The sequence below is a fragment of the Musa acuminata genome, chromosome BXJ1-3 (assembly GCF_036884655.1).
Source record: "Musa acuminata AAA Group cultivar baxijiao chromosome BXJ1-3, Cavendish_Baxijiao_AAA, whole genome shotgun sequence".
NCBI classification, from domain to species: Eukaryota; Viridiplantae; Streptophyta; class Magnoliopsida; order Zingiberales; family Musaceae; genus Musa; species Musa acuminata.
In genome coordinates this window covers 35461606-35586654 of record NC_088329.1, presented here as the reverse complement: position 1 = coordinate 35586654, position 125049 = coordinate 35461606, and the positions used below count along the sequence as shown (strand labels likewise).

Genomic DNA, 125049 nt, shown 5'->3' with positions numbered 1-125049 from the left:
ATAAAAAATCTGATTTGACTAGGGTAAATATTTGCATGACACAAAACAAGATGTTTCAAATATTGAAAATTATGCTTTTGTAACAACTCAAAAGAGTCTAATTTGTGACATTTAAAATATGGATACCTTAATATTAAGAGTTTAAGATTATTAAATTAAAAAAAAATAATTTTTAGATTACGTAAAATTAATACACTTGATATATACGAAGAATATATTTACGACAAATAACATAAAAAATCATTTGGTTGAAGTTAATATTTTTTATTGTTTAATGATAATTATAGTCACATGAGTTCAATATATTTTGAAATCTAAAATATTTGATAATTTTTAAAAATTCAAGATATTTGTAGAAAGACAAAATAGTAGATATAAAGCCACTTCAAACATATAGAGATAGTGAATTTTTATCTAATAAGTTTAATTTTTTTTATGAAAAAAATAGTATTTATAGAGAATTGATAGCACCTTATACACCGGAGCAAAATAATATAGCTAAACATAAGAATCAAATTATCGTTGAAATAACAAGAAATTTGCTTAAAGGAAAATACATTCTAAATCAGTTTTGCGTAGAAGCAATTGTAATAGTAGTTTATTTGTTAAATATTTTACCAACAAAGACTATTATGAATCAAACTCATTTTGAGGCTTGGTATGGTACGAAACAAAGTGTAAAGTATATAAGAATTTTTGGTTGTATTGCTTATGCTTTGGTAAATTCACAAACCAATACAAGCTTAATGAAAAATCTAAAAAATACATCTTAATTAGTTATTCCTTACAATCCAAAGTATATTGGTTATTCTAGCAGAACTAAACACTCTACAAAATCAAGTGACAGATCCTGCTCCAATGAGTTCATCATCAACCTCACGTAATAGTAGTTCAAATTCTAATTCCTCATATGAAACCCCTTCAGAAAAATTCAGATCACTAACAGAAATTTATGACTCAACATTTGCTTTGTTTATTTTAGATCCTATAACTTTTGAAAAAATAGTTGAAAAAGAGGAATATCGAAAAGCAATGAAAGAGAAAATCAAGTCAATCGAGAAGAATGATACTTAGGAGCTAATAGATCTACTGAAAGAAAAGAAAGCTATTGGATTAAAATGAGTGTTAAAAATAAAGTTTAATGTAGATGGAAGTATCCAAAAGTATAAGGTTTGAATTGTAGCAAAAGGATATTCATAGCAGCAAGGTATTGATTTTGAAGATACTTTTTTTCCATTTGCTAGATTCAAAACCGAGAGAGCTTTCTTGGCTTTAGCTACTCACTTGAGTTGTCATGTTTATCAATTTGATATGAAATCTATATTTTTAAATAAAAATTTATATGAATAGATTTTTGTTACTCAATCGGAAGGTTTTTTTGGTTAAAGGATCAAAAGAAAAGGTGTATAAGCTAATGAAAGTTTTTTATAGGCTCAAACAAGCTCCGAGGGTATGGTATAGTAAAATTAATTATTATTTTCATCAAAATAGATTTAAAAGGAACAATAATGAACCTACTTTTTATCTAAAGAAGAAATGTAAATATAATCACCTTTGTATTGATTATATTATATATATGGGTTTATCTAACTCAGTAGAATTTAAAAAATACATGATGAATAAGTTTGAAATGTTAGATTTAGGTTTACTATATTATTTTATTGGGTTGGAAGTGAAGCAAGGATCAGATAAATTTTTTATTTCATAAAGAAAGTATGCAATGGATCTACTCAAAAAAATCTAACATGATTAATTACAAAGTTGCGGCAACACTAAATGAGAAATTGAAACTTGAAAATGATATATGTTTGACAAATGCAAGATACTATAGAAGTTTGGTTAAAGATTTGATTTATCTAACTCATACTCGATATTACCATATTTGTTGGTGTAGTATCCAGGTTTATGTATAGCCTAAGCAAACATCACATCGGAGTTGTTAAAAGAATTCTACGTTATATTGCTCGAACTATATATTATGGTATTTGGTATTCTTATAATTTTAAATATAGATTATTTGGTTTCACTAATAGTGATTGGACAAGAGCTTTAGATGATAGAAAGAGTACTTTAAGCAATATTTTTAGTCTCGGATCAGGAGCTATATCTTGAAGTTCAAAAAAGCAAACAACAAATGCGTTATCGATATTGGAAGCAGAATATATAGCCGTAATATCAGCAACTTGTTAAGCAATATAGCTTAGAAGACTTCTTGAAGATCTTCATAAAAAACAAAAAGAAGCAATGAAAATATTTTGTGACAACAAAACCACAGTTGCAATGATGAAGAATCCAACATTTTATGGAAGAATGAAACATATAGAGATACTCTATTATTTAATCTAGGATCTTGTAGCAAGTGGAGTCATAGCAATAAAGTATTATGGAACACATAAACAAGTAACGAATATCCTCAACAAGTCATTTTCAGTTCAGAAACATATTTATTTCATGTCTCAAATTGGTGTATGTAACTATGAATCAAGGGGGAGTGTTGAGAATTGATTCACGATAATTATCTAGGCAATTGTAGTTACCATGTTCTAAATAGTGGCTGATGATCTAAAAGTTATATAGTAGTTTCTACACCTAACTTAATCATGGGTAACATGATAGAGTAAGATAGTTACCTCTAGGTCCTATAAATAAGACAATAGTTCATGAAGTAAGATAGTGTATACTTGAAAATATCTTATAAGGATTCTATGTCTTATCTTTATTTAAATATTCTATCGATTTTTTTGATTGAAATTTTTTTACATTATATCATAATATTCTATTTTTTTATATATTTTTGCTAATCCATCCCAACAGATTCTCCTTCCGGTCTTTGGACAACGAACAAGCATAGCTTGGTCACAGCAGCAAGAAACTTGTTCATGAGATCTTTCATCGAGAAATGCACCATGAAAGGAACCAGTGCACTGAACACATGGGATAGATAGGACTGTTCTTATACGATTCTTATGCTGCACAAAGCTAGTAAATCAAGGCCACGGGTAGCACCAGTTTATGCCTAGAACAGCTACTGGGACACAGGTTAAGGACCACACTACTCAAAGAATCCATATTTTAACTCTACTGGGAACTCTAGAGAATAGAATGGTTAGACAAGTAGTAAGCTTGGTGGGGAATCTAATCAATGGTGACGTGATTGAAGTGAACAAGAAAGAGCTTGCTTGATTGTAATCTAACTTGCTTTCTATGCTTGATTTGTCATGTTAAGATAACACTCGAGTCATAATTCTAATTATCAGAAAAGATAGCCCCAAACAAAAAACAAACCTACATTGGTCATTACAAACTCCACCTGACCATGATGACATTCTAATGTTGTTGTCATGTTAGGTCAATTCAGAAACAAGAGAGCCTAGAGAGTGAGGTGTGCATCCTCTCTATATGTATCCCACACTGCAAGGAGAGCCTCCCATGGTCTTCTTTCTCTAACTGGGACTTGGGGTACTTAGAGAGAGAGAGAGAGAGAGGAGTTGAATTGTTTCACTTGCAGAAACTGTGGCTGCAGGGAGCATCCAAAGGGATCGCATTGATCCCTTGAGACACGTTTTCTTCATTGACAGTAATCGGATCATGCGATCTTTTTGGATACCTCCTCCGGCCACTTTTACTATCCGCCCATCCTTCACTGGACTTCCCTCTTTCCATGGAGAAATCCCTGCGTAGGTAGGTTCGAGCAGGCTGCTGACTGCCTGAGAGTAAGATTGCTTCTGAGGAATCTCTGCATGCCTTCCTATTCTTTCTGCTACTGATTAAACGGTCTTTTTCCTCTGGTACTTGCCATCATGTGTATTTTTCTTTCTTGTGCATCAGATACCCTAAGAGAAGTCATCTCCAGAGGAAGTCGATAGGGAGAACATGCATCATCAATTATAAGTGTTTGTTTCACTCATGCTTCAACAGGTTCTCTCAGCATTTACTGGAAGAAGAAGAAGAACTTGATGCACTGCATGATGGCCCTGCAAAAAGTTTTTGGATTACTGTCGAAGGTCACAAGTACTTGTTCTAAGTTTCTTGCTACTTACATGATTCTACACAACAAGTATATTGATGTGTTGAGAGCTGATACATAATTAGTTGAGGACTTTGATGAAGAAAAGTTCCACAATTTTTTTTGTTGATTTGTTCATAATTATTTTCCTCTGTTAATACACAAGGATTCATTTCAAAAGAATCAATAAGAAGAAGAAGAAGAAGAAGAAGACACTTAATTCTTTTTTATGAGCTCTATATTATGGCAGATTATATATGTATATGATGATAAGCATTAAAACCTTCAAACATAGAATAATCTACTTATTTTGAGAATGGTATATTTCTTAGTTACAGAACTGGAGCAGACTCTTAAAAAGATCCCAAGATTTCTTCAACAATTACATACCACATGAAATGTTGATCCTGATCACCATCACTTTTGCAACATGAACTTTCATGAAGAACATCTGGCTGCCTTCTTTTTCAACGAGGAAAACAGATCATTATCATGCCTGGTGTGATTTTATCCAAAAGGGAGAAAGGAGAAGAAAAAGGGAAAGAATGTCACCATTCATTGAGAAATTGGGGTGACAAGTTTGGGTTCCACTGATCATTCATTGTGAACTCAATATTTTTCTGTCATGCACAAAAATTATGACTTGAATTCATGGCAATTTCATTTCCTGTTATGAAAGAAAAAGGGATGATCTGAGTGCTAAGAGTTGCTTCAACATCAAGGATATGAGTTAGAAACCAAGAATCAAACATGCTTCTCTTTGGGGTGATCTCAAAAGAGCCACTCAGTTCTGGATGCCATCAAACAAAGAAGCTTAAACCTGGTCTTGTTACAGAGAAAGCCTATTTGTAATGGAAAGAGGAGAGGGATGCATATCATTATATAGTTATTGCATTTGGTCTAATCAATGTCTGATTCATATACCACATATTAGTCAATAAGAACTTTCAGCATGATTATACAACATATGTTGATGACATCCTTGTCAAGAGTATCAATACAACCAAACCCACAAGAAACCTTCTGCACATGAATCCCAACAAATGTGCACTGGCATGACCAGAAAACACTTTTAGATTTTCTGCTGGGAGTGGCAATGAATTGAATTTTGAGAAAATCTAAGTCATTTCAGAAACTACCTCGATAAAAAAAGTCGAGTATATATGGACGATAACAAGACTCGGAGAACATCTATAGTTATATAGTCGATATATTATTAGGATGCTAAATGACAATAATACTGTAATTCTGAGCTAAAATAGCTTCCTCATCTGTATTACTGAGAAAATCTGAGCTTCTTTACATTGAGAAGCCACATACATAAGATAGAGACGATTTCCCAGTGTACTGCTATTGTTTTCTGTATAGACTATGGACGCAACTTTGTAGTGCTCCTTTCACCTCTACCACAATGAACAGCTAATTGGGGAAGAAACATGTTCAGAAGTACCACGACCCAGGCTATAATGTACCATGGAGACGATTAAGCTCTTCCGACGGGAGAAAGAGGGGGATGATTTGGTACATAGCTAGCATGATCACCTTGGGCTCTAAGAGGTCTCCCTGACTGACCACAGACATCATGTTCCCGGAAGCTTTTTGGTTCTGCTGAATAATTGTCAGGTTTCCTGCCATGATGGATTGCTATGCAGATTGCAAAAGCCTGAAGCAGAGAAATGGAAGATAGATAATCAACAGCATACCGCCCGTCTCCGAAAGAAACCATGCTGAAGGCATGTCTTTTTTCTTGAGATCCACCCTAGAAGAAGAGGTTAATTATTAGCATTATCTACATCAACACCAATGCTACAAGAAAAACAACAGAGAGTATGTTTGGAAAGAGGAACAAATGACTGGCCAAGTGGATATACCTGAATGAATAGCTCAAATCTGTAAGTACGGTCTGTAGTTTGACGATCTTGGAATGAACCAGAGGTGCACTCTTGGAGCTTGTCGCTAAGAATGGTTAGCTTGCAACCCTCATCCCAACCACCACAATCACAAGCTCCTCCTGATCTCCATCTTTCTATCAGAGGTGAGGGCTCACCATCGGTTGACAATCCATGAACACCACTCGGAAGTATGACAGATACACCAGATCGATCTACAGCAACATCATGCCGATCGGTCTGCAAACGTTTCTCTTCGTTCGGAGCACTTCTGAATTCACTGCAGCGCAAATCACCAACATTTGTACTTTTTGGCATTTCCAGTGGTAGATTAACGACGACGGCAGCCAGCTCGCTCTTAATTGGATTGTCAACAGGTTTGTGAGATGTTGGTGTGGATTCAGCACCGAACAGATTAAACTCTCTCACGACATGAGAATTGTCATACTGGTAGCTCCTCAACTTGCAAAGTGAAACCCTCAGCTGGCCAACAACATTGGAGGTCAGCTGATGCTTCTTGCCCTTACTTACAGGGTTGCTCCAGAACATGCTTTTCTTCTTAGAGTCTTTAATGGAGAATAACTTATATATGCACTCAAGGCCATCATCATTGCTGACACTTGTCATTGTCGTCGTCGCTGCCAGTACCTCACTGTCGCAAGACGAGATTATAAACGAAGGATATCCATTTTCCCAAGCAAGTTGAAGAAATGCTTGCTTCACTGATGCCATATGCTTTTCATCCTGATGTATTCCTTTGCATGTAGAATCAACACTTGTTTTTGATGGCTTGTGCAATCCATGGAATGCTTTGACGGTTCTACTTAGTTCACAGGAATGGCGACCCGGTAAGGCTGCAGCTATCCCAGTCAAACGAAGATTGTTCTTTGGCTTAAATAGAGGATCAAGTATCCTCCTCAGTGGGCTTTGCCGGCTTTTGTTATTTCTGGTTGCTTGATCTCCCTGTGAATTATATAGATAAGAAATTGTCTCGAATTGTTCTTCAGATGAACCCTCCTTCAAACTACAACTTCTGCTCATTCGGCTTAAACCAACACTAGTTGGATGGTCAGATGATTTCTTTTTCTTTCCTGTCACAGCCATAGCTTTTGCCCCAGATTTTCTGGATTCTTGGATTGTGTTAACTTCAAGTTTCTTGCAAGGATCTCTAGGAAATAATTTATCGGTTGGTCCTGAACTTTCCGACGGAAGAGTGCAGGATATATCAGGTTCATCTTTCAGAATTGTCCGTGGGAGAGGACATGAATGCGGAACATGAGGATACTGTCGGATGATCTCAACATCTTCAGCTAAACTGCCTGAATAATTGTTGCCATTCCTCTCATCCAGCCAGCCATCACTAGTTAACGGGGAATCAGAATTAAGACATCCACCGTCCACACTCTGTCGAAGATAATCCCATCTTACTCTCCGATCCAGGGATAACCATGGCATATCATCGGCTATGGGTAGGCTATGAGGGTAGTCCTGTGGCATTTCTGCTTTCATCAAGCTACTGTTTTGGTCCTCCACCACTTTTGTTGCAGGAGAGTCATCAATCTTATATCCTGAAGGCGAAGTTGCAGAATGCAGAGCTACGCATACTTCACTTGAAATGGCTTGTGAATCCAAATTTTTATTGCCATCTGTACCAAGTTTGTGGTCAACGATTAAACAAAAATCTGCATCGGAATGTCTCTCATGCTGGACAGGAAACTTAGAAGAAGAAGAAGAAGAAGAAGAGGTTCTTGAACCACAAAAGCCATTTGTATGTGCAGAGCTTTCTTTCTCAGACATCTTAATTGAACTGTCCAGAACAGGTGGTTTCTTACGATGAAACGCTGAAGGAGATTTCTTCCCTCGAGAACTAGACATGGTTCTACAAGATTGGTTTGAAGAACCAAATGTAGAAAATGTCGATGACATGGTGCTACTTGATGCAGAGTCTCCACCACCCACATCGGTGACACTTCTTTGGTGGTATGCCCATCTCTCGAGAAGCCCCCAATCCAGTACTCCAAAGTTCAGTGCCTTTTCATGAATATTATCTCCATTTTCTTTGCGCTGAAGATAATAAGGTACATTCGACATGTTCTTAATTGGTCCTTCGATCCCGGTCGCATTCCTACTACGCCATGGCTTTCGACAATTCCCCAAAGGTGATACACCCGAGTTCTTGTTCACCTCATGCCGAAGCCTTTCGGTTTTAAGGGTTCCAACCTTCTCTAACACATGAGCATTCTTGGTTTCACTCGAGGGGAGACCTTTCTCCTTGGATGATTTTGAGGAACGGTGCTGAAGTGATCTCATCTTCTCACTCTGATTGAATCCCATTTCTATCATAGTTCTTTCATTGTTCTTGACTGCAGCTAGCTTCCTAGTATGACGCAACAGAAGTGGTAGCAATTGATGACTCTCACAACAAGACAGTGTACTCGGTTCTCATGAGTTCATGTCTTCATGTTGAGGGAGAAAGAAACTTCGCATTCAATCTCTTTCGGTATGACAAATGCAAAATGCTGCATACACGTAAGAAAGATCAGCGTCCATAAGTTGCTCAAGTAGTGATAATAACTACAAGAAAGAGTACTACAATCAGAAAGTGAGGCATGATTTTGACATGATTCAGTAGCAAAAAGGGAAATTTGAGACAAAATTGCTTGTCATCACAGTGGTGTTGATTCTTAAAAACTGATCTAATTCAAGACTAGAGAACATGAGTTCCTTTCTTTCACAAATCACTATCAAATGCTTCATTTCGTTCACAAACCAAAGATGCCATGAGGAGACGCAGCAGTAAAAAATGAAAGCTGATGAAAGGAACAGGGTGTCTCCACCGCCGATGGTCGATGAACTCTATGTTCGATCGGCAAGCTCGGGAGCACAAGACCGCAACTTTCTTATTTCTATGAACAATCCAAAGGTGCTCGAACTGTTACCACCAAAAAATTGCTTTGATTTGAGTGGCTACCGCCCATCGGAGAAAGAAAGAAAGAAAGATACACCAGCAACAGAAACTACAGCACCATCCTCCCCAGACCTGCTCATCGTACCTAATTCAATCTGGATATCAAACTTGACAGAGCCAGATCAATTTCCCTACACGAGAGCCACGAATGAAAGAACGACGGCAAATCGCAGGGGAAAGCATCGTCTCAGAGATCACCATGTGCGAGTAAGCAAGCTAGAGACCGACGACCAGACATGAGCAACCATTACGAGAACATAGAATGGGGGCTGGGGGGCGTACCAGCAAGAAGAAGAAGAAGAATTGCCGAAGTAGATCTGCCTTGCCCCGTCTCCTGGGTCACATGGAAGAGTGTAGCTGGCATCAAGGTAGCCTTGGTAGTAAAGTAAGAGACTTACCACCGCAGGTGCAAGACCAAACGAGAGAGAGAAGCGGGGCGGGGAACCCGCGATCGCGGAGGGAATTAGGGAGGGGAAGCGGCTGGTGGTGGCGGTGGGCAAGAAAAGACGTGCGGCCCGTCATGCGACCGCGCCTCGTCGTCCTCCATCTTCTATGCGGCCGTCGAGTGCGTACCCCGTTGCGGTCAATCCGTGGTGGGTTCGGTAAGCAAAGGGGAATTGCCAATGATTGCTTCGATCACAATGAAGCACGAATGATTGCTCCCGTCCTCTGCAAGTAATCGCTGTAGGCTTTATCTTCTTTAGCGACAAATCTCGATAGGACCACTCCATGCAAAGCGCTGAACAAAGAGGCAGCTTTGATAAATGGTCGCTCAAAAGGCCGTGCAGCGGTAATCTTTAGTTCAAAGCAAAGCAAGAAGCCAAAACAAAGCTTTGGTCTGTGGATAGGCGACGATGCCGCAGCGCTAGCTTGCAATCATCCACATCGCTCCCGCCTACAAAGAATCCAAGGATCAAAAGGGCGGTGGGATGTGCGATCACAAGTGGGTATGAGCTCGATCTTGTCGAGATATAACTTATGTGATATGGAGAGTACGTTCCAATGTAATCTCTCGAGATGACAAGTCACTATTATAAGGTGTTGGTGTCATCTAAGCGTCTAGTTTGACTTTGGGTTAATTTTGACTTGACATTATTGGTGTACACAAGATTTATATATACAAAATTATTAATGAAATGACATTATTGTTGTGGCCTCGATGGAGCTCACATGCACTCATGCATTTATGCCACGTCAATGGGAGACATGGTTGGCCATCTCGCTATCACTATGCGATCAACACCAGTATATTAATGTACATCGATGAGGTTATTTTGGTACTGACACTCTACAAACCGAATTAAAGAATGATGTTTCAGTTATTTGCGAAAAATAATATGAATAATTTTTTTTAGTCGTTGAGGTCAACTACATGAATTTTTTTTTATTATCGAGTTCAATTGTTCTCGATAAGAAGTTCACGTAAGAAATATGATATCATCCTATCTCATCAGTCTTATATTCAATTTATGATATCGACTTAGCATCCAACATCAAGGTCCATTTAGTTCTTGATCTCAAACATTAGAGGGACATTTGTTGAAAATGTTCCAAATAAGTAGTTACAAAACTAATCATCAAACCTATCATCTCCCTTTACTAAACTCGTGATAACTTGAAAGATGGCCTCTGATCCGAATCCATGACATGTCGGACAATCGTTTTAGTTAACCGTTCTTAATTCTCAGGCCCATTGGGGCCCACTGCCCATCCAACGACCTATCGGACTTGGCGCAATTATTGAATGGAATTTAGGCCCACGGCGCCTTTTACATTTCCCACCTCCGACGATGTCGTTATTCTATTGCCCCTCCCTCACCAGTCGATTCTTGCATATATATATATATATATACATATATATGCGAGTGGGAGTTACCCTAGGCAGAGGAGGCGAGCGCGTACTGCTCACGCGTTGGAGCCGAGGCGAGCGCCCGGAGAAGAAGGGGAAGGACGATGTCTTGGCAGACGTACGTTGACGACCATTTGTTGTGCGACATCGATGGCCAGTGTCTCACGGCCGCCGCCATCGTCGGCCACGATGGCAGCGTCTGGGCCCAGAGCGACGCCTTCCCTCAGGTATCCTTCCTTTCGCTTCTCTTAGTAGCCTCGCTTGATTCTCCTGCCCGTCGTTCTAGTTAGATTCGATCGGATCGTGTTGTGATCTTTGGATCTGGCCGATGATGATTGGAGCCGGAGATCTATCTTTGGGTCCTTTTTCTGTGGTCGGTGGTGAAAGTGACTGGGGAGGGGTTTTCTCTATCTGATCGAGGACTGTTGGTTCGTCGTAGATTCGATCCCCTTGGGTTGTGATTTTCCTGTCGACGAAGAATTTGACTTCATGGATGTTGGTAAGTGTCCGATCATGCTTTTTAACTAATCCATTGCTTGTCGGAGCAACGGGAACTTTGCTGGGAGGGATTGGATGGCAGATCAAATCATGTGACTTTCTTACATCGCATTAAATTTCAGGTGTTAGTTTCTGCAGGGATTACCAACGGTGATTCGAGAGGGAATCTAATTCCGGATTTCATGCTCAAGTGACATTAGTTGTTGCATTCGTTACTGTAAGATATTAAGCTTCGGCTCTTAGAGGTCAATACAATTTCGAAACGTGAGCAATTTTGGTTCTTTTATTTTAATTACAAAACGATGTAGACGGAGTTGTCAAGGGTTCTTTATCCTCTAAGACCGTTGAGCTCAGCCTCTATTGTAGGATCATTAAATGTTTGTGGTGGCGATAATTATTGTTATAGGATCATTGCAAATAAACTTATTGTGAACTTCCCTAATATGAGTGGGAGAGATTATAACACTCCAAATAGTTTCACATTGGATGTGGAAAGTGAATTGAGTTGGCTTATAAGAGCTAGATGAGTTTTACTAGAGACCATATGATTCTAGACTATCAAGTTAATGAGTTAGTTGTCTCATCAAACGGTATCATGACAAATGGTATTAGAACACACTTAGTATTAATCATGTTGAGGAACCCAAATAGGAAAGAGCTAGATACATGTGGATATGGCCAAAGAGACATCACTATGTGAAACCACCAATATGTTGACCCTCAAGTTGCACTGAGGTTTGATTCTAAGATATGTCGGGTCTTGACGATGATGTGAAGCCCTAAGTGATGAAATATTGCAATACCTCAACTTTAGTTTGAATTGAATTGGTCTACGAGAACTAAATGAGTCTTCTACTATTAGCTTTGATTTGAGTCTTCTACTATTATCATCCTAATGGGTCAGTTATCTCATTGGGTCACATCATAACAACTAAGATAGAACAAGGTTAGTTTCTCATCATTTTACAAAGGGATATGATGTCGTCAGTTAATCCAAAGGCATTCTCATCATATAGTGGTTTTGAAGAACTTTTATTATTTATAATTTTATATAGCTTAGAGTATAAATTTATCAAGTGAGCTTGCTAATTTCTTAAGTTAGTCAATGAGTAACTGTTAAATTATGTTTATGAAGTATAATGATCAAGATATCATGTGTACATTATGCAGATATACATTTGATACCCATACATCTGTTGATATGTGGCATGAATATGTTTGCCTTTGTGTCAATGAATATGGACATTTACTTGTGGATGACATGAAAATAAAAAAGAAAAGTGTGTTACTTTATTTGCTTTTTTTTTATTTCAAGGCTTTTTTTCTCTCCGATTGTCAGTGCAAATATTCAATATAATGCACTATCTGATCGTTCCGAGGATTCTTTCTATATCTTTTATTTATTCAGTCAATAGCTTTATTCTTATTAACTGTGCAGTGCAAGCCTGAAGAGATTGCTGCAATTATGAAAGACTTCGATGAACCTGGGTCTCTTGCTCCAACTGGTTTATACCTTGGTGGGACGAAGTACATGGTCATCCAAGGGGAACCAGGAGCTGTTATTCGAGGGAAGAAGGTCAGAATTCTACATCCCATTTATGGACTAGACTAAATTCGTGCAATTTTTAGTATGGATTCAGAATTTCAAGTGCATGAAATTTCAACTTTGTTACAAAGAATGTCTCATTCATGGTACTCACTTGATTTTTCAAGTGATTAATGTTCAGTAATATACTTGTAACACTTAACAAATTGTTTAATGATTTCAGTAATTTATGTGGTAGTTTCTCCATAGATGACTTGTCAACTTGTTTTGAGAAGGGTCAATACATAAATACTGGTTTTGTCAGTAGTGCTCAACTTTAAATTTTCTAAAGGTTAAGGTGTGAGGTAAGGTTTATTCTATCTAACCTGATAGATTAGGGATCCAGTAAATGGAAACAGCTTCTCTGTAACTAAGGCGGCTATGTGCATTGATTTTCTCTAGGCCTCATATTGATGGGACTCCCTGCATTATGTTGTTCTTTCCTATACCAAATAATTGAGACATTACAACATCTTGTTGTTGTTGTTATAAAATAATATAATGAAGATAAAAATAAATTAAACATGGGAAACAATGAACTATAGAGCGCATACAATTTGATAACTCAGATTTTCTTTATGAACATCGAGAATGTTGTTTGTTTTATAAACCTTTTGATATTATAGCAATCAATCATCAGTCTTTTATGGCAAAATTTTGTGTTAAAATGCATTGTAAATGGCTTTGTGGGTTTATTCAGTCTGCTGGTTAGATCATCTCAATGCATTGTGAAAAAAACTATATTGAGAATGTTTGATTCCCATTTGGCTATCTATCAGCTTGTTTCTTACTAACTGATGTGTTGACAAAACACGATAATTGCCTGTGTTGTCATTGCCTATGCTCATCGTCCAGAGTCTGTTTTGCATTATTTATTGAAAAATTGGCTATATGAATGTTGCAGTGGCATATTTAAAATAAAAGAACACACACATACATGTTCCCAGTGGAGTACATAATTAAGAAACGCAATCTGATACTTTTTGGTAAATAATGTCTTCAGCCGCAATTTCTGCTGACCGTTGACTTGTTTTAAATATTTAGGGTTCTGGCGGTGTCACCATCAAGAAAACCAATCTGGCTTTGATCATTGGCATATATAATGAGCCCATGACGCCTGGTCAATGCAATATGGTAGTGGAGAGGCTTGGCGACTATCTCTTTGATCAGGGCTTTTGAACATGGCCATGGAGCCGCGATCCTTTTCTGCCGGTCGTGTCTTTGGTGTTAAATCCTTGGATGGACTTTATGGAGTCTATTTCTGCCAGTCGTGTCGTTGGTGTTAAACCCTTGAATCTACCTGAACTTGCAATGAGCGTGAGGAATAACGAGCTTGTGGTCTATTTTGGGCGTTTTGTTTCAAAATCTGGTTGTTATTTGTACCTGTTTGTGTAAACTACTACGTTGAGAGACCTCTCTTCTGTAACATTTATCATGCTTGTCGTCTTTCTCTTCAGCATGCTTGTTGTGTGTTGCTTTCCGTTGCATGTCTATAGAAACATAGAATGTACTTTTGGGGTTGGATAGTGTCTGGTATACTGATCAAAACCATCTGCTATAGCACATATCATATTTGATAAGGTTATCACAGTGTGGTAATTATTGTTCTTCCTCTTCTTTTCAGCCTAGTTGACATTGGCATCACCCAACTGTTCTCGAGGAAGAACCAGTGGAAGACATGAGGCAGGAACAAGGCGTTTGGGGCTTTGCAACCATGTCCTCTTACATGTGCCTTTGTGGGTCATGCCTCCATTCCTGCAGCGAATGCCTGGACTTTGCAAGCTGTAAAACATTTCTTCAACCCATGAGAAGCTCTCTCAAGTAACTATTTTCTTTCATTCTTGTTTATAGTGATAGAAATGAATAGCGAGCAAATATGTATATATATATACATATGTGTGTGTGTGCGCGACTGTGTCACTGTAGTGTAGATTAGTGGTGCCGAGTTTGGAGGGAAATTTTGAATGTTCATCTCATCAGGTAAGCTTGTCCCACTTGTCCTCCTTTTTTAAGATTGGATCCATTAGGTCATGACATTATTGTATTCATGACCCCTATTCTAAAACCCTGCGTGAACTAATAATATTAATTTCCTAGGATAGCGTTAGCCTTGACCTTGCTGAACTCCTCAAAACAGTAATCGGACACTCATAGTACTTCAACCGTGATAGACCAGGGAACAAGAACTGGTGCACTATCATATCAATGCTTCATAGGAGCAACGAATTAAATCAACCAGGCACCGGGTGTTGGTGCATGCATATTGAAAACCTGAGCTGGAGTAGTGCAGAATTAATGGATGAGAGTTAGAAAAGGACAAGGACGATAATCCTACGTACCTACAAGCATCAACTTCGTAGATTGTTTCACGCTGAAGTGACACCATTAACGTGATGCTTCATGCCGATCGAGCAATGTGATCGTGTGGTTCAGTCCGTTCTGCTGTCACCTCGTTCGAGAAGGAAGACGAGGAGCGGCATGCAGCAGCGATGCACTCGATCGGTGGAGTGGAGCAAGGACACGGGCTGCTGTGCCAGTCGAGAGATAGGGTCGTGGAGGAAGCTGTGGTGACGGAGGAGAGCAGCGGAAGTGGCCAAAGGGCGAGGGGTCAAGAGGACGGTGGCAATAGGAACTCCAGTTGGAGTCGTGAGGCAAGGTGATGCAAGCTACGGGCCCTGTGATTGGAAGGCGACAGTGCACGCAGCGTAGGGAGAGACTGAGAGCACCGAGGAAAGTCCACATGGTGTTTTGTGTGCACACACTCCCAAACTCTCTCATCAATCATAGCAAAACCTAATGATTGCTGAAAAGGAAACATGAAGGAGGGAGTGGAAAGTTTTCAGGTCAGCAACCTGCTGCTCATCTGCTGACCCTCTCAGACCTCCCACATGACTTGTTTCATCTCATCTTTGAAAACCATGCCCACCCTTCAATCTTGTGGAGTTCTTTTCCTTTACCTTATGATAAGTTGTCTATGTGAGCTTTTTTTCTTAACTCCTCATCCATTGGCTTCAGAAGCCAGTGGAGCTTCAGAAGTTGTCTATGTCTTGCTTTCTTGGATTGATCACACTCTTCGGGTACTTATGCCCATCTTGGGTTCCATAAACTTTGTGTGTTTTCTTCTTCTTGTGAAACAAAACTTTATTGCAGTATTGATCTGAGTGGTTACAGATGTTTTGGCCAAAGTACATCAGATGATCCTTTTCCTTTTGTGTTTCGCTATGGGTATGAGTGAATGGTTGAGCAACCTTTGGTGTCTCTTTGTTTCTTTTAACCCAAGGATAAGCTGCAGAAAAGAGGCACATGCAAACCAGTCCAACAAAGTCCAGTAGATAAAGAGGTTGAAGATGATTAACTTGGAAGGAAACAATGCATCTCCTGAGGAAGATGAGATTTGTCAAGAATTTACATGGAAACCACACTATGCTTCTCTCTCCACCAGTGCTGTGAACACAACAGCAAAAGAAATGATCCAGAGAAAGAAGTACAGATCTCTCTATGTTCCTCTTGTTCTAATAATCTTATGACTCTGTTCCTGCATTACCACTTCCTTGGCAAGTAGAACTCTTCCTCTGCCTCCCTCCTCAACTCGGTGGACTTGTCGATTTTCCCAACGACAGCACTCCTAAAGTTGAAGTCCTCCTGAGCTCGAGAACAGGGCCTCTGGAATCCGACTCCGCTAAGAGCAGCCATGGACTCCACCGTCGCTTCGCTCAGAGGCAGCCTCTTCCTCGTCCCGGCCGGATCCGGCCGCTGCTTCGGGGCGCTCTGAGACCTCAACTTCGCCTCGAATGACTCCGTGCTCGCCATGTAGTTGGGGCAGCTCGGCACGTTCGAGAAGCGACGGAGAACTCCGTCCTCGTCGCACACGCTCTTCGCCCCAGTGACTGGCCAGTTGCTGCATGAACTTGCGCAGCGAGGGGTGCTCTGCGCGGTTGCAGATTGTCGGCATTTCTCGAAGGCGAGGCACCAGTCGTAGTCTTGGAAGTCCCGGCAGTCGGGGACGGAGATCCTCGCCGGAATCTGGCATGGGAGAGGAGACGAGATGGAGCTCCAGTGCAAGTCTTCGGCGGGGTCTAAGACAGATGGAGTAGTTCGTCGGGAAGACCTCGACCTCGGGCGGCCGGTGTCGACCTCGACAATCTTCGGGCTCCGGTCGAAGCTGTTCGAGACATTATCGAGGCACGCGGAGAGCCTTCTACTGTGGAACGACGACGTGTTCTCACTCCGCGTATCATCGAACCTTTCCTGCGACCAAAGCAAACAGATAGCGAACCGAGCAACACAGCATTAAATGGCGCAGCAGCCTGTGTTGGAAGCATACCAACGATCGCCGATGGCGGAATTCTAGCTGAAACCTTCGGTCATGTGGAAGAAGATTTCGAGATCTCTGAGCTCGGATGGTGGCCTGAGCTCTGATGAGGGCCTGCATACTACGAAGAGTAGCTGTGGCTTGCTTGCGTACCAGATAGCCTCTAACTAAAGCTTGTAGCTTCACTAGTGCTTTGAGAGCTCGGAGGGCTTTCTTTGCCTACAAAATCGCAAACCAGAAGGGATTAAATCTCGTCCTGGAAGAACAGGATGATGTCATTGATTAGGATCAGAAAATATGGGACGTTTAGCAAGAACAAGGCGAGCATGAAGCACGCAGAGGGAACCAAGGTGAGCTGGTTTCAGTACCAAGTATCCCCTGAATGATGTCTGGATCTTGACCGCCGCCATGTACCGCTCGCGGCAGCTGTCGAGAGCGGCACCCGTCCCCCTGGTCGTCAGCCGCACGACCGCGACCGCAGCCTGCGCCGCCGCCACCGCTGCGTCGGCGGCCGCAGCTGTGGCAGCGGCGACGGCGATGGCGTGCTTGCTCTGCTCCTTGTCGCTCTCAGCGTAGAAGGACCTGAACCACGCGGCCTCCACCGCCGCGGCCGTCGAAGCATTCTGACCGAGCACCACCTCCCCGGCGTCCCTGGCTGGCTTCCCGAAGCTCCACCTTTTCTTCTCCCTCCTGTCCTCGCCACCGCTGTAGCGGGAGTACTCCTTGGGATCCTTGCTCTCCTTCTTCCCACCCCACAGGCTCCGCAGCCACCGCGTCGCCCGGCCCATTTCTCGGACTGTAGCAACAAAGCCAAGTGATTTGAAGGTCCTACAAGGAGCACAGCAGCTCAAGAGAAGTGGATGTGAGTGCGGTGGTCTCACACACCCTAAAAGAACAAGAGAGCAGGGAATCTCACAGTGAGGAGGTAAAAGCTAAAAAAGAGGCAATACAATGATTAAAGAAGCGCTTCGAACAACACAAGGGGAAACCGAAGGAAGAAGAATTCGGCCAAAAAAGATGGAAAGATGGGATCTTTTCAAAAGGAAAACTCTGTCAAACCCTCGTGAAGAACAGCATTACAAGACAAAAGTACGTCGCAGGGTGACCCAAAGGATAAGGAAGCCTTCCCCACCACCACCCCGCTGCCATTAAACTAATCGCAGCTCCACGTAAAACCCATAACCTATGCCCATTACACAAAAAAAAAGCAGCGCACAGAGAGAGAGAGAGAGAGAGAGAGAGATGAACGGAGTCCAGATTCAAAAGTGGAAGACCAAGGAAGGGCTTGGCTTGTGCACATAAGCTCATCTGGGAGTTCAAAAAAGGGGCGCAGGAAGAGGAACCGGCGATCCAAATATTCTCTCCCCCTGCAAAAGTTGGGCAGAAACGACGCGGAGGGAGGGATCGAATAAAGCAAAGGACCGGCGATCTTAAACGCGGCGCAGGATCGGATTTTTCCTCACCCTACTCACCCGGAGGATTCAGAAAAGGACACCAGGAAGAAGAGATCACCCCCACCACCCACGCCTCTCCATATCGAAACTACGTAACCAGTAGCCCCACTTGGTCACGCAACGCAGGGGTTGAGGAAGAGAAGACGCGGCCTTTCCTCCACCAAATCCCTCACACAAGTACAGATCGTCGCACGTCAAAAGATAGCCAACCGACCCGACCCCGTCTCCTCTGGTCCAGTTTTATTCACCAGAAGAGGAAGAGAAAGAGAAGAAAAGGAGAGATTTTGAACCGAGATCTAAAGTGGCGACTCCCACCGCTGCACCTCTCTCTCTCTCTCTCTCTCTCTGTGAGTTCCACTTGACCGCTGACAGTGCAGTTATTAGTCCTGCGCTTCGCTTCATGACGAGCGTAGTCCCTCCCTCTGTCATTCCATCCATACTCTGCCACTGTTCACAAGGTCTCAGCTTTTTTGCTCTTCCTAGCATCAGGAACTGCTCCCAAAGGACAACACCTTAATTCCTAAAGACGGAGGGAAAAGAGACCACCGGTCATTCCTCTCATCTTCCAAGAAGATCGTATATGGACGTCATCATATAAAAAATATATATGAAACAGAGCAGAGCAGAGCAGTGGAATGAGCTCCATCACCCTCCCACCATTGCCCAGCAATTGAAACAGCTGCTGTAAAAGCCCACCAAAAAGATTTCTTTTTTTTTTTAACCTGAAAACTCTCTTACTCATCGACAAAAATCATTTAATTCGTACAAAATTGACCTGATTATTATATTATATTATTCTATTTAATTAGATAAAATATATTATAAATCTTATTAGATTTGATTATAATTATTGATAAAAAAAATTAATTATGATATGATTCCTTAATAAGTGATTAAACCATCGCCTTAATTTATCTGCTTTAGTCTATATAAAAGTACATAACTTTATAGGGATAAAATAATATATATTAAGATTATATATTTATTTTTAATCTCTCTCGTTCTCTATTTCATAACTTATAATTATCCTATGAAGGATAAAAAGAGGGGAGAAGACGAGTCGGATCTTACCACGATGCATGCACTCGTAGATCAAATAAATATTTTTTAATAAAATTAAAATATATGCATCATGAATTTGATCTTCTTTATTTGATTTCGATTTCTGATATTAAAGTTTTTATATAACAATAGCATAATTATGATTTTTATTCTCACAATTGGTATCATAATCATATTTTGAAATCAAATACTTTTGATTATAAAGTATGTCAGATCTATTTTATTTAGATATGTTTATTAGTATCCTTCGATTATGAAAGATTATTATACGGTTTTGATTGTATGATACTTAAACAATTTGTGTGAATTATCAATCTACTTTTATATCTCATCTTTCCTATTGCTTGCTTGTGAGCGATGTGAGATTTCTCATGTTTAATTAATGGACTATCATTAATAGTCTATTATTAGCGAATGCATTGTTGAGATTGGTGGCCTCCATGGTCATTAGCTTAGTCGCGGACCGTATACAATTGTTATTATATATGGTAGAAGCACAATGAGGTGCAACAAATGCCTGTGTGTAGTAGTAGCCTTACAACGACCAACCTATCTTGGTCGTAGGTGACTACAATAGTGTCGTTACCTACGGTGACTACAACAATACCACTACAATGACGTTTGCTAGTCGCAACCAACATCGAATGGACACTAACAAATAATATTTAGAATTAATTATAGTCTAAAACTAACAAATTAGAATATTTAAAGATAAATTTAAATTTACTAACAAATCATTAGCTAATATCTTACTAAAAAATATTAAATTTTAGTATAATAGTATTTAAAATTTTAAAATTATTTCATCAACATGGTTGACAAAATTGTACCCTAAAAACATTAGATATGCATGAATATGGTTGAGTCTTTTCTTATATAATTTATTATTAATTTTATTTCCATTTAGTTTGGCTCATTTAAAATTTACTATAATAAAGCTAAAGATAAGTAAATCTTAAATGAATTGACTAGTATATGTGTTTAGAAAGAATTAAGATTAAAATAAAAAAATTCATAATATTATATATACTATTCAAAGAGTGTATAATAATTAAAAAAAATTATAGTGTAAATCACTTGAGTTTATAAATATTATATAAACTCATAAAAGAAAAAAAAAATCTTTATACTAAAGTGCTATTAACAATACAAGTCCCTAATATATGTTTCCAATCAAACATTATATAAATCCTTTTCTAATACTTGGTGGATTAATTTTGACACTTCAATTTATATTTTTAATAATAAAAATTTATTTTAATATGAAAACTAGACAAATATGAAATATTTATCATTATAAAAAATATTTTAAAGTAAAAAAGATAATAATTGGTACTTATCATGATGGATCTTAAGTGTATACATTTTTTTAATTCTTAAAATTTAAATTCTTATCTAGAATTATTTCTTATTTGGTGATAGTAAGCTCATCATAATTTAATGAAATTTAGTTTTTGAATCTGTGTATATATATGATGATATGCATACAATTAATATGAATCTTGAATTCGTAATAATCCTATAATAAAATATTAGAATGAAATATAATTTTATATAATTTTTTGACATTATATATAAAAATAAAAATATTAAAAAAACTTGTTGATATTAATTTTTTTTAAATAACTATAATATAATTATGATTTTTATGTTTATACTAACATGATACTCTCTCTCTCTCTCTCTCTCTCTCTCTCTCTCTCTTCCTTTACGTCGTCTCCTCTCCTCACAATAACAAAGATGCTGTTCCATTATTACGACCATTACACCACCTTAAAGATGTCTTGTCGGTGTTCTATCCTTCACAATAAATATGCTCCGGCTCATTCTTCCTTCTTCATCATGAAACCTCCGTCATCGTCTCCCTCCTATGCTGTCCATTTTCTCTTCATCTCTTCATTGCCATATTAATTTTTCATATAATAATAAGACATTTTTTAGTGATAACAGCTTTAAATATAATCACATAATATAAAAAATGCTTCAATAAAAACCTTAAATGGAGTTAATTTTTTTACCAATATATATATATATATATGAACATATTTGTAGTTTAAAATATTAATGAGATTGTATAATAAAAATATATTTAAATTTGAAATTATTACACTTTATTTTAAAAAAAAAACAATATAATGGCATTGAAGGCCAAAGTGAAAATATCTTTTTTCTTTATTTGTGATATCCCAACTACTCCTCTGAAAATGATTCTATTTTGAAGTAGTTTTAACATAAATTTAGCAACAAAGCCAATATTGAATCTAAAATCTTAATTATAAGAAAACAAAAAAGGTATCCAATTTCTAGGTTTTCAAGGAATATGTACCAAAGTTAAAAGTTTTAGAGGTAGAATTAAAAATCATTGACTTTAAATAAAGGTTTTATGTTGAAGGAAATTAAGATAAAGGGGGGATTTTTTTTTCTTCTTTTTATTAATTTTAGAAATAGAGATAAATCAAAGCTTATGGTAACAAAAGATTCCAAGAGAATCCGAATTCAAATCATGAGTGAGGACAATTGAGTCATTTTAGTACTTCTTTCTTATAGGTCGGATGATGAATAGTAACGAGGACTAAACCATTTTGAGTTCGAGTTCGAGACAATGACATCAATTTGTGACATGGAATCCGTCAAAACTTCATGATTCATAAATCTAACATCAGTAGTTGTTGGGGGTATTAATTAAAGTATATTTGTTGTGGCGTATTAATAATGATTGACGAGACACAAAAAAAACAGATTGAAATTGTTTACATCATTAAAAAAAGAAGAAAAAAAAATTAATATTAATTTCTCTATTTTCGAAAAATACTTTTAAATTATTATTTTAAATTTTTTATTCACGTAGTAAACAAAATAAAATCTTTAATGAAAGAATAGTTTGTAATGGGCTGATACGGCACACGGGCGGCCCATTACGCTGAATCACGTAATGGTTACAGTCGGTTTGAAAAGCTCCACACTTTTGGGACACTAAATACCAAATGTGAGTTACCAGGCTTTCCTTTCTTGTAGAGAGAGAGAGAGAGAGAGAGAGAGAGAGAGAGAGAGAGTCAATTCTGGAGCTCCTCACAGAATCCCTAGGGGGCATCTTTTGGTTCTTTCCATGCGCTCTGTCACATCTTTGACCAAGAAAGAATGAGACATGGCATCCACAATCTCTGGTTCAGTGAGCTCATAGGAAGAGAATACATTGGAGCACACAAGTCATTGGCATTGTAGGCCTGTGTGCCCATTAGGGTTTCATTCTACTGCTGCATTTGCATTTCCCATAGCATCAGCAAGAAGAGTTCCAGGTCACAAAAACCTAGCTCACATAAAGCTGGACAAACATGCATCACCATATGCTAAGAGACCATCAAGGTTTTAACATTCTAAGAACAACTCTTCTTTTTTACCACCACAATGGAACAAGAAGCCAGAATCTACACTAAAATACTCCAGTTGTACATGATGCCTCTTATCCACCCTGACAAATGCCTCCAAGATTAGGCGCGCCTCATCGGGGATTAAAAAACAAGAGGCGCATCCAACTTCAGCTTCGGGACCAGTCAGAATAAGTAGGCTCCACTAGATCTAAGAGAATCTAACAACATGTCACAAAATCCAGAAGCTAGAAGAACAAAGCCATATTTGGGATTACTCCCCACTGACCATACAAACTACAGTGACTTGCCGAAGCTGAAGGTTCAGTTGAAGCACAGGCTTGTTCCAGATCCCTTCCTTTATGTACACCGCCGAATTGCTGAGTTGGCAACTAAGGATCCATTTGTGCTATCCATGAAGAATCTTGTCTGTGGCCTACACGGTGGGAATTTTGTGCACGAAACCGCATTGCCATGAACATAACTTGGTGCATAGAAGGGGTTGAATATAGAGGAAATAGTGTCGATGCTAGTATTGTCTCCATAATCGGCAGTGCTAAATGAATCTCTGGTGCTCTCGGTGGTGAATGATGAATCGTCGGAACTTGTGAAAAGATGCCAATCGCTAGATGTAGCATCAGAAAATTCCATGCTCGACGTATCTGGATATGTTCCATCCGGCAGGCTGTTTCTACTTGAAGGCCTTGAGATGTGATCAGCAGCTTGGTCCGTGGTATCTTCACCATGTTCCTTTCCCATATGATTTCTAGGGTTCACCAAATTTTCTGAGGCATGTAAGCTTCCATCTTGTCTTTGTTGCCCATGTTTTGAAGATTTCTGGCTCTTGACCACACTCCGCCTTGCAAAAGTTGGAGGATGTGATAATTTTTTCTCGGTATGAGCTTGAGGGGGCCGTGGAAAAGATCTGAGGATTACATGATACAGCAAGTTAAAATGTGTTAACCAAACATTGTACCAAAGTAGACTGACCTACCTCGCGTAGAAAAGCATGTATGCACCTTCCGACATCACTTGATTTGGTGGTACTGCTTGCACCTATTTGAAACGTGATAAGATCAGAAAAGTTCCTCAAACTGATTATAGAAACTAATCTAAAATGCTTGCATCCATATAGTTGAATAAGCAAGGAATTCATAGAATTATTTTTAATAATTGTCAATCAAACTCAATTAACCAGCTTAAGATACACAATTGATGGAATCATCCATGCTAACATGTCCCATCTTAACCTCTGCCTCCCAATCTCCAACTGGCCCTAGTCAAAACAGTGCATTCCTTGCTCTAAGAAAGCTCTGTTAAGATCTGATACCAGTCTCACTTTAGGTATTTCAAGGTACATCAAAATGAGAGTGAAAATGTGAAATAGGATTAGAGTAAATCTGCATGTTAAATTATGGCACATATCATTGCCTTGACTCATACTTGGATTCACAAATTTACCATTTTCTTGAAGGCTCCTTAGTGAAGATTAACACAATTTTTTGGATATTTTAGTTATGATGATTGATGATTCTCAGATTACTATGTATCTTCATTGACCAATATGATACTGGTATAGTTGTTATTTTTTTCCTTTACATTTATAGCTTTTCCTATGACTAACTTGTCTAAGAAGCCCTAATCCTGTATTGCAACAGGAAACCTGTTCCTTTCCTATGATTAACTTGTCTAATAAGCCCTAATTCTGTATAGCAACTGGAATCCTGTTTCAGTGCGCTCTGACATGACATACAGAAACTGCCGGTTTTTAGAAGAGATGGGAACATGAACTATTTATGGCAACCAAGTAAGCTATAATGTCTGTCAACCGATAAAGCAACGATAAACCAAAATTTAGGTCCATCTAGAAAGGCACTTTTTAAGCTAATCAATCAGCAAATACATGAAACACGTTATATGAAATGAGCATAACCTGCAATAGAAAAGGCAGGTGAACTTCAGCGGAATAGACACTCAGATGAAATAGACAGGCATCATCAAGCAAATGACATAGGAATATTTAAAATGGGTGACCAAAATCCAAAAACTTAATCTTTTAGGAAATGGCCCAATTTATATTAAGTTCAAATATCCTCTCTCATGTGCAAGCCAGATTAGGCTTGATGCATGAACCAAAGTCAAGTGCATCATGCAAGTCAATTAAGAAGGACATTGCACAAGCATCAATTAAACACCACATGAAATAAAGAGAGGCAGATACGAGTTTCAAACTCATGACATGCCTTAGTACCATGATAAATGTTTCAATCTAAACTTAAGCTGGCTTGCATTTGAGGGGAATGTCAATGCTTATACAAATATTCAGGGAATGCTAATGCTTATAAAAATATTGAATCCATTCCTAACAACTTCAAGTTACGGAATCATTAGTCACCAGGTCAAAAATATTTATTATAGTATGAAAACAGATTCTGAGTTCGAATCCTATAACTATCCTCCTTTTTCCATGTGATTTTTATTCAATATTTGTGTAACACCCCTCAATCTACTTGGTTTGCACCATGCAATTTCACAGATCAAACCTAAACCAACTAATACATGAGAGAGAGGATATTATACTTGCAAAAATATTGAGGGGATGTTAACAAAGTTGTTAAACTCGCAACGCTGTAGGATCATGCAATCTTATGGCCCAGATCGGGCTTGGCAAGTCGGGTTGGTCATCGAAACTTAAAAATGGTGGAATCAGCCCGACTTGTGAGTTGACTCGGTAAGATCGGTCGATTCGGCCAAGCCAACTCGAGCTTAGCAAGTCAACTTAGTTGACTTTATATAAAAGAAAGTAAAAAGAACGCACCTTGAAGCAGTGTGCCATCCTTGGAGCATAGGAGCAACAGAGCCCTAGACCTTGTTGCTGCCTGCAACAAGAGGATGCTGCCTTACTGGCTGTTCAAAGATGTGTGATCCTTGCAGTGTAAGAGTGACGAGAAGACAGACCTAGACTACTTCTGCCATTCACGACGAGACGGTACCAGCATTGCCGACCATTCAACATGGCTGCTCGAGTGGTTGTTACTTCCTCTCTACCCACAGGTGCTATTTCTCCACCTTCCCTCTCCTTACCGTCTCTTTGTGTCTCCTCTTATTTCTTCTCCTCCTCTCTATTCTTCTATCCTCCCTTTCATGTTCTCTCCTCTCCTCCTGTCTTCTCCTCCCATCTCTCCTCTCTTCTCTGTTGGCTGGACAATCACTAAGTACAGTTGTTTGCTAGATAAACATGCAAAACTTGAACAATTTAACATTAAGTTCAGTTTCATGGAATAAAAATATAAGAATATATAAGAATTACTAAATCTTAATAAAAAACTATTTATAAATTTCTTTAAGTGTATGTATCTTAATATTTTTTTTATTTGTAGGATCTTACGCTCCTAAGGTCAGATTCTACGATCTGACTTTGTAACCCCTCGATGATCCTAAGTAGGAATACGAGCCTGACAATCTTGAATGTTAATGCTTGAATTATATTGGAACCTTTCCTAACACTAATATTGCTAGAAATCCAATTCATGCAGCATTTGATAAGACAAATAACAACTCCCAAAATCCAGCATCTAGTGATCAGTGGACTCTAGTTACCTCAGAATCATCAATTCTGAACCATGTTCCTTCCAGATCTTTAACATATGAAATATAATGCCCTGAAAATGATGCATTCAGTGTATCCACGTGCACAACAACCGCATACAACAGGTAAAGGGGAGGGTTGTCAGCAGTCCCAGTCACAAAAGGAATCATGTCCAGCATCTCAGGGAAGGTAACACACTTATTGATTTTGCCATACTTCCCTGTCTATTAAGCAAAGCAACAACAGCTCTGTAAGAAAGAGAATCAAATTAATGTGCATTAACTACATAGAAAAAGGTTAATATCAGTGACAAGAATACTGTTAGAAATGTGTGTCATGCAACAAGTAATGCATATGGATACTAAAAACTAACATGCAATATCCATATAGAAATCCTTTTGTGCATGAATATTTAATATAAATAAAATATCCTACAAAAGAAGTAATTAATAGAATGTAAAGTTCACAGTTTAATGTTTCACATGAAATTAAATTCTAGGGTCATCTGAAAGAAACCATTTTAAAGCTTAAACAAGTCCACCTAGTCAATTTGTTACCTGGAACCTCTTCAAAACTATAGTTAGTATGTTGGGGACCTCATGTAAACTCAACTGCTTCCTGGCTTTAACATATGCCAAACACCTATTTTTCAAATTCAAAGATAGAATCAGCAGTGACAAACAACTAATGGAATCAGATAGGCAAATTTGGAGTATTGATTGAACCTTCCACATCTGTACATATTCTCCCCATCTAAATCCTCCGGAGCAGTAAATTGTGTGAGAGCATCTTCCAGTGATTCAACCCGGCCATGTATCTCCAGTGTAAGATCCATAATGCTCTCATATATTTCAGACTCAAGATGACATCTTAGGCACTTGACCTTGGTACAATTAGGTACACTAGTTAGTATCAAATATCCTTTACAATTAAGAGTAAGAAGATCGTGCTAAGCAAGCAAAATGATTTTGCAGCAAAGTCAAAGTCAGTCACCTTTGATTTGAGGCGACCACCAAATATCTGTTGTATAAGTGTTGTATCTTGCAACCTTGGATCAACTTCCTTCTCACCACCCAGTCCTTCAAGGCACACAGATTGCATGGACATAACTAGAAGCCTGGTTGTTTTGTATCAAGATGCATCAGTAACAGGATGACTTTAGAAACTAGTTGTTATGAATTGTGAAGAGATGAAACTGAATAGAATACAAAAAGAGGTGCCATCAGCCTGGAAAGCATAATCCTGTACCCAATCTGATTCAGGCCCCAAAAAACTGGCCTCAGGCAGTCATTTCCTGCTATTAAGTTAGCTAACTGGATTCCTTGATATGTATTTAGCTCAGGCTAGGGATTATTTTGAAGTTATTAAAATAAATGATCGCTACTCGGGATAGCTTGGCTCAAAGATTAAGCCATCTGCAGGCTGGGAACAGATCAGCATCCTCGAACAGATCAGGCAAGAATTATTATCACTTCTTAAGGATGAAGGTCCACATCTTACCCAGAGTATTGCACCCCTATTCTAAAGTAACTAATATGAAAGGAATTTGTAAAGTAACAAATTAAGAACCAAATGAGTGCCATGTTTATGTGGTACACCTGAGAAATTCATGTGCATCTTCTTGGTTTCCACCACCCATGCGACACCCAATATTTCTCATGTTCAAAAGGATCTTACTGGCAGACAAAGGACCACCTCCTTCCTTCAACATTGAAACATGTTGCTCGAGTTCACACATGAGGCACCACTCCTTGACACAACCTAAAAATGCAGAATAATTTAGCAGAAGACATCCAGATAAAATGACAAAACCTCTCATAATATTTGCTCATAAGAGCAAAGACGAGTCAGAATTACAGGTTCTTGAATGTGATCTCTGAAGTAGGTAGACCATGAGAGGTTTGGTGCCAGTCAGACATTGCAAAACAGCATTAGCATAGCAACTGCAATAAATACAAAGCTATAAAAGTTAGAGATACTTTAGAGAAGGATCCTAAAAGAGAACAAGTAATTCATTAAGGTGCATTATGATTTTGGGATAGACTAGACTAGGTAAAGAAGCTGTTGGGTTCACACTGTCGATGTAGTGTCTTCAAAAACCACATATACAAATTGATACATTTAAATAAAACACAAACCCATTACTTCTTTTTCTCCTCTTAGTAGGTGTCACTCACTTAAATTGTTATCTCAAACACATGAACTACAATAGATCAGACACAATTTACACAGTTCACCAAGTTGCTACATTGATGCTCCTTACCCTTGCAAGGCATGTTCTCATGTCCTCGAGTGTATTAAATGCCACAGGCTGAACAAATTTAAAAATGCATGTATGTAGCAACCTAGAGATCCATGATCACTACTCCACAAGTAATGCATGCTATCACAAATTGTCCTTTAAAACATAAAACTCACCTATAAACCACAAAATTATGCTTTCATTAATTATAGAATCCTTTAGTTGAACAATTGACAGGGACATATATCATATGCATACATACAGTGATCAGATGTCATGATGATATATAACATTTGCCGAACAGGCAACCTAAACTCGGACAAGCTATAGAATCAAACAAGGATACAATTTGAAATAATTAACTATAAATCCTGGTGAAAATGCAAACACTGATTTCCATGAGTTGTCGTTGACAGCATGGACCATTAGATGAATAACCAAGGAATTCAATGATTTCAGTGTTCAAACAGCCATAAACAAATCAATGTTTTCGCTATGAGATATCCATTCCAACAAGAGGGTTTACTCCTATGTGCTCTGGGAGGAATCTCAGAAACAGCCTCTATAAGGCTATATACCACATATATTACCCCTCCCCAGACACCGTATTGATAAAAGCCTCACACACCGAGCTCGTCCTTTTTATATTCATTCCAATAGACAGTCCAACTACAGGAACACTCCATTAAAATACCAGGAACAGTAGCAATAGCATAGAAAATCAAATCAAAATTGAGATCAGCTGGATTAGGCTTTTGAACCAAGGGATCAGGACTTTAGCAAAATGAATACCAAACCAATAACATTAAAGCACGAAAAAAAGGAACACAAAAAATTCAAGAAAATAAGAAAATAAAAAGACACAAAAAGCAAGTAATGCAAAAAAAAAGATCTATTTCCAATTAGATCAGTTGCGGCTAGCTCCAAAGTAATATATAAACCATGTAAATAAATACTGATCAGGAAAAACATGTAGCAATAACAATCTGAAATGATGTTGCTTTAAAATTTTAAAATCTAAACAGATCTCCACACCCTTGAAATAGGTTTTACAGATAACCACATTCCATCAAAAGAAACTTAAGGTTTCTTTGGCTACAAAAAATTGTTCAGCTAAAGGGGACTAAGTTAACATAATCACCAAGAAAAACAACAATTATTGCATAAAAAATTTGAGAAAAACAATGATTTCATGGCTAATACGATGAATACTTTAAGTGTAGGAAGCAAAGAGTATGCATTCCTTACATGGCATGATTTCCTCTTATTTTCTTAATTTACTCTAAAAAAAATGATATTTTTTGTATACCATAAGAATTTAAGCTGTCAGATGACAAAATCAATCTGTACAAAACTTACAAGGGTAACCTTGCTTCTTAGCAAGCCACAAAAGCAATCCCTCATAATATGAATACAGAATAATGAAATATGTCACAACCTCATTTTCATAAATGGTAGGCCTACTACAAATAAACATTCAACTTACTAAGCCATACCTATTTCCACAATTAAGAAGCCCCCTAGGAGATATCCGCCACTCTTCACATTGGAAAAACTTAACAAGATCTTCGTAAGGAAATAACATTTGACAAACCTGGAATTGCAGAACATGAAAAGCAGAGATCTATTTGTTAAATGTAATACATGGTTTCAAGTCTAGAAAATAGACCTTGTTCTTCTTATTGTCATTCAACAATAAAATAAGATTCCGTTTGAGCGCTTTTGGATTCTTCTTTGAGCTTGTCATCATCCCTTCAATGCTTGCATTCCCACTGAGGCCCCGTATGTGGATGTTTGAGGATGTATTCTTTTGTCGGATTCCTGCACAAGGTTTATGAAATAAGAAGAAAAAGCAAAAGCAGAACAGGAGCATAAAATGGAAAAGTGTACAAGTCTAATAAAGTTTCACAACAAGTTCTCTTAGCCTACCAGATCCACTTTCCTTGTCACAAATTTTTCCTAAACTTTGAGAGTGGTACCCTCTCGACATGTTCTCCGCTAACTTCTGTGACGAGGAAGCTGTGTACCCAAGAGTGTAGGGGGGTTTCCTGTACATTATGCTTTCTTTGGCTGAATAGTGTTCAGCAGGGTAACTGACATGAAATTTTTCATTAGAAGAAGAAAAACCAGACTCAGAACAATCTGCTTTCTCTGGACTGATATTTGCACCATTTTGGCATTCACTTATCACATGTTTATCCGAATGTAACCGAGATGATGTTGCAGTGGAACCACTTTGTTCCAGTCCCTTTCTTGTTTCGGCAGCTGATTTATTGTGCTGGACCATCGGACTTCTGGCATTAGATGAGATGTTGGTCTCTTGATTCATATGGATTTGACAGGGCGAAGCAGTAGAGTTTCGATTTGCTAACTGAAACCATTGGTACACACGCACATCAGTAAGACAGTGAAACCAAAAGTAGAAATTAATCTTGCCCACTATGAGTACATACGATACAAACTCACACCTTAGATCCTTTAGGAGCATCCTCTGAAGAAATCTCAGTAAAATGGTTGGTCAACAAGGCTTGAGCACAAGCATCATGGTCATGGTCTTGATCAAATGCACATGCAGTGTGATCATCGCCATAAGATTTATCTTTTTTTGATTTATTAACAACACCCATTCCTGATGACTTCCTTCCAGTCTCTGAATCTTCAGATGTGTCAGTGCTAACAAAGGAAGGATCATCCATGTCATTTTGAATATTGTAATGCAGGGGCTCTTCAATACCATTGCAAAGGTAAGATGATTTTGAGTTATTCAAGATAGGCTTGTGCCGAACTGTATCTTTAAGAGGTAGGCCAGCCAAAACATCCAAGGAACTATCATGCCATTGTTGACATTCATGCTTATGCCCCTGCCTCCAGTGAATTATTTGGCACTTTCCAGAACTGAAAACAGGATATGCCAAAATAATATAAGCTACTTATTAGAATCCATTAATATGGCAGGATTAATTAAAGCATAAAAGACAACAAATACAAGCAAGTGTATCCATGATCAGCTTTAGAGAAGAAAGTACCATTTTATTTACATGATAATATTAATTTTGCTTTCCATGTGAAGTCAACAAATAACTGCGAGGAGTATATTAATTTTTACTACATGTCTATTACAGATACATACTTCGTAGTGTTTGTGTACACTATTCAACCACAAAATTTCTTAAGACCGTCTCAATAAATTAACCTTTAAATTTGCACCCAAATGATACCTAATGCATGAAAAGCCAACCTATTCCAGAATTAGCCAATCTTATTCAATTTTTGACTAAATTTTTAGCCATGTTGTCATATCTATATTGGAATCATGGTAATGAAACAAAATTGAACTAGAACTGGTATAATTCACCTAGGGTGGGCTAGGATTGGCAGATATTGTCCAATATGGCTAATCTTATTCTTTGAGAAGTGAAAAAAAAAAAAGGAAAAAGGGATTAGAGGAAGGGGAGAGAAAGAGAAGAGGAAAGAATTTATAACAATAGGGGCCTGTAGGAAAAGTTTACCACCACGGACCATCAGCAATGGAGCAATTCTTAACAGCTGGGTCACAATGGGAAACAAAAAACACATTTTCTGGATCAATCTTTACTAAATGAATTTCATAATCCAATATAATATGTTTATTAAGTATTCCCGATGGTTGTAGCCTTTTTCGCATGTTAAATCAACAAGCTAGAAAATCAACTAAATCAAAGGAAATCTTCAGTGCATACCTTAACAGCTTTTCATGAAGCAAAATGTTCTTAATTCAGCAAATAATATATAGATGAACAGAAACATAAGAAAAAAGTATCGGAGATTATCAATGAGAACAACACAAGAAATCCATGAAATGTTATATTATTTGTACCAGTATCTGACCGACTTGCATCTGGAGCAGCGTGTTGTAGCAGGGGCAAAGCATCTAGTGCATTCATGAAAGCCAGTTCTTGAAGATGGCAAAACTTGAAGGACACTGGCAGATGCCATTGCTTCTACTTGGAAAGCTTCTTCAGCAGCAAGCTGAGCAAGTATACTTATCCTAGCCTTCTTCTTAGCCGCCTCGTTCCATCTCCCAAGTAAGATATAAGTGAAAAGTGGAATCAAGACCAGGAAAATGAAAAGTGCAGGTATGTCAGCTTCCCTTGGCTGAAGCATGTCCCCACCAACACACTCATGTCCAATTTCAACATGTGCTACTTAGGCAGATTCATGTGAATTGATCTAACCATATGTTTCATCTTTATTTCAATAGAAGATAATAGAGTTCGCCTTTCTCTGAAAGAGATATGTTTATAAAGCATAAATTTGGTGCCCTAAATTGCTCCAAGGTGAGAATACATTTCAAGACACCAAAAGGCCTACAGTTCCTGCATTCACTGTGACTTCTGTCAACAAAAAATAAGCAAACTTTTTTTTTTTTCATTCTAAAGAAGAAACAAGTTGTGTTTACAAATTTAACTCAGCTAATTTAACCAGAAAGATCAGGTCCAGTGGAAAATTCCCTTTGAAAATAAAGGCAAGGAGAACTGAGGGGACATATAAGAAACAATGTAAGTCAGAAAGACAAGACCTGAATGTGGCAAAGCAGCATTATGAGATCTCGTTGGAGAGGCATTTTTTCTGTAAGATTTCAAGACAAAGCGTCATGCATCTTAACTTGAAAATATGCACAAACAAAAGAGACAAAGCAACCTTAAAGATCCTATCTTCAAGCTTTTGAACCAAGAAACAAAGAAACAGTGCAGTGCAGATATTAAAAATCAATATTCAAGAAGAGTACACGATCAGATCACGAATAACACCTCAAGTTAATGAAAACAAGAGGTATCACAAAAAGCAAAGCCCTTCATAAGCCCTATTCTCTAATGAAATTTCCTCAGAAAAAATATATCGAGAATGAAACCCTAATACTCACTCCACCTCGACCAAAATCTTCCCTAGCAGTCAAAACGCAAGATATCGAGAAAGAGACACAATGGCATCAATCATGATTCAGAACAACAAACCTGGAGGGAGGGAAGCAAGGAATATTTAAAGGAAAGGGCCATTTGCACCTCACCAAGATCCCTGTTTTACAGTCTCTAGCAGAAATGAATCAAATCAAAGACCGACTACCGACAATCTCACATAAAATCTAGTACTTTTGACGCCTCTTGAGCAAGGAAACCCCACCTCAGCATGCCTGCACTTTTGGCAATTTCTCCACAAAATGCACACAGCATCCAGCATTCCAGGCCATTCATGAGAAAAAATGTCTCCTTTATCACAACTCGAGTAAGGGGAGCGTCACAAAAAGGAAAAGAAGAAAAAAAATAAACCAAAAAAGTTAAGGAGATGGACGCATCGATGAAAAAAGAACCCAAAAACCTGGCATTTTTAACAGATTGCAGTCCAATGGAGAGAAAAATGGCATTAACTGGAAAATGAGGCATCTTTCCCCCTTACCTCTGAGGGAAAACAAATCTGGGGCATCCTCCCAGGATTCACCCAATGTCTCATGTGATAGTCATACTTAAAACATCTCAAAGAGACGCTTTTCCTCCAAGCTGGTTCTGCGGCTCACTGGCTAAGCAGTACCCTTCACAGTCTCTCTCTCTCTCTCTCTCTCTCTCTTCTCTCTCTCTCTCGATCTGGCTAGCTGTTTTACCCACTAGCATCAAATAGCATATGAAAAGAAACAAAAAGGCAATAATATATTGGAAATCTCCAACACACCCTCTCCCCCTCGCTCGGCTTTTTACACGCATCCATGGCTTTCCTTCCGTGCCCTCTTCGATGAATCAGTACTAAAACAAGGTATAGGAAGCAAGGAAAGACGATTTATGTATCCCTCAGTCAGCGTAGACAAAGACAAATACATTTTAATGAATGATGCAAGAATGTAGAAAGAATGGTGTTTTTGTTCGGACGCGAAGAAGCAAACAATAATCCTCAGTTGCAACTCTTGTAAGGTTCCAAAAACATCCTTGTTGGATCCCTTTTTCATATTATGATGAGCACGCGAGATCTAATTGTCCTACTTGTTTTATGTGCATCAATTCGATCCATATATTAATCAACAGCGACATGCACCAACTTTTTTTTATTATGCGTGTTATTGCTCCAACCTCGAAATTGCCGTGGCACTGTATTTTTCAGAAAAGAGTACTCACAGGAAGGGATTATAATATACTCTTACCACTTCGCTTTTCCCTGTAAGCTCGTGTATTGAATGGATGGGTGTTACGTGGTGATCCTCTTAAACCATATGGGGTTACCATTATTTGTTGTTTCTTAGCTTCTTGATTCCTTATGCACTGACTATTTTTAATGGTTGATGTATCAGATGCAAGATGCTAATCTGGGAACATAGCCATCCATGGTTCCGTAATGCATATATGTACATGACAATTTATTGCTGGATTGTATTCTTCCTCACTGCATGTATGTACTATGTATAGTACATACAATGTACCGTACATAGTACATTGAAACTTCCGATCTCATGACTGCATCACTAGCAACAACAGAAGCTCCCACAAGCATCAAGCTGCAGTTGCAAAACCACTGCTCAGATTCATTACGAAAGCTGCCTACATAGCAAAAATTATGACACCGCAAGCCAACTAGTTTGGTGATTCGCATCAGCTCCGGCTGGCAAAATCCATGACGAATGCCACAACCTCAACAATCCTGCATTGCCAAACAACAGGAAATCAAGTATTGGGAAAACTAAGGCACTAAGAGTCACTTTAGCCTTGTGGTTATACAATGGTAAATACCACAATGAATCAAAGAATGCAATTAACGAATGCGCACGAATTATAAAGATTACTACCTGATTTTATATTTTCTAACTAAAGCAATAGCCTTTGAATTACATTAGATAAGAGTCAACTAATGCATATTCTATTAGCCTTTCAATTCTATGCACCATCTTTCCCACCATCCATACAAGTGTCACCTTCACATGTATACAGGAAACCAACTAAAAATGAAAGAACCATCAAACCAACAGACAAAAGGAGAAAAAAAAAAAAAAAAGGAAAAACAAATGGATCGGAAAGAAATTTCTTAGGGCAAATCATCATCATTACAGCCATGTCAGTCCTTGGGTAGGCATCCTTGCTCGAGCGTCAGCTAATGACACCGACATGGCAAGAATCATTTGCTCTTCAAAGTTCTCGGGAGCGAAATGTCCCGGAGTCATGATAGCACCACTTGGGAATGGAACCACTGCAGTCCGTGGATCTACCATAACATCTGAACCAGCGTAGCTGGTCCCTGCCTCAGACATGTCGGACCAATGATCAGTCGAACACTCACCAAGCTCCTCCCTCAGTACTTCCCTTCCGCTATCTGGTGGTATCTCATTCCAGTAACTTGAAGGATTATTCTGCATAAACCTCATGTTTCCTAAACTGCCTGATTGATGAAGCATGTCCAACATTGAGGTGGCACTACTTGATATATTAGCACTAGACTCCACATAAATATGCTGGTGCTCATTTAGAGCTGAAGCTGCACAAGCTAACCCACTATAGGGTGACACTTCTGGAGGAGCAATTCCATGGGAACTGTAACATTCTTCTGAAAAGGATGGTCCTGGGAAAAAACTTCCGAGATAGACTGGATATCCTTGATGACCATGCTCCTGATCAAAGTGAAATGTCAAATTAGATATTGGGTTCTGAAAAAAAATATAAACAATGAGAAATATATTCTACTTTCTCCTATCTAAACATGAATAATGAAAATTATATTGTGATACCTTTATATTTAACTTAATCCAAACAGTGTCTAATGATGCAAACAGATGATGTTTTTTATAATATCTCTAAGAAAACATCAAAAATAGCACAGTAGTTGTTAACATATAAAGAACACCACATGAACACTCACTAATGCATAGGCATGCACCTAAGCATGCAGAAATTAGGTTTCTAAAATGGCAGCCTAGTGCACAAAGCTCATTTCCCTCTGGCATCACAGTGTATTACATTCCCACAACCTTAACCATGCATGATGAGAGGCAGTTTTGAAAAATTGACCCCATAATGTCTGGGTTGCAGTTGATAAGCTCTGCACCAAGGCAGTGGTTGAGATTTCTAAGGCAGCCTATGTTCCTATGGTCAAACGAGTCAAGATACATTGGATCTGGACAGTAAAGGGACTTTGTGAGTGATTCAATTGGAAAACAGCAAAACACAAAAGAGCAGATATTGGACAGGAAGCCAGAACCTCTAGAGAAACAAGGATAAAAACAAATGGAAAATCAGAGCACATTGATATTTAAGACCTGTCCACAGCCAAACTTTGCTATAATTTAAAAAATAATCAAGAATATAATCCACTTATTCCTGTTTAAAAATCATCTCTGACACAAAATATAGATGACAATTTACTCCTGGACCATGACATCTTGTGATCCTAAAGGTACATCCATTCTTCCTCATGTGAGCCATGTTGATGTGTTGAACCTCCCCAAAGTTCCTTTTAATATTTTTTACCACCCCAATGTAAATCCAGGACTATTTTTTTATATCCTCCTCTGTGACTTTTTTATCTTCCTCTTTCTCTTTCTCCTTCTATTTCTCTGCTTTCAAAGAACAACTGTGCCCTTAAAACCTAAACCCTGCATCTAATCCATGCTGTTGCCTTGCGTTTGGGCATAAGGTATAGCCATGTTTGTTCAGGTCATGCAATTCAGACAGGAATATCTCAATATAAATCGTGCTCTTCAGCTTTCCTTCCAGACTGAAAAGAAAAATAGTTGAATAATAATGAACAGGAACAAATAGAAAATAGAGAAACTAGAAAGAAACAAAAGAGAAAGTGATACAAATTGAGGAAAAGGCAACTCATAAGACAGGCAGCCAATTTAGACAATTTAAAGATACATCTGATATTGCAGTCAAGATTTCCTCTTTAGCACATATCAGCTGGACATCAAATACAACATAAACCAAGGTTTGCCGTACCGTGATATACTGCTCGGTACAAGTGGTAAATACTGGTCTAACATGGGACTGGTATAAGTGATACATCGGTATGACCTCATCTACCATGTGCTGGTATGCTCGGTACAGTTCGGTAAGTACCATACCAATAACTAGCCGGTACACCGGTGTGGACCGATAAGACGAACCATGACCTAAACCAATCCAAATAGTATCTAGCAGCCTCTTTTAGTTGGATTTCTATCCAAATGTAATTTTAAATACAAACTTGACCTTCTTTAATAGAAAAATGGACTATGATGAAAATCCTATAAAATTACCTAACTCAGGGAAGAAACTACTACAATCAATGATTAACATAAAATATATTGTATTCAATCAATACTAGCTAGACTACCCAGACTCATTCAGAAAAGCATGACTTCTGACACATACATAATGCAGTGTCAAGTGCAAGAATATATAACTGATCTCCCATTTTAGAGCGGAACTCCAAAGCCTTAGTTTCATCATTTCAGTTCCACACCCATCCATGAGCTAGATCAAGTGGTTGTGCTATTAACATGCCACGACATCTGCTCAGAACTCTCCTCTCAGCTTGTTGCTTTTTTATAAGCACCATTTGATGCGGAATTGTCTAGCTTCAAAATCAATAATCCACATGTTATTGCACAGGAATCTCTATTTCCATAGCCACTGTGCTGAACCTTTCAACCATATATATAAATATAAATATATATATATATATATATATGTGTGTGTGTGTGTGTGTGTGTGTGTGTGTGTGTGTGTGTATATGTATGTAAGTATATATATATATGTTCGTATATATGTATGTACGTATATATGTATGTACATATATATGAATGTACGTATGTATGTATGTATATGTATATGTATATATATGCATATATATATATATATATTTATTTATTTATTTATATTTATATTTATGTGTGTGTGTGTGTTTTCTCCAGATGAAAAAAAATCACCAGCCACTTATGCCTGATAGATTTTCATGATCATCAAAAGAAACAATTTTAAAGGAACAAACTACTGATTAAACAACAAAGTAGAATTCCTTCTTTCAACTACCCTGTAGAAAATCTAAGGAATCCTCTTTGGTTGGACTCCTATACAAACACGAAGGGATATAAACATTGTGCAAAACATAATGGACCCTCTCTGACAGATATTACAAAGCACAAAGAAAAGTCACGAAATGAAGTAATGCCTAAATAGTATACAAAACTAGAGCAAACATATTGCATAAACAAAAGATAGACTGGATAACTAAGATTCCCTCAACTCAATCGAAGTGATAATTTTGACTTCATCAATATGGACCGATCAATTGATGCAGGGGTCAAACTACAACTCTTCGTTGCTCATGTAACATCCAAACTTGATCAAATCCAATAACCTTTAGCAATGTGTAAATTTGTAACAGCAGGAAGAACCGTAATTTCCTGATTCTCATAAATTGAGAAAATAGATGGCTCATCCAAAAATAATTATTTTGGCACATGAAGGTTCAAAATTGAATAATTGAAAGTCTGGAACAACTTTTTTAAAAGAATCTTATGTCCTATCTAATACACAAAAAACCTCAAGATTTCAATAAGATTGAATGTTAAAGAAGACTAAATTTGTCCTTATTGCATAAGTTTTCGCCTAGTATATATTGCACAGACGATGAGAATTGGCACACACTAGCTTGGATAACCTATTAATAGTAACTTCTCTAAGACAAGTAAAATCCATGCCTCACTGAGGTTATTAAATAGCACCATCAAGACAACAGGACTCCTCCCAGTAGTTTCCCTGTCTCAAATGAGCTGAGTCTCAGTCAGTTCAACCAAATGGGAAATCCTGATGCTTATGTGCTCTTACATGGTCTAAGACTCTAAAACAACAGGCAACTTCAAGCTGTTAAGTGATTTTGCAGATTCTGTCTTTTGCACCCACCTGACTGCCTAGAACACAAGGCTCATACTAAGAGGGGCAAATACGACTGGGCAAAGGAAAGTGTATCCTAATAGAACAGTAACTACCTTTGACAATAGCAGCATAGTGAAAGCATGATGAAGTAAAATAAACGAAAACAAAGCAAACAGAAAATAGAATCACATGAATAAAATGTATGACTGACCATACATTTTTAACTAGCCTCATCCTGGAAAGCATTATTACATCATGTATTGAGAGAGATTGGTGTTATCTTAAAGTATGACTAGGACTAAGTTCAGATAGAACAATAACATATCTTACAGCAAAGAGAAGAAGATTAGTCTCCTTTCCGTTATTCCTCAAATCATCAATAATATATTTGGTGAACTTTGTTTAAGTGTATTGAAAAAATCAACAAATTAGAGTGTCAATCCATTCTTAGAAAATTTGGGCATGAATATCAGTACAGGGTCCTAAGCTTCATATTGGCATTACTATTCAATATAAAATGCTAATTGTATTTAGACGAATAATACAAGCTTGCTGCAATTCCAGCTCTAAATGATCCAAGTCACAGATTGTTGTCTATATATATATACATACATACATACATACATATATATATATGTATATATATATATATATATGTGTATATATATATATATATATGTGTATATATATATATATATATGTATATATATATATATATATGTATATATATATATATATATATGTATATATATATATATATATATGTATATATATATATATATATATGTATATATATATATATATATATATATATATATATAGAACCAGCATCTACATTTTGTGTCATTATTAGAGGCAATATCATTTCTATGATCAAAAGCGCCATATCACAATATCAAAGAGAAAGCAGTCTCATGAAACTAGCAATAATAGACTCTAAAAAAAAACTTCAAAACCAAGCAGCATGATGAAAATAAAATTGAGGGCATAATATAATGATTTAAAACATTAAATTGATAAGTTACTGAACATGTTATGAATGAACACTGTTTCAAATTGCATGAAACTTACCTCGTAATTCAAGGATAAACAATTAAGAATAATTTAAGAAAAGCCACAAATTTTGTGTAATATTACTCCCAGTATTAACTCATTTGGATCAAGTTACTGCAATTTAACTTTAACTAGTAACCTATATTACCTGAATAGAAAGCCAGATAGCTTCCATGACCATAATGTCATCAAGATCACGGTCAAAATTGTCAGCTCTGCATCGTACAAAGTTCCAAATAAAGATAAGATGACAAATGAAGGAGAACATGCCAACCATAAGATACAAATGCCTCCTTAGCTGCATGCCCATCGTGTGTGGTTAACAGTTATGAAAATTAAAGATAGGAAAAAGAATTTTTAGTTTTGTGTACCCATTGGACTTAAGATCAAAAATTGCACTTTTTAGTTTTGTAGCTTGCCATTGATCATAAAAAATTAAATTATATGCTCTTAGGTAAGGCCACAAGCAGTTTTTGGAATGACCAGAGCTTGAAACCAAATGGGTCAAACCTTCCAAAAAGGAGTGCTTAGAAGGTTCTCCAACGGGGCGGATGGTGATAGGTGTTGAATTATGTTGGGGTATCACAATCTCCTCCTGTCAAATACCCAATGTCCTTATCACATACACATACATTATGTAGAAGTCCATCAAGATCTATTTTAGGTGATGTGGAATTCGGGAGATGACATAGCTCACCACACCACCGAGACCATCCATGGTGCGTATACCCATTGGATTGAAGATTCACCGGGAAGAATAATCAGTCCCAATGTGCAAACATATCATAAACAATTTTTTCTCTTATATTTGTCATAACTCAATCCAAAGTCACATGGGCCAAACTCCAAAATGGAGTACTCAAATGTTACCCCTTGGGGGAGACTATTGATCTGTTATATTATTGTAAGATTCCATAAGAGTTTACAACAATTTCATAAGATGGACTGAGATGAAATACATTTGATCAAGTTGAATGTGAACTAGATTAAAAAACATGAACGAGATATGGCAAATAGTATAACTTTATAAGCATATAAATTTGGAATGCCTGAGACAATAAAAGAAAACAAGCATTCAGAATTTTATATTGCCAATAAAAAAAGATAACAAGGCAACAAGCTAAGATATGGCTACTGTTGACATCATGCACCAGATTCAACAGTTCAAAAGCTCAATCTATATGCTTTAATTACTTGAGATATGTTTGTAAGCATTTAATGACCAATTCAGAACCTCAAGTCAACCAAGTAAGTCTATGAGCAAGGGTAGGCAGCAATCAAGAATCCGATTTACCCATTATTAAGAAACAAAATCAAAATCCAGCATTTGAATGTTCTCTCACTAAGAAATACTTTCACAATGTAATAGAAGTCCCAGAACAAAGAAGTTACCAACTCAGAGACCAGGCAAAAGAAAGAAAATTTTAAATGATAATTAGTGGAAGGTTTCCTAAGCATATATACTACGAGCTAGTTAACAGAAGCAGTAAACTTCAAACACTCAAGTACCGAGAGAGTTGATAAAAAGATCAAACCATATCACCTTCATAAAAGTGGTTAGAAATCTATGTTTTCCAATAGGATGAATCACTGGCCATACCAGAACAGAATTACTAAATTAGTAGAAAAAGCTGAAACAAGTGAGTGCACTTTGTACCTGTTCTGTCTACAGTGTGAAGGCAGCATGCCTGCCGGCACCGAGCACGAAGCTTGAGATGAAACAAAATCATTTATTTGTGTTGTGCATCTCAGAGACGGAACTGTCGAGTTTTCAATACAACATGAAGAAACATAGACCTACTTTAGCAATCAATATAAAAGAAGTTTAATGATCAAAAAACAAGAATATGTAGTGGAAAGAGGATCTGAAAGCGACGTGCTACCTATGTCACAATACTCCACTTCTGCGTCATTCATTATTCTACTCGGAGAACTTATATCCTTTCTTTTCTTCAGCCTTTCTGCTTCATCCTGAATTTCTTGTTGTTGCATCCTTATTTGTGCTTCAATGAACTTCTGCTCTTCCTGCTCTTAAGCAGAATTATTTAGAGACAACTCGAACATCATTGACAAGCAAATGTACACTCACAAATCAAGAAAGAAGGCAGGAAAAGTTGAGCAAACTAGAAAAAACTTACAACTTCTTCCAATCCCTTCTCTTCTTTTGTCTTCACACCACGGTACTCAACAGCATAATTTAAAGTTTTGCAAAAGGGGCACCTATCAGGTTAAGCAGTAAACCTTGCATGATCCAAATTATGATGCAGCAAAAATAAAACAGAAAAGGATACTCTGTAGGGCGAGTTGCATGAGGTGGTTTCATCTGAAGGAAACACTCTGCAAGAAGCATCAAATTTTAAGTTAAAATAAAATTAAACAAAAAAGGAATATGGATACAGACAACATGGATAAAAAGGATTGAACCAAAAAGCTTTTCAACATCAGAGAGAAATTTGCATTACCCGTGCATATGCCTTTCATGCAACACCTCGATCGATTAAGACTCGGATAATTCTACAATAATACAACAAAAAAGGGAAAATCAAGTGAACTACATCAAGAATTGCTCTAAATGCAATCAATCAGGATTGAAACGTCAGAAAAAGCAAAGGTCGAATACGAACTAGAAAACAAATGGGACACTCTTCAAGATCGAGAGCGCATTCATCGCCTCCAGGGTAGCACGGCGCCAACTTGGACTCCAGAATGAGCTTCCTCAGTTTCTTTTCATCAATGTCGCGGTGGTGGTACAATCCCTGCGGCCTTGTGTACTTCTCGTCCACCACCTGCCTCCTCCTCCCTATCTTATTCCCCATCAACCTCACTTCCTACGGCAAGAAAGAACGCAAGAAATCACCAAAAACCAGCTATTCCCAACCTTTGTTCCTCAGTCTCTCAACGTCTTCCGATCAAAGAAGTAAAAACGATAAAAAAAAACGTCAACAAAACAAGAGACCTAATTCCCTCCCATTTCACTTCAATTAAGACCGACAAAAACAACCGATAAACCGAACCCTAATTCGCCATTCCAGATCGAGGCAAGGACCACCGCCGACCCTCCTTCCCAGTCCCAAGATCGAAACCTACATCGATATCCCGCCAAAACCGGACCAAGAAAGCGAATGCGATAAGCAGAGCCCAACAAAAACCCTAGATCCCATTCTTCCCCGTCAAGAAGCGGGGATCGGGAAGAGACGAAGCAGGAGGAACGGCGCTCGACTTCTCTCCACCGCCGATCCCGTCGCCCGTCTTGCCGCAGCCCAAGCTTCTCTTCCGTCGCTTCTTCCGCGGATCTCGAGACGGACGGAGCGGAGGAGAGAGAGGGTGGGGGAAGATCTCCGGTTCGCGCGCACGAAGCTTCGGAAGCACGACAAGGATCGGGAGGAAGGAAACGAGGGTGGCTTGTGCGTGCGAGAGACAGCGGCTCGGTCTGTCGCAGCGATCAAAGCCCGTCGTCTTTACTCTCTGGCTATGGTGAGGCAGCATGGGATCCTCTCCAATTTCGTAACCCAGAGCTCATAAAGACATCCCCATCGTTCGCCCTCGATCTCTCAACAACAAAATCTCAACCCTCTGTTAATGATGAACCACAATAGAAAGTTGGAGAGGATCCCAATCCTGGAATGCAGTAGACCGAGTGTGATCGTCCCAATACTTTTGTATTAATTAAAGGATTGTGAGAGTTTGGTTGTACGTCCCCTATTTTGTCGACCTCGGAACACAAGTGTCATGTTCTACACGGAAGGGTACAAAATGAAATAGTTTTTAAAAAGGACGAAGAAATTTATAGTTTTTCCAAGTTAATAATGAAAAATAATAATTATTCCCTGTGTTTTTAGTTGAAATCGATGATTTATTATTATTATTATTATTATGTAAAAGAAAAGATTTAGATAAGAATTTTACAGAAGAAACACTTAAAATCCTAAACAGTTCGTCGAAAAGCAGGTTCATTGATCTAACGGTCCACGTTCTTCCGTAACGAGCGCGCGATTTCCGAGGTCTGATCCGAGCGATTCATTTTGAGCGGGGGGTCGTAGACCGCCCCAGGAATCCTGCAGGGACGAGTTCCAGGTTCTCGCAGTTGCAGATCTCGATCATGAACCCATCGGGATCGTTAAAGAACAGCTGGTCGATCGGCGACCCTTCTTCCTCGTTGATGGTCCTCCTCAGGTACTTCACGCCCAGATCCTTCAGCCTCTGCTCCATCGCCCCCATGTCCTCGCACTACCAACGCAGCATGCGAAGAGAAGCTAGCAAAGAGCGGCGAAAGGAAGAAAAAGACGACGGCGATGATGAGCAGGGCCAGACCTGAAAAGAGATGTGGTTGTCCATCGGATCGAGACGGTCAAGGGACGCATCGGGGAGGTCACCTCCGTCCTCCTCCTGCACCAGGTGAATTCCCACGCCGTAATTGAACAGCCTGATGGTTCACGCACATGCCTACTATTCACCGGTCAAGGCGGAGGAGGTGGAGCAGGTAGGGGATTTCGATACCATGCGCCGTTGAAGTCGAGGGTGGGAGGGCGACCGGTGGGGACGAAGCCAAGCACGGTGGTGTAGAACTCGACGGAGGCTTCCACCGATCTGCAGAGCCTGGAGACGTGATTGAGCGCCATGAGAGGCATTGGCCGATTAGTACTGCTGTCATGGTTCTGGGGCCTGTCCTCTTCCTTCTCTTTGTGCAGCTGTTGCGGCTCTTCTTTTCCTTGCGAAGTCTCCATGTCCGCGGCGGCGTCCTTCTTCTTTGTGGCTATGTATGTGACGATGGTGACGAGAACACGTAAGACATTTGAAGATAACGTTAGATAGACACGTGGATCGTCTGCATGAGTCTCAGCTAGTTCTGATACGGACAGCTGGGTCGGTGGCTTCCCTGTGTCATGGGTTTACGCGGGCGCGAGTGAATCGGATGGGATGGGATGCGATGGGTTTGGTTAGTCAAATCGAGATACGACTCGAGAAATTGACATTGACCCGACGATCATTGCCGTTGCAAAACCAATTCACAGGCATCGATTGCTATTTTAAGACACCATTTTCGATCATGAATGATAACGAGACAAAAATAAACAAGTCTTAACCTTGTTGTTATAAATATATATAAATATAAACCATTTTGGTTTTAGACTCTGTTTTAGTATATTTTTATATATTTATTATGTGATAAGAAAATAATAATTTTAGACATAAGACCAACACTTCGATAATCACGTGATCAACGCCTCGATGTTACATGATCGATACCTCAGTGCTATGCGATTAGCATTTCGTTGATGCATCTCAATATTTCAACTGCATATGATCGATATAATCTTGTTATTGAAATATTACTAAACGTATCATAGTTATCGTACATCATACAAATTTAGCGTAGCATGCTCCATCAGGAGACACGTGTGATCATCCCTAACATTAATATTTGTTGATGAGTAAAATGATAAAAAAATATCATATTATAAAAATGCCCCTCACACAATATTTCTTTAGGCATTCAATTCTAATACTCTTAATATGTGTATTGAATAGACACATGCCCTCAATATAGTTTTAATATAAATTAGATGTCTTTCAATATAATTCAAAGTCAAATAAATAATAGCAAAAAATTGAATGCCAATATCATATTAGAGTATATTTTTATCAATTAAAATAATTAATATTTATATTTTAAGGATAATCAACTTATGCAAAAAAAAAAAAAAAAAGTATTTAGGAACGTCATCCCAATTGGAATCTTGGCCATGATTAATATAAATATAAGTAATATCAATTCATGAGATATCCGAGAAATTATTCGTTTTGAGCATAGTTTTATTTTTTCAGGGTTTATGAGTCTTACATACGCTTTTGAGGATAAAAGTGACTTGACGAACTTATAAGCCGTTAATTCATATAATGCTGATCTAATAAGTTAATATTTGATCGTCATTTATGGTGACCTATAAGCTCGTTATGAATTATCTATGTCCTACCTCTAAAAAATTATCTTTAAGGGTAAAAATAATTCGATGAACTTAAAAACTCTTGTTTCCCTTATGAGAACACCGATAAAAACATTTAATCCACGTTAATTGAGGAATCGGAGAATCAAAGGACTCATAAATTTACTAGGAACCAATAATAACAATATTAAATGGCAAACTCATTCCTATTGATATCTCCGTAGAAAAGAAAATTTACTGGGAATTAAATTGATGTTTATTGGCAGCAACAGAAGCTAAAAAAAGTGAGAACGTGCCCAAATTACTACCTATCACCAAAAAAGAAGCGGTAAAGTATTACCACTCGGAGGAAACATAGAACGGTCCATCGAGAGGACGACCCAAATGTAGCATCAGACAACGTTGATGAGGAAAGTCAACGAACAACGTGGCTCACTTCTTGCTCGCGGCTCCCATCGAAGGCTAAGGTGGCAAAGGCCACCAACGGCCCCCCATCGCGTTTGCTGCAACCCTTCTAAAATCGAGCCGGCGTTGTCGTCGGAAGCGGTCAAAGCGCCTGTGCCAAAATAGACACAATCATCCACGCCGCTCCCTCACCTGTAACGAAATGGTGCGCACGAACCCTAAGCCAAGCATAGAGAATACGAATACAAATGGATCATATCGCATGACGAAGGCTTCCCAACCTGCAATTGTTCCACGATTTGCTAATATCGGAGCAATTAACAGCCAACACAACAGAAAAATAATAATAATAATAATAATAATAATAATCCATTTTACCTTTTCTTTATTTTATTTTTCCTTATTTTTATTTTACATTGATCGGAACTAAAAAAAGGGGTGAGAAAACATAAGAAACATAAGCCCACCACCACACCTCATTTCTCTCTTTCTTCCTTGACCGACCTCGTTCGGCTTCGTTCTGCTCCCATGTCTCTCTCCGTCACCATTTTGTTGCCGGAGATGTGAGCGGGCCAGGACACATGGGATGTGCAATGGTGGTGGCCGCGGCTCTGATGCCGATGCAATAGGAGGAGGAGGAAGAGGAGGAGGAGGAGCGGAGGCAGCGGGAACATAATGTACAAGAAGGAGAAGGAGCAGCAGAAGCAGCAGCACAACATTAAGGCTTGGGAGTCGGCCGTCCGCAAAGCGCAGCAACTGCATTCACATCAGTCAGGCAGCCGCCGACGCGTCTGCCAGATCTCCCCCATGTCCGTCGCGCCCGCCGACGACAACTTCGAAGCCAGCTCCCCGCGAGGGAGCGATGGCAACTCGGCGGCAGAGGAGGACGGCAAGGTGTGCCACGCGGAACGCCTTTTCCCTGGTGGCGACTCGTACACCGGTCAGTGGTCCGGCGGCGTCCCGCATGGCACCGGCAAGTACGTGTGGACGGATGGGTGCATTTACGAGGGCGAGTGGCGGCGGGGCAAGACCACCGGCCGCGGCAAGTTCTCGTGGCCCTCCGGTGCCACCTACGAGGGCGAGTTCAAGGCCGGGTTCATGGACGGCTTCGGCACCTACACTGGTGCCTCCGGCGATACCTACCGTGGAAGCTGGTCCATGAACCTGAAGCACGGCCACGGCAAGAAGTTCTATGCTAACGGCGACTATTACGACGGGGAGTGGCGCTCCGGCCTGCAGGATGGCCATGGCCGCTACGTCTGGAGCAACAGCGCTGAGTACGTCGGGCAGTGGCGCGCTGGGGTAATCCATGGCCGAGGATCCCTCATCTGGGCCAATGGCAATCGGTACGATGGTGGGTGGGACAATGGATCTCCGAGGGGCAATGGTAACTTCCGATGGCCCGACGGCAGCCTCTATGTCGGGGTGTGGACTAAGGAAAATGCAGGGATCCAACAAAAGGGGGTGTACTACCCATCACCCTCTGCGAGCTCCCCCACTGCCCGAGACCCACAGGAGGCTTTTACAGCTGACCTTCGGGGGTGCAAGATCTCGCCAGGGGACACTCTGTCGATACTTCCCTCTCAGAAGACCCTCAATTGGTCCGGCACGGAGGTGTCACGTGGTTCGGTCGATAATGCTGATCCTGGTTTGCCACCCAGACGGCTGAATGGTAGGACAAATACCATCATTGGATCTAGTGACATTTTGGGAGGAGAGAGGTGGTCCGACCGGATCGGCATTTGTAAGTCCAATGGCGATATCAGTTTTGACATTGTCGATCGAGGTTCAGCGGCATCACGAGGTGACGCAGACGTGAAATTATCGTTGAATCCACGTTGGCCACCTCCAAGGGCTGCGAAGAGGCAAGGGGAAACCATCACAAAAGGGCACAAGAATTATGAACTAATGCTCAATCTCCAGCTTGGGATCAGGTAATGTTTTTCTGTGTAGCTTTATTAGCATTTGGTGGAAATTTTACGATGACAGTGATGTTATAGTTGGTATTGTCAAAGGCATGAAGACCTGGAAAACACAGATCTTAGTGACACATCTGAGGAAAACCATGCTAGAATTCTGCAACAAGAGAAGTTGAATTGTGATCCCATCCCAATCAGCTTTAAAATACTTCAAACTGTGTCCTTCCACTTCACTAATTTGTTGTCTAGCTTTCTTTGCAACCATTTCTTCATGGAGATTCTTGGTAGACATTGATTGTCGTTTTCGATAAAAGGAGCAATAAGACTCTATATGTAGTTAATACTCCAAAGAATGCTATTCTTCTATGTCCTCTGTTTTTGCCAATTGATTTATTTGAATGGGATGATCAATTGGATCTTTTAGATTTTAGATAATTAGTGATAAGTTCTGCTGTTTCATATTATCAATATTAAGACTGTTGCAGAAAAAATAAATTAATAATGAGCTGTGTCCGTGAAAACAAAGGAAATGTTTATGGTGAACTTGCTAGAAGATGGCATATATGGAAGAATCATTAGGGCTTTATGTTCATGCAATTCTTGATCAAGGAGATTTCAGGACAGTGTGTTAACTACTCGTTTGTTTATTGGATAAACTCTTAGAATTAATAAATTGATTTATATTGTTATTTTGTTATTATTCTCCAGCATTTAATGGTCAACAATCTAATGTTTGCTGTGGCATAGACATGCGGTTGGAAAACAAGGTCCATCTCATGTTGAGCTGAAATCATCGGCCTTTGACCCCAAAGAAAAGGTGTGGACAAAGTTCCCTCCTGAAGGATCAAAACATACACCTCCACACCAATCCTGTGAATTCAGATGGAAAGATTACTGCCCTTTGGTGTTCAGGTGAGCTCATGACATAATACTTCGTTCGTATTTTATTTATATATATATAAATATCAGCTGACAATTTATATTATTTGACAAGTTCAACATGATAATATATTCTACTTAAATTGAGCGTTCAGGACACTTCGCAGGCTGTTTAAGGTTGATGCAGCTGATTATATGATTTCTCTTTGTGGCAATGATGCTCTACGAGAACTATCATCTCCTGGAAAGAGTGGAAGCTTCTTTTACCTGACCAATGATGACAGATACATGATCAAGACAATGAAGAAGTCTGAAGTAAAAGTTAGCACCCGTTCCCTTGGGATTTATATTATTTAACATTCTTCTGATCTATCCCACTCAAAATATATCTTTCAACATTCTTTTCCTGATCTACCCCATACATTATGTATTGTTCCACAGGTCCTTCTGAGGATGCTTCCAGCCTATTATAACCATGTCCGTGCATTTGAGAACACTTTGGTGACCAAATTTTTTGGTCTTCACTGTGTGAAGGTAACTGGAGCTTCACAGAAGAAGGTCAGAACGTGGGTCTCAGTAACATCCATAATTTGACTGGAAGATTTGTTTTGGTGACATATAAATTCTTTGCATTTTTCTGTAACAATTAATCAGGTCCGTTTCGTTATAATGGGAAACTTGTTCCGCTCTGAGTACTCTATTCATAGGCGCTTTGACCTAAAAGGGTCTTCCCATGGTCGTATGACTAGGAAACCAGAGTCAGAGATTGATGAATATACTACTTTAAAAGATCTTGATCTTAATTTTATATTTCGACTGCAACAGTCTTGGTTTCAAGAGTTCCAAAGGTATTGTTATTATTTACTCCCGCAGCAATTTTGTTTCTGGGTCCTAGATATTTGATTTCTTCTTATGAGGAAAATAGAAGTCATATATGTGCTTTCTACAGGCAAGTTGACAAGGATTCTGAGTTTCTTGAGCAGGAGAGGATCATGGATTATAGTCTTCTAGTCGGTGTTCATTTTAGAAGTTCCAGAGAGATGCCTTTACCTGAAGGTTCATTTCAATGTTCTCTTTTATTTTCATATCTGTGCCATTCTTAAGATGCGTATCTTTTGGTTAAAGGTGGTGATGCTGACATCCAAAGAGAATCAACATTGAGGCTTTCTAGAGACATGGATCAGTTTCTTGGTGATCAAAACAGGTATAAACATGATAACTAGAATACCTGTATGTTATTTATTAATTTTGCTTTTTGGATGCATTTTACTTACCATACAAGTAGAAAATCTTTTGATGAAATCACACAAAATTAGATGTTACAGAGTTTCAAAATAATATAAGTGTTCAAATCCATCAGTAAAATGCTTATCTTCTTATCTATTATGTCAGTGCTAGGCATGCTGCTTCTATATGCTTCTTTCTCTTGATCCATAACATTTTAAAGGTGACTTGAGTACTTTCCATTTGCTGTTTTACACTTTTTTTCCTGCAAGATCCTGACAATGAATTAATAGATTGTCCTTGGTAACTGAAAGTTAATGACGACAGAAAAGGGAGAAGATACTCCTTTCCAACTAGCACGTTAGCTTCCCTCCTGGTATGAATATTAACATTACATATGCTTTGTCATGATGTTAATGCAAAAATATGTGGTAAATATGGCTCCCCACTTGGACTGATATCACTCATCCTAATGGATGTGTGTGTGCTATGTTCTTTCTTGATACACATCATTCTCACTATGAAGCATCTGTATCTCTACAACGTCAAGTCATTTTCGGAAAATCTGGGCCTTGAGTTTTTGTTTCTTATATTTGATGCTGCAGGCAGGCAAAGATTCGAATAGGTCTGAATACACCAGCTAGGGCTGAACTGACAGTCAGGAAGAGTGAGAGTGACTCTCAGCTCATTGGAGAACCTACAGGGGAGTTCTATGATGTAATCTTGTTTTTTGGCATCATAGACATATTGCAAGACTACGATATAAGCAAAAAGCTAGAGCATGCATACAAGTCTATTCAACATGATCCGACCTCGATATCGGCTGTAGATCCGAAACAGTACTCAAAACGCTTCCGTGATTTCATATACAGAGCTTTTACCGAAGACGCCTAAAGAAAAGTTTGTCCTGGAAGCACCATCAGAGTTCCAGGTTCGGTTGACCTTCAGAATGCATTGAAGAATCTGGTCAGGCTGCAACTGGGTGTTTAGATTTTGGCATTTGTGTACATTGTTTCAGTGCCCACCACCAAAAGTTGCTGCTTCAGCCATCATCGAGCCTCTGGATCTCCTTGTTGCTGCTAGGATCTCGACCGAACTCAAAAGAAAAGAAATTTGATTCTCCCAAAGAACATTTGAATAGGACCTTACAATCCTCTAAAATTTCTTTCTATAGGTAGTACTGCTAATGTCCTAATTCAGGTACAGAGAGAAATTTGTAACAATGAGCGTGCAAGCCCGATTTAGAGTTGTAAATTATTTACGAGTAACGTGTATCAGATATTCTTTTTCTTCTGTAAAAATTATGATTTCCACTGAGGAGCAAGAACAGATTTGAGATTCTTACATGTAAACAAATGTGGTGAAAGCGATGCTCATGTTGAGGTGAGGTCCTGTGACAAAGAATGATACTGCTCAGGAGTTGGATGGCACGTAATGTGATGGTATGTTGGAATGAGATAATTAGTGATACTGCTCTCATTAACTATTCATCGCAGTATAATTTGCCAGATCTTATCGAACATACAATTAGATTCACAAAGGTAGCACATTTGGTAATCGTAGATGACATGAAGCACTTATTGAGTAACGTCAACAGACATCGGCAGTGCTCAAATACGTCACATTCCAACTAATGAAAGCAGCGCATCCCGGTAATTACCACGCGTGTTCTTCACGATCTTGTCTTCGAGCTTAGCCTTGTATTGCTTCTCGTAGACTGCTTTGATCTCTTCCATATCCACATCCGATCGAGATACGACCACTCTCGTAAGAGCGTCTTTCGCGTTCTTATCTGCTACTTCTCCGAAAGCCTTGTCGATTACCTGAATTCACGAGACATGATCCGATCATGCTTCGCTCTTTGGCAATGAGGCCTGCGAGATAACTGTCGTGATCTCTCACCTTGCTGAAATAGCTAGCGGATGATCCCAAGCATCGAACGGTTTCTCCCAAGCATGATTCATCAGCGAAGTCCTGCTCGATGAGAAGTTACATAGCAAGATGGACCGCAGATACTTGAGGTTTTGAGCAACAGTGTACCTGCTCGATCGATTTCCCGTATATTCCACTGTAGTGTCTGAAGGTTTCTTTGAGATGTGTTTTGCTTCTCGTGGTCAGTATCCTAATGACCTCGTAATCCTCTACGGGGTCCTTTGTGCCGGCATTCTTGATTGCATGTCCGAGCGCCTTGGCCTCAGATTTGGCGATATCTTCGTCCACTCGAGATCCTTCGTACCTGTATGCGCTTACCAGTCCGACCAGCAACTGCGAGCGAGTACATGGATTGCGTTGATCGGTAGATCTTCATGATCCAAATCGTGTCGGAATTAGAAGAGGTAGGACAGAAAAGGAATAGCAGTGTTCTTACGCTGCAGTAGTTTTCCTTGACGCGGTAGGCAACATCTTCCTCTATGGAATGGTGGAAGAGAGCATGGTAGGCCTTCCTTGCTCCGAGCAGCTCGTCCGATGAGCGAGTGCAGGCGATCTCAACTATGATGTTGAATGGATGGGCCTTGTGGAGCACATGGTGGATCCAACGTGCGTCTCTTTCCCATGGATGCATTGCCCATAGCACCGTTACGTTCTGCAAAGATCGGCACCTCAGTTGCCATTCGAAGAATTAAGCTTGTAGATGAAGATTTGTTCCCAAGGCCAACTCTTATCAAGCTGAATTAGATGTGCAGATGATAGATTTCAGGTCATGGCAGAACATTCAAGCTGGCTTTCGAAAAGAAAGAAGAGTTTGGACTATTTGACCATTTTGATGATCGATAAGCACATCATAATTGATGGAGATGTTCGCAAGAAACCATCAGATTCATATCATCATTTTCCGGTCACGAGTTACCCAAAAACAGAGAGAAGAGTCTTTAAGATCATGACAGTAAACTGATGGATTAAGAGAATTGCTAATCTCTTCTCTTCTTCAGTCAACTATTCTCATCGCAGGTGACGTTTGACTTTGGGGAGAGAAAAAGGCCAAATTAACTAAAATCTTCGACAATATCGAAGCCAAAAATCAAACGCCGACAAAAGTGGAATTGGAAGAGAGTCAATTAATTCCATGAGATCCTAAGAATTGTAGCTTTGCAGGAAGTAAATCTTAAACAACACTTCTCTTCCCTTCAAATCACTGATATGATCAGTTCTAATACTAAACTCTTAGCAGATTCAACGCTACGAAACAAACTCAAAGCAACAGACGACATGCAACGACGGATGGAGGAAAGATGGAGCAGAAAGTCTACCTTAAAGCGTGCAAATTCGACCTTCAGGCTGCGAACGAAATCATCCTCGCAGCGCTCGAAGCTGCCGTGTGGCTTGAAGAAGGGAGAAGAGCTCCTGAAGCCTCGCCGCTTCTCCGGCTGCTTGCGCCATTTCGTGATCACCGTCAGCAACGAGCTCTCATCAACACCAAGGCCTTCACAGTCGATTCTGCGTCGTTAGCAATTCTACACCGATTAAATCGAGCGTGCACAGCAAACCGACCTGAGAAAGCACTGGTGAGGGCCTCATGCTCTTCGGCCATGGTGGCTCAGCCTCGGCTCCTGTCTCAAAACGGATGGTGAGGGGAAAGGAAACCGCTGCCGGTGTATTATATGCCTCGGTTGCGCATCAGATGGTAACGGTTGTTTTGCTGTGATGCGGCACGGGAGATGTGACAGACACAAAGTAGGGAGAGTCGGTCGTAGGAGGAGGTGAGCTGTCGTTGAATGCATGGCCTGTGACGGCATGCCTTTTTCTACTCGTGCACCGCGAGGGTTAGATATTTTGATTAGATATGTCAATGGAGACCTAATCCGACATGTTAGATTCTCTCTCTCTCTCTCTCTCTCTCTCTCTCTCTCTATATATATATATATATATATATATAAGAATTTAGTGAACAAATATACAGAGTTTATGTTTTTTTTTCATGATTTACCGTATTATTTTACGACATGATGTGAGAGTAGGTTGGATCTGAAAAATAGAATGATGAGAAATAGATCTAATATATTATTCAATAATTTTTATATAATAAATACTTATAGATTAATTTTTTATATCGGATAAAGACGTCATCAATACCTCAACACCACATCACGTAGCTAACACTTTATTACGGTATGGTTAACACTACAATATTACATGGTCGACACCTCAAAATTATATGATCAACATCTTAATATTACATGATCGATATCTCATAATGTGACTAGTACATAGTCGATATGTCGACGTGAAACCAAATTAATCATGTGTTATTTTATCTCGAATTTGGCATATCATAATCATAACCAAATTTAGGAGAAACTTAGTTTTAAGCACTGCCGAAGTTGAAGAAGTATGATGTAGGTATAAATAGACTAACATAGATGAGGGATCTGAATTGGCTCCAGATAAACATCTAACTCAAATAATCAAATTCTGACTTAGTAATATCCATATATAGTTTATTAAAATAAAAATATAATTTAATCCATTAAAATGTTTAAATGTTTAAGTATGATGTTTTGGTTCTATACTGGTCGAAAAATGCATATCATATTTAACCTTAGCTCTGATAAGAGATTTCATGTAAGTTTTTAAGTGATAGGATTTGTATTATGACCCTCTAATAATATGTTAGCTTCATTCTTATTATAATGCAACAATTTACTAGTGAAACATAAGGTTTTATTAGCCCAGCCAACTACATAAGATAAGGCAATGACATGTTGGTACCACATATTTTCAGTACGAGTTCAACGTGAAACAATCATTGACTCGGTAGGATCTTTCTTGCACAGCTCGATAGCTACGAAATACCAACAGATATGGTATGTTTTGGAACCCGAACATTTCATTGCTGATACCACACGTCAAGTCAGAATCGTACCGAGAAATCATTTTACTTGTCCCGTTCCAAGAGCTCGGGACGGTGCCGTCGGACGCTACCGAGAAATCATTTTACTTGTCCCGTTCCGAGAGCTCGGGACGGTGCCGTCGGACGCGGCTTCGCACTCTCCATGACGACAACCGGTCAGAGGCATCATCCCATCTCTCGAGGGTCGACGGTCACATCGAATCGACGTGCTACCAACCCTCGTGCAATAGTATAAAGCCCCGGGCCAATCTCCAACCAACGGAGGTAATAAAAGAATTCTACCCACTACTGGCTTGAGAAGCCAAAGTCGGGAACTACCCGACGAAGATCATTTTTGTATAGAAGCGTCACCACCTATGGCTCGACACTAATCAGTACTCCTTCCCGAGGGCACGACCATCTCGTCATCCAGCTCATTCCGTAGAAAGCTCCCGACATCAGCCCGCGGACCTAACTGTGCTGACTCATCAGCTACAATATATTTATTCGTTAACATCAACCACTTATATATCATAGATGAATAGACAAAAAATAATCTTTTTTTTTCTTGGGATTGTCTGTTATATTCGGATCTTTGTTTATATGTTCATTATCCTTTTCTCCCATATATGGAACCTAATTGGGTGTTTCGTATGCTTTTGTTATCCTTTCATTTTCAATGAAGATTTTTTTTTTTTTTTGACTCAAGTAGAATAAGTGAAAATAAATAAAGACAACAAGAAAAAACCGGACAAATAGTACACATTGACCAGACATCACAGTTGATCTTTCTCAGTCAAGCTTTAATTGGGTCCCCTTTGTGTTCAAAAACTGGTGTTCAATTATTAGAAATAATAGTCTATGCCACAAGGAAAAGATCTGCAGTGGAGGCAGCTCACATGCATCCCTCAACCACATCAATTATTTCTTTCACACCTAAGCAGCAATCACTTCTGATATTTTGCAGATATTAGCTGTGGCACAGATCAATTTAATGTCCAACCTTGACTTGTTGTTGATTTGTGTGAATCTTGAACATAGCCTTACTGCATTAGAAGAACTTACCACTAATTAAACGCTTGTGAACTGACATTTCAACCACTTGATAGACCAATCAGATGAGCACAGTTCTTCATATAGGATCCCCTGTGAGCTGCAATGTCAGACCTTCAATTCTTAATGTCTATCATTTGATGTATTTAAAGTTCACAGTATTGTTTGGTTGTGCAAATTGGATCAACAGATATTGCAATCATATTGGAGCAGTAGAAAGTAGTAGGCTTACAACTTTGCAGAACTTCTTGTCAGATGGTTTCAGATGTGATGGGGTTGATTTAAGTGGTTGAAAGGCAGGTAGAATAGTCACAGGCTTTACAAGTTGTTGGCTCCTTCACCTGCAGTTGGGAACCTCCATCACACTCAAACATAGTAAAAGGTATTCCAAAACCCAATAAAGGTTTACTAATGCATGCCTAATGTTGTCCATTGGTGCCCTTCTTTGTAACAGTATCCATGTGAAAGCCATTTTCTTGCATCTTTGAAGGTACATTGGAACACTTCCCACACACACAACATATTGTCATCATCTCCCATCACCTTGATAGTCCTTACAGGGTTTCCAGTAGCTTTGACTACCTGTTAATTTAAGATGATAAAAATGCAAAAAAAAAAAAAGATGACAAGATGATCTAGCAGCTTTTCTGTCATAGCAAAAGTTTGACTGACTGTTCATTTAAGATAATGAAATGCATAGCAGCTTTTGTTTTCATGTTTTTGGACCAAATTTATGCTTACCATAAAAACTTAAAAAGATCAAAAGCAAATTTACAATCAATAAATCTCAAATAATAGAAAATATTAAAATATTAAAATCGATGATAAATCTGAAGTTAAACTAGCTAGTATTAACATATATCAAATTAATAAGTAATAAATTTGAATTAGACTAGTCAAGATTAATATACATCAAATTGGATTTCGAGGCAAAACCAAGGTGTTACTCTTACTTTAGACCTTATTAATATGAAACTATTCTCAGTGCTCCTTCAGTCTCTCTAGAATATTTTCTTAACAAAAATGAAATAAGAAAAGAACCCACATAATTTTAGAGAGCAAGAAAAAAGAAGACACCAAAAAGTTCGTGATGGATTTGGACTAAGGCCGACATGCACCCTTAGGCTCCTACCCAACTATTTGAGAAAGCCCGATTAGCTGTGATATGTTCCCCCAGTGGAAATCAAGACACTTTGTGGTGTTCTTGATTCAATAACTCTTAATCAAGATCTTGTATTTTTCTTCTTTCTTCTCCCCTTTCTACTTCATGACTCAGTGCTAATTAGTTGACCTCTTTGTTTCTTAGCTCAGTGTATAGATTTGCAGTGGTATTAACAGTTCAGTTGAGGTGACATCAAGAAATTGACTCTTGAGTTCCATCTCAAGGTTTACCATGTTGAACTTAGGCCAAGAAGATACATAACTTGGCAAACAGTAATCTACATTTAGAACTATATATACATACATATATACATATATATATATATATATATATATACATATATATATATATATATATATATATATATATATATATACATATATATTTATATACACATAATATTATTAGCGCAATTATCAGTTGAGCCCATCATCAAAATTTAGGAGTCCCCCTCTCAAAGTACAAGTTACTATTTAATAATGAAATTTTAGAATATGGATTTAGTACTATTTAAGATTATTTAATATTTAAAACTATTTCTAGGATTCAAAAACATATTATCTAAAAGCCAAAAGATATAAATGTTATATTGTCAACTTAATTAATGATTAGGAGGTGCAGACATTGCAGCAAGTGGAAGTGATTCCTCTTCTGACAATCTCTACAACATATGTCAGTGCATAAATATTAAGGTAGTTTTTAATAATCTACAAATTAGATTCAGTAGGAAACACTTTTTCTACTTATGACGTCAGTGGTTTCAATAACAATTTGGCACACAGATTACAACAATAATTTAGTGAAAGCATAAAAGTGTTCTACGTAACTCCCACATACAACAATCATCCTAGCAAACTATGGTGCTCAATTTGATAAGCTTCAAATGTCAATGACTATGGAGAGGAGGAGCATATTTTTCCTTTCTTTATATAACTAACAGTGATATTATCCAAAATATATACTTGTGGTATGATACAACCATGCAAATCAACAGTCAAAAAGAGAAGGAGACTAAGATCAGTGAAGTCATTAAACCTACATATCAACAAGCCAAGTGTATCCTCAAGTTCCATGAGAACCACTAATATAACATTAAATGGTAAGCAAAATGGCATGCCTAAGAACATTGATTACACTGTTCAATGTGTCAATATCTACTATGATGCAACTTAATGCTATCAGTTACCTTGCCAAAAAGCTATGTGCATACCACAAAGATGCACAGTATTGCACCATCATCCACTTTGATTCATACAGAAACATTTATATCTATACTAAATGAAGACATGTTGACACAACTTGCATCAAATTATCTTTGACACAACTGTTTGTTGTTTCTGCTTTAAATCGTTCATACCTCCTCTTACTCGTTCCTTTTGACAGTCACCTCGTAGTAATATGATAGATTTCCAAGTCCGGGCTGAGACCACTGTGGACGCATTAGGGGTGGTTGAGATTTCCAAGTCCAGTAGCCATTAAAGGAAAGATACATAGCGGCAAGCTTAAAAGTTAGAGGAGTAATATCGTCGAGCACTTCATCAACTTTCGCCCATGCAGGCCGCAGCACTTGTGCGTTGGCTTAGCCTTTTGTTCCCATGAGGACCCCATGCATTGAATCACACACCCAAAAGTTTGTGCTCTTAAATGCCGAACATGAAGCCCGTTCGCCATTTCCGAGCCCATGCTACCACTCACTACGACTACGTTGCTTCCACTCTACCCTTGTTTCGATTGTCTCCTTGCTTTTACCCCTTGCATGCTTCTGCGAACTATTCTTTTCAACCTTCCATGTATGTCTGTACTTATATCGACAGTCCCTACAGAGGCACCAGCGGCTGCAGCTCCTGATGTGATGTAAAAGGGATGGGGATAAGTAAGTAATAGGGGTGTTTGGTGTGATGCCTTTGTGACTTCGTGACTCCACCCATGGGTTCTCTTCCCCACTTGTTTTGCTTAGGGTTCACAGCTGTGCAATTTAATCCCTCGCAACTGTTTTTTCGGCATCTGATTCTGATCTCATCGTTATAAATCCCGCGCTCATCCCTTTCTCCTCCTCGCATGCAGTGAACCTCTTCCCTTAACCTTTGCACGCTTGCTCGTTCTCAGATTCTTCCATGGTCTTCGCCATGGCCGCCCCTGACTGTGACCTCCTGTTCACGGCCTCGGCCTTGGTCTTGTCGTTCCTTGTGCTGGTTATGCTTGGGTGTAACAGGAGAGGCAAAGCGCTGAGACTACCCCCCGGCCCGCCGGGTTGGCCACTGGTCGGCAACCTCTTCCAAGTGGCGTTTGCGGGCAAGCCGATGATCCATCTCGTCCGCGACCTCCGCCTCCGGTACGGGCCCATCTTCACTCTCCGCATGGGCGCGCGCACCCTCATCGTGGTTACCAGCCCGGAGCTCGCCCACGAGGCTCTCATCGAGAAGGGGCAGCTCTTCGCTTCGCGCCCTGCGGAGACCACCATCCGCTCTGTCTTCAGTTGCAACAAGTTTACCGTCAACTCGGCCGTCTACGGCCCCGAGTGGCGCTCACTCCGCCGCAACATGGTTTCCGGTATGCTGAGCGCCTCCCGTCTCCGCGAGTTTCGCCCGGCCCGCACGTCCGCCATGGACCGCTTCATCGAACGCCTAAGCGCCGAGGCGGAGGCGAATGGAGGGGCCGTGTGGGTCCTCCGCAACGCCCGCTTCGCCGTCTTCGCCATCCTTCTCTCCATGACCTTCGGAGTCCAGCTAGACGAGGATTCCATCGTGCGCATCGACGAGATGATGAAGCGGGTGCTGCTCACCATCAGCCCCAGGATGGACGACTACCTCCCTTTCCTCCGCCCCTTGTACGCCAAGCACCAGAAGAAGGTCCTCGAGATCAGGAAGGAGCAGGTCGAGGCCGTCGTCGCCCTCATCAACCGGCGTCGGGCCATCTTAAAGGACCCAAGCCTCGAGCCCAACGCCGCTCCCTTCTCCTATCTGGACTCCCTTCTCGACCTCAAAGTCGAAGGCCGCGACTCGGCGCCCACCGAAACGCAGCTGGTCACCCTGTGCTCGGAGTTCATCAACGGTGGGACGGACACCACCTCCACCGCCATCGAGTGGGCCATGGCTCGCATCATCGACGACCCGAACATCCAGGCCAATCTTTACGAGGAGATCGTTGCGGAGGTCGGCGACCGGCCGGTCAACGACCGTGACATCGAAAAGATGCCCTACCTGCAGGCCTTCGTGAAGGAGCTACTGAGGAAGCACCCGCCAACGTACTTCTCGCTGACCCATGCGGCGGTGGAGCCAGCGAAGCTTGGCGGGTACGACATCCCGCCGGACGCCAACCTGGAGCTGTTTCTGCCGACGATCGCTGAGGACCCCAGGCTGTGGTCGAGCCCGCTGGAGTTCAACCCGGACCGCTTCATAACGGGCGGGGAGACGGCGGACATCACCGGCTCGGCAGGGATAAGGATGATACCGTTCGGGGCGGGGAGGAGGATATGCCCGGGGCTGGCGATGGGGACGACACACATTAGCCTGATGGTGGCGAGGATGGTGCAGGCGTTCGAGTGGCAGCTGCACCCATCGGAGCCCAAGTTGGACTTCATGGACAAGGTCGAGTTCACCGTCGTCATGAACCGTCGGCTCCTCGCCTTCGTCGAACCACGTAAGTGAACAAGTGATCACGCGGTTTCGAGAAGCGTCCGAGTGCAGCGAGTCTTTAGTGCGCTTTACTTGCTCATCATATATCGACGAGCTAATCGTATATTAATTAAGCAAACTCTACTTCCTGGTTTGGGCGTGTACATTTGAAGCTTTTGCATGGGTGTTATGAATGCGCGTCTAAGTGTTAGAAGGAAAGCATTACTTCCATCAATGCAAGGTTCCTTTAGTTACCGTACTAACTACTTTATCGATCTCCTCTTTAATGCATAAGCATTAATAAGGAAAAATTAATTGCTACATCTCTCATGGTTAAATAACGATCGACGTCGAGATCGGTGTACTACTGGTATTGATCGACTAATAAAGAATTAAGGATAAAGATCGGATCGACCAACTAGTTTCGAACCTGTGTTTTACAAATCGGATCGGATCTCATGAAATCTTGATACAAAAAGTCGAAATCAATGAAAACGCGAATAATTCCATTAACCCAAGTGATCGAAATGCGAAATGATCCAAAGAATCTAAGAGATCTCAATCTCAGAGGGATGTGATCTGATTCTCGGCTTGCTTTCTTGGTGTCTTCATCACTAATACTCAAAATTTCTACTGATTATTGGATGAGTTGATTAGGCACCAAAATGCCAAGATTTTGCTATAGGGGGTTCGGAAATTTTGTAACGTCAGATTAAACTTGAGTAACCACAAGAACTAATATGGTAACAAGTAACAAAGACAATATTTCTGCAAACATAAGAAAATGAAAAAGGAGAAAAAAAAACTATAAATGGATCCCAATTTAATCTCCATCGAAATAAATTAAAGAAAAAAGTGAGGATCCGCTTTAGATACAATTAAATTATTCCAACTCCAACTAACACCATCATGTCTGCCCAATCCCAGCATCCATTTCTATAGAGAGACGAAGGAGAAACAGAGACTGAGAAAGGAACGGACCAGATGGAGAGAGGGATGAGGAAGAGGAGGAGAGAGAGCTACGCACCTCGATCGAGATTGATTCGATTGGAGAAGTCCACCGCCTAAGTTGTGGCGGCAAAGGCATGGGCGCTGCTTCCGCCAGCGGTCATCATGGCCTTGAACTCCTCGAAGCTGACGAGGCCATCGCCGTCGCGGTCGACGCCGTCGATCATGCGGCGGCACTGGGCGAGGGAGGCGCCCTCGCCGATCCCGCCGAGGATGTGGGCGAGCTCGTCCGCCGAGATGGAGCCGCTGCGGTCAAGGTCGAAGACGGCGAAGGCGAGGCGGAGGTCCTCCTCGAGCGCCGCGGGAGCAGTGTTGAGGTCGACGAACTCGGCGAAGGAGATGAATCCGTCGCCGTCAACATCGGCCTCGCGCATCATGCGGCCGAGCTCCTCCTCGGAGGGCGGCTGGCCGCTGAGAATCTCGAGGACAGCGGCGAGCTCCGCCGACGAGATCTTGCCGTCGCCATTGGCATCGAATTTGTTGAAGACTCGCTCCAAGTCGCCGGGGTCAGCAGCCGGGGGGGCAGCGGGGCGGGGGGCCTCCGAGTGGGAGTGGCCGGTCGGACGCTTGGACCGGTGGCAGCGGAAAAGGGATCGGATCTTACCCATGGCGAGAGATCGAGAGGAAGGGCGGGACCAAAACGAACCAGAGAGACTTTCCTTATACTCTCGGATTGGATCCTGAGGAAAGGAAGGAGAGAATGAATCGGCGAAGTCTATATATAGAGAGTGATGGAAACGGCGGTGGAAGGATAACTATCCGATTGCAGGGAGAACTCGGAGAGCCTGCGAGGTGGGAGAAGATGACGGGTTCCGTTTTGATTTGGGCCATGATTCAAGGAGGTATAAATAATGACCCGCGGGACGTCACGAGCAGTGATGGCGAGGGCGAGCCGGTAGGCGTAATTTAGAACGGAATCTGTTATTAAGTGAAGGAGGTTGGTTGCCGACGTAACGTCCTCGATGGTTTCTTGTAATTGGCGACTTAGGACACGCGTAGGAAACGAGGTTTGTCGGATTCCGTATCGGTACGAGTGATGTCGGTTACCGACTCGGTCGAGTACAAATACAGTCGAGTAGAATATATAACGTGTTAACATTATTAGAATAATTTCTAATTAGTTTTGGATAAGTTAGATGACTGTGCGTGAGTAGCAAGAACTTAATCCCTATGCCTCGTTGTCGGAGGAGAGTTGGGGTCGGACCTGACCGCGGCGGCATAGGAAGAGTCGATTTTGGTTGCAGAATCATCTGTTTGATTTTAGAAACATGGCTTTTTGTTTTATAAAATCAAAAATCGAAACGGTAATCGAACTACTTAGGGTCGGTTTCGATTCCGGTTCGAACCATTAATTTTTTTATTTATTTATTTTTAAATTAAATAAAAATAAAAATATATATTTTAAAAAAAACTAATATAATAAATAATTTTATTATGAAATGAATTTAAATTCATTATTTTAAAATAATTAAAAAATATTTTTCTAAAAAATATAAAAATAATTTATAATTTTATTTTTGAAATTAAAAAAAGATGTATATCTTTAATGAGTGTAATAAAAAAAATAAAATTTTAAAATTTTTAATCAAACTAAACTAAACTTTAAAGTTTTAACACTATACGATATATCATATTGGTATTTTATTTTTAATCATATTTAATTAGCTTAAAATCGGAATCATCGATTTAGAATTAAAATCAAACTACCCAAAGTTTGTTTTAATTTGGTTTGGAACCGACGAGTGGTCGAGCCAATTCGAACCCAATTAGGAACAAAACTAATTTGGGGGTAAACCTCAAACTAATAATCTCTATCTCAATTTTAACGGATGTCTTTTGATCTAGAAAAGCTTTGTGAAAGATTAGAGTTTAATCTCCTCTTCTTCGAGATTAGACTTTTCAGGTAATTTAAAAAAAATAATATTTTTTTTAGCGACATTGTCCCTTTCATTAAGAAATTTAAATTTTCTTATGAAAATCCAATTTGAGTTAAATTGGTTTAGCATTTATTTTCTTTTTAAATGAAGTTAAATAGGTTAAGTATTATCATATTTTGAAATAAAATTATTATAATTTATAGTATTTTTAAAAATATATTAATTTTAATTAAAAAATTTTTGACTATTGAGGATGTTGAAGAAGACGATACTAGAATGATGACGAAAATGAGGGGACATAGGGGACGAGTTATGGATGTAGTGAATAAAAGAAGATGGAGTAAAACATTTTGTTGGCAAATGAGTGGCAACAAAAGAGTGAAATAAGATATTTTGATAATAAAAAAGTATTAGAAAAGAGGGGAGGGGCTTTTGTTACCTTCGTAAGACATCGTTATTACTTAATAGCGATGAGGCGAGGGACGAAAAATAAAATATGGAGATCAAAATGATCCGAAAGTAAAGAGATATGGTGTCTATTAATAACATAAGAGGAAATAAGATGAAAGTCTTAGAATGAAAAATAAAACAATAAAGGAAGGATGATGGGAGCAACAACGAGGGGCATAAAGGTAATATTATTAAAAAAAAGGATCAATATGTGCGAAAAAGTAAAAACTTGGATTCTCAACTGAATCGATTATTTGGCCATATATCCGAATTGATTCGTCTACGGGGCTCTCAACCTGACCGTATCCGACCCGTTTAGAATTGGGTCAGATATGGATCGAGCTTAATCCTTTCTCGTTCAGACCCGTCGACATGTCTCTCTGAAACCAGAAAATTCCCATAGTGTTCGAAGACTAGAAATTTGGGCAACCATTCACTTGACGCCGCTGCCATGTGATGTGGGGTGCCAAATCCATTAGAACCGTGGCCGCTCATCTTACTAACTACACCACTAGCTTGCTTCGAATCTGCGCCCTTTCATCTCTCCGTTGCGATGGCTTTCAAGCTCTCGTCTCAGCTTCCTTTGCCCTTTCAGAAATCTCACAAGGGTTCTCAAAGATGGCCGATTCCTCATCCAATCCCATCAACCAATCTCGCAGGTTGTGGTTGTTCCATTCTTCCTTCGGGTGTCACTTCTTTGAGCCGTCGCAGTGGTGGGAGGGGCGTCGTTCATGCAGTGAAGGAGGAAGAGACGCTTCCCTCGGCCCTAGCTGAAGCAGATGTCTCCAAAACACCCTCCTCTTCTTCCAAGGTTGTTCTCGTCATCGGTGGGACTGGTGGAGTAGGTACGCGGTCTGATTTCCTTACCTTATCATAGCAATTCTAATTATTGTTGGAGCAAGGGATTTAGTTAGATGACGACCAACATGGATACCATCTCGGGTTTGAGAGTCTTTGTTATTTGCATTCTATAGTATTTGGAAGATTCATATATGAAAGTTTAATCGGGGACGTTAACATTAATATAGTTTTCTGATTGATATGCTTTCTTTCGCTTGTAGCAAAGCTGATTAGTGAGTCAAGATTGCTTGATTCGATCAACGTTTTTAATGTTGAAAGAGTTTTAGAGATCCTTTGTCGGGGATTATTCTCTTTGAAGACTGTAGTAGCCAAATATGATGTGTCTTTATGGCCACTAAATTATACTTATTGGATATCAAATCCTGCAAAAATTCACTGAAATGGATATTTCAACTGTAGTGAAAGATATCTTGGAGAATCAAGTCTTTACTGTATTGAAAGATTCTCGGTATGATGTAAATTCGTTGCACAGATAACAGAACTCATACCAATAGGATAACCAAGTCTTTGAATCATGAACTGATCTTAACTATTTACTGATAGAAATTCTTTTCCTTGATAAGATATCTGAATGGTTAGCGGGGCCTTTGACATGAATTTATTGGCTATTGAGTTAAACTCGGTTTAATGCTTTATTGGCTTCTTATCAATGATAGACCTTTTATTGCAACCTTTTACACACATCTCAAGGATGAAGTATGATCTGACAATGTATCTTTTAAAAACATCGAAAGACATAATCATATTAACATTCTTCTGGTTCTTATTACTAAAAGATTTGTATAATGGACTTTGAATGGTTTAAGCACTAGTATATCTCGGAAAAGGGAGCCTGGTCCACTTTTTTGAACCATGAAGAAACTCTTCTTGGACTTCTTTGCATAATTGGTGCATGATTTCCATATATCTGTATCTTGTTGAGAGTTTCTGTGACAATTTAAATTGATGAGAATGACAATGCTAACAATGCTACAACAGACCTTTAATTGATGTTGCCTTTAAGATCATTATTTGGAAATGCTAGAAGCAGTTTATATTATTCCTTCTCATTTTGTACATGATTGGAATTTCCTTATAATTTACTACCTCTGTTTTTGAGGTTTATAATGATTTTCAGGAAAAGGAAATCTAGTTCATCATCTGATACAGCAAACACTTAAAATCTGTTCAGCTATATGGGTGGAACACACTTGACTTAGAGTAGTGGAAACTATAAATTTCTACTCCATACTTCATCTGCAGTTTCCACACACTTACTTCAGTGTGTATTTAAAACACTTAGCAATGGAAAGCCATTGCAGGGAAATTGTCTCTTCTAGGGCTAATGTTAATCTTGAGGTACAACCAAATCAAGTCTTGGCATTCTCAGTGCTTTACAATTGATTAATTGCAATAATTTGCATGCAGGACAGTTAATTGTAGCATCCCTCCTCAGTAGAAACATAAAATCACGCCTACTTCTTAGAGATCCTTCAAAAGCAATATCTTTGTTCGGTATACAAGATGAGAACATTATCGAGGTACTGGGGTCATTTTCTCCACTTAACTTGTTCTTTTATCTAAGCTCGTTTCTTAGCTTTTCTTTTCTTTTTCATTTTTTCCTGCTGGTATAATGTGGAATGGGTGACTGCAACAGGTACATAAAGGTGATACAAGAAATCCAAGTGACTTAGATTCAACCATTTTCGAGGTCTGTTTCAGTTTTCTTTAAGATTCTAGGTTTTGAAGATTCATTTAAAAAGGAACTTCTATTTATCATACTTAAAATCAAATTATAGGACTCTTGTTTCATAGGGAGTGACGCATGTTATTTGCTGCACTGGGACTACAGCTTTCCCTTCTAAGCGTTGGGATGGAGACAACACTCCTGAACGAGTTGGTAGGAACTATGCCTGTCTGCATCCCACATTTTCATTTGAGACATAGACTTTTGCTTCAGAGATTTTACTGATTTACGCCGATTGCATTAGTTTACTGATGAAAGAAACTTTCGACTTATAAGGCTGTACAGGTAAAATAATATGTTAATGCAAAATTCTGCTAGCAGTGGATTGTTTTCAAGATACAAATGGGAGGATTATTGGGTATGAATTCGACAAAGAAATTCTTTTGACATACACTAAAAGTAAAAAAATTTAACTAAGATTTCCGATTTGGGACCTGGAGCAAGCAAACATGAAAGTCTTCTTAGATGTCAGTGCATCTAGCAAAAACACCTTGGGTGATGAAGTCTAATTGTTTCATAATTGTCTTGTTTAGTATAAGAAATGTTCTTTAACTTTGCAAGACCAAATATCTTTCTACAAACTAAGCTGTGCTTACGTTAAAATGTTGCTTCATTTGAAGATTGGGAGGGAATACGGAATCTTGTTTTGGCACTTCCTCCCACTATTGAGAGGCTCGTTCTTGTGTCATCAGTTGGTGTTACAAAGTACAATGAGTTACCATGGAGGTATGCATTTCTATTTAATAGTTAGGAAAGAACATTTGATAATTCTTGAAATCAATAAATTAAATATGTGTGGAATACATTAATATATTGGATAAGGACAGTTTCTATCATCTTCAGGAAAGTTCTCTTAAACACCATTAAATAGTTGGGAAAGAACATTTGATAATTCTTGAAATCAATAAATCAAATATATGTGGAATACATTAATATATTGGATAAGGACAGTTTCTATTATCTTCAGGAAAGTTCTCTTAAACACCCGTGATGCTAGCTATTTTATCTATTTTAAGTCTGTGCAACTGCTGACCTCCTTTTTGACAACAATTTGTAACCAAATGAAGTGAAAACTGATTGCTTCTACCTGCCAACCCAAGTATATAAACTCAGATGATTTTCAGGGATATGATGAGATGAATCAGTAAGATAAGGCAAAAATGATACCTCCATTTGATCCTCCTTGCTGATTTAAAGATGGCTATAGGCATGTTTCATGTATCCTTGCTTATGGTTTTTTCAGCATTATGAATCTCTTTGGTGTTCTAAAGTTTAAGAAGATGGGTGAGGATTTTGTGCGGAGTTCTGGCCTACCATTCACCATTATCAGGTGATTTATATGTCGTCTACATATATGAAAGTTTGTCCTTTAAATTTTCTGCTAGTTTGTTTTTGATATAATGAGATCTTGTAGTCTGTTTCTTGACAAAGTCATTATGCTATTGCCAGGGCTGGGAGATTGACTGATGGACCATATACTTCCTATGATCTAAATACGTTGCTTAAAGCAACTGCAGGAAAACGACGTGCAGTCGTGATAAGTCAAGGTATTTGATATCTGACTTATGAGACAGAATGAAATCTGGAACTTCTCAGAATTTCTTCGGTTGCTTTGAACTATGTTAAGACATATAACTGTTATAATGTCTTCGACTGGGAACATTGGCCATCTTCACTCTACCATTTCATCAGGGTTATTTGTGGTGGTATCTCTATGGTTATCTCTACCTGCTCGGCAAGTCTGTGTTGGCTTGCTGTATGCGAAAAATGAGTTCTTCCAAGCTGTTTTCCCATATGTGGGATTTCTCACGGTGTTCCTGGGGTATCTGTAACATGCTAGGAAATTGTTTATTTTCCGCTCAGTTAATTTTTAATTTGTTGCTGCTTTATTCCTGGAAATCGTTTGTTGCGATTACGAAGATAATACTTTCTGGTCTAATGGTCTCGTGTTACATGTGGATTGCTAGAATTTCTTTTTTGTATTACAGAAAGAAGTTCTTCTGCTTGAATAATATCCATCCTTGACTACTGTTGGTTCTTTTGTTAACAAAATTTTCCATTTCCTTTCAGGAGACGAGCTTGTTGGGGAGGTTAGCAGACTTGTAGTTGCCGAAGCCTGCATACAAGCTCTTGACATAGAGTGTACCAAAGGACAAATTTACGAAATCAACTCAATTGAGGTACTCATTCCTTGATAACTAACTAAAATCTACTCCCTGAACCTTCAAGCTCTTCAAACCTGAAATCAATGGAATCGTGAGGGTCACAAACAGACAACTAACATATGTATGTTCACATTTCTTCTTTTCCTACCTTTTTTTTTTTTGCATTTGTTTTGCTCATTTTTTTTCATGCTTTAAAGAACAGTGAAACAGAACTCTCTTTTTTTATTTGTTCTGTTTTATTTGCATTATCTTTATATTGGAAACAATTGTTTCTGGAGAAGGGAAATTGAATGACAAGAGAAAGGTATGGGATCAAGTTATTAATGGAGAAGAGGGATATAAATCCCATTCAGTCATTTGGCTTTCTTTTCTTTTCCTGATTGAAAAAGCAAACTATTAAGAAGCATCCTAATAAAACCATAAACAAAATACCAATATAAAAAAAATGTATTTAAATTTTCAGACATTTTCTTATAGAACAGAAAGTAAAAAATTAAAAAAGAAAAAGAAAATGTCATGAAATGAGGCCTAAATCATTGTTCACAATTTTGCATGTTGATGTCATCAAATGCTAGTGTTCCATAAATTACCAAATTTGTGGATTACAGGGAGATGGACCTGGAAGTGATCCTGAGAAATGGAAGGAGCTCTTTAAAGCTGCTGAAGCTAATTAGCTGGATGATAGAGCTCTATTTTCATAGCATGTGCAGAAAACCTGAGTTTTACTCATTGTAGCAGATGCCTTGACTAATATATGTTGGTATGTGAAATAATTTTGTCACCTTGTATTATCCTGTTGTCATTATATTCATTTTCCTGCTGTGACATACTGTTTTCTTGACATGTAAACCATTAAAGTTTGTCTATAAGACAGACAAACAACTTAACATGACAACAAAACAGAGAACCAATTGAAATGCAAATGGCAACACATATAGTTCATTGTTGTTGCTCATGGAATTCTATAATTGATCTTTACCTTAGAAACAACTAGAGGAGTTGTCTCATGTTAAATAATGTGATTTTACATTATGCATTGGTTGTGTAATGCAGATTGAAAGCCCATCTTATTCAAAGCTTTTGTTTTTTTGTTTTGAGTTCATGTTGGAAGCAAATTTGAGTTGCTCTTTATCCTGCATTAGTAGAGCTGAATTTTTAGGTCATTCTTGTTAAAGCTTATAGATACATTGGGTCATTTTGTAAAACTTTATCATCATTTCTAAACAAATTGTTAGTATGAATCATGCTCTTTATTTCATCTAATATTTAATTAATTTTTTAAATACTTATATTTTTATTTGGGTTTATGTCATGTATTTATGTTTAGTTCGCACGTAAAGTCTAAGCGTAAACTAATTTATTTTTTTTGAAATTAGTAAGTAATCGTCCCTTTTTAAGTCGCTTAGTGTTCAATTAAAACTTTCATTTAATACTCCTTTCTCATTTGGTTTTGCACAATGTACTTAATCTTTATTCGTTCGTACGTCAAGTCTAAACCGACATGTTCGTAAGAGATCTGATTATAAGGCTTATAAATATATTTAGGTCATATTCTAACTACTTAAATTTTTTAGGATTAGTTATTACCTAATCTAAAATTTTATCAATAATGATCATATTTTTATGTTATAGCAATCATAGACAACCATAGGCATCATAGACAAACCATCACTAGCAAACCCTCACACAATCCTTAAAACTAGGATTTAACATAATGATGATGACATTAGCAGGGCTCCACTATCTTTGTGGGGACAACACACCAAGGAAAACTCCACACCTCATCTCATCATGGCCTGTAAGGGATGTGGAAATTGTGTTGTTGGGCCATTGAAAGGATGACACACACACACACTCACTCACAAACTTATGGCTCTCATGTCACCCAACCACTCTTCTCCACCACATGGTGGATCAGTGTCAATCATAGACTATAGTTATCCCCATGACAAAGACTCTTCTTTTTGGTCCAAAGTGAGATAAAAGGGTGTCAAAGGTCTTTAATTTAGCACCCAAACCATGTGCTCCCTCCCACCTCCCTTTAGGTTTCATGGTACCTTCTAGATCATAAATTATGCCTTTGCCACACTAGAACATGTCACCTCACCATTGAAACATCTTTGGTTGTCATCATCATATTGTGCATGGATTCAGGTGCAATGCATGTTATTAGTGCAAGTGCTTTAATTATTGTGGATTTTTTTCAAGTCCTGTTTGACCCTACAACCATTTTGATGATAATGTTTTGACTTTTTTATGCTTATCTTTTTAAAAATAAAAATTATTATTCAAATTCAGAATGTACAATAATACATTAATATAAACTATTTGATTCTTTTATCAGCTTTAGTGACTACCTCTATAATTTTATTATAGATTTTATATTCTACGAGCTGAGAAATTAATGAAAGACAATTTGGAAAATTTTTTTTTCTATTGAAAAAATATTAGTTATTGTTTATTGCATATACTTCTCTCAAAGTAAGAAAAGTGAATCCGAATTGTGATATGTCAAATGAATATATAATATCTCAGTTATTTAAGGTCAGCTATACTTTTATTCATGTTAAGCTAAGTAATATCCTTAGTTAAATTAAAGAAAACACTTATTTCTATTTGTACCATCAATACTAAATATTTCACCTATTTTAATTATTATATACATTACTCACCTTAATATTTTCATTTTAGCAACATAAATTTTATTACCATTTGTAAACATGAGTAATATTTTATAGAATATGATAAGGGATCATTTGGTTGGTTGGCTATTGGGATAGTCTGTTGGCTCGTAAGGAATTATCCATTTTAAGTGATGGGCATACCCACACGATTATGTCCTTTAAGAGTATGCGAACTCTAAAGATGTCTTTGAGGGTACAGAAGATCCGATAGATTTATAAATCCTTAGTTTTCATATTCCTCAACTAATATGAAACTAAATGATTTTATTAGTGCTCGTTCTCGTATGAGAATCAAAGACTTATAAGTTTGTCGAGTCTCCTTTACTCTCAGAGACATCGTTTGAAACTCGTTTGTTCCGAAAGGATAAAATCATGTAAGTACACCCATTACTCAAAATAGATAGTTTCTCGTAAGTCTACGAGCTATATGATCGATCGACCAAATAATATCTTATGAAAATATTAATATATGTCCTCGTAAAGAATTGAAAATAATATAAGTGAGTAACAAGATCAATGACAAAGAATCAGCCTTTTTTTTTTCGTGAATCAGATGGACAAATAGGACTCAGTTTCCGTGTCATTTCCTATCCATCACTCCCATCATTATTTTATCTTTGAATCTTTGGCCGGCTGTCCACAATCCGATTATGATGTCGACATAAACAACTGATTGATTGATTGATATAATGATAGTAAGGTTGCTGGGATGCATTTCCCTGCTGCTTCCATCTCTATCAGCATTCATCTCTCGATGTGATTCGAGCATTTCTCGACCACCGTTGGAACAGTGTTGAAGTTAGATTGAAGATTTCGATGATGTAACATTGTCTATTTTTGCCTCAAATATTAAGTGCTTCTTTCCGTGAATTAAGGAGGCACTCAAAGGGAAATTAAGATTTTCTAGATTTAGCTGCATCAGTAATTGGATTGAAGATTTTGATTTGGAAGAAAAAACTCTCTCTCTCTCTCTCTTTTTTCTTTTTTTTTTCATGGTAAGTCCCTCTTAATTTTCGAGTATATTTTGTCATCCATTATTTATCATTTTTCCTATTATAATATTTTATACTGTATTATAGTAATTTTAATTTTATAAAAAAATATTATATATTACTTTATAATGTTTTCTTGATATCATTGAAAATATTATAACATAATATAAAAAACATTATAATTGAATCAGTTGATAAGTCTATAAGAAAATAAAAATAATAATGGTCAAAAAAATAATATTTTAGATATTAAGAAAATATTATTACAGATTTATAAAAATACGGATATTTTTCGGAAAAAAATCTAAAATTTAAGCTCAATGATGAGCTATATTTATTAGCAATAAGTTTGCTGCCCCTTACGTTGTTACGCAGAGTCGTACCGGGCTATACGCTTGTGTGGAGCCCACACTAGACAAACACGTGGTCTACACGATTCTCCAGTTAGAGGAGAGGTAATTATTGTATTGACCCACAATGGGTAAGAGAACATATTTTGGAAACAAAGAGGGCAAACTGTACGCGAGTGGGCGAGTGGGTCTACGCGGCCGTGTACCGAAGCGTAGCTTCGTAGATCCGAAGCTAGTGCTTCGGGACGCCACTTTGTCCCTCTATAAATTGACGGCTTCCCTCGCCTCCTCGAAGCCAGCGGTGGGAACTCTGACCTCTCTTCCAACAACCCATCACAGTCTCCGGAGATTTTGGGCAGGGGGATCCCCCGGTAAGAAGGTATACATATCTTACATCTTGTTGTTGCAAGCATGCGTGCCTGCAGGCTTGTAGGGTTCTTTCCGAAATTAAGCAGGATGTTTTCTCGATCTGTGTGTTGAACGACCTGATGTAAATGTTGTGGGCTCGGCAGACTCTTCGCTTTATGTCCCCGTGATCTCCTGAATTTGGCGATTTTTGTTAGATCTGGATGATCTGATCTCGGTTTTGCTCTTTCCATGAGGATATGCTAGACTGCTTTGCAAGATCCCTGAATGAGTTGTCCTTAGGGCTTCCAATTAAGGTGTTTTGGCATATTCTCTCCCTTTCACTCCATACTTCTCTTCGGATGATGGAATACGACTTTCGATACGTCCATCAGTCGATAAACCAAATCCTCAGACTTCGTGTTTTATGGCAGATGCGGAAATATTGTTGCTTTGCCTTCAGAAAACAATACCTATGCACTTTATGATCCACGAACAAGAATGCCTTTTTGGATTCTCTTGGAATTGCTTAATTTTTAACCAAAATTAGATCCGTCAATTATGCTTCCCATCATCTTGAAGTAGATGACGGGAAAACAATAACTTGGATTCTTTCATTTTTTTAGATTAACTTTTTTAGAGCTGGCAGAAGGGGCAAAGTGCCAACTTTTGTTAGGTAGATTATATTGTCAATTGATCTTGCGCTTGAGCTTCAAATTTGTATTTTGCCTTTTGGATTGTTTGTTTGAACTTTTGAAACGAGCAATTTAGATGAGTAAAAGAGACAAATAGGTGCCGGATTTCATTTGTTAGAGCCAACTGTTGTCCATGGACCTTGTGCTTTAAGTGTAAACTTAAAAAAACTAAGACTTTAAATAGGTTTATTGTAGAATCTTTTTGTTCTTGTTTGGTTTTTAGGAATTTATATTATTCCCCTTTTATGACTCAATATTCTTCCAACATCATATTTGGTATAGATTTGGTTTCTTGTATTGATAAGGAAACAATACTGCAATAGTCGAATTCCACTATTGGATATACAAGAAGAATAAATGAGTAGATTATGTGTCTAACTTCCAGAAAACTAGTTTGCTAATGCTTGTTAACTGGTAGATGAAATTTGAAGGATAACTGATAAGGTACTTACAAACACGACACCACTGTAATGGCACTACAGTAGGAAGTAAGAGGCACCATAGTCACAAACATCAAATCATTCTAATGGCATTACATAAGAAAAAGAAGGTACCGTATTTTCAAATAAAAATATTCTAAATAATCTTATTATATCATGTTGAGGAAACAAAAGGCATCTTAGTTGCAGACATTCAACCTTTCCAATGGCATTTGGAAATAGGAGGTACTGTGTTATTGAATAAAATTTTCTAAATTAGCTTAATTCATCATTTTGTAATCAGAAAGGGAGGCCACAACCAGGAGTCAATGAGTCCTATGGCAGTGCCCTCAGGAGCGGCAGGCAAATCAACACTAAACCCAAATGCTCCACTCTTCATCCCGATGGCATTTCAGCAGGTGGAAGATTTTTCACCGGAATGGTGGGAATTGGTGAAGACAACCACATGGTTCCGTGAACATTGGTTCCATCAGCACCAAGATCAAGAAACCTTTGATGCTGATGATGAGGTGGATGTGACCAACCTGCTGCCCGACTCCTTTGATCTTGGAATTGTTGATGAATTATCCATTCCAGAAGCCGAGCTTGACTATGCAGCTTTGTATCTCGAGTTTGGAGATCAAATTTCAAAAGCCCTGGAGAAAGAAACGATATTCTGTAATGGTAATTGACCACATGTCATCCAGAGATATATCTAATCATGCTTAATAACTAGATATAAAACTCTTTTGGTGGTTATTCATTCAACTGTGTTCTTATGAACAGGGTTTCTGAGTGATGAAGAGCTAGAGGTAAAGAGCCTGGGCTTGAAACATCCAAAGAAGGGCACCAGACCAATCCTAGAACCAGCAAAATATTGGGAGAAACCTGCGCAGCTCCTGAGCCCAAAGTGCAGTCCTCGCCGTATAATCCAGCAGCCTCGTTGAGTATCGTCTGAGTGCTACTTTGTCAGTAGCAATCCATCTCCAGGGAACAGGGTACCTTTTGTATAGAGTTAGAAGGCTGCTGTTGTAGTTCTTTGTAGTCCTTCAAACAAAAAGGTGTAGAGAAGTCAGTGGAGTTGATGATAAGGTGTTATGTAGTGTCATTGTTCTGTGTCCCACGTAAATTGAGTGCAGTGTATGAATGTTTTAATCTTAAACAAGCCGTCCTAAAATCAGCAACAATCTAAGAGACATTGGAAACAATATTTTGTGGTATAATTCCTTCGATGGTTTGCACCATATCTATATTTGAGTGGTGGTTTTCATCAGAAAATATTGTTTTGGATGGCTTAAAAGTGCTCATGAGACTGCAGAGAGAAAAGTTACATTGCTTGTGATTTTTCAACCAATCCAAAAATTTATTTCTTTTGTCATCTATAAGCAAGTTAGAGATTGTATATATCTTAGAGTTTGCTATATTTTTGCTCAATTGTATATAATTAAGGGTAAATTAAACAAATTTAAAGTTCTAATTTTTTAAGTTCTCATTTTGATTTATTCCCACAAAGCATTTATTATTTCCTAAAAGATAAATTTACTCTTGACTTTGATTGTCTTCGCTCCATTGTTCAATCATGGTTGTGGCATGTGGCTTTTCGTTTTCGTCTCATTGTTCTTGTCTCTTTCTCATTTTCGTTTGACTTTTTACTCTCCATCGTTATATTTATTATTGTCCTCACTTCTCATTCCCTTCGTGATATTCGATAGGAAGTTAATGTGAAAGGGAGATTACTTTTTATTCCCCGTCATCATATTTATTATTATCCTCAATTCTCTTTTTTTTTTTTTTTTTTTTGTGATTGTCGATGATGTTAGGAAAAGAGTCGGCACTAAGGGGGGTTCAAAAAACGTTCGTACGATAAAAACTGATTTCGATGAAAATCATTTCGGAGAGAGACTAACTTGAAAGCGTTTTCGTAAAGATAACTTGAAAATGTACGGAAGAGCGTAGTGGATGTAAAGCAATTTAAGAGGTTTGCAGTAAAATAAATTGCTCAAATATAGAAATGCAAACTAGAGAAGAACACGCCGATTTTATAGTTGTTCGGTCGTCGTGACCTACATCCACTCCACCGATTCCTCTTCCGTCGAGGCCACCGGCATCCAATATCGATATTCCTTTAATAGGCGAAGATCAACCTCCTTCTTATAGCTCTTTCTCCTTTTACCGAGTTTAGGAGATAACCCTTACACCCCCCACTCACTCATCTCTCAAACTATTCTAACACTAAGAACTTTGAGAGGAGTTTCACACAAGATTACAATAGAGTTTCTTTCCTTTTTACTCTCAATATTTGTGTGTTTTAATCAGGGATGAGAGGGGTATTTATAGGCTTCAAGTTGATTCAAACTTGGAGCCTAAAAACATCTCATCCCGGGTACGGGCGGTACCACCGCTTGGCATCCTGACATTGGGAGGTATCACCGCCTGACAGAGCTCGAAGAACGAGCTCTAGCGGTACCACTACCCATACCACCTAGGAGACTGAGTCTCCCAGGCGATGCCATCATCGGCCAGGCTTTCAGTATCCTGGTTGGGCCTTGAATCCGGCCCAAACCAGCCCAACTTCGGGCCCAATTAGCCCTTAACAGAGTTGATGAGATTATCTCCCAATCTCAACTCCAATTATATGCTAACTATGATTCCTAAGACATATTCTAAGCAAAATAAGTCCGATTTCTTCTAACGAGCTTCCAATGATCTTCCGACGAACTTTCGACGATATCTCGGTAATGTTCTAACGGACTCCCGGCAAGCTATTAGACTTCACGATGATCTTTTTTGGTAAGTTCCGACGAGCTTCTCTGGCAAGCTCCAGGACTTCTCGACAGAACTTTCGACAAACGTTCGGACTTTCAACGAACTCTCGAACTCCCAACGAAATTACGTTCTTGACTCCAGGACTTCATTTTGCTTCATGCCTTACTATCGTAGTTAATCATGCACACATAAAAACATACTTCGATCTAGACAATTATTACTAAGCATGAATCATGTCGTCCGGCATGTCATTGGTTTATCGACGCTTCATCCGATTCTTCGGCGCATCGTCCTCTCTTGCGGCCTATTGCCCAATCGGCCAGTTGACCTCCGTAACTCTGATATCCTTGGCGTAATATATGCTCTTCTTGGCTCGATGCCCAAATCTATGGCCCGAAGCCTTCTGTCGATACATCGACCAATCCTTCAGCACGACGTCCAATTTTTTAACATGTTTCTCCGGTAATTGTCTTATCCTGATCGAAGCATCCTGCGTCACTCAAAACACAAATCAATTCATAAACACTTATCGATTGGTTTCATCATCAAAATGATTATATCATCTTTTAGAAGAAAAAAAATAATGTTTCATAAAAATAAACAAAAAAAAAGACACCTACTAAAAAATAGTAAAAACTTGGGGTCCTTTTAAGAAATTTGCCCTATAATTAAATTTCGATTATAACCACTTATTTGGATAATATGCTAGAAATTAAAAAAATTAAGGATAAATGTTGGATAAAATTGACTAACATTAATGTGAAAAGTATTCCCATTATTTACAACCCCAACCTGTGGCTTTGTACTTCTCATCCCCAAATGTAACAGTCCACTCAAACAATTTTATATAGTTTTATATTTATAACTTCCTAAATCATGCATCTTAGCTATATATAACATAAGTAAACAAACTATGGCTCAATCTGAGATGTTGAACAGAGTACACGGCATTCATCTACAAACCGAACAGATCACAAGATGAATCCAGAAGCAACAGCAGAAGGATAATTAATAAATACGATCACAAAGCCAAGAAAAATATGGATGAACACGTTTGACAGTACATTCTCACAAGACAAGCTGTCTTGTGGAGTTGCTGAAGAGGTCACCGATACAGAACCTGTTGAGCCTTCACCAGTTTTGAACCACGGTGGTGTCTTGGATTGGAACCCTATCAGACCGGGAATGTGGCTAGAACACAAGCTTTCTTTACCGATGCCAGGCTCGACGGTATCCAATCAACAGCGTCCGACGACTCGCGATACCCTCTTGAAGAAAACATGACACATGGCTGTGCTGAACATCATGTCCTCCTTCATCCAGTCCACAGCTACCCTTTCTAGTGTCCCTAGCGAAGAAACATGATACATCAGCTCGCCTTCTCCACCTTCATGTTGTATCCATGTTAAGCTAAAACTGTAGCCTGCCAGCAGAACAAACAGGTAATGGCATCAGTAAAATTCACCTCCACGGGCAATAGATATTCTCGATTCTGGATGTCTCAGAATACTCGAACTAAATGGGCACAAATCACTTGTAGAAACCACACCCTCATAATATATTTTACTTAGCATGGTGAGATGAAGATAACTGAGATACATAAAAAGAAAGATAAAAGATCATAAAGAATGCACTCACTAGGATTGATGGTAAACAGGTAATGCAAGCTTTTTAACAACAGACTGCAACACATTGATGACTTCCATGTTAATTGGCATCATCATAAATAATCACATCCTCACTGTCAGATAACAAGCAGAATAACACTGCTACAATCTACCAACTTAGGCAATCTCTAGCTAGCTCGAGAACTACATCCTCAACTTCTGGAGCTATTATATGTGAACACACACTCTGATCGCTGGATGCGAGTTTTATGAACATACACACTGATTCGACAAAATTTGGTATCGAAGCTAGAGTATAATCTAAAGTGAGTCATACCAAGGTCTAATAAATAGATAAAAATATTGGAATTTGAGGCATAAAGTATTATATTCTATTTCATGTAAATTTTAATGACTCATGTAATTTGAGTTGTTACAAAAAGTTATTAGTAAATTACCATTAAACCCATGGAAAGAAAGAACTTTTTGATTTGTTGAAGCAAAGAATAGTGTAAAATGAAGAGACAAAAGCAATCACCTCTGACACTAAAAATAGCATCAGACCGATATGGGAATCGATATTAGCAATATATAAAAAAAATAAACTGGAAACTTGTAAAATCAAAGAAAGAAATTATCTGACTAGGTATACAAAAATTTACCACTCCTTTTGTGAACAACCAAAAGACGAAGACTTTCAGCTTGGTTATCGACAGAGAAATCCATTCCGACTAAAAAATTTGTAAGAGTCTGGAATACACAATTGCTAAAATCTTCTGAAGCATCACCTGCAAATAATTAAATAAAATTATGGTAAATGCTTCCAGAAAGGACAAGCAGACTGATAGCAAGTTATATACTCCGAGACATACTTGAACCGGCCAAGTGTTTTCTGCAGCAGTCTGGCTGACAACATCCCAACCGAGGAATGAAAAGATGCAGAAATTTGATTTCAAAATCAATCATTTGATGATGGAACATTTATAAACATGATGAGAAAAGTGTTGTAAGCCAATATCAATCACTCACCACCTTGTTCTCCACTTTATAGCTATCATCAGTGAGGAAAACTACTTCTTGATTTTGAGTCCCATTTTCCTCACATAAGTATGGTGTTTTCTGTGTTGATGAACTTTTAGGCATCTCTGTGAAACTAATTCCAGGTATTGGACAAGGAGATGTCAACAATGAATTGTCATTTATGTCGTTCTGCTCCGCTAAACGATTCTGAAGTCTTCCAACTTCATCTGAGAGCTCCTTGGCTGCCGATAAAAATCAACATTTTGCAGTCATAAATGTCAAACTCCAAAGGAAAGTTAAGAACTTCCCAGGCCACAATCATAGCACCACATACAGAAGCTCGAACATGACAACCTAAATTTATCACTTTTGTCCTAAACAAGACCACATTGTCCAGACTAGAACATGAGAAAATGAGGAAATCACCCAAAAATAAAATAAAACCATCAAACAGAATAAATCCATCGACAAATTATTTAATGTTATTTGATGTTGCTACAATGCAGGATCAGTCACCCTAAGAAGTTCTGAAGTACCAGAATTATCCTGATCTACGTGGCTAAAAATCAATGCAAAACAACAAGAATCTGAGTTCATAAAAAAGATAAAGACACATTTTTTCCTTACATTTCTTGCTCTCTTCAAGCAGTAACTTCTCGCATTCAGCAGACTGCTCCTGAATGGAATACCTGGAATCAGAGTAGCACAAAATTCAATCTTTCTTCACTTTCCTGATAAGTAAGACTGCTCCAATTACTTCAAGTCATCAGTCAATTAAAACTTACAATTTCGCACGAAGCCGCTCATTGGTATTCTTCAATTCTTCAATCAGGTCCTCCACAGCTGCAAGAAACTCGATTTTCAAGCCCATCGAATATTTCTAGTAAAAAAACGTTGTGCAAATATGATCGAGGGGTTCCCAGCAACATTAAAAACTCTACCAGATTGATAACTCCTCAGATCAGCATCTTTTGTATCGTTCCACCCCTCCTCCTCAAAGAACTTCCTTTTCTGAGAAGAGCGAGCTCAAATCACAAAAAAGAACAACCAGATCCTTGAGCGCCCAAACGAGACAGAGGCGAGAATGGGAAAAGAAGCACCTTCAATTTCTTGTATTTTTCGAACAGTTTGGTGTTGAGCGACTCCATCCACCCCCCGAAATCAAAATTCCTAAGCGCCTAAGACTTCGTACCTGAGATAAAGGTGGGAGAAACCGATATCAGATGCCAAAACAGCATCGAATCTGAGACCAATTAAAGGTAGGGTTTTGGGGGCAAACGGGAAGCGGCGATGGAGAAAGTGGACAATCAAACATGAGCGGGAAGACGATCGGAGCGGAGATATTTAGATCAAAAAGTCATCGATCGTCTCCTACCGGCTCGGCCCATGTACGGCCCAATAACGTTGCAATCGAATCGAACAACATTCAAATGTGGTTCGAAAGCAAATGCATGCTCAGACCCAATGTGTAGTCCGAATGGAGACATGAGTCACGTCTCGGCCCACATGTTCTCGAGAGGTCGTCAATGCAACATGTAGCCGCCATGATAGCCGACACATTCTTGGGTGGAACCACGTGCATCGCCATGAAACGATATCATGAGGGTGACGACGTAACCCCCACTTATCCCCCTTATTACTTCTTCGTTGACCTGAAAACACCGAGCAACACTGCTCAGCATCCTTTTTACTGTTGTTCGATGACAAAACCAGCATCATCTGTGATCAGCAGCAAACAGTGAGGACGGGCATTATTGAAGCGGTGGCAGTACAGGCATCCACTTTCCAGGTCACCTTGTCTTTGGATCGGCTTCCATCATTGGAGTACTACAAACCCACTTGTTTTCATGGAGAAGAGACATGCATGGAGATTATACTTCCACTGGTAGTTCTGAAGGGTGGGTGAAAACTATGGGAATATAGGCTGTAGACACCGCAGAGACAGGTGTGACGGACCCACGCGGTCGCACTGCGGGCATCAACCACTGCACCTCGCCAGGTCTCGTTCTCGTGCTAAGCGACGCCCGTCTCGTCTGCGATGGACATCAATGGAGCACATGACGAGCTTCTGCAAGCAGCAACTGCGTTCGACCAGTTTTCTCGAGATCGACTTCCCAAGACTTTTGAGTCTTTGACAGCAAGCATGGAGTGACCTTTGGGTGGTTGGGGTAAGTGAGAGACTGGAGTTGTGGTAGTGTGGCAATAACATGCAGACCTGTGGAAACAGTCTGGCTTTTTGTGGACAGTCCTTTCCTCTTCCTTTTTGCCACCTACTGCATGGATCCAACAGGAAGAAGGCCCTAGCAAACGCCAGTGGAGGTAGAAGAAGAGAGGCCGAGAGCTAAAGAGAGCCATGGTTTGTTTCTCCTTCGTGAAACGCTGGATCTGGTTGTTAATGGAGTCTCTGAGTTCAGCTCCCAAAATATCACTGAAGAACTGATCGGTAAGCAATTGTTTTTGTGTGGATTAGATCAGTGTAGAAGAACATCTTGAAGCGTCAGTTGAGTTTGTCTGATGCTAATTGGATCAATGAACTTTGACCGGGTTATTCTCTGTTTAGATTTTGCTTTTTGTTTGAGTGAGGAAAGTATTGGCGATTTTTCTCACGATTTACGTTTGATGCATAGGGATGGATCTCATTAATCTGTTCCTCTTTCTATTCGGCGGAGAGCAATAGCTTTCCATGGATCAGCTCTATGATGATGAGCCCTGTTCTTGGTATAAGATCATGGGTGGCTGAAAAGAAATCAATGATTGCAGAAAGAATCAAATGAATGATTACAATCATGTCATTATCCTTATTCCCTATCTTACAGAACTATTGTCGAATTTTCTGATACTGCAACAAGCTTCCATGTTCTTTTAGGTAGATGTTCTTTTTTTGCATAGGATCTCAATTCACATCTATTCTGTCTTTTGATGGCAGCCATATTGAATCCTATCCGATTAACTATTTGTGCCAAAGTTTCATCTTCATCTGCTCAGCCACTGATCTCGAGTAGTGACCAGAGTGAAGCTGCTGTTCATCAACACAGCATCTAAGAACATCTTTCTTCTTAGAGAATTAAGATCGACACAGGCAGCAGCATATCGATCTTAATGGTTGTCGATGGTCGAGAACATATACCTGCAAATTTAGGCTGATCTTTGGTTTTGTCATACTTAGATCATAGAAAATAACTAAAATCGACTGTAAAATTCAGGATTTTGTGACAATTATCTTATGGCAAGGAGGAAAAGTTGGTTTGATCGAGTGAAGAGATTCTTTGTCTCCGATTCTAATGCAAAGACAGAAAAGGTCAGAGCTCTGCATCGTAAGCTTTACGTATATATATTAGATGAGATATTAGATCGTCACCTTATGTTTACCCTATTGCAGAAGGAGAGGAGAAGGAGATGGCTGGTCTTAAGGCTCAAGTCCAAATGCTCGCCGGCCCTTCCAGTTCCATCAACGATGAACGCGAGATCACTCAAGGAAGCAGAAGAGGAGCAGAGCAAGCACGCAATGGCGGTTGCAGTCGCGACTGCAGCAGCTGCTGAGGCCGCTGTTGCTGCTGCTCAGGCTGCTGCTCAGGTGGTTCGCCTTACCGGAAATCCACCTTACCATCAGAGACTTGAAACTGCAGCTATTAAGATTCAAGCTACCTTTCGTGGACACCTCGTAAGTTCACACACAGCTTCACTTCGCTTGATCCTACTAGCATTCTACACGAAAATTGTGGTGGATACCGAAGGATTTTCGACTGTCATATTGATCTTTTCTCTTTTTGGTTTTCATAGATTTAGCTTCCAATCTGAAAAATGCATGCTTTATGATGAAAACAAATCATCGAGATTTACAAAGTACATGATTTCTTGCAGGCAAGAAAAGCTTTGCGAGCATTGAAGGGCTTGGTTAGGCTGCAGGCTCTTGTTCGTGGCCAAGCGGTGAGGCGTCAGACCAGTCTTACTCTCCAGGGTTTGCAGTCACTGATGAGGATTCAGTCAAAGGCCTGTGCTAGCAGATCGAGAGCTTCGGAAGAACAAGCTTGTGAACTTAAAGAAATCGTTCATGCCAGGCCCAAGGAATCAGATGACCTGAAGTTGACAGTAAGTTCCTAATTTGCTCGCCCGGTGAATTTTTCCGGCAATAGAGGTAGTAATTCCTGTAACTTTCCGTCTTGCAAAGCTTCATAAGAACAGTGAGAGAAGATGGGACAGCAGCATATTGTCCAAGGAAGAGATCAATGCCATACTCAGAAGCAGGAGAGAGGCTGCAGTAAAGCGATTGAGAGCTTTGGAGTATGCCTCTTCATATCAGGTCCGTCTTTTCTCCTGATCAGTTCAGTGGTCATCCATCCATGTCTGACTTCTCCTGGTCCATCAGGAGAGAAGGAATGCCCAGAGACCATCGACACCAACAGGCAAAGAAGTGCAGGCTGATGACCTGAACAACAGGTGGAGGTGGCTCGAAGAGTGGGTTGGGGCACAACCACTGGACAAAGATGTCGTGGAGATCAATCCCCTGCCAGTCCCAGAGAAAGGTTATCGTGATCAGCCAAGCCCTGTACCGGACTCACTCGTTTTGGACAAGGAGAAAGCAGAGGAAGCTCAACTGAGAGACTTGGCCAGAAGGTCATTCATCAGGTCAAGAACAACCTCTGTCAGAGACGATGACTCCTTCTCAAGCTCTCCTTCCTTCCCCAGCTACATGGCATCCACAGCATCCACCAAGGCACGGTTCAGGTCGATGAGCACGCCGAAACAGCGGGCGGGCGTCGGCGACGTCTGCTTCGATCAGTTCACCCCCTACTCAAACAGGATACTGTCACCATTCCATTCTGTCGTCAGCGACATAAGCCTCAGCAGCAAGTCCAGCAAACCTCCATTGGCTCATCAGAGATCGCCGCGCCTGAAAGGTCAAGCGGCTCCGGTGAGGTCTCACAGGCCTTCCATCGATCTCAGCTTCGATTCCCAGTGCCCAGTTGCGAACTGGGATCAGCACGGCGCCTTCAGGTGATCTGCCTACAGGGGTGTAGATAAAGCAGCTCGAAAGCAGTGATTTTGGGTTGGAGTTCTTGCGGGAAACTTGTTTGAAGTCTTCTTTTGCCGGTGTTGGTTTTGGGTTTGCAGCTCCTACATTTTGGCAGCTACCGCATGCATATACATGATATATATATGATCTTTACTGATATGTCTCTCTGCGCTTAAACCTTTTCTCTTCTTTTTTTGGTGGTGGAAAACAAATCTATGTTTCACCGATTAATAAAATGGTTTTGTTTTGTGCAAGAACTCCAGAACTCTGTTGCTGCAACCCTCTTGCTCGACTCCCTATGCTTGCACGCTGTTCATGGAAGGCCTCTCAAGTAACACTAATTGGATGAGTAAGAGACTCCTAAAGAATATTGGAGATGATAAAGATTACTCAACCGTAGACTCACCATTAATGAGTCATAAAGAAGAGTGTGATGACAGCATCTTCACTGTAACTCTTTATTCGAAGCAATATAATGCCATTTCAACTTCCAACTCCGAAGAGTGAGGTCGAAGTTTCCACAGGTAGTCTTCATGGCGTACAGAGTGGAGCTAAAACTTAGCCTTGGCCTCTCCGTCTCAAATCCACTGATCACCACCGCCTGCTCCGCCTTCGGACCGGCATCCGGGAACGCCAAGCACGCTGTGTTTTGGCTGACCTGTTTCATGGAGTTAGCACCAAATATGGTCCGGTTCTTGCCGTCCGGGAAGGATCAGATGCAGAGTTGGAATGGCTTCACCGTGGGCGTCCGCGGGATCTATCTCCTTGGCGGCACCGGCAACGGCCTTGAGAAATGGCCGGCAGATGTGACGACTCTTCAGGGTAACGTAACCGTGTGAGAGACTGCCGTGCTGATCTTGACGCCGCCATGGCCTAGCGAGTCGAGCTCGAGCATTCGGGCCGCGAACCGCACCGCCTGCCCATTCACCGGCACGCCTTCGTGGTCGACGAAGCATGCAGGATCCGATGGATGCTTCAGCGGTGGAGTCGGCGGCATGGGGTGGAAAGGTTCGCTCCCGAAGAAGGCCATTCCAGGCAAGCTGACATCGGACGTCAGCAGATAGATCGCGAGCTGGGGCTGAAGAGTGAGATCCGACCGAGAAAGGCCAGCGACGCCGGTGGGCAGTGGAGCATGTGGCGTTCCTGCAAGTGATGGCCACTGGAGCATGCAGAGTATGAAATTTATATTGCTTACATAATTTTTTTTCTATATTACCAAATGATATAATTCTATACTTATATATTAATAAATCATTAAAATTATTATTATTATTATTATGTAAAAATAAGTGATAAAGATAGAATATATAATATTATAATAAACTATCAAGGTATTTATAGTCTAAGCTGATTGACACCTTCAAATATATTGGATAAGACTTCAAACTGAAAAGAAAAAATCTATCAATTTGACTCTATGAGTCTTATCCTTGAAATACAGATAATCTCATAATTAATATTTCTATCTATATTTTGATATTTCTAAGTGTTTGAAGGGTTATAATTAAAGAAGACAAAAAGTAATTAAGTTGATGCCTCACATTACTTAAATGTACTGTGTTTAGTATAAAGGTTTGATTGGTGAATTATTTAGTTATGTATATAAACACCATTTAGTTGGATATTGAACATGAGAAAAAGCTTAAATTAACATAAGAGTTTGAGTGATTTATACAGTCATTAATGTGTCGAGAGTGGAAGAAAACTTCAAGTTAATTTATAAAGGTTTAATGAAAACTATCACCAATATTGATGGCATCAATTCAGGAGTTCTAACTTAAGTTAGTAGTATGAAGAAACTTGTAGCAATAATATCTAAAATAAATGCATGCATAATATCCAAATCCATTGAAAATTACCGATAAAGATTTACATATGTACGTACGTACGTATGTATGTATACTCAAAAATATTTTAAGTAAAAAAAATTTATTCAAAAAAAAATAATAATAAATCTTTAGTTTCATGAAATATTATATATTATATATGTAATATATATTGAGCGATTTTCTAAGAAAATCCTATATTTTTTGATTTTTTAAAGAATTACCCATCAATCATATATCCTTTTTAAATATCTTTTCTTATGTACCGATTAAATTATAATATTTTTATACTGTATTATCGTGTTTTTTATAATATCATAAAAACACTAGTATAAAAATATTATGTTGAAAATATTTTGATATTATTGAAAATATTATAATATCGTTTAGAAACACTCTACCAAAGTATAAAAATACTGTGTTGCAATATTTTTATAGTACGTTATAGTATTTACAATAAATACGTTGTTAAAAGAGAGAGAGAGAGAGAGAGAGAGAGAGAGAATGGTAAATGGCTAATTATTAAATAAAAATATTCTAAATAATACAAAAAAATAAAGGTACTATTTGATAATTTTGAAAAATCAGGAACACTTATTGGGGAAAACCCAAAAGAGATATTTTGCAAAAATTCACCTATAATAATAATAATAATAATAATAATAATAATAATAATAATAATAATAATAATAATAATAATAATAATAATAATAATAATAATAATAAAAGAACATGGCGATATGGGGAAAGAAGGAAACTTGAGCTACACATCAAAGTGATTTTGGAGTGACCCATTCCATTCTTTTCATGCACATCATAATGTTCTCACATTCCAAGCTTGGTTGTGTAGCCCTACACCAATTAATTGCCTTTCTATTTCCATCCTTTATGTGTTTCAAAATAATTTAGAATCATTTTGTTCAATAAATGTTGTGGTCCTTTCCAAATATTATTTATATATTATAAAATGAACGAGATATGACCAACACAATTCTTTAAAATATCAGAAGAAACTAAAAACAAAAAAAAATTGTGATAAATAATGAAGTCATTAATGTAGTTTTTATTATCTTATTTTTTTTTAAAAAATATTATATCAAATGACGTGTATATCAAACTAAATCAACCCTAATGTCTCAATGAAATAGGAAAATCTTAGTCATCAAAAATTTATTATTTAATATAATAAAAATAATTAATTTATTTTATTTTGGGAGAGGCATCAATCAATATTATTTATAGATGTATTAAGGTAAATTGAACGGAACAGCTTGTATTGGTGGGGCCATTATCTCGTTTGGGGGCCCCATCGTTATTCCTCTGAGGACTGACGCAAATAATTAGAGCAGGATAATTAATTACTAATTATTCCGTTGTGACAGTTCTCTACTCCCAAACAGGGAATCATTGGTGAAAGCAGGGTGAGACAGGAACGGCACGATTAACCCGACCTTGTCCTCCACAAGACAACAAACCCTAATTCCTTCAATCATCGTTGAAATAATTGTCTCCCTTCACCTACTTCTCTCTGTCTTCCCCTCGCCTTCCTTCCTTCCTTGCGCGGATTTCTCCTACGGATCCCCAATTTCTCGTCGAAATTGGTGCTTTGAAGGAACAAATTCCAGGATTCGGTTCGGGTTCTTCCTTTTTCTTTTTTTTACTGTTGTTGTGTGTCAATCGGAGCTTTGAAGGGACAATGATGACGACGATGATGTCGGTGACGATGGTTGCTTTCGGCCCTTGTTTTGCGTGAAGATTTCTGGTTTCTTACGGATTAAGGTCCTATCGATCTGTTGTTGTCGCTCGCTAAGTTGTGGGGCGGCAGCTGCGATGACTTCTCATGCTGGATCCGGAGATCTACTGTCGGATGCCGAGATTGGATCGGTTTCGAGAGAAGGTTAGTGGCTTGTTGGAAGATTTTGGTGGCGCCCGATGTCGTTCAAGAGCATAATTCAGGATATGAGGGATGAATTGGGGAGCATCTCGAGGAAGGGGTTGGAGGTGAAGCTGGGGTATGGGCTGAGGTCAACGTCGCGGCGGACGGTGCATGATGCCCTCGGGCCGCCGCCGGTGGATGCGCTGAGTCAGAGCTGCTGGGCGAACATGCCCCCGGAACTGCTGAGGGATGTGCTGATGAGGATCGAGGAGGCCGAGGGCTGGTGGCCGCAGCGGAAGGACGTGGTGGCCTGTGCTGGGGTGTGCCGGAGTTGGAGGGACACGATGAAGGAGATCGTGAAGACGCCTGAGGTGTCGGGCAAGCTAACCTTTCCTATCTCCTTGAAGCAGGTATAAACGAGAACTACTTATTTGGCTATCAAATCAGCTTGTTCAATTATAATTTTGTTTCGCTAATCTTTGTCTTAGTATAGTTGATGTCAAAATTTAGGTTTCTAAACTCTAAAAAAATAAGGCCCTTTTGACCTTTTTTTAGGAAGAATTTCGATTTTCTTAAAGAAAATTACTGGTTTATGTGATCAGTGATAATGCAATGTTTAATATTTGGTGTCATTTGTTTCTCTCTTGACATTTTAGTATTACTTCTGTCATGTTGCTTACTGCAACTTGGATTTAGGAGTGGTGGGTGGTTGAGCCATAGTCTGTGGAGACTTCCCAAATGATTTTCTTCTGTTTCCCATGAAGAAGTCTATCTTCTTTCTTCATTCTTTAAGAACTGGGATCTTGATAGACACTAACTTTATGATGCACATTACCTTTGCTTGTCTTGATTTGCAACTTTTCCAAATGGATTTACATGCTGTTTTAATTTTTATGTGATCCAGCAAATATTTGTAATATCATGCTGGTGACATTACCTTGGTAAACATATCCATCTGACTTCTCTTATATTTCATCACATTGTCCACAAAATTTATTATCTACAATATGCAGCCGGGCCCAAGGGATTTTCCTCTCCAATGTTTCATAAGGCGGAACCGAAGCACACAAACTTACCATCTTTACCTTGGTCTTAATGAAGGTAAGATTTTCTCATCTTATATCCTAGTATCCTTTTTTGAAATTTTGATATTTGGAGATTTTGCGGGAGCTGCCCTTTTTTTGTTAAATATTCTGCAAATTTCTATTCAGCAACTTTTGCTACATGCAATTTTTTAATTTTACCAAGATATTCCCGTCAGATTAACTTCTATTAACTGTCAATGGATTCTAATTGTATCACCAATTAAGTAGGTTTTTATAATTATGAAATTAGTCTTATTTCATCAACAGCAAAAATTGACCATAAAAATTGATCTATTTATGATTTTTCAATGGACCAAGTTTAGAAACATATGGATATTTAGATATGCCTGCTTTCTTTTACTCACTGATGTACTGGCATTGTTGTGAAGAAGAAATCAAATTTACAATGTTTTGTTTGTTGTAAAATTCCTGAAATAAGCAACCTTTTTTTGTTCTTGTTTAAGTTATGTTCAGATTTTCCTTTGTCTGCATTTATTTTTTTATTCAGTTATCACTTATAAACTCAACATTTAACAACATTGACAGATGATGGAAAATTCCTGCTTGCTGCACGAAAATGTCGGCGTCCTACATGCACCGACTATCTCATCTCCCTTGGTACAGATGATATGTCAAGGACGAGTGCTACATATATCGGGAAACTGAGGTGATGGTCAAATAGTGTATTCCATTGGTTCATGTGAAGATTAAAGTGCTAGATTTGTGGAAGTGCAAATAGTTGCATAGAAATACTAGGGTGATGGTTATGAAAATCATGGAACCATGATTGTACTTTGGGTTGCTTCATCATGTGTCACATTGGTCTAACTTATATTCTCTTCCTGAATGGTTAATCTAAATTAACAATTGTTAGTATAACTTGGACAGAACCAGATTAGTTTAGTTTGGTCATCTGCATTAAATGCTTAAAGTTGCATTCCTGAACCCAAAGCATTATTTTGAATTGATTTCCCAATTCCTAGTCCACTGAAATTTGACATTTGCAAAAGCTCACAGTTTTCATCTGTTAGAGCATTGATGTTTTTACAGATGCTTTCCATTTTAGAAACTGTGCTGATAAGGTTTCCGTACAGGCTCTACATTTATGAATATGCTAGATACAATTGATGAATTCCTTACCTTGTCATGAGCTGCAGCTTATATATATCTTTCACTTCATTACATTTGCATGTACTTATATGAACTTCATTCCATGAAATTATCTACTATTGGCCGTTGCTTCATTTTAATTTGTATAAGTGAGTTTCTTGTATTCTCATCATAGTTCCTGTTTCATGCAGATCTAATTTTCTGGGAACCAAATTCACCATCTATGATGCTCAGCCACCTCATGCTGGAGCTATGATATCGAGAAGTCATTCCACTCGCGGAGGTGGTTCTGAACAAATCTCTCCCAAGGTTCTTGCTGGAAACTACCCTGTTGCCCACATTGCTTATGAGTTGAATGTGTCGGGTTCGAGGTAAATATTGTCAACTTATATAAATTGTTTGTTGACCTTTGCATTGTTAAAACAAGGTGATAGCATATTGACAACCATTTAGAAACTAATCTTTTGTATCTTAGTGCAGTAATTTCTTTAATTCTTGTGTTATTTTTTTTTATTGTTTGTCTCATAAATCCTACCCCAGTGATAATTATACTCTGTGCAAATGTTTATAAACGGCTATATTGCACTTCTGATCATCCAAACCTCTCTTTCGTCCTTGTTGATCTGACCATAAGTGTTCAATGTAGGAGTGTTGAAAGATAAGTTTAGTATCCATAAAGGTTGGAAACAAGATTTTAAAAATGGACCGCACCAGTTGGTATGGATTAGTTTTTAGATTTTTACTGTCCCACAGATGACTCATACATGGGTGATTTTATGCAATATATTCTGAAACTGAGTTTACATCCTGGTATCCTTACCGCACGAGGCTGACCTAGTAGTAAGCTGATTGCTAACAAGCTCTTTTATTGGTGTCGTTCTGTCATGGACAAACTTCTAAACAAGGTGTTTGATGTAATGCTTATGTATGTCCGTGTCTTTTGGTATGTTCATGCCTTGTACAACATGTAAAGGGGCGGCCGAAGGCTTAATAGTCCCATTTTAGTTGGGTTGGTGGCCTCTTTAAGCTTGTAAATAAAGGTTGTGTCATGTGGACACATGCGAGAGATTTTCGGTCTGTAATGGACCATTTTACCCTTTGTTGTGCCACTGTTCAGAGCTTGTAAAGTTTGTTTGTAATTTGCATTGTTTATGAAGTGTTTTTCGAAGATGTTTGCTTGTGGATCCCGTTTGAGGCGTTCTCTCTAACCCGTTCTCTCTTTTGGTGGTCCTAAGGGACAATGAGAGGCTTCGGGGAGGCTGACTTTTGCGGACAGACTCGCAAGGGTGCCGCACGACTTAGGCAAAACCAGCTAAGTCCGTGACAGATGGTATCAGAGCGGGACAAGCACTCATAGAAACACTTAGCATGCAAACGTGGGGGACCTAGCGGGGCTGCGTTGAGGGCAGTCAGCACACGCGCGACCGTTTGGGGGAAAACGAGTATGGAGATGTAGGGAAAAGGAGTCGCTCAGAGGAGCGGGCATCTGAGATTAGAATTCAGAGGAATGGCCAACCCTTCGCGCAAGAGGCATCACGAGAACAGGCAAGCTTGGAAGAATGTGGAGCGCACAAAGGTTGGGATGGCTGAGTTTGAGCTACGACTCAACGTTGACAACTATACTTGATGGTGCTCAAGGCAAGCGAGGCGCTTGGTAAAGGATGAGACCATCCAAGGTGGAATGAGTTGCTCAATGACCAAAAGAGTTATGCAAAGCTCACAGAGGTGAGGGGAATTGTTAACTCGAAGAATTTGGTACTCATGCATGGGCTTGTATGCGGACGATGGAATGTTCGTGGCCATCCCAAGGCGACCGAAACTCGGCGCCATGGAGCATTAAAACTTTCTCTTCGGCATGTGAAGGATACGTCCGTAGGAGGCTGAAGTGTGCAATGAGTTCAGCATGTTGCTAGGCCTTGAGGGGTGCAGCGGGGGCTGTATTGACGGAGAGTCGCAATCTAGCAAGTGCGTTTGCAGGAGGCAGAACAATGCACAGTTTGTTCAGCAGATCGGAGTAGTCCAAGGGGATGGTGGTCTCCGAAACGAAGAGAGATGTTGCTCCAATGGGACAGTTATCCAGGAGGGATAAGTTCCGGCTCTCCAGAGGGAGAATCATGTGAGACGGACCTCACATGTTGAGGAGGAGTACCTCAACAAACAACAACTCCACGAAGCTCGATGGACTGAGCAAGTGGCGAGGAGTCGTCGCATGATCTCGCTTGAGAGAATGCATTGGTGGATGCATTGCGAGATCAAGTGGGGGAGCGACCTAAAGCAACTTAAATGAAGGCACACTTGGAGTCGATGTGGAGATCGGACTCAAGGGAGGGCTGACCCGTGGAATGGTGGGCGCGAGGGCCACTATCGACTCAATGCTAAAACGAGGAGCAGAGCAACTTGGGTGTAACTTGGCGAAGTACCCAAGCCGCATGAAAGGAGCCAGCATAGAAGTTGGAACATGGAGCAGAGGCACAGTGCTTTTCTTAGACAGAGGTCAAGGACATGAACTCTTGCAGAGGCAAGAGTAGGATCATGTTGTTCCATGGGTCCATATTTCTAACGGAGCAGACTTATCTTGCATAGTGCCAAAGACGAAGGGAGCTTCTGGGCACATGCACCTTATCTCGGAGGAGCATTTGATGGAGGAACTAAGGCGACTCAATTTGCGGAGGCGAAGTTAGGTTCAAAAGGCCTTAGCACGGGGCAAGAGGACGCAGAGGCGGGTACTCTTGAAGAATATGCCACAGTGTTGCCATTCAAGTTGCCATGAAGGAAGCAGTGCGCAGCGGAGATTGTGCTGGTAGGGGCAGAGGCCCAGGATCCAGAGAATGGTGCACAAATTACAGTGAAGTCGGTGGACTTCGGGAGCTACTAGGCGACGGACTGTCCTAGAGCGGTGCTTCATCTAGGTGTGACCCAAGAGTGGGTGGATGAAGGTCGATTGCCAAAGGAGCGAACAAAATCGAAGGTGGAGGAGACCCTGCGATGTATTGGCAGAGGCCACACATGGAGGGTTCACAATTCGAGTTTATTCCACAAGGATCAGAATGCAATGGAGATGTCACCAGGAGGCGACATGGTGCAGCGGATCGTGGTGGAACAATTCGTGGCAATGTGATACACACGACTGAGTCCCGGGAGGGACTAGATCATATGGAGGTATGATCGGGAGCTACTGGGAGCTCCACTTCGGTGAACAACACGACGACAAGAAGGGCTATGGATTCAAGGAGTGAAGGCCATGGTACCGCAGAGGCGGGTCTTCCGTGCGTGCATCGAATTTTGCATCGGATGAAAACCTTGGTCATCAGCATATGGGGGCTGGGTTCCACTAAGGGAAAAGTTTGAATGCAAGTACCAGTGAGTTCCATGGGAGAAACTTGATCATGCAAAGGTATGATCGAAGCAGCTGGAGAGTTGGACTGCTCCAGAGCTCATATTCGCTTAAGGGAGCCTGGCAAGTCAGAGGACAAGGTCGAGTAAGCGAACGTTGCTACCAATGAAGCTAAGGAGAACAGAAGCAGTGCAAACCCTACAACGTGATGGCAGAGGCCATGCATGGGAGTTGTAGTCTGTCTTTCCTTCGATCAAACAGACTGCTTGGAGAACACAAAGGTGTTGAAGCAGGGAGTCGAAAGGGGTGAGGAAGCAACGACGAGTCCAGAGGGACTTAGCTACCCAAAGTCAAGCAATCAGTTAGAATGGAGGTGAACTCGGAGGAGTGTCACGGAGACATATCTATTGATTGTGAAGAAAAAAGATGTAGATGCGAGGCGACGGATAGCAGGGCCATGGGCATGGCAGCGCCATGGTACCGCAGAGGCGGGACTTCCGTGAAAGTCATTGATCCCTTGCTCTCATGGAGGTAGAGTGCTTGGTCGTGAAAGGGGCCGAGGAGGTGGAGAATGCAGAGGCAATCTCCAAGTACCGAGACAAGGCTGAAGGGCAGAGGCCGAAGAACTTCGTAAGACCGGTGTCAATGTGCTTCTCATCAAAGATAGCCGAAAGTGAAGGACTTCGGGTCATGCAAGAGTGCATAACCAAGGAACGAAGCAGGCAGTACGCGGTGCTATACATTTGCTACTCAGAGGAATAGGCGGCAGGGTTGATGGAGAAGACGGTACAATCCCAGACGCGACCAAACCTATGAGAGAATTACTCCAAGTTGGGATGAAAACTTCCTGCATTCCAGAAGTTCAATGGCATTGAGAAGGTGAATCACAGTAACTAACTCAACGCAAGGAGTGCAAACACTTCAAGTGCTTCAGAAGTGTGAGCAAAGAGCAGGCGAAGGCCAGTAACCAGCTCGATGCATGAAGTACAACCTTGAGGAGGCGGGCGAAGTCAAGTAACTTTTGCCTTCTCAACCCTTAAGAGAATGGGCGAAACCGAGTACCCCAATTCTCTTAGCTATCCAGCAGAGGAGCTCTGCACAAGTTCAAAGACCCTTCGAAGATAATGGAAGACAATAGTTGTCAAATCCTCACCAACGGTGATCAGTGCTACTGAGAGTAGATTGTCCGCTTCATTTCCTAACGAAATGCCAATCGAAAGCGGAAGTGATGCGAACCTACTTGGATGTGACAACTAAGTGAAAGAAGAGTCAATGAGCAGATTTTGTGGAGGAAGGACCCAAAACTTCAGAAGTTTGCGAGATGATGCTCGTTAAAGCTCCAACAAGCATCCAACCAGTTCTAGCAGCATGAGAAATTCGAGAGACTAGCGCAGTAAGGATGGTCTTTTCCTTCATTTGGGGGATCCGCAGGAATCAACAAGGATCAACACAACTCAACCGACCCCACACCAGAGTTAGAGTCATTGGTGAGTTGAAGCAGCATGGCGGATCAAAGGTTCGACTACTCAAAAACAGCAGTGGAGAACAGCTAGGAGCCAAGAGGCGCATTGTAGCTGGAGCAGAAGATTAAAGACTCAGCAAAGACGAGGAGTTGCAGTGTCGACAAAGGCTTCAACGAGGACGTCGAAGGAATAAGTGGGGGAGAATGTCACGGACAAACTTCTAAACAAGGTGTTTGATATAATGCTTATGTATGTCCGTGTCTTTTGGCATGTTCATACCTTGTACAACATGTAAAGGGGCGGCCGAAGGCTTAATAGTCCTATTTTAGTTGGGTTGGTGGCCTCTTTAGGCTTGTAAATAAAGGTTGTGTCATGTGGACACGTGCGAGAGATTTTCGGTCTGTAATGGACCATTTTACCCTTTGTTGTGCCACTGTTCAGAGCTTGTAAAGTCTGTTTGTAATTTGTATTGTCTATGAAGTGTTTTTCGGAGATGTTTGCTTGTGGATCCCGTTTGAGGCGTTCTCTCTAACCCGTTCTCTCTTTTGGTGGTCCTAAGGGACAATGAGAGGCTTCGGGGAGGCCTACCTTTGCGGACGGACTCGCAAGGGTGCCGCACGACTTAGGCAAAACCAGCTAAGTCCGTGACAGTTCGCATTCCTTTTCTTTTTCTATCTCATCTTCTTCGGCTACTTTTTTCTCTTGTCCTGCTGCTGCTGCACCTCCTCTCTCTCTGTTTTTTTTCTCTCTGCTTAAGCAGTGTTTCGTCTGGCCCAAATCAACTGGTACCTACTCTTAGTACACTGTATAATACTGGTACTATACCAGTCCGGTTGCCAACCAGTACCATTACCGAATTGAAATTTTAATATTTGGTTGGAAATATGACTTTTTGTTTCAGTTTTGGCCCCCAATTTTGAGTTACCTTTTGGAATGTTTAAGACTGGATTTTGGAAGTTTGGGCTTACGCTATAGATTAATGGAATCAAGAATACTTATAGAATACATTTTGGTGCATAGATTCTTTGGTCTTTCCTGTTACTGCAAATTGCACCAAAAGTAAAATTAAAAGTGGCTTATAGTTTTGGTAGAAGATAACATAAATGCCTCCAATAAGCTTGATCTTGTATGTTCATGCTTACCTTCATGCAGAAATTAATTTTAGTTTGTGAACTAATTATTAAAGTTAATGGATATTGTGATACAAACATTAGACTTCAAATTTAAGTTTGCATGGACAATTTCTTTGGCAACGGTTACATTCAGTTTTTTGTAGTTCTTAAAAGTCTATTCATGGTACTGTAACAATTGGGACTTTGACACATCACGAAAATCCAAGTCAATGTATTTTCCTGCTTTAAAATGAAAATTATCATACATATCTAATTTCAAATATTCTGGAGATCCAAGATCAAATTTATGCTTAATTTCTCACTATAAACAAATTTAACTAAACACACATCAAAATAGATATTATGATAAAAAAAAAATTGTACAGGAGATTCAATGTTACTTACATGTGAAAGCAATGTCCTTTTAGGATTGCAAGTTTAGAATAGTTTGTTGATAACAGGTTAAAATGTATCATGCTAGAAAACATTGGCATGCATCACACATATGCCTTGGCCAATTCTCATTCTAATAGGGTTGTTTTGGTTGTTCTATCAATTAATAAGAGAAAGTGACGTGGACTTTCTCTTATAGGGTTCAAGGTTTTGGTCACAAAGGCTTTAACATACCAAGACATTTAGACAAATCATTAAGAATGTCCTCAGGAGGGTCCACCTCCATCACACAAGTTGGAATCTGAAGTGGGAAGCTTGAAAGAAAAAGTTTGGAGAGAGTATTCAGAATAGAATCAGAGACTTATCCCCTATTTACATGCATTGGAGATGCCTTTTTTATATTGTTGCAAACAGTCAGGCCATATTCGGAGTGGGGGGACATGGTCGTAATAAGCATTGCAGGGACAGTCACCGGTCTGACTATGATAGTGGTGGCAGTTATGGGTTGCATGTCAAAGTAGTGAAATAGAATATTGCCTAAACCAGTCTATTTGTTGAAGTGGTGGTGCGGCCAGTTATTGTCATTGGCATGTTATTTGCTATGGCACAATCTGTCAAGGTCTAAGTTGGCCAGCACATCGGTGTTCCCGCTGATGTGAAGCATAATCGTTATGTGCCAAAATGGTCCTAGTATTGTACCCATGCAATGAAATGAATGAAATTATTAGTATACTAGTATCAACTGAAGATTATCCATGTATCCATCCTTAAGTTTCTAGAATGAAATTATTAGGAAGTTTTGACCGCAAATAATCTGTGTGTTTCTACCTACACGCTTGAGGTATATTTTTGATAAAACTGTTGGAGCTGCTAAGATTGGCATGGCATGTGGTGTTCATGCGGCCACATTTGTCAGCACCTTGTTCTTTTGATTCTGAAGCTATATGACGTTTCATGCTACTAGGCTCTTTAACTTTCTAAAAATCCTCAGGTCACTATATTCGTTTATCTTCTTAAACTAGCCTTATTTTCTCCTTCATCCTCCTTGTAATAGTTGGATTGACTAGATCTTGTACATGGGCTTTTATCTAATTTTTACTCTAGTTCTATCTCCAACTTACTGCAATTTTGTTGTAATATATATACTCTTTGTAAAAGATCGAATATTTATTTGATTTATAATTATTAATTAAATACCAGAGGTCCTCGAAGAATGCACTGTGTCATGGATTCAATACCTGCTTCTGCAATTAAACCAGGAGGGGTGGCTCCAACTCAGATAGAGTTTCTGCATGCCAGCCTTGATTCTTTTGCGTCTGTACCATTCTTCAGATCTAAGTCATCACGGATAGAATGTTTGTCGGGATCATTTTCTGGCTTGAATGAGGAAAAGTTGGTTTTGAAGAACAAAAATCCAAGGTGGCATGCACAGCTTCAGTGCTGGTGCCTGAATTTCAGGGGACGGGTAACTGTCGCATCAGTTAAGAACTTTCAGCTGGTAGCTTCTGACGAGATTGGATCAGTCAGCCAAGAGCAAGAGAAGGTAATTCTCCAGTTTGGCAAGGTGGGGAAGGATTTGTTCACGATGGACTATAGCTATCCAATATCAGCATTTCAGGCATTTGCTATCTGCCTCAGTAGCTTTGACACCAAAATAGCTTGTGAATAAAACCAGGTGTGACCATGTTTCCTGCTGACTTATTTTGACTTTGTTGCAATGAGTAAATGTTGTTATGCTTGTTATTTAAGTCTTAGCCTGAATAACTTGAGCCTTTGGTAATCAAGAAGAATATCAAGATGTCATTTGTGTTATGGCATTCGTATGTTTGGTTTGTGGATCATCCTAGTCATTTGCTTAGCTAGTTATCTTGAAGTGCTTCCTCTTGCTTGATGGCATCTCCATGATTTTTTGGATACATTGAAAATGAAAACTAGGGCTGTATTCTGAAATAGCTGATTAATTTATCGTACCTTTATTTATTAGTTGAAAGCCCAGTGGCCAAAATCATGATGCGGATGAACAACAACTACCTTTCCTTCACATCCATGATCTGTCTCTTACCTGTTGAAAGTGTAGATTAATTGTCTTTTCATGTAGCGTTTTATCTGTTGACATAACATTGAACAGCTAAATGCACATATATTAGTTGAAGTACCTTGACGTCTAAGGTACAACCTAAGTTGATTGTGATTGAGAGTCACAATTAATTGTTTCTGTTCCCTCACCAGACTTGATACTCATTGGTTGTACAAATGGTGCATTACACTAACAAGAGAACAAGTTAGCAAAATTTTGCTGAAGAAGGTTGGAGTGTCATATAGCATTGGTTTCATAATAACTTGCTTTTCTACCAAAAGAGAAAAAAATAAAAAGGTGAAATTGTTCATTTTATGATATGTTAGTTTTAGATGTGTTTTATCTGGAAAAGAAACCTCAATTGTTTTAGGTGATGACCATCTGAGCAAAGCTTTGGAGAAAAAGCAGGGCATTGGTGTAATTTTAATAGTGCATAGTAGAAATAGCAGTTTGATTGGTATCAATCTCTTGAATAGCAATCTGATGCCAGTGCAAGTAACTGTTCCAATAGCATGCTCAGATCTTGCTTGTGCCCCAACTGATTTGTAGGTCATCTGCTGGTTGTGTTGGAATTAATGGTGTATATTTGTTGAAATGTGGTGAATGCTGCTATAAGAATTCTCTGGTTTCATTGGCTTGTACTTAGTAGTGTAATCTGTCATTTTAGGTTGGCTTAAATTCTAAACTGAGTGTAATCTTTTGGCTCTTCCTTTTGTTGCAGAGACCTGCATTAATCCATTTGTTCCGTTGGTGCTTCTTCACTAGAATTCAGCAATGAAGTATCTATCATTTGCGGCCATGATTACCAGTTTAAGTTGATTAACCCAAGCTCTGCTATGGCAGGTAAACCTCCAAAAGCCTTCCTGGTCGTGTAGCACTTGCCTCTTGTGGTTAAAAACTTGAAAGTCTTTAGAAGCTCCTACAGCAATTCAGATACCAGCTAACTTTTTTATAAGGTGGTATGATCCTGTTGTTTTTCCTCCTATGAGGGTACCATTTTTCCACCTTGGTTGAAAGTAATGTAATTCTCCAAAATCTATGCTATCACTAAGTCAGTTGCTCAAGACCAGTATCCATGTGAACATGCACCAATTGCTTCAAGTTGAACAAGTTGCACATCAACAGTGGGAGAAAGAGATGCATGCAATGTGGGACACTGGTTTTCTGGAGGTTCTCTTTCTTCATTTCTAAGATCTCTATTTTCCAACCTGCAACAAAGTAAGTTCTATCAAGATCAAATTTGGAAAGAGGGGAAAAAAAAAATCAACTGAGCTCTAGCATGAAGATGCACAGGGGCATCGTATGGTCTCCTCAAGTTGAGGCCTTAAAACCAATTGACCAGATCTCCTTCCAAGTCTCTTCCACTAATAGATGAAGTATTTGTTTAGCTTGTTGAATACTTACCAAACAGTGATATAGCTTGCCCTGACAGGTGCATATATGCTACTTCACTGGGAAGATGAAGTGGCAACAAACTTAAACTTTAGCATTGCTTCATTATAAGTATGACAAAATTAGATAATCTCCATCAGATGTGCTAATTGATACACCCATGAATCGACACAAGTCATCCAACATGCGGTACACGGTGTACCATCTTCCCAACTTTAGATTGTACTCTTCTTCTTTTCTTCATGAACTGAATCAAAGTTCAAAGTATCAAATTAGCCGATATGACAATAGGTAATGTAAATTATTGAGGAAGAGATAAAATCATTAAACATGACTAGTGGGCAACCATACGAGGACATAATACAAGTGTAATCGTACACTATATAATTGTTTAAATCAAAGTATAATTATAAAACATAAGTAATACGCTATGCAATTTGATCTATCAAATTTGTTGGTTAAATTTTTTTGTAATATTTAATTAAGATTAATCCATTTTTCTTATAAATTTATTGGCATGGAAGAGGCACGGCAACTACATTGGCGCAGGGCCACGTGCTATGGTGCGAATCTTGAAGCCCAGCCCGGCTTAGAGGCTTAGCCCGGCCAAGTCTTTTAAGGCTTCGGCCTGCCAGGGAAGAAACCCTAATTCCGATCTAAAAGCAATTCCCTGCGCCGTCCGTCGATTCCATCTCCTTCCTCTCTCTTCGCAAATATATATAGAGAACCAGATCGTTTGCTCAAATATTCGCTGGTGTTTGTTGGGGATGAGTTCTCGTCTCCATCTTTAACTTCTTTGATTCTTTCTGACTTGCACGTATGGATTTATTTGTTGGCTGAAGGTCTTTTATCTGAGTGATGGGAGTGATCTTGTTTGTCTTTCAGTATGATCATCGGATTTGTGTGTAAAACATGTTCGAAATAACGTTTTTCTTGGGGTTTATGCTTTTGCGTTTCGAATGATGTTGTCGTTGGTCTTCTTGGTATAATCCGTGGATATCTGTGGGGAATTGATATGTTTGGTGTCCGAAAATGTGGTTCTTTGCTCAGCGGTTGTGTCTCTGCCTAGTAAATATGTGTTTTACTTGAAATGAAATTTAAGGGACTTTTCTTGGGTTTGGGTTTTCTGTTTGGAATGCTTGGCTGATGATGATAGCTTTAGGCATGAGCCCCAACAACATCTGCGCTCCAGGATCGTTGATGCCTGGGTTGTTGTTCGCAAGGATGAATGTGCCAAAATGCTAATCTGAGGTCTTATTGTTCGAATGTATAGGATTCAGAAATTTCTCCATTTTTTAATCTATCTTTTCAATTATATAGCCAGGGTAAGTGTTGCTGATGATGGTAGATATAGGCATGAGCCTCAACAACATCTGCGCTCCAGGATTATTATTTGCCTGGGTTGTGTCAAGGATTAAGCAAATTCATTGTTTTTACACTTGTTTTGAACTCTGTGGCGAGGAATAGAATGTAGAAGATGTCACTGAATCCTCCGAACAATAAATGCTAAAATACAATATGTATATAATGGATATCATCATCTTGTTGTGTAACAGTGAAAATTAGTCATGTCTGTTTCTGCAACATTTTGTGAAAAAAAATGAGTCATACTTTATTTAACAAAATATGCCTAACTAGTTTGGTTTCAGACACTTTCAGATAATGCTAAGATATAGTCTTACAAGGTTTACACATTAACCAGAAAGAATTCTGTAGATACTCATGGTGTTGAAAGCTAGACGAACTGATTTAAAGCCATTATAGCATTTGAACAATACTGAGTTATAGATTAGATTTTGAATGGCTTACTCAGTAATAGATCTTTTTTTGTTTTTAATAAATATCTTCTCACCATATCTTTTTATGTGAAATCATAAATATGTAGGAGCTCATGATGAGCATGATGCTTATTTTGCCTGGGAGAGTATTTATCAATTTTCCAAGTTTTTTTCTATCATTTTTTGCAATATGCCTTGGATGTATTCTGCAGCTGCAAGATAGCTGTAAGAATTTATGCATTGAATTCAGAAAAAAGAAGTGTCGTGGATAGCTGAAGTAAACTCATAGCTGAACTGTCAAAGAGCATATGCTGCAGTGCGACAATTTACCTGGGAATTTTAAGCGTATAAGATGACATTGGATATTCAAACAATGAGCATGAAATTTCAGTATATCTTCAACGCATATGACTTTTATATTTTGGCATATGTGACCTAATTATAATTGTATAGAAAAAGATAAAACAGTATTCAATTTTAGCATATGTGAACTAGTCAAATCTTTGTCAGCTGATATGATATTAAGATTTCATTTTTATAAAGTTCCTTGGGAAAGAAGATACAATTGTCCGAATTCTTGAAGAATCCTGACTTCTCCTTTTGGTTCCTGCCTTTTACTGTTAGGTTGGATATGTGGTTATCTGGGACTAGAACTGCATTGTTAGGTGGATACAGGAAGTATGCTTAATCTAATAATGTATCATATTTTGTGTAATTTGAAATTTTGGTTTATTCTTTATTTTAACATGTAAAGCATATTAGAAAAGTTTATATTTCATTTTATTGTTCCTCTTGCAGTTGATTTTTAAAAGTGTATTATAACCTAATATGCGTACTAAGGCATGCTATTTTTTGCTCATTGTGAGCTATGTGGAAGAGTGGTTGAAGACCAGCAGTTTACAAGTGAATGGTAGGTTTTATTTGCAAATGTTAGGTGAGGTCTACTCCGTGCTCGATGGCTTTATAAACCCAGTCCATCTTGAAATAAAGCCATGAGTTTGTCATTGTCCTGTAGGTTTGCATTCTTACCATATGGTCGTAGTTTGTAAGAAGGATTGATCACATGGGACCTGGTGGACCTCCTGGCCCAGGCCCAGGCCCAGGTTGGGGTCCTGGACCTGGGGGCCCTGGGCCTTGTGGCCCTTGCTGCGATTTACTCTCTTCATGGTTAGTTATTTTTTATTATCTTGCTGTTTAACATTTTATTCTCCATACAATATTTTCTTAGATCATGCTCTGGATCACGTCAACATATTGACGTTACTCCATCATAGTGCAGCATTGGTTTATTTAAGCTGTATCTCAGTAGAACAAAGCTGTTCTATTCGTTAACTTGCATCTTTTGTTTGTCTTTTTTCTAGTTTGTATCCTTGCCAAAAAGAAAACATTATAAACTCCAGTCCTTTCTTGCAATTATAACTTTTGGATTATTAGTGACCTGATTGCTTAATGCTTTAGGTCAGCAACATTTTTGGGTATGGTTTAGTTGTCTTTCTAGATTTTTCACATTGTTTCTTTTATGTAGATCAAACTACTGCTTTTGCCAGATTTCCTGTTTAAGGACTTAAAAGAGTGTTCGTTTCTTGACTTGCAGTTTTTCCTTCCTCTGCTGCTGCTGGTTGCTTCGAGACTGCTGTGGCCCGCTATTTGGCCGACCTCCTGGCCCTCCCGGACCACCCTTTTAATATGCAGTTGGACTAAATGGAGTCCTAGTAATAATGGGGGGGTATCAGTAAACGGCTCCTCGGAATCAGTCGGTGTTTTTGTGTACTAAAATGATCCTTTCACGCCAGTATATTATTGCTTCTGTTGTTTGGTAATGGAGGTTGATGAGGTCTTTCTTGTCGAGGAATTGGTAATGGATGATGCAGTTATCTTCGTTGAATCAATGGATATTGTTGGCATTGTGTAATAATATGCGCTGTGCTTTGACTTCAGTAGCTGTTTGCATCGTGCGATAACATTACAGGTTACAGATTACAGCTTAGCATTCACAGATCAGTTTTTTTTTACTATTGATTTTTTGAAAATAAAACATTATTATATTACTTACTGTTTTAATGTTAACGATTTTATTTTTTCGTTCGCATAGTCAGTAAGTTGAAGAATAAGATGAATAATAATAATAGATTTTATGTTTTCGTCCGTCGAGGCAACCGCTGCGACTCCGATAAACCACATTCTAACTCGTTTCGCCAATCTCCTCTCCCTGCTGCCAACAGACTGTCATCCATCATCCATGGCGGCTCGCCTCATCCTTCCTCCCACCCCTCTCTTCGCCCTCGTTGCCCTGCTGCCCCTCCTCTCCGTTCGACGCCGGTGTCGGCTAATTATATATTATCTCATATAATTAGAGTTTTTTAACATTTCAATCGTTAGAGTTAAAAAATTTATGTTTGAATCTCTTTTAACGATAAAAAAATATAACATGCGACAACACTTACAAAAAAAATGATATCAAAATAATGACAAACAAGTAATTTTAATATTCTAGTTATATTTTTAGTGGTGATAAATGATAACACCGTTAGGAGCCGCGAGGGAGCTGAGAAAGAGGACAACGTAGATGCCAATGCTATGCATCTACATGCATTGGCATCTAGACATCACTCGATAATTGTGTCGACGTCGACAAAAATGTGGGGAAGGATGATGCTCATCCTTTTTTCTCTCCTTCCCTGATCCTTCATCCTTCTTCCTCCTTTCGTTGCTCAACATGCGCAAAGGTGAAAGAAAAATGAGCGATATAGAATGATGCAGAGTTGTCAAGCATTACTCATCCTTCTTCCCCATCAGCGCCAACATAGATGCATAGTGTCGCTCAACATCTACATTGGTGTTGACGTAAATGCAAAGCGACATCGCTCAGCATTTGCATCGGTACGACTCTGCATATGCGGGGAAGAATGCTTGGCATTCACTTTGCATTTGCATTGGCACTACTCTGCATATACGGGGAAGAATGCTTGGCATTCCCTCTGCATTTGCATCGACACAACTCTACATATGCAAGGAAAAAGGGTCGCTCGGTATCTGCATCGACACCAAGACAAATACAAATGCAAAGTGTTGTTGCTCGACACTTACATCGGCCCCAACAACAATGTAGGTAAGGGCAATGCTCATCCTTCCCTCATCCTTTTTTTCTCTTTCGTCGCTTGGCATACGTAAGGGAGAAAAAAAGAACGAGTGATGCAGAACATTATCAGCACTGACACAAATGTAAAGTGACTGCTTTGCACCTATGTTGGTGATGATGTAGTTGTTGAGTGGTGCTTTGTATTTATATCTGTGTTTGAGATAGATGCTCAGCGACGCTTTGCATTTATATTTACGTCGACGTTGACATAGTTGACGAGTGGCACTAACGCATATGCTGAGCATCATCGACATCTGCATTGTCCTCATCCTCTAAGAAATTATAAAAATTATAATGTAACCTTTTAAGCCTACGACCGTATGCTAAAGTGTGACAGGGCTACTATGTAATTACACCCCTCCCCAAGGGCTAGAGCGTCGTCGTCGTGGAGTCCGACGAGGCCGACATGGGCGTCGAGACCTTCTACGACGGCTACCTCGCTGCAATTATGGTCGAAGAGGGTGCCGTGGCCCCCGTCGGCTCCGCCAACGCCCTCCTAGCTGGACGAGATCCCCCTCGCTAAATCCCAAGCCTCCTCCTCCTCCGCCAGTGGCGTTTCCGCTTCTCCTCCTCCCGCTCAAGCACCTGCCTCTCCTCCCCTGCGAACCGTAGCGTCTCCGAAACCCTCTCCGGCGGCCGCTTCTTCTTCGACTCACTCGGCGTCAGACGGTGGGCAGCGGATACGCTAAGAAGCTTGCTAAGGATCTAAAGTTGGACCTGACTGGGTTGTCTGGAGCCGGACCAATGGGGAGAATCGTGGCCAAGGATGTGGAAATTGCCGCTGCAAGTGCTGCAGCCATGCGGATCGCTCCACCGAAGGCCACAGTGGAATCTCGATTGGCGAAGTCTCCTACTTCTCCAGCCATCGAATTGGGCACTGTGGTTCCATTCATCACAATGCAGTGTGCTGTTATCTAAAACATGGTCGATTGCCTCTCAGTTCCGACGTTCCGGGTGTTTATACGATCACAACGAATGTCCTTGATGATCTTTACAAGAAAGTGGGTATTTTCTCAATCTCCAATTTCCTAAAGGAGCGATTTTTGATCGAGCTGTTATTAATTGCCCAGAGCTGCTTCGGGTTTGATGGGTGTAGACTAAGTCAAAGGGGTGTCACCATGACTGCATTGCTAGCAAAGGCTACTGTTGCTGCAGAGATGGTAAAAGCTTTAGCTACAACAGCAGCATCAACATTGCTGTTGCTGTGGCCATTGATGGAGGGTTAATCACACCAGTCCTTCAGGGTGCAGACAAGGTACTTCCACTCTCCTGTGATCTTGATTGGAGTCTTTGGACTTCTTATTTAAGGTTTGAGTGCTGGATGTATAGGTTGATATCTACTCATTGTCAAGGAAATGGAAGGAATTGGTTGACAAGGGAAGAGCGAAGCAGCTGCAACCTCATGAGTATAACACTGGTACCTTTGATTCTTCTCCTATTGTACAGATAACTAGTCCAGTTAAGTTATTTCTAAATTGGAGTTTCAGCACTTTTGCAATAACATATAAAATAATTTATTTAATTTAGAAACTTCCTTAAGACAATTGAAGATGTCAATGTATATGTGCCATCCCTAATCATGTGGATTTCCATCTTCAAAGCTCCATCTGCAAGTTGTCATTGTTGAGACATCCTAGTAGTTAGTGCACTTTTGCACAGTTGATAGATCTCATATTCTGAGTCCACTTGTGAACATCTTATATGTTGTCTAATGAAATAAAAGGAAATGAATTTTTTTAAAAAGCTCCGTCTGCAAGTTCAAAATCATATTTAGGGTGTTTCTGGACAAGGTCCATTATAGATTGATTTTTTTTTTTTTTTCTATTGGGAGTTCATACATCAGAAGGAATACATTATTCTGTCAAAGAGCTATTTGATGGTTGCAGTATTAAAAATCTTCTTTTGATGTCTGATGGCCATATATTCAACATAAGGAGCTATTTGACTCATAAACACTCCAAACATCTGTAAGTCATGTTAATACCTAATAGAAACCCATCACACTATGCTGCTATCCACTATACTGAAATCTCCAAGATGCATGCTTCTATTTGTAAAAGTTTCTCTGCTTAAACACACAGTTATCAGTTGGGTTCATCATGTGCAAAAAATAAGTCAGAGTTTGGAGCATGTGAATGGTGAATGTGCATAATCATTAAGTCAGAGCTGGCTTCTAATTATAGAGGAACATATTCTGAAACTTGAGGATGTAACTTTATTCTCATAAGCATATGGGATGCTCTAAGTAGTTTTAAATATATAATGGTGTATTTTATCTTATCAAAGCTCCAAGTTCCATGTTCTTATTAAGGGAAAGGACTCCTGTATGACCTTACATTTTTCAGAAGCTCTTTCATGGTTTGCCAATCTTATAGAATGGAACATTACCCTACCCAGTTAAGGGCTTAAGGCAACATAAATGTGGATCAGTATCGGTAAAGCAGAATGAATTTTATCAATTCATATACAATCCAAAATGTAAATTGAACTTTGTAACTTATTGATAAAATTCTCTTGGGTCAAATTAAATATAATGCGATAGTTGTGATATATAATGGATGAAGATACATATACAAAGCCTAACAAGTTCATTTACTGGAGGAAAGTAAGCATTCTTCTTTGGTTCGGTTCAAAAATGTTAAAGATCATTGAAACTAAAAGGAGGATGGAGAAAGAAGCTTCTTATCAGGCTACTAGTTTAAATCAGAATTTTTTTTGTATGATGCCCATCAAATGTCACCGGAAAAAATTGCACGTCATTACAGTTGATATGATTAATTTTTTGTTTCTTTATGTTTATGAATCTTCAGTCAATCCCAAATAGCTAATTGGTAATAGCAACTAGGAACATTTGCTTTCTTCTAGCTCATGTATGCGAGTGACATCATTGCACTTGTGACATTACATAAAATTATAATGTAGCCTTTGGTATATTATCCAGTTGTACTTTTTGCACTTCTGACTTCTCAAGATCTTGATTTCTTCTGTTTTTTTGGGCTTCTATTTTTTTTATTTATTTTTTATTTTTTAATTTATGTGTTTACCACCTTCATTTTACAATTTTTTTTAGGAATACATATTTTTAATTTTATTCATATTTTTCAAATAATTATATATTTTCCTACATTTCTGCTGTTCTTTTCTTTTTTCGGTTGGCATCCATCATATACAAATGCTGTACTCGCGTCTCCTTTTTTTCTTACTACTCTTTTGATGGTATTAGTGTGCCAACTCTTTCTTCAGTCTGCAGGTACATTTACTCTTTTAAACCTTGGGATGTTTGGTGTTTTTGATGCAATTTTGCCTCCTGGAATTGTAAGCATTGATCCTAAGTGCATCTCAACCAACTGTTGTTGCTACCGAGGATGGTAGGATTAGTTTAAAGAGTCAGATGCAGGTAAATCTTACTTTACAAACAGTAACCCTGTTATGGATCCTCTTAACTATCTTGAAATTATTTAGTTTGGCTTAATCCTAAAGCATAAAAGTGAAATCCTTGCAGGTGGATACTGCAGATCACTGTATCATTTATGGAAAGATCTCACCCTCGAAGTGCTGCTAGAAAATTAGTGAGTAGAGAAGCCATTGCACGATCCATTTTATTATTATCTGCAGATTGATGTGAAATTGATTTTTTTTCATTCAACCTTATCCGCATTTTTATTGTCAGTGACATTGGTATTCCAATAAAGTTTTGTTGAGCCAAGCAGGTTTCAGTATGTTGTGACATTTGTGTTTCTACTTCAGAATGACTTCCAAGTGTGTCATTTTTTGATCTGTTTGGAAAGTGTTCTATGTTGCCTTGTCATAACAATTACAGATTAGCAGTAATCCTGAGTGGTTGACCAGCCTTTGCATCAATCTGTGAGGTGTAGATTATAGCTTCTTATCCTCCAGTATCATTGATCCCCACAGATGGGATCGGATGTGCGGGGATAAGAAGAGACCTGACTCCTTGATTAGGAGGGCTCTAATAAGATCCTTCTTAGTCTATTAGTTAGAGATGGAGGCGTTGACTTTTCAATTAGGACCTCTCTGATAAGATCATATTTAGTTTCATGTTGACTGAACAGTTGACTGAAGACTTAGCTAATTTCTTCATTAATTTTGAGAGGATTAAACGGTATAATAAATTCTTAATGGCTAGTTTGGATCTTACCATCATAAACAACAATTTGGCACAATGAAACATATGAAAACAGTAGAATCAATTCTCCATGGCTGGGGTGGATCTTATCAATCAGAAACAATTGATTTGGCACAATGAGACCTATGGAAACACATTGCTTCGTGTGCAGGGCAGACAACTATTTCTCATTTCCTTGGGCTTTCTCATCCTCCCATTGCCCCCTATTCTGCTCTTCCAGTCTGCCGTAGATCACACTGATGCTGTTCATAAAGCCCACCAAAGTTTGCTAATGGATTCGAGTATAAACCACAGATGTCTGGCAATATATAAATCTAAGATCTCCTGTTACATCACTCTGCTTTCTGAGTGCTGAAACAAGGACCAACACTCAAGGAAATAGAGATACTAGTGTGATAAATACTATCTTACAATGGTGGATATTAACAATACTGAATGGTAAAACAGCAGTTCAATACCAAAAGAACACAGCTATCACCAGCACAACTAGTGCATGACCAATTCTGAGCAACAACAAGAAACCTTTAGCTGCCTTTGCCGAGCAACAACTACTTTGCATTGAACAGCAACCTCAATGCATTTCGCATCTTCGGCCTTGCCTCCGGCGACGTGCTGACGCATGCTAGGGCAACCTTCAGAATCGAAAGCATCTGACTTCGAACAGCCAACGACGTTTTCGCAATTTTAGGATCAAGGATCTGCTCTCTTTCACTAGACCTAGCTGAGTGGCTCAGTGCCCATTTGGCCAACTCAAGTCCATTGCTCACTGCTGGTTTCCCAGTCAGCAGCTCCAGTACAATGACCCCAAAACTGTAGACATTCCCAGCCATTGTCACCGTCATGGTGTATGCGTACTCTGAAACCAAAAAGATGAATCCATGATATTAGACAATCAGAATACCTAAGCCTCAATTCAGAAAACATGTCATCTAAAAAGAAGTGGCTAGATATATAAAAACCTGTAGTATATAGAAATAATTCATTGTGTTTCTGATTTATAGATATTACAAAACATGAGGTGCCATGGATCAGCCCCAGTATAATTTTCTTCTGTAAAACAAGCAGAAATGATTGTCTATGATACCTTTTTCTCAGAGTGCTTCTGATCTTATCATGCATGGAAGTTATAAATAAAGAGGAATTAGCTCATCGAAAGAGGTAGATTAGTTGGAACTCTTCAATGAATGCAAATTAGTACAGAGGAGAGTAAAACATGACTGATTGCAACTTGATATATAAAAAGCATTCATATTGAGAAAGGAAAATACTAAGCACAACACGCAGCAATAGTTCGTCTAACCATAAGAAATCTAAAGGATAAGAACATTAGCTTTGCTGTCTCACCTGGAGGAATATATCCAACCGAGCCAGCAACAGTGGAGAGACTCCCGGTACTCTTCGAAGGATCGATAACTTTGCAGAGCTCGATGTCCCCTATCTGAGGCTCCTTAGGTGACTTCATGTGGATCGTCTTTGTCGATAGATCAAGCAGAAGAACTGGCTGCGTGCACCCATGGAGAAATGTCAACCCTTGAGCTACCCCTAGCATTATGCAGTAACGAGAGGGCCAATCCAAAACATTCACCAAGTTCTTGTGAAGGAAATCGAACACAGTCCCCCTGTGCACATGTTCATAGAACAGGTAAGCGCTGTCTTCGGTCAACACATACGCCAAAGGAACCATTACATTTGAGTTGCTCAGCTTTCCTAACACCTCCAGTTCTTGGTGGAATCTATCATGGCTTCCCATTTGGAAAATCTTGTCAGTCCAATTCAGTTTCTTTACGGAGTAGCTAACCCCGTTTGGCATGACAGCCTTGTAGTAGGTAGAGAATCGAGTCTTCAGTATGATTTTTCTTGGATCACTGGTGACTTCCATTGTTTTGGAGAAGTCGATACTCGATCTATGTATACTGTTTGCAGTCACAAAGCAGCCATTAACAATCTGAAGATTGCTTTCTCCAAGTTGTGGAGTTTCGTCTTCCACCCGATAAAAGCGCTTGGAAGAGATTAGCAGAACAACCACTGCAACCAAGATTAAGAAAGCGACCATGGAGATAACCACGACGATGATCACAACAGGTGACCTCTTCTTACGTGACCCAAGCAATGTGTTTTGGCTTTCGGTTGAGCATATGAGATACCTGTTCCCAGAGGTGATGACAGTAACATAATTTCCAAATGCAGGACAAATTCCAGAAAGATAATTGTTGGACAGATTTAACAGTGTCAAGCTTCTCATGCCTGCTAAAAAACTTGGAATCTCACCAGTAAAACCATTGTCTGAGAGATCAACAACCTCCAATTCTGTTAAAGCAACGAGAGAGGGTGGTATGGATCCACTGAGTAAGTTATGACTGAGGTTAAGAGCTATCCTCAGGTTAGCAGGCATTGTAGGAACTGTTCCACTCAGCCTGTTGCCTCCCAGCTTCAGTTCTATCAGAGATGACATGTTACCAATGGTATCGGGTATAGAACCATCGAAATTATTACCTTCTAAGATCAAGTTCGAAAGACTCTCTAATCTGGAAATTGCTGATGGGATCACACCAGTGAGGGAGTTTTGGCTTAGATCTAGTACGCTCAAGTTGACCTTCAATTCGAAGAGCTTATCAGGGATGCCGCCACTGAGATTGTTCTTTTGAAGCTTCAATACAACCAGCTTTTGAAGGCTACCCAAGTCCTCCGGCAATTCGCCATGCAAACGATTGGATGCAAGATTTAAGAGCGTCAGACTGTTGCAGCCGCCGATCTGTGGATGAATCTGCGAGTCCAAATTATTGTCATTCAGCTCCAAGTACGTCAAACTGGAGAGCTTCCCAATCGTTTCTGGAATGGTCCCATCGAGTGAGTTCCCACCAAGCCGCAATCGGTAGAGATTCTGAGACAGATTATTAGGAATAGGACCTTGAATCTTATTGTATGACAGATCCACGGACACCAGATTAGGAGATGACAGAAGGTCCGCTGGTATCTCGCCGCTAAGGTTATTGTAGCTGAGGTCCAAAACCCTGACATACTTGGTCATTCCGGAAGGTATGCTGCCGATGAAGAAGTTCTGATTGGCGGCAAATCGAGAGAGACTCGTGATGTTGGACAAGCTTCTGGGGATCTGCCCGCCCAAACTATTAGAAGAAAGGAGCAGCGTCTCCAACTTAGAGAGCTTCCCGATCCCGTCTGGAGTCGACCCAGAGAGGTCATTCTGGCTTAGATCCAATAAGGTCAGGTTTTGATGACCACCGATGTCACTTGGGATTTGGCCATAGAAGGAATTCGCAGACAGAACCAGTTCCTCCAATCCTTGGCTCTTCCCAAGAGCAGGCATCTTTCCGGTGAAGCCATTCGCAGAAAGATTCAAGCTTTTCAATCTGGCGAGGCCATCTAACTGCGAATCGACTGCTCCACCGAAGTTATTGTAAGACAAATCCAGCGTCTCCAAAGAACTAAAACTCGAGAAATTTTGTAGAGCATCATATAACATATTGGAGCTGAGATTGAGTCGCTTCAGCCCATGCAAGAAGCTGCAGCTGGGGAAGAAGAACCCGGGGATGCCGGTCAAAGAGTTCGCAGAGAGGTCGAGGGACTCCAAAGTGTCAAGGCGGCAGAGTAGGTCGAAGAAGCCGGCAGCCGACGAGGAGTTGGGGGCGGTGTATAAGCCGACGCCGGAGAGGTCTAGGCTTTTGACCACCGAGGAGTTTCCTGAAGAAGAGCACTTGACTCTTATCCAACGACAAGGATTTGGGTCACTAGTGTTCCATTTAGCGTTGGGTAAGGAGCTGTGGAGGCTCCGGGAGAGAATCCCCATGATTCGTGTTTGCGTTTGGCTGAGTTGGGAGGTGGAAGTGTCAGCAGAGCTATGCAAAGAAAGCCAGGAGGAGAAGCACAAGAAGAAAAGAGGAAGGAAGAAGGGGCCATTATACCTCCCCATTTCTACCATCTCTTCTGTGATAGAACGATCACCTGAAGTCGGTGGTTTAAGAGGAAGGAGATAGGACTATAAAGGTGCGAGCCTCATGCAGAAAACTAAGGCAGGGACATTGACTGTTGGATGGATCATACAAAGCGGAAAGGGTCTTTCTTCAACCTCCTGTGTGTAAATGAGGAAGAAACATGCAACAGAGTCGAGAAGATGTGCAACAAATATCAAGAAGATAACACAAAGGCAGGATCTTTGATCTCTCTTCCTCTCCCTCTTCTAGATGGGCAACAGTTACCAAGGACTGGTGTCATATGGAAAGAGAGACAGACCGAGATAGGATTAAAGACTGGAACTTTATTTGTAGTCCATCGGGAAGATGCAGAGAAAAGAACTGGGAAATGTGTGTGTGCGTGTGCAGGTTTTCCACGCTTGGGCTCTGACAGTTGACTGAGTCACAGACCGGACTGGGGATTCCAACAGTAGCGTAGACTAGAGATAGGTGATGAGAGTGAATGCAGGGTGGAAGAGAGAGGCTTGACTTTGGAGGTCTTAACAGAGGGTGGAAGAAAGTGGGGGAGAAAGAGGGAGTCGGAAGTTTCTTTGGTGTGAGATGTTTCCTTCGGCAGCCCCACAGTTTGACCGTGACTTTGAATGGTCTCACAAAGGTGGTGGTGGTGGCTTTGGATTTCCCGGTCTTGGATTCCCACCACCATCCCAAACCGCCGGTTTGGGTCCTTTCCGCCCACCCTGAGCTGAAGTGGTGGACAAGCCGTGTTCCACGGACAAGGTTCCTAAGCAGCGATTTGTTAGAGAGATGTTAGCAGTCAAAAGGAGTTGTCTTCTTCGAGGAGATCTGAACATTCTCTGGAGTTGCAGAGTACCTCGAGGAATAGTTTAATGCACGAGGAGCTCTGTATTCCGGTAGGGAGATGGAGGTGGAGAAATGGTGATGGGCAAGGAGACCAGCTCGTGGAAAACAAGTACATCGTTGATTGGATCACATCAGCGTGGGGTAACCATGGAAGAATGGGTTCGAAGTTGGACTCGTAAGCAGGTCTGTCGCAGACTTGCAGGAAGCCATTTGCGTCGTCTCTAACATAATAAATGCATCCGTTGAAGATGTATGCGACTCAAACCATCTGAAACGCATAACGTAAAAGGTGACGGCGATAAGGAAAACGATCGAGGTGGATCAATCAGACTTGTTCTAATGTTGATACGCGAGAAAGTCGATACCATTTGAGGTTTTTGACACGTTCCTTGGACGTTTAAGTTAATACCCACCTAATTAATAACTGATATATTAAATTTCTTATATATATTTACTAGGATTAATTATAGATTATTCTTTGTAATTAGTTTTTATATTTTTCGAAAATTATATTTATTTTATTATATTATTATACACAATAATAGATTTTGAGTTTTGATAAGGTATTTAGTCCAACATTGGTTGAGGAATATGAGAACAAAGAACTCATAAGTATTTAGTCCAAATCTCTCTTGCCCTTAGAGGTGCCCTTAGCTCACATACTCCGAAAGAGCAAAATCGTACCGTTCATCTGTCAAAAACTTGATTGATTTTGCTTAAATCATCCCTCTACGTATTGTACAAATACGGATACATATAAGTATTACATCAAACAAAACAGATAATTCATCTATTTAAGAAATTAAAAAAATAAAAATATATTTAAATTGTGTTGACATCTCGGGAAAAGGTAATGGTAATTTTTATCTACACTAATTAGTGATGGTAATTAAAAGCAACAGATTGATTAATTAATATTATGCCTTTTGGGTTACTATAGAAAATTATGAATTTTTATATTCTAAGTAATGTTGAATTTAATTTCCATCAAAATCTTTTTTGTAAGCCAAACCAAACATTTATATTATTTAGCTGTGTTATTAAACATTAATCATGATAATATAAACTTAACTAATATTCCAACAGTGTTGTTTCTTAGATTTTCTTAATATATTTTTATTATAAAAACCAATAATAATTATAATTAGTCATATATGCATGCAATAATAAACTAAAAAATAATTATTGATGTATATGCTGTGTGCATCATAACCCTACTTATAAGCTAAATAAATACATTCTAATCAATCTCATGAACTGAGAAATCAAGAAATGTCAAATCATTCAAGGAATCAAATGAATGATAATATATGGTTGTGTCTTTGGCACTACCATTTAAAATAAACATAAGCAGTATAATCCATCATTTATGTTGAAATATTCATGCATATCAAGTTGACATGTATATAATATATCAATATTATTAGTATTGCTTTGTAAACCTAAACTAAAGGATTACTGTATAAGATATCATTTATGTTAATTAATTTTATATCAAAGCTTTAACAAATACACACTGCAAGTCAACAATTCCATAGAAAATAGCAATAAGAGCATGACTGCAGCTGTGATCATAAGAAATAGATCATATAATCCTGTTTGAGTCAATCCAAAGTCATGGTCAACGTGGGCCCACTGACGTCTACTTCTTCCCCGCCCCAACTTTCTATCACCTCCCAACCCAAGTCGCCCTACAAAGTCAAGTCTCTTCCACGTCGCATTCACTCTTATTTTCCAAAGCTGTCACTCTCATCAGCAGCTGTGACTCAGTCATATGATTCAGGGGCCAACCCAAGCACCACTCCTCCACAGACGTCCCCTTCGGTTCTTCTCAGTTTCCTTCCGCTTTCCATCATCTCGTTGGATCACAAAGAAATGTCTTCTTGTCTTTGGTCATCATCCTCCTCCGTCCACGAAGCACGAGAATGGAAAATGTTGCTTGTTGCTTCTTTGGTTCTGCTACGAAGACCAGAGAGACAGATAAGAGGTCAAACATCTTCGATTCTTTTGTGTTCTCTTGGTTATCTTCTCACTCCACTTACGTGTTTGTTGAAGAGCCGGGAGAAATGAAGACGTATGTGGAACCCTTCTTCCTCCCTCTTCTCTTCTTGTGCTTCTCCTCCTGGCTTTCTTTGCATGGCTCTGCAGACACTTCCACCTCCCAACTCAGCCAAACGCAAACACGAATCATGGGGATTCTCTCCCGGAGCCTCCACAGCTCCTTACCCAACGCTAAATGGAACACGAGTGACCCAAATCCTTGTCGTTGGATAAGAGTCAAGTGCTCTTCTTCAGGAAACTCCTCGGTGGTCAAAAGCCTAGACCTCTCCGGCGTCGGCTTATACACCGCCTTCAACTCCTCGTCGGCTGCCAGATTCTTCGACCTACTGTGCCGCCTTGACTCTTTGGAGTCCCTCGACCTCTCTGCGAACTCTTTGACCGTCATCCCCGGGTTCTTCTTCCCCAACTGCAGCTTCTTGCATGGGCTGAAGCGACTCAATCTCAGCTCCAATATGTTATATGATGCTCTACAAAATTTCTCGAGTTTTAGTTCTTTGGAGACGCTGGATTTGTCTTACAATAACTTCGGTGGAGCAGTCGATTCGCAGTTAGATGGCCTCGCCAGATTGAAAAGCTTAAATCTTTCTGCGAATGGCTTCACCGGAAAGATGCCTGCTCTTGGGAAGAGCCAAGGATTGGAGGAACTGGTTCTGTCTGCGAATTCCTTCTATGGCCAAATCCCAAGTGACATCGGTGGTCATCAAAACCTGACCTTATTGGATCTAAGCCAGAATGACCTCTCTGGGTCGACTCCAGACGGGATCGGGAAGCTCTCTAAGTTGGAGACGCTGCTCCTTTCTTCTAATAGTTTGGGCGGGCAGATCCCCAGAAGCTTGTCCAACATCACGAGTCTCTCTCGATTTGCCGCCAATCAGAACTTCTTCATCGATAGCATACCTTCCGGAATTACCAAGTATGTCAGGCGTTTGGACCTCAGCTACAATAACCTTAGCGGCGAGATACCAGCGGACCTTCTGTCATCTCCTAATCTGGTGTCCGTGGATCTGTCATACAATAAGATTCAAGGTCCTATTCCTAATAATCTGTCTCAGAATCTCTACCGATTGCGGCTTGGTGGGAACTCACTCGATGGGACCATTCCAGAAACGATTGGGAAGCTCTCCAGTTTGACGTACTTGGAGCTGAATGACAATAATTTAGACTCGCAGATTCATCCACAGATCGGCGGCTGCAAGAATCTGACGCTCTTAAATCTTGCATCCAATCGTTTGCATGGCGAATTGCCGGAGGAGTTGGGTAGCCTTCAAAAGCTGGTTGTATTGAAGCTTCAAAAGAACAACCTCACTGGTGTGATCCCATCAGCAATTTCCAGATTAGAGAGTCTTTCGAACTTGATCTTAGAAGGTAATAATTTCGATGGTTCTATACCCGATACCATTGGTAGCATGTCATCTCTGATAGAACTGCGGCTGGGAGGCAACAGGCTGAGTGGAACAGTTCCTACAATGCCTGCTAACTTGAGGATAGCTCTTAACCTCAGTCATAACTTACTCAGTGGATCCATACCATCGTCTCTCGGTGCTTTAACAGAATTGGAGGTTCTTGATCTCTCAGACAATGGTTTTACTGGTGAGATTCCAAGGTTTTTAGCAGACATGAGAAGCTTGACACTGTTAAATCTGTCCAACAATTATCTTTCTGGAATTCGTCCTGCATTTGGAAATTATGTTACTGTCATCACCTCTGGGAACAGGTATCTCAATTACTCAACCGAAAGCCAAAACACATCGCTTGGGTCACGTAAGAGGAAGATCACCTTGGATGAAGCGATTGTCATTGCAACGTTCAGCAGCGGTATCATCGTCTCCTACTCGTTGGCGACAATCGTATACCATTGCTTGTATCAGTCAAAAAAGAGAGACCAAACTGTAAGGAATTCTATTTTAGACGGGTCCTCGCCTTCCTTTAGGCTCTTCATCGAAAGAGTACACAGACTCCAGCGTCAGGCCATGTACGTAGAAAATGATGATTCCGAACTCTCCTTGGAGACAGCAGAGTGATGTCACCCACTTGTTTAGCTGTTCTCAGAATCACCATAATATAAATAAATAAATAAATAAATAAATAAATAAATAAATATATATATATCTTATGTGATTTAGATAAGAAAAGAGATTTTGATTTAGGAAGAAAAAGCTGATAGTTGGTTTGTAAAATTAATTTTGATTATCATGATTTTATGATATGTCGATCTAAATACCATGCTCTCTAAATTGATGGGTGTAAATCTTTAAAATTTTATTCCTCAATTTTTCTTCATAATTTTTTATTTTTTCATATGATATTGATATCTTCTAATTAATCTAGAGAGAGTCACATTATAATTAGATTACTTTATAGTGGAATTTGGATCTAGTTTGCTTGTGATGTTTTTTCCTTTATGTTGAAGGATTTTCCATATATATCTTGTCTTTGGTTTGTTAAATTATTTATAATATATTTGTTACCGAATGATATTCTATTTGATATATATTAAGTGAAAAAAGTATATTCTAATGTTTATTGCTATTCCAGATTAAAGATTCTCTATATATTTAATCTTTTTCTAATGAAATGGTATCAGTGTAAGATTGTTTGGATTGTTCATGTGTGAATAAAATGGAGAATTTAGGTAGATCATGTTCAAATTAACAACAACTAATTATTCTATTTAGAAGCCCAAATACATTTTGTGAAGATTTGTATGATTTCATTGAAGGGTGGGAGGCTAAATCAAGTGACAAAACAGATAAAGATTGGAAAAAGATGAATAGAAAAAATATTGGTTTGATCAACAATAGATTGACAATAGTGTATTCTGTCATGTATCTCAGGAAACAAATGGATATTCTTTATGGATAAAATTGATAAATTTGTATAAGAGAAAAACATCACATAATACAATTTTCTTGGATAAATTTTTTTATTTGATATATAAAAATGAAAGTAATATGGATGAGCATATAAATGACTTCTAAGATATTGTGAATCAGTTGAAGAGTCTGTAAGTCAATATTGAAAGTTTCATTGAAAGTAATAGGCTTGTATTCTTCTTGGCACACTACTTGATAGTTGAAAACCTTTAATATTAACTATTAATAATTTTGCTCCTAATAATGAGTAAAATCTATTCAATGAACATGGATTTGCTCTCCAATCTGATGCACTTGTTATAGAAAAAAGAAAAAGAGATACCATTAGAAACTTTTAAGATTCTGAAAATTGTGATAAGTCAAGAGGAATGTGCAACTGCAGATCAAGAGAAATGCCATATGAAAAGAGTGTAGAATATTAAAAACGGAACAATCAAAAGAGCACAATGACAAAGAGAAAGAAAAGAAGATGCAACTGCAGCTGCATTTGATGGTGATTTTATTATTACATATTATTATAGTATAGTTAATCTCACATGCTATGATTCTACTTAGATTATTAATTCGGTTGCTTCATTTTTTCTTACAAGAATACACAGTTGATGATTTTGGTCATAAAAGAATGGGAAATGATGCAATGACAAAAATTATGTCATGGAAAAGATTTGTGTGGAAACTAATATTGGATACAAAATTATATTAAATAATGCGAGACAGGTTCTCAAAATGAGCCTTTAACTTAATATCTACGAGTGTACTTGATGATAAAGGTTATGTTTGTATTTTTGGTAATAAAAAATGAAAGCTCACTAAGGTAATCTTATGCTAGCTAAAGAAAAGAAAGATAATAACCTTTATTAAAAAGAAGCTTGTTCCTATGACAGGTATAAACTTACCCTCATTGTTCCTATGAAAATCAAATATTTTGGATTTAATTATGTCTTAATGTTAAAACTCTTAGTGGTGCTTTATATTTTATTATGTTTATTTGATGATTGTTCTAGAAATGTTTAAGCTTTTTCTTTGAAATATAAAGATCAAGTACTTATTATGTTTAAGTATTTTCATACCTATGTTGAAAATAAAATATGAAAGAAAGTTAAATGCGTCAGCTGATAATGGTAGAGAATATATAGGGTCATTTAAAATATATTGTAGAAAACATGGTATCTATCTTGAAAAGATAATTGCTAAAATATCAAAGCATAATGAAGTTAAAAGAGAATGAACCGCACAATTGATGAAATAATAAGAAGCATGTTCTTTCATGCTAAGCTTTCTATGTACTTTTACGATAAGCAATAAGAATTACAGTAGATTTGATTAATCTTTCGGATGTGCATAAGAGTACAGACCCAAAAGGATATTTCTTATAATCATTTAAGTGTATTTAGGTTTATGACATTTATTCATATTCCAAAAAATGAGTGATGATAAATCTAAATAATATATCATCTTTGGTTATGCATATGAAAATTTTGGTTACAGTTTATGAGATCGTAAAAATAAGAAAGTTATAAAAAATAAGGATATGATATTTTTTAAAATCATACTTATGAATATTTTGAGAAAATTCAGAAATTAAAGTTGAAAATCCTATAGATATAGGTCCAACGCCTCCTCTCACATTAGTTAGTGATAATAGTAGAGATAAATAGGAAGATCATAATGATATGCTCTCAAATGATGATGTCGATAAATATGTTGAGCAAGGCCTTCTAGAACCACAATCTAGACATCAATCAATCGAGAAGAAACATTGACATTTTCAAAGGTATTCTTCTCATGAATATGTATTACTTATTGACATGGGAGAGTAAAAAATTTACTAAGAGCTTATGTTTTACGAGTAGAAAGATAAATAGTTAAGTGTCATGTAAGAAGATATGAAATTCTTGCGTGAAAATCATACATTTGACTTAGTAAAATTACCTAACGAAAAAAAGCATCAAAGAACAAATGAGTGTTCAGATAAAAAAAAAAAAGAAAATAGCACATAGCTCGGATCCAAAGCAAGGTTAATTATGAAAGGATTTGGTTAAAAGAAAAGCATTGATTTTGAGGGAATTTTTTGCCCATGATCAGGATATCTTATATTCCGGTTGTTCTTGATTGACTATTAATTTAAACTTAGAGATTCAATAGCTTGATATGAAACTTATTTTCCTCTGTAGCGACTTGGAGGAGAAAATATACGTTCAACAATCTAAAGGGTTCAAAGTTAAAGATAAAAAAAATTTGATCTGCATGAAGAAGAGTTTATATGGACTTAAATATGAAGCAAGATAATGATATAAAATGATTAATTCTTGTATGACATAAATGAGTATGATAGGATTACTTTTGATTATTTTATTTATATACGATATTTTTTTATAATAATTTAATCATTCTATTGCTATACGTGGATGACATGTTAATTATCGTTTATGACACTAAGAAAATTACATATTTAAAAGGTGAGTTAAGCAATATTTTTGCTACGAAAGACTTAAGTTCGACAAAACATATTCTTGGTACAAGGATTATTCATGATAAAAAAAAAATGATAAACTTTGATTATCTCGATAGAAATGTATTGAAAAAGTTTTTGATAGATTTAACGTGAGTAGATAAAAATCTATTTGTTATGTACTTGCGGATCATTTAAAGTTAAGTTTGAGATAGTGTCCTATAAATGAGAAAGATAAAAGAAGATATGAACAAAATACCTTTTGCCTTACTAATAAATTGATTTATCTCCGATTCTAGAAAAGAATATTGAACAGCAGTTAGGTGAATATTAAGGTATCTCGGAGGCACTTCTATATTATGTTTATGCTTTGGCATTAAAAAATTTGTGTTAGTTAACTACATAAATATAGACATGACTAATGATATTGATTCTTGAAAGTCTACCTCTAATTTCTTGATGTCATTTTTAAGGGAGTAATATTTTAGTAGTCAAAATTATAAATATATGTTGCTTTATTTTGCAAAGTTGAGTATATATTTGTAACATAAGCTTGAAAAAGTATTTAAAAAGTGTTAGGACTCCAAAGAAGTTTATTTTATATTATAATAATCAAAATACTATTTATATAAAAAAAATTAACTTTTCATTCCAAATTCAAGAATATTAATGTCAGGTATTATTAGATTTGAGATATACTAGAGACAAGATATACTAGAGATGAGAAAATCCATACTGCTAATAATGGATCACATATAATGATAAAAGATAAATGATATAATGATTAAATCATTGTTTTCATAAAAACTTATAAGAGATAACAAATATATAAACTCTTCTCACACGGGGAGATTTATTGGGTGGGATCATGGGGTTAATTAAAATTTTAATTATAATCTTATATGGTTTAGATGAAAAACCCAAAAGGATAGTTGTCAGAAGAAAAGAGACTTTTATCTAGGAAAAAAAAATTCAACAATTGGTTTATGAAATTGATTCCGATTGATGTAGATTCTTAAGATTTTAATCTAGAGAGAGTGATATTATAATCTTATTATTTTATAATAGAAGTTGAATATAGTTTATTTAATATTTTATCACCAGTCTGATTAGTTGTATTGTTAAATTATTTGTAATATATTTTTTGATGTTAAATATATAAAAAATACATTTTGATGTTTATGGTTTCCGTAGATGAAAAAATCTCCACTAGATTTGAGAATATATATATATATATATATATATATATATATATATATATCAGTGATTTAAAAAGCGCTAGATGTCAAAAGGTGCCAAGGTCCAAAAACGCCCTAGCGCTCGCCCAAGCGCTCGCTCGAGCGAAGCGAGGCGTTAAAATATAAAAATATATAATATAATTAATAAATATAATTATTTAAAATTTTAAATAAAAATATGCTATTAAATTAAGAAAATCTAAGATACTTCCATGTAGGATCTTTTTTTGATACCATTGGAGACTCTGTTGAGTTGCTCTCTACACTTGTCATTTATGTTGAAATCTAACAATAATTTCAAATAAATAAAAATTAATAATATTAAAATTAAAATAATATATTATTAATCTATGAATGAAAATTAATCATTTCAAAATTCAAATAAACTTAATATTAAGAGTATACTGAGCCTGACGGAGAAAGGAAGCAGCGGCAAGCGGCGGCAGCGGCGAGCGGCGGCGGGAAAGGGAGCGGGAGGCGCGAGCAGAGGGAAGGCTCGCGGGAGGTGCGAGCAGCGGGAGGGCTCGCGGGAGGCGTGAGTAGTTGGGAGGGCTCGCGGGAGGCGCGAGCAGAGGGAAGGCTTGCGGGAGCCACGAGCAGCGGGAGGGCTTGCGAATGGGCTCGCGGGAGGCGTGAGCAACTGAAGGGCTCGCGGGAGGCGCGAGCAGTGGGAGGCGCAAGCAGCGACAGCGACGAGCAGCGGCAGCGGGAGCAAGAGCGACGAGCAGCGAGATCGGGAGCAGCAGCGGTAGCGGGTTAGGGTTATATCGATTTAGTTGGTTCGATTGAACCAACTAATAACCGAACCGGGACCGAACTAGACCTAAAATCCTGGTTCGATCGCCTTGGTTTACCCAGGCACTCGCCCGAAGTGCTCAGCGCCTGGGCTCAGGCGAGCGCCCAGGCGACGTCTGTTTGAAGTGCGCCGCCTGGGACATTAGCGAGGGGTTCGGGCCTCGCCTCGTCTCGCCCGAGCGCCTAGGCGAGCGCCCGAGCGCCTCTTTCAATCACTGATATATATATATATATATATAACAGTGCTGATAGTTGTTTGATGGTGAAGCGTGACGTACTTATTGTGATGCCATGACCAGGAGCATCCTCGTCTCAGTTCCCGTCTCCAAGTGTTCCTTGGTTGCAGTGTTGTTGTGAGAC

The 125049-nt window shown here is 39.1% G+C and overlaps 17 protein-coding genes, 1 long non-coding RNA gene and 1 pseudogene across 29 annotated transcripts; 10 read left to right on the top strand and 9 right to left on the bottom strand.

The window, feature by feature from the left end:
* Positions 1 to 5033: 5033 nt before the first annotated feature.
* LOC135626056 (uncharacterized) lies at positions 5034 to 9758 on the bottom strand. 2 transcript variants are annotated; one of them, XM_065131246.1, is made up of 3 exons: positions 9146 to 9758; positions 5878 to 8414; positions 5034 to 5765 (listed from the first exon to the last, which is right to left on the bottom strand). In XM_065131246.1, exons 2-3 carry the CDS (start codon positions 8236 to 8238, stop codon positions 5490 to 5492), a joined length of 2637 nt encoding a protein of 878 aa, XP_064987318.1. In that variant the 5' UTR covers positions 8239 to 8414; positions 9146 to 9758; the 3' UTR covers positions 5034 to 5489. The 2 variants fall into 2 exon arrangements, with proteins under 2 accessions (XP_064987318.1, XP_064987321.1); XM_065131249.1 differs by lacking the exon at positions 9146 to 9758 and adding an exon at positions 8835 to 9134.
* A 969-nt stretch (positions 9759 to 10727) lies between these two features.
* On the top strand, positions 10728 to 14251 carry LOC135626046 (profilin). The gene is made up of 3 exons (XM_065131238.1): positions 10728 to 10939; positions 12649 to 12786; positions 13840 to 14251. The coding sequence occupies exons 1-3, from the start codon at positions 10817 to 10819 to the stop codon at positions 13972 to 13974; spliced, it is 396 nt and encodes a 131-aa protein (XP_064987310.1). The 5' UTR covers positions 10728 to 10816; the 3' UTR covers positions 13975 to 14251.
* A 1873-nt stretch (positions 14252 to 16124) lies between these two features.
* On the bottom strand, positions 16125 to 18263 carry LOC103978570 (protein IQ-domain 26-like). Its single transcript, XM_009394406.3, has 3 exons — positions 17476 to 18263; positions 17120 to 17326; positions 16125 to 17043 (listed from the first exon to the last, which is right to left on the bottom strand). The coding sequence occupies exons 1-3, from the start codon at positions 17893 to 17895 to the stop codon at positions 16336 to 16338; spliced, it is 1335 nt and encodes a 444-aa protein (XP_009392681.2). The 5' UTR covers positions 17896 to 18263; the 3' UTR covers positions 16125 to 16335.
* A 4766-nt stretch (positions 18264 to 23029) lies between these two features.
* Positions 23030 to 34659, bottom strand: LOC103978569 (ubiquitin C-terminal hydrolase 15-like). 2 transcript variants are annotated; one of them, XM_065131218.1, is made up of 15 exons: positions 34253 to 34655; positions 33378 to 33427; positions 32676 to 33174; positions 31288 to 31714; positions 30749 to 31190; positions 30489 to 30640; positions 30316 to 30413; positions 28435 to 28520; positions 28176 to 28338; positions 27571 to 27694; positions 27303 to 27460; positions 27135 to 27219; positions 26589 to 26801; positions 23983 to 24044; positions 23030 to 23913 (listed from the first exon to the last, which is right to left on the bottom strand). In XM_065131218.1, the coding sequence occupies exons 3-15, from the start codon at positions 32960 to 32962 to the stop codon at positions 23349 to 23351; spliced, it is 2862 nt and encodes a 953-aa protein (XP_064987290.1). In that variant the 5' UTR covers positions 32963 to 33174; positions 33378 to 33427; positions 34253 to 34655; the 3' UTR covers positions 23030 to 23348. The 2 variants fall into 2 exon arrangements, with proteins under 2 accessions (XP_064987290.1, XP_064987294.1); XM_065131222.1 differs by lacking the exon at positions 26589 to 26801 and having other exon boundaries at positions 34253 to 34659.
* Positions 34660 to 35673: 1014 nt separating this feature from the next.
* LOC135626021 (E3 ubiquitin-protein ligase GW2-like) lies at positions 35674 to 44253 on the bottom strand. Its single transcript, XM_065131211.1, has 8 exons — positions 43365 to 44253; positions 43203 to 43254; positions 43032 to 43077; positions 42879 to 42960; positions 42624 to 42765; positions 42398 to 42500; positions 40889 to 40955; positions 35674 to 36440 (listed from the first exon to the last, which is right to left on the bottom strand). The coding sequence occupies exons 1-8, from the start codon at positions 43554 to 43556 to the stop codon at positions 35880 to 35882; spliced, it is 1245 nt and encodes a 414-aa protein (XP_064987283.1). The 5' UTR covers positions 43557 to 44253; the 3' UTR covers positions 35674 to 35879.
* A 444-nt stretch (positions 44254 to 44697) lies between these two features.
* On the bottom strand, positions 44698 to 45576 carry LOC135637417 (glyoxylase I 4-like). Its single transcript, XM_065150087.1, has 3 exons — positions 45238 to 45576; positions 45052 to 45163; positions 44698 to 44967 (listed from the first exon to the last, which is right to left on the bottom strand). Exons 1-3 carry the CDS (start codon positions 45462 to 45464, stop codon positions 44758 to 44760), a joined length of 549 nt encoding a protein of 182 aa, XP_065006159.1. The 5' UTR covers positions 45465 to 45576; the 3' UTR covers positions 44698 to 44757.
* Positions 45577 to 47761: 2185 nt separating this feature from the next.
* On the top strand, positions 47762 to 52364 carry LOC135637401 (phosphatidylinositol 4-phosphate 5-kinase 6-like). Its single transcript, XM_065150086.1, has 8 exons — positions 47762 to 49024; positions 49757 to 49921; positions 50044 to 50209; positions 50330 to 50458; positions 50543 to 50736; positions 50838 to 50944; positions 51014 to 51092; positions 51718 to 52364. Exons 1-8 carry the CDS (start codon positions 47766 to 47768, stop codon positions 52004 to 52006), a joined length of 2388 nt encoding a protein of 795 aa, XP_065006158.1. The 5' UTR covers positions 47762 to 47765; the 3' UTR covers positions 52007 to 52364.
* A 209-nt stretch (positions 52365 to 52573) lies between these two features.
* LOC135626014 (annexin D4-like) lies at positions 52574 to 54759 on the bottom strand. The gene is made up of 6 exons (XM_065131205.1): positions 54602 to 54759; positions 54361 to 54533; positions 53481 to 53696; positions 53153 to 53377; positions 53015 to 53086; positions 52574 to 52935 (listed from the first exon to the last, which is right to left on the bottom strand). The coding sequence occupies exons 1-6, from the start codon at positions 54639 to 54641 to the stop codon at positions 52732 to 52734; spliced, it is 930 nt and encodes a 309-aa protein (XP_064987277.1). The 5' UTR covers positions 54642 to 54759; the 3' UTR covers positions 52574 to 52731.
* Positions 54760 to 60141: 5382 nt separating this feature from the next.
* Positions 60142 to 61925, top strand: LOC135626007 (cytochrome P450 77A2-like). Its single transcript, XM_065131200.1, has one exon. The coding sequence runs from the start codon at positions 60270 to 60272 to the stop codon at positions 61800 to 61802; it is 1533 nt and encodes a 510-aa protein (XP_064987272.1). The 5' UTR covers positions 60142 to 60269; the 3' UTR covers positions 61803 to 61925.
* A 687-nt stretch (positions 61926 to 62612) lies between these two features.
* LOC103978565 (probable calcium-binding protein CML10) lies at positions 62613 to 63596 on the bottom strand. The gene has a single exon (XM_009394401.3). The coding sequence runs from the start codon at positions 63383 to 63385 to the stop codon at positions 62834 to 62836; it is 552 nt and encodes a 183-aa protein (XP_009392676.1). The 5' UTR covers positions 63386 to 63596; the 3' UTR covers positions 62613 to 62833.
* A 1972-nt stretch (positions 63597 to 65568) lies between these two features.
* LOC135625999 (uncharacterized protein At2g37660, chloroplastic-like) lies at positions 65569 to 70681 on the top strand. Of its 2 annotated transcripts, none has more exons than XM_065131191.1 (9): positions 65569 to 65949; positions 67373 to 67485; positions 67602 to 67655; positions 67760 to 67844; positions 68312 to 68417; positions 68935 to 69021; positions 69141 to 69238; positions 69762 to 69871; positions 70465 to 70681. In XM_065131191.1, exons 1-9 carry the CDS (start codon positions 65658 to 65660, stop codon positions 70528 to 70530), a joined length of 1011 nt encoding a protein of 336 aa, XP_064987263.1. In that variant the 5' UTR covers positions 65569 to 65657; the 3' UTR covers positions 70531 to 70681. The 2 variants fall into 2 exon arrangements, with proteins under 2 accessions (XP_064987263.1, XP_064987266.1); XM_065131194.1 differs by lacking the exon at positions 65569 to 65949 and adding an exon at positions 67013 to 67303 and having other exon boundaries at positions 67378 to 67485.
* Positions 70682 to 74135: 3454 nt separating this feature from the next.
* Positions 74136 to 76585, top strand: LOC103978563 (protein EARLY RESPONSIVE TO DEHYDRATION 15). 2 transcript variants are annotated; one of them, XM_065131180.1, is made up of 3 exons: positions 74136 to 74261; positions 75646 to 76025; positions 76128 to 76449. In XM_065131180.1, the coding sequence occupies exons 2-3, from the start codon at positions 75671 to 75673 to the stop codon at positions 76286 to 76288; spliced, it is 516 nt and encodes a 171-aa protein (XP_064987252.1). In that variant the 5' UTR covers positions 74136 to 74261; positions 75646 to 75670; the 3' UTR covers positions 76289 to 76449. The 2 variants fall into 2 exon arrangements, with proteins under 2 accessions (XP_064987252.1, XP_009392674.2); XM_009394399.3 differs by having other exon boundaries at positions 74161 to 74253; positions 76128 to 76585.
* Positions 76586 to 79040: 2455 nt separating this feature from the next.
* LOC135637370 (uncharacterized) lies at positions 79041 to 82142 on the bottom strand. Its single transcript, XM_065150085.1, has 9 exons — positions 82014 to 82142; positions 81835 to 81926; positions 81676 to 81745; positions 81520 to 81577; positions 81362 to 81423; positions 80744 to 80976; positions 80587 to 80620; positions 80377 to 80502; positions 79041 to 79530 (listed from the first exon to the last, which is right to left on the bottom strand). The coding sequence occupies exons 2-9, from the start codon at positions 81880 to 81882 to the stop codon at positions 79346 to 79348; spliced, it is 816 nt and encodes a 271-aa protein (XP_065006157.1). The 5' UTR covers positions 81883 to 81926; positions 82014 to 82142; the 3' UTR covers positions 79041 to 79345.
* A 564-nt stretch (positions 82143 to 82706) lies between these two features.
* LOC135584054 (protein IQ-DOMAIN 12-like) lies at positions 82707 to 85907 on the top strand. 5 transcript variants are annotated; one of them, XM_065131169.1, is made up of 8 exons: positions 82724 to 83177; positions 83362 to 83522; positions 83661 to 83836; positions 83938 to 84032; positions 84114 to 84395; positions 84596 to 84823; positions 84903 to 85034; positions 85101 to 85907. In XM_065131169.1, exons 4-8 carry the CDS (start codon positions 83958 to 83960, stop codon positions 85731 to 85733), a joined length of 1350 nt encoding a protein of 449 aa, XP_064987241.1. In that variant the 5' UTR covers positions 82724 to 83177; positions 83362 to 83522; positions 83661 to 83836; positions 83938 to 83957; the 3' UTR covers positions 85734 to 85907. The 5 variants fall into 5 exon arrangements, with proteins under 5 accessions (XP_064987234.1, XP_064987241.1, XP_009392665.2 ...); XM_009394390.3 differs by having other exon boundaries at positions 83661 to 83846; XM_009394391.3 differs by lacking the exon at positions 83362 to 83522 and having other exon boundaries at positions 83661 to 83846.
* A 3075-nt stretch (positions 85908 to 88982) lies between these two features.
* Positions 88983 to 101088, top strand: LOC135625968 (tubby-like F-box protein 6). Its single transcript, XM_065131140.1, has 6 exons — positions 88983 to 89860; positions 90464 to 90551; positions 91082 to 91202; positions 91837 to 92016; positions 99148 to 99622; positions 100746 to 101088. Exons 1-5 carry the CDS (start codon positions 89507 to 89509, stop codon positions 99614 to 99616), a joined length of 1212 nt encoding a protein of 403 aa, XP_064987212.1. The 5' UTR covers positions 88983 to 89506; the 3' UTR covers positions 99617 to 99622; positions 100746 to 101088.
* A 994-nt stretch (positions 101089 to 102082) lies between these two features.
* On the top strand, positions 102083 to 105131 carry LOC103978559 (uncharacterized). Of its 4 annotated transcripts, none has more exons than XR_010492218.1 (4): positions 102083 to 103872; positions 103993 to 104104; positions 104210 to 104361; positions 104789 to 105131. It is a non-coding gene; the product is annotated as an uncharacterized LOC103978559 (long non-coding RNA). The 4 variants fall into 4 exon arrangements; XR_010492221.1 differs by having other exon boundaries at positions 102098 to 102233; XR_010492216.1 differs by having other exon boundaries at positions 102093 to 104104.
* Positions 105132 to 105433: 302 nt separating this feature from the next.
* Positions 105434 to 109815, top strand: LOC135638702 (dihydrolipoyllysine-residue acetyltransferase component 5 of pyruvate dehydrogenase complex, chloroplastic-like; annotated as a pseudogene).
* Positions 109816 to 110756: 941 nt separating this feature from the next.
* Positions 110757 to 114872, bottom strand: LOC135586157 (leucine-rich repeat receptor-like tyrosine-protein kinase PXC3). Its single transcript, XM_065131116.1, has 2 exons — positions 111825 to 114872; positions 110757 to 111336 (listed from the first exon to the last, which is right to left on the bottom strand). Exons 1-2 carry the CDS (start codon positions 114415 to 114417, stop codon positions 111029 to 111031), a joined length of 2901 nt encoding a protein of 966 aa, XP_064987188.1. The 5' UTR covers positions 114418 to 114872; the 3' UTR covers positions 110757 to 111028.
* A 2336-nt stretch (positions 114873 to 117208) lies between these two features.
* On the top strand, positions 117209 to 119485 carry LOC135637365 (LRR receptor-like serine/threonine-protein kinase FLS2). The gene has a single exon (XM_065150077.1). It carries the CDS (start codon positions 117337 to 117339, stop codon positions 119350 to 119352), a length of 2016 nt encoding a protein of 671 aa, XP_065006149.1. The 5' UTR covers positions 117209 to 117336; the 3' UTR covers positions 119353 to 119485.
* Positions 119486 to 125049: the final 5564 nt, after the last annotated feature.

Excerpts from the sequence above, each read along its gene's own strand:
- LOC135626056 (XM_065131246.1), bottom strand. The coding sequence starts at position 8,238 with ATGATAGAAATGGGATTCAATCAGAGTGAGAAGATGAGATCACTTCAG. Across the intron at positions 5,766-5,877 it reads GATTTGAGCTATTCATTCAG|GGTGGATCTCAAGAAAAAAG; the intron begins GTATATCCACTT and ends CTCTTCTTCTAG.
- LOC135626046 (XM_065131238.1), top strand. The coding sequence starts at position 10,817 with ATGTCTTGGCAGACGTACGTTGACGACCATTTGTTGTGCGACATCGAT. Across the intron at positions 10,940-12,648 it reads AGAGCGACGCCTTCCCTCAG|TGCAAGCCTGAAGAGATTGC; the intron begins GTATCCTTCCTT and ends TTAACTGTGCAG. Across the intron at positions 12,787-13,839 it reads CTGTTATTCGAGGGAAGAAG|GGTTCTGGCGGTGTCACCAT; the intron begins GTCAGAATTCTA and ends TTAAATATTTAG.
- LOC103978570 (XM_009394406.3), bottom strand. The coding sequence starts at position 17,895 with ATGGGCCGGGCGACGCGGTGGCTGCGGAGCCTGTGGGGTGGGAAGAAG. Across the intron at positions 17,327-17,475 it reads CATCATTCAGGGGATACTTG|GCAAAGAAAGCCCTCCGAGC; the intron begins GTACTGAAACCA and ends GCGATTTTGTAG. Across the intron at positions 17,044-17,119 it reads TCCGCCATCGGCGATCGTTG|GAAAGGTTCGATGATACGCG; the intron begins GTATGCTTCCAA and ends CTTTGGTCGCAG.
- LOC103978569 (XM_065131218.1), bottom strand. The coding sequence starts at position 32,962 with ATGCTTCAGCCAAGGGAAGCTGACATACCTGCACTTTTCATTTTCCTG. Across the intron at positions 30,641-30,748 it reads TGACAAGGAAAGTGGATCTG|GAATCCGACAAAAGAATACA; the intron begins GTAGGCTAAGAG and ends AACCTTGTGCAG. Across the intron at positions 27,220-27,302 it reads AATATGTACAGATGTGGAAG|GTGTTTGGCATATGTTAAAG; the intron begins GTTCAATCAATA and ends TTTGAAAAATAG.
- LOC135626021 (XM_065131211.1), bottom strand. The coding sequence starts at position 43,556 with ATGGGGAATAAGATAGGGAGGAGGAGGCAGGTGGTGGACGAGAAGTAC. Across the intron at positions 42,766-42,878 it reads AGAAGGGATTGGAAGAAGTT|GAAGAGCAGAAGTTCATTGA; the intron begins GTAAGTTTTTTC and ends GCTTAAGAGCAG. Across the intron at positions 42,501-42,623 it reads AGTGGAGTATTGTGACATAG|TTCCGTCTCTGAGATGCACA; the intron begins GTAGCACGTCGC and ends AAAACTCGACAG.
- LOC135637417 (XM_065150087.1), bottom strand. The coding sequence starts at position 45,464 with ATGGAGACTTCGCAAGGAAAAGAAGAGCCGCAACAGCTGCACAAAGAG. Across the intron at positions 45,164-45,237 it reads CTCGACTTCAACGGCGCATG|GCTGTTCAATTACGGCGTGG; the intron begins GTATCGAAATCC and ends GTGAACCATCAG. Across the intron at positions 44,968-45,051 it reads ACAACCACATCTCTTTTCAG|TGCGAGGACATGGGGGCGAT; the intron begins GTCTGGCCCTGC and ends CTGCGTTGGTAG.
- LOC135637401 (XM_065150086.1), top strand. The coding sequence starts at position 47,766 with ATGTACAAGAAGGAGAAGGAGCAGCAGAAGCAGCAGCACAACATTAAG. Across the intron at positions 50,459-50,542 it reads AGAAGAAGGTCAGAACGTGG|GTCCGTTTCGTTATAATGGG; the intron begins GTCTCAGTAACA and ends ACAATTAATCAG. Across the intron at positions 50,737-50,837 it reads TGGTTTCAAGAGTTCCAAAG|GCAAGTTGACAAGGATTCTG; the intron begins GTATTGTTATTA and ends TGCTTTCTACAG.
- LOC135626014 (XM_065131205.1), bottom strand. The coding sequence starts at position 54,641 with ATGGCCGAAGAGCATGAGGCCCTCACCAGTGCTTTCTCAG. Across the intron at positions 54,534-54,601 it reads CCTCACCAGTGCTTTCTCAG|GCCTTGGTGTTGATGAGAGC; the intron begins GTCGGTTTGCTG and ends TCGACTGTGAAG. Across the intron at positions 53,378-53,480 it reads TCAAGGAAAACTACTGCAGC|TTGCTGGTCGGACTGGTAAG; the intron begins GTAAGAACACTG and ends ACTCGCTCGCAG.
- LOC135626007 (XM_065131200.1), top strand. The coding sequence starts at position 60,270 with ATGGTCTTCGCCATGGCCGCCCCTGACTGTGACCTCCTGTTCACGGCC.
- LOC103978565 (XM_009394401.3), bottom strand. The coding sequence starts at position 63,385 with ATGGGTAAGATCCGATCCCTTTTCCGCTGCCACCGGTCCAAGCGTCCG.
- LOC135625999 (XM_065131191.1), top strand. The coding sequence starts at position 65,658 with ATGGCTTTCAAGCTCTCGTCTCAGCTTCCTTTGCCCTTTCAGAAATCT. Across the intron at positions 68,418-68,934 it reads TACAATGAGTTACCATGGAG|CATTATGAATCTCTTTGGTG; the intron begins GTATGCATTTCT and ends TGGTTTTTTCAG. Across the intron at positions 69,239-69,761 it reads TGCAGTCGTGATAAGTCAAG|GAGACGAGCTTGTTGGGGAG; the intron begins GTATTTGATATC and ends ATTTCCTTTCAG.
- LOC103978563 (XM_009394399.3), top strand. The coding sequence starts at position 75,671 with ATGAGTCCTATGGCAGTGCCCTCAGGAGCGGCAGGCAAATCAACACTA. Across the intron at positions 76,026-76,127 it reads AGAAACGATATTCTGTAATG|GGTTTCTGAGTGATGAAGAG; the intron begins GTAATTGACCAC and ends TCTTATGAACAG.
- LOC135637370 (XM_065150085.1), bottom strand. The coding sequence starts at position 81,882 with ATGGAGTCGCTCAACACCAAACTGTTCGAAAAATACAAGAAATTGAAG. Across the intron at positions 81,424-81,519 it reads GAGCGGCTTCGTGCGAAATT|GTATTCCATTCAGGAGCAGT; the intron begins GTAAGTTTTAAT and ends CTCTGATTCCAG. Across the intron at positions 80,621-80,743 it reads ATAAAGTGGAGAACAAGGTG|CCAGACTGCTGCAGAAAACA; the intron begins GTGAGTGATTGA and ends GGATGTTGTCAG.
- LOC135584054 (XM_009394391.3), top strand. Across the intron at positions 84,033-84,113 it reads CTAATGCAAAGACAGAAAAG|AAGGAGAGGAGAAGGAGATG; the intron begins GTCAGAGCTCTG and ends ACCCTATTGCAG. Across the intron at positions 84,824-84,902 it reads CAGATGACCTGAAGTTGACA|CTTCATAAGAACAGTGAGAG; the intron begins GTAAGTTCCTAA and ends CGTCTTGCAAAG.
- LOC135625968 (XM_065131140.1), top strand. The coding sequence starts at position 89,507 with ATGTCGTTCAAGAGCATAATTCAGGATATGAGGGATGAATTGGGGAGC. Across the intron at positions 89,861-90,463 it reads TTCCTATCTCCTTGAAGCAG|CCGGGCCCAAGGGATTTTCC; the intron begins GTATAAACGAGA and ends TACAATATGCAG. Across the intron at positions 90,552-91,081 it reads TTACCTTGGTCTTAATGAAG|ATGATGGAAAATTCCTGCTT; the intron begins GTAAGATTTTCT and ends CAACATTGACAG.
- LOC135586157 (XM_065131116.1), bottom strand. The coding sequence starts at position 114,417 with ATGGTAGAAATGGGGAGGTATAATGGCCCCTTCTTCCTTCCTCTTTTC. Across the intron at positions 111,337-111,824 it reads GGTTGGATATATTCCTCCAG|AGTACGCATACACCATGACG; the intron begins GTGAGACAGCAA and ends TTTTGGTTTCAG.
- LOC135637365 (XM_065150077.1), top strand. The coding sequence starts at position 117,337 with ATGAAGACGTATGTGGAACCCTTCTTCCTCCCTCTTCTCTTCTTGTGC.